Source organism: Dipteris shenzhenensis, chromosome 21, assembly GCF_047967505.1.
Source record: "Dipteris shenzhenensis isolate YYH24624 ecotype China chromosome 21, Dip_SZ_1.0, whole genome shotgun sequence".
Classification (NCBI taxonomy): domain Eukaryota; kingdom Viridiplantae; phylum Streptophyta; class Polypodiopsida; order Gleicheniales; family Dipteridaceae; genus Dipteris; species Dipteris shenzhenensis.
The window spans coordinates 36,594,962-36,730,544 of record NC_141616.1 but is presented as its reverse complement, the minus strand read 5'-3'; the positions used below and the strand labels follow the sequence as shown (position 1 = coordinate 36,730,544).

The following is a 135,583-nucleotide window of genomic DNA, read 5'->3' as shown; positions in this document are numbered from 1 at the left end:
AGTGAGAAGCAATGGAGACCCCTTCCTTCATCTGCAGCTCAAACAACCTCTTCATGAGGTAAACTTTATTAGAGGCAGTTTCCTTCTCATAAGTGGCACACAATTTCTTCCACAAATCTTCTGTAGTCTGCTCATTTTTTACTACTGTGAAATAAAATGACTCTGCAAGATGAAGTCTAATAGTAGACTTTGCTAATGCATCCAACTCATTCCAATCATCCTTAGACATATTTGCAGGCTTAGCTTCAATCCCTGCCAAGGGTTTAATCTGCTTCTTTTGAATAAGCACATCCCTTATCTGTTCTTTCCACAAAGAAAAGTTTGTCCCATCAAACTTTTTAATGCTGAAAAACTCCTTTTCAGACATGGAAGAGGACGCCATGATGCAAATGAAACAAAGTCCCAAATGCTAGTACCTGCAAGAGAGAATCACACCAAATACCAGGTGCACCCAAATGTGTATGCCATAATAGAGTGAAATATCACCAAAATTCAAAGCTCAAAGCATCAAAAGATGCATCTGACTCATGTGCATATACTATGCATCCATATGAGCAAATCTGGCCCAAAAGAAAATGCCAATAAGTGCCAAATGACTCAAGCATAAACACCGTCCACTGGCATATGCATCAATAATATCTCATCCAAGAGAGCATAGCACTATCAGTGCATCACCTGCAATGTGTCAAAGCTGTCCCTCAGCATAAAATAGCATCCATGTGCAAAGCGTCCATAAAAATAGCATCCCACAAGGCAATTTGGGCCTATCAGCGCATCCAATAAGGACCGTAATGCATCCAAATGGCCTATAAATCATCCACTGCAACCCAATGCATACCACAAATGAGCGCACAATGCTCAAACTGCAACCAGAGTGATCTGCATAAGGTATGCTCAAGAAATCATAGTCCCACGGTAATGAGCGCTACTGAAAATAGAATCTGAGATGCCTCAAAACATGGGCGCCATTGCATAATCGGACTCAACAAGAAAATCTGAAAATATCTCTCTTCTGCCAGAACTCCAAAATCCCAACCGATGAGTGAGAAATGGGAGTCAACACTTATCCACTGCCATGTGGCATAAATCTAAGGTTTCAAAACCTTAGAATGAAAAATGCATAACAAAGAGACGAAATCGAATACACAGAGATCTATAACTCTGAAAATCCTCCACCGAATCACGCAAGAACTGATACATAGGAGTCTTTGGGCATCCGGAACGCAATGGGACAGACGGTTTTGGAAACCGTGGTCTCAATCACTGGGTCCAACACACGGACTGAAAAACGTTTTTGGAAACAGAGCTATTTGTAAACTCCACCGGAGTGTGAATGATGAGCAACATAGAAGTTTTAGGGCCTCCTGAGTCCACCGGAACTAACAGATCTGTAAATGGTTACTCCAAACTTGAGTTCCAAAGCCCAGGCAAAAAACGCAAAAACTGACACAGTGAGTCAGAAATCCAATGAAATGATCCCAGATTCAAGAATGAAGGTGTTTCCAAGCTCCTGAAGTGAAGTGGATACCAAAAGCAAGCAATAGTTGCCTCTACAAGTCAATACGGAGTCTCTGTCATCGAACGGAACAGGGAAAAGCTCAAAAAACGACTTTTTTCTTTGAAAACACTTAACAGGCTCTCAAAACCACTTTGCAAAGCCAAAGTGACTTTTCCAAAGGTTCCTCCAAGGTCTCTGCATACTCGGATGCAAGTAAAGTCGCCCACAAAGCTTCCCAGAGAGCTTCTCCTTCCTCCCACAGAGCTGCTGAGCTTCTAAGCATTCACGCACACTCAGCTAGATCACCCGGGCTTTGATACCAGTTGAGAGTGCTCTCAACGGAAGCAAGAACGGAAGAAGGAGAGAGAGAGAGACAGAGAGCCACACAAGTTTTGGTGGGTGCAGAACCACCCTAATCTTCTTTTTCATTCATTTATATATGTGTTTGAGTATTGTACATAACCGAGGTAAAGGCACAATGACCTTTAACCCCCACAGATGCTGTAGTAAAAAGATCGTCCTGCTCCATGCTATCATCCCTACCTGAGGACTGATGGACAAATAAATCCCACACCATATCATCAAACACCTCCTCATCCATGGCCTCATGAGGTAATGGTGGAGGGTTACTATCACCATCACTCCATGCATCCATAACGGTCTATCCTGAAGATCCCACCTCGTATCGCCGATGCTTCGCCTCCTCACGATGAGCATAGAGCAACATATGCAAGTGTGGCACTACATCCTATATCAAATTAATAAAGGATCATATTCTATCAAACACATGAACACCCATAGGTATCTCAATCAACCTCAATGCTTTAACACTTACCTAGGGTACAGTTGCATCCCATTCTCCATACTTTGAGATGTGATTGAGTGTAATTCTATGTGCATGATACATGTTTCCTAGACATTGATCATACATCCATTTTATTTTTTTCTCCAACCACATTTTGCGATGGTGGATATGGAGGGAGTCATCCTCACTGGAGCTACTTGTTGAATATGAAGACATCCTATAGATAAACAACCCAAAAAATATATTCTTCCTTGAATATTTAATGAGAAAACTCTGTAGCACGTCTAAAAGCATGTCTGTACTGTGGAATGCGTCTATAGGCACGTCTAGAATACAGTGTAGATGCACGAATTGTGAATTGGTTTTTAAACCTACGTTTAGCACCGCACTTGCTTTCCTTTTGATACGTTTAGCACCATTTAATTTCCTTTTAACACACACAACTCCAAGCATCCACACTCATCTCCATGCACCCACACTCATCTCTAGGCATACATACTCATCCCCAAGCATGTCAAGAGAAGAGGGTGAACAAGGAAGCCACCAAAGAAGAAGGAGAGGAAGCTTTGAATAAGCAAAAAAGAAGAGAAAAGATTTCCATCATGCATGCCCTCTTTCCATCATGCATGCAATCCCGTGATTTCCATCATGCATGCAATCTCCTCGTGATTTCCATCATGCATGCCCTCTTTCAATCATGTGTGCAATCTCGTGATTTCCATCATGCATGCCCTCTTTCCAGCATGCATGCAATCCCGTGATTTTCATCATGCATGCCCTCTTTCTTTATCCTGCCCTCATGATGTAGTCTAATTTCCCTCATGCAATCACTTATTTCCATCATTCATGCAATCCCTTATTTCCTCATGAATGCTTAAGGCATTGAAAATTCAACTTAAACATGCATGCAAGGGAAAGGAGAAAGGAAAGAGAAGGCGGGATTGGAGAATGGAAGGAGAAGCGAGAACAGAAGGAGAAGGGGGAATGGATTAAGGGGAAGGGGATTGAGGAGGGAGAATGGAAGGAGAAGGGGAAGGGGAAAGGGGAAGGGGAAGGGAAAAAATGCGTGTTTGGAACTGTTTGTCGGGGCACATCTATAGACACGACAAACAACGCATCTATAGGCACAGCTATCTGTTTTCCTAAAAATTTAGATGCGCTATTAGTTGTGCTTATAGATGCACTTTGACAAACTCTTTTCGACAAAAAGGTGAAAAGGACATGCGCTCGGCACCAAAAATAATGACAGTACCAAAAACATCATTTCCCTGCATATGACAAAGGACGAATCCAAAGAGAACAACTTCCAGAGAAGACCAACCACCAAGAGACTTACCTTGGATAGAGGTATGGAACCTTGAAAGGTCCATAAAAACAAGGGGACATCTTGATTATTGGCCATTTCTCAACACTCTTCAATCTTCTTTTCTCAATCTGAAGAAGTACATAATCACCTTCTTTAAGAAGCATGTGTTTTCGTTTCTTATTAGCTTGTTTTGTGTACACTTCTCTTGAGCGATTGCAATGGCTTCTTGAACCTCTTTGAGAATATTTTGATGGTGTAAGGGCCCGGTAGTTGCGGACTTAGTCTCCGATTGTGAGCACCTTACGTCGGACCCGTTGGGTAAATGCATTTGCTACCTCCACTCTATGGGTCAATCGTGTGATAGGAATACGTAAAATCTTCTTATAGATGATCTCAAATGGTGCTCTTCTGGGTCTTATCAATCTCCTCTCTATCTGTTCCTCCACTTGCTTTTGAATTTCCTTTTGCATAAGTACGGCTCCAATTCCATATCCACTAGCATCGGTTACAACTACAAAGAATGATCTAGAGAAATCTGGTAGTTGCAACACAGGAGCTTGCGTGAGAGCTTCTTTCAAAGCTGTAAAATATTTATCTTGATGCTCGTTCCATAAGAAATATTTAGATTTTCTAAGAAGTTCTATCAATGAATGTGCAATATATGCGAAATTCTTGACAAACTTTCTATAAAAGCTACATAATCCCAAGAATGATCTTAATTCATGTATATCTCAGGTCAAGAACATGGTAGTCCAGGTGGTAAATCCTCTGAGAAATAATCAAAAATTTGAGAAAGAAACTTTTGGTGGGTAGGCTTAGTGTTTGGCTGAGTAGCCGTTACCATATTCACCAAAATCAGATATGTCTTCTCACATTTCCTAATTGCTCTCTTGGCTTGTGTGTGGTTGATGATCTCAGGTTTCATAGAGCTTTTCAGACATATTTCTTATTTGTCCTCAATCCACATCTGATGTGAATCATAATCTATCTTAGGATTATATTGATGTCTCCATGGCATTCCTAAGATGATATCAACTCCCTGTAAGGGTGCCACTAGAAAGTCTCATCTATCCTTGTACGGTTTGATTGAAATTTCAAGATTCTTGACTTCTCTAGTGCAATTGTACTTTGTCTTGGTAAAAGACGCTTTGACAGGCTTATAGTTGGATGGGAATGGCTCTAGGTTTAGCGTTGCTAAGTCTCTTTCCGAAATGAAATCATGTGTACTACCATCATCAAGTAGAATAACAATCTCTTTTCCATTATTGAAACCTTTCATTTTCAGAAGAGCATGACAATTATACTTACCTGAAGTTGGAATATAGTGATCCAACCACTCAAAAGAACCGGCGCATATCCTTTGAACAAGCCAATGCAGGTCCTTTTTGTCAATCACAGTTGTAGCGTTGATTTTCAAAGCATCTTTGATAACTTTTGCATACAAACTCAAAACATAGCGATCAACTAGTCTAAACAATCAAAAAGAACATTCTGAGAACAAATATGTCATCAGATTACAGAAACTCATGTTGCTTGCCTCTTGCAGTCACGTTAGAGCATAGCTAGGCTCTGATACCACTAAAACCTTAAAGGTAATTATCTCACCACTTAACCAATTGGAGAAGAAGAACACAATCACACCATGAAAATGACAACAAACTGGATACAATCTCCCCCCCTAGATGAGTGGCCCACGCTTCCTCATCTAGAGTATTTATGATATTTCATAAAAGCACCAAGGTGCCAAAATTATCCCTCTCTTCTAAAATGAGGGATTTGCTTTACATAGCCATCTTAGGGCTCAAAATTGAATTATGTCCATTCTAAAATATATTGCTCAAACTTGCAATAATAAAGCAAATACAAAATTGGCCCGCTGTGCGACACCTCGATTGGTACCCTCGCACTAACTCCAATCCTAGCTATAAGTTTCATCACCTGTACTCAAGCTGCCAGTTACATTGGTTATTAACAATCGATTGAATGAATTTAAGTGGCGGGTTTGTGTGGACTTTCATCCTTTGAATGCATGCACTAAGAGGGATCATTTTCCTTTGCCATTCCAAGATGAAATACTAGACCAAGTAGCAGGGCATGAGATGTATTCTATATGTGATGGGTATTTTGGGTACTTTCAAATTCACATTTGGGAGGAAGATCAAAAGAAGACATCATTTGTCACATCTTGAGGAGATTTTGCTTATATAGTCATGCCGTTTGGGTTGACCAATGCACCAGCTACATCAATCGATCCCAATATAACCATGCTCAAAGCACAATAATCAAGCACAGCACCAATACCTCTAGCGACATCAGTATCAACATGGAATCACCCACAATACCGACCATCTAGCATGGCAAAACACAAGCTAGTCAGGCATCCCCAATAAACCAGACAAAGTATCCACTAGGACCCCCGCCGCGTCTGGTGTGCTCCTATGGAGTACTTTGCCATAGTCACACTTGACTAAAATAATAATGTCCAAAGCAAGATATATTAGAAATATAATTTCTGTAACATAGACGCGCCCACAAGTTTTTTAAAAGTTAACGTGTCTGTGTGCGCGTCTATGGATGCATTGTGTTGTTGTGGTCGTGGATATCAAAAGCCATAAATAGACCCAAAAAGATTAAGATCCACAGAATTTATGTATCAAAGCACGAGACCTTGCTTGGTATCAGAGCATAAAAATGGTTCTTGATCTCCTAAACTTCCAATGTATATGTTCTTTCATGTGATGTTTCTCAATTGTTGTGATCTTATCAATGCATAATTGCATATTATTAATATGACAATTTTTAGAACACCTCTTTTTTACCACAACTACTTTGTGTCTAGTGGTTCAATTTGCACGATGTTTGTTAACACCACCAACTGGTGTTTATTAACACCTCAAGTAAAATATCCATGTTGTCCGAAAATGGTGTGTATTAAAACCACCAAATACATGATTTTAAAACTCTACCACAAACACTCTGATTGTTATACCCAATGAAAGGTTTCACAACTAATGAAGTTTTTCATAATCATTGGAATTTCCAAATAGCAATAAAATTTCAATATCGGAAAATTTTCCATAATCAATGAAACTTTTTCCAAATTTATTGAAATCCACCCAATTTCAAAATTCCCAAAATGTAACTTTTGTCCCACTTTATCTAATAAAGTGTTATTCTAAAAAAAAGTATAAAGTACTACTACAATGACTGTGTGTGTGTGAGAGAGAGAGATATATATATATATATTTCGAGTTCTTCTTCTTTCTCCTTGCGAAGAAATATTATCTTCTTTTTCTACCGAAGCCATGGATTATGAGCGGGGTCTTTCTATCTGGCATCTTAACAAACCACTTGTTTGGTGGAAGGCCCTTATCTTGGTTGTATTTGGAATAGCAAGCTCCCGCTTAGAGGATGCCTTTTGTTATGGCGGTAGTTTTTTGGTGCTTTGCCAATGGGTTCTTTGTTGGCTACCAGGCACATTACTTCTTTGCATTGTCCATCTTGTTCGCATCCGAGGGAGACAGTCCTTCATCTACTCTGGACGTACCAGGTTGCTGATGACTTTCTTCCTAGATTGGAGAACTTATCATCTTCATACCCATTTTCCTAACATCACTTTTGGTAGGTAGTTTTGATTTGTTTGGGAGATATACCACCACCCCCGAAGTATTGGCTATGGTGACAGAGGAGGAGCAATGACAGAGGAGAAGGCTGAGGGGCTCCTGATGATGACAGATGAACAATTAGATCTAGGATTTAAACAAAGAATGATTTGACACAAATCAGCGTTGGTCGGAGAAAAATGACGAGTTTGCTTAAACTTCGTCATGTGACTGCTCCTCAGTAATCAACCCATCGTCATAGAAGTGCCTCCATGTATCTCCTCAGCGATGGTGGCAGTGGTAGGCTGTCTCGACAGGAGTAGGGTACCTGCCCACGATATCATGCTACAAGATGACACAATTTGTGGAGGGGTTAGTACAAAGAAACAACCTCCTAATAAACCACATAAACACAATATAATTTGAGATCGATACTTACGAATTGGGCCTCCCATGATTCAACAGCCTTTATTGCTTTCTTCCACTCACGCTTGTGAGCGGTGTGGGGCTGGCCCCTTGCTGATTGACCTCCCTCTCTCTTGGCAATCTCGGCTAGTGCCTATCTCTTAAGCAAAGATCTTTTATTTGGCAAGTATCATAACAATCTTTGACTTTGCCCATTTACTTGTGAACTAAACATTGGGAGAATTGGAATACCTAGAGTGAACAGTAACAATGGTCTCATCAGCCAACCTTTTTGGCTTCTCTTTGTAGTGAATAAAGCAATCTCTGTAGTTGTTAGCAATTACAGCGCGCATGAAGGCCATGATGTCCTTCCCCCGTGCATCCATCAAGATGCCTCCTGTCTAAGTGATGTCATAGAAGATCATACCATCATCTTGTGGCACGTCTGCATCATCTGAATCATCCCCGCCCCCATCACTACCCCCCCAAAGCACTATGCCATGCATCCCCCACTGCTCTCCCTACTACTACGTCTGCTACCTTGTCGTGTCAAGCTAGTACGCTGGCCACTCGTAGCTGGAGAAGCGACTCTCGATTGCACGAGAGTATGCCAGCGGCTCTACGAGGCAGAAGGACATCTTGTCCACAGGGGGGGAGAAGGGGCTCGGCTTTGAAGCCTGTTGGGTTGTCTCAACTGCACTGGGGTAATCTCAGCTGGTGTGGGATTGGGGTGGTTTGGAGTCTGTACTACTGACTCCTGGGGGGTGGAGTACTCGTCATGTATGTGTATAACTCCCCAGGAGTGGGAGGGTGCCCCAAAATGTTATATAACTCCTAAAAGATGGCATAAGATCAAGTGAGGCTGAAGAGCTTCTTGTCCACATGATGAACTGAAGAAAAGAAAAGAAGAAGATTACCATCGACAATGCCCTCTTTCCATCATGCAAAAGAAAAAAGAGTGACAACCTGACATTGAGCAAGCATTTACAAAGTCCTACATTCTTTGAATTAGAGTGACAGAAGTCTGTATCTGCTTGCTCAATGTTAGGCTATTGAAGCTTCACGTGGGAAAAAAGAGAGAAGGAGAGAGAGGAAAAAAGAGAGGAAAACAGAGGGGAAAAGAGAAGGAAAGAGAGGAGAAAAGAGAGGAAAAGATAGGAAAAGAGAGGTAAAAAGAGAGGAGAAAAAAGAGAGAAAAAGAGAGGATAAAAGAGATTAAAAGAGATTTAAAGGAGAAAAGAGAGGAAAAGAGACAAAAAGAAAAGAGAGAAAAAAAGAAAAAGTGAGGATAAAAGAGAGAAAAAGAGAGGAGAAAAGAGAGGAAAATAGAGGAAAAGAGATGAGAAAAAAGAGAGAAAAAGAGAGGAGATAAGAGAAAAAAAGAGAGGAGAAAAGAGAGGAAAACAGACGAAAAGAGAGGATAAAAGAGAGAAGGAAAAAGAGAGAAAAAGTGAGGATAAAAGAGAGAAAAAGAGAGAAGGAAAGACAGGAGAAAAGAGAGGAAAAGAGAGGAAAAGAGAGGAGAAAAAAGAGAAAAAAAGAGAGGAGATAAGAGAGAAAAAGAGAGGAGAAAAGAGAGGAAAAGAGAGGAGAAAAAAGAGAGAAAAAGAGAGGAGATAAGAAAGAAAAAGAGAGGAGAAAAGAGAGAAAAAGAGACGAAAAGAGAGAAGGAAAGAGAGGATAAAAGAGAGAAGAAAAAAGAGAGAAAAAGTGAGGATAAAAGAGAGAAAAAGAGAGAAGGAAAGAGATGAGAAAAGAGAGGAAAAGAGATAATAAAAAAGAGAGGAGATAAGAGGGAAAAAAAAAGGAGAATAGAGAAGGAAAGAGAGGAGAAATTAGAGGAAAAGAGATGAGTAAAAAGAGAGAAAAAGAGAGAAGATAAGAGAGGAAAAGAGAGGAGAGAAGAGAGGAGAAAAAAGAGAAAAAAAGGGAGGAGATAAGAGAGAAAAAGAGAGGAAAAAAGAGAAGGAAAGAGAGGTGAAAATAGAGGAAAGGAGAGGGGAAATGAGAGGAACAAAGAGGAGAAAAAAGACTGAAAAAGAATGCTCCATTATGGATGCCCTCTTTCTTTATCCCGCCCTCATGCTTCAGTCCAATTTTCCTCTCTCTTGGACTCGCCCTCATGCAATCACTTATTTCCATCATTCATGCAATCCCTTATTTCCTCACGAATGCTTAAGGGAAAGAGAAGGGGAAGGGGAAGGGGAAGGAAAAGAGAAGGAAAAGGAAGGGGAAAGGGAAAAGGGAAGAACACACAAGAAACCATAAGAAAACTATCGTAGTGTGTCTATAGACGCATCTAACAGTGCATCTACAGGTGCGGCTGCCTATTTTTTTAAAAATTAGACGTGCTCCGACAGATGACTTTTTAAAAGAAGCTGAAAAGGACATGCACCCGATCCCAAAAAGAACAGCACTAGTACCAAAAACATCCCTTTCCTACATATGACAAAGGACGAATCCAAAGAGAGCAACTTCCAAAGAAGACCAACCACCAAGAGACTTACCTTGGATAAAGGTATGGAAGCTTCTTGTCCTTCTTTAAAGCTGCTTCTCTTTCTTCTCTTCCTTGTTCACCCTCTTCTCTTGTATGCTTGGGGATGACTGTGTAAGCCTGGAGATGAGTGTGGGTGCTTGGAGATAAGTGTGGATACCCAGAGCTGTGTCTATTAATAGGAAAGCAAGCTGCGCGATGCTAAAAGTATGTGAAGGAAAGCAAGCGCGCTAAAAGTAGGTTCGAAAATTAGCTCGCAGTCTGCACGTCTAAAAGTGCATCTAAATGTGTGACTATCAATGCAGCTACATAATGTTTTAGATGTGCCTATAGATGCATTCCACAATACAGACGCAGTGTTAGACGCGCTTTTAGACACTACATAGAGTTTTAACATTTACAACTCATGCAAGAACACATTTTTTGGGTTGTTTATCTGTAGGATGTCATCTTTAAGAAGTAGCTCCAGTGAGGATGAATCCCTCCGTATCCACCATCACAAAATGTGGTTGGAGAAAAAAATCAAATGTATGTGTGATCGATGTCGAGGAAACATGTATCGTACACGTAGAAATATGCTCAATCACGTCTCAAAGTATGGAGAATGGGATGCGACTGTAAACATGGTAAGTGTTAAAGAGTTAAGGTTGATTGAGATAGCTATGGGTGTTCATGTGTTTGATATATGATCCTTTTTTAATTTTATACAGGATGTAGTGCCACACCCGCATATGTTGCCCTATGCTCGTTGTGAGGAGGCGAAGCATTGACGATATGAAGTGGGATCTTCAGGAGGGACCATTATGGATGCATGGAGTGATGGTGATAGTATCCCTCCACCATGACCTCATGAGGCTGTGGAGGAGGGGTTGTTTGATGATATGGTGCGGGATTTATATGTCCATCAGTCCTCAGGTAGGGATGATAGCATGGAGTAGGACAATCTTTTTACTGCAGCATCGACTCAACTATTTGAGGGGTGCACATTCTCTGTTCTACGTGTTTCCCTTGAGTTACTAAACTTGCAGACCACCATCTATGGATGGAGCAATGCAAGTTTGAATGCATTACTCAAGTAAGCTTTAAAGTCTATTTTGCAAACATGGTGAATTATGCTAGTGGGTCAATTACTCGAATGCTTTTTCTCATTTATGGTCTTCACGTGTAGGCTATTGTGTAAAATGCTTCCAAGGGAGAATAACTTACCGACCTGAAGAGATATGGCAAGGCAACATGTAACCTCTCTTGAAGGATTAGATTAACACATCCATGCATGTGCCAACGATTGCGTTCTGTTTCGTGGACCACATAAGGATGCAAGAGAGTGTCCTACTTGTGGAGAGACAAGATATAGAGCAGATCTCAAAACTTTGGATGTGCCTCGTAAGGTTCTACGACATTTTTCCATAATCCCTCGCATCCAACATATGTTTAATACAAATCCATTGCAGAGCTCATGTCATGGCATTCCCCCCATCGATCAACTGATGGCAAGTGAAGAACTCCCACAGACACTCCTGCGTGGAAGCATATTGAAGACACATGGCCAAGCTTCAAGGAAGAACCTAGGAACTTGAGACTTGGATTGGGTATGGACGGTGTGAGCCCATTTGGTCTCAAAAGCACCTCTTGCAATGTATGGCTAGTGATGTTGGTGAATTATAATCTTCCACCCTCTATGGTGATTAAGAAAGGACATGTTATGTTATCCCTTCTAATTCCAAGAAAACATAAACTCAAAAATCATGATGTTTATTTGGAGCCTTTGATTGATGAGCTAGAGATACTTTGGAGAGGTATCGAGGTGCACGATGTGAGCAGGCCTCCCTCGTCTTCACGAGACTTCAACTGCAAAGCAGTCTTGATGTGGACGATGCATGAGACTTCCCAGGCTATGGCGAGTGTTTAGGTAAGTATTGAACTTTTAATTATGAGTAGGCAATCGATGTGGCACCTTGAACCCACCTTGAACTCTTAATTGTGTCTATTGTTCAAATCTCACTACATCGGGTTACCATGCATGTCCTGTTTGTGGTCCTTCGCTAGTTGCCTCACAGGTAGATGCATTGAATAAGGTCATCTATGAGAATCACCATCGATTTCTCCCACCTGATCATCCTAGATATGTCGCCCCTTGGAATGAAGTCCCCCCATAGTCCCTCACTACAAGAGATTGGATGAGAATTTGGGATGGTTCCATGACTCCTCCACCACTTGGCATAAGCCAGTAAGGGTTTGTAATTGTTGTGTGCTATATTGAATGGAAATAAAGATTGCACGCTAACACCAGCTTTTGTTTAGATACTCCATCTTTTATCGACTACCATATTGGTCCCACCTTAAGATCGATCACCTGCTTGAATCCATGCATATCCTCAAGAATGTGGCATCTACCATTTGGGAACATTTTGAATGGGACACGAGATTCCGTAGGCATAAGGGAGGATCTACGCACCACAGGGAGGATGCGTGAAGCTTGGCCACAAGAGAGGCCAAATGGGCATGTCTTTTTACCTCGTGCACCGTGGAGGTTATCAAAGCTAGAGATGGTGGCAGTGAAATGAGCTATCACTACAATTTGTAACCCCACTGGATGCATGATGTGTTTGAAGGGGGCCTTCACAAAGAGCAAGAAAAGAGATGTAGAGCAAATATATGGCTTGAAATCCCATGATTGGCACAAGATGCTCCAAGTAAGTATTTTATGTGCATAGTATCTTTTTCCTTCCAAATTTGTGAGTGAATTAGAAGCAACTAATCAACCATTCCTCGTGTGTTCAATTCATACTACCTACTAGCATTCTCGTAGTGCATCGAAGGACGTGAAGGATTGTATTTACAAGATGGACGAGCTTATGAGGTACTTTACAGGATACAAAATGTGGAGCGTATCAATGCTCCATGCAAGGTTTTCATATTGCCAATATGGTGTACTTTTTCCTTTCTAGGTATGTGAGCTCAAAGGAAATAGATCCCACCACGCTTGAGAATGCTCGAGTTATGTCAGTGGAGGTGGTTTGTTTAGTGGAGGAGACATTTCCACATTCTATTCTCACAAGCCAACTACATCTCATAGTGTATTTGGTGGATGAGATTGCTATATGCGGTACTGTACATGCATGATGGTTGTTCTTCCTAGAGCACTTCATGAAGACCTTGAAGGGTTTCGTGAGACAAAATGCAAGGCCCGAAGGTAGCATGGCCGAGGGTTGGTTGGTACAAGAGTCACTTGTATATATTTTTAAGTTTCTTATTGATGTGGATAGCTCTCTCCCACGACTATGGAGAGATGATGAAGACCTAACGATGACCTCTATTGTGCCTCAAGGGAAAGGACGGAGCAAAGTAATAGACACAGAGTTGCTTGATAATATCAACCTTTATTGCATGCTTAATAGTGATGTGATGAAAAGATGGGTGACAAGATACAAGGATGCAAAGGCACGCAGACAAGGAGAAAGGGCCCTATTTTGTACACACCATGAATCTCGTGTGCCATACCCTCAGCATCTAAGAGCACTTCCAAAGGATATTCATGTGGATTGGCTACTTGACGAAATGGAGAGAGTAGAGAGAGATGAGCTGATGCATATCACAATGGAAGAACTGGAGTATGGTAGGGGATGCATGAGCAAGGTCGATATATAGAACGTTATGCATAATTTAAGAGCTTTCAACAATTTAGATTGCTTATTTGATTGATTTTGACTTGGTGTAGTGTACTATGTTCAATGCTATATGGTGGGAGGGCAAGCATTTTTTAACAGAACGGATTGATGATAAGAGAAACAAGATTGCGGCGTCATTGCTAGCTTCGAGGGAGCCAATGGAGCTATGGATGATTATTGTGGCATAATCCAAGATATTATTAAGCTTGACTTTCGACGCTTCTTTGTGTATGTTTTGGATGTCAAGTGGTTTAGGGACGTGGTAGAAAGAGGCCCTAATGCAACAATCAAACACCATGCAAGTGGCTTTGTAATTATTGACTCCATAAAGTTTTGGCAAAGTAAGGACACACTACTACTACCACATCAATGTGAACAGGTATTGCACACAAACATAAAAATACTCTTTTAAATATTTGATACTTCAATGCAAGGAAAATAACATGATTGTATTTGTGTTTGAATTAGGTTGTCTATCAACCAATGGTGGATAGTCCCATAGATAGAAACAAGGAATACCGAGGATGACACGTTGCACAAAGGAAATGCATGAGGTAGTGGACATGTTTAAGAATCTTGGTCTAAATCTTTTGGGTCATACCTATTACACCACGTTCCAAAGTGATGTATAGTACATTTACTAATATAAAGCATATGGAGGATGATCATGGCCATGGAGGTGATGATGACCGTGATACGAGAGAGGAGGATGATCATGAGATAGGAGATACAGATATTGAGGCCATTACCCGTGAGAACGAGCCTACCATTGGTGATGCGGATTTTGATGAGCACATGAGTAGCACAAGTAGTGGGCTGAATGTATTTATAGATCTCAACACTGGTTCAAAACTATTTTATATATATTCTCATTTTCCTAACCTCACTTAATTTTTGTATACGTGGGTTTGCAAAAAAGCATTGATATTTTTATTAAAATTATGTCCTTTGGTAATCATGGGCAATGTTTGGAAAGCAGTGATGCACATTTATCAGCCTGCACCAAAATCTCACTTTCGATATTCTCTGTTTTGCGTTTATAAAGGCATCTAAATCCACTTCTAATTCACAGTGCAGAAGTGCTAATAGACGCACTATTAGATGCGCAAATAGACGCGCTCGTATTTTCACTATTCTAACTGTGCCTATAGATGCGCCCGTTATTTTGCGTGTCTATAGTTGCTTTGTCTTGTTGTGTGAATCATTCGATAGAAATCAGACATGGACAAAGAAAGACAATGTATGCTTCGAGCTCAGTTTTTATCATCTGCTTGACAGAATGTAACAATCAGATCAAATCTTTAAGTGAGACTCGTTCGACGAAAATCTGTACGCAGACCATGGATTTGATTGAACATCGTCACATTTATGAAGCTTCAAGCTCTGTTTCATCATATCTTTGTCCTCCCATTTTTGGCAAAATTCTTGAAGAAATAAGTTTTCGATCTCATCCTTGCCAATGCATGCCTAGACCTCTGAATCGATGCCTCATTAAGGTCTTCAAATTATCCTATGGTATTTGTAACATTTCCACATGGTACATGGTTAGAATGGTAGGAAGAAAGGCTTCACAGACTTTAATCGTGCACATCGAACTCTCTTCACATCCAATACACCTTAATATGTGTCTTGGAACAAGTTCAGATTGTTTGTTAATAATTTGTATTCAATAGAAGGAATGGAAGGCATAGTGGTATTCCACATTTCCCTATGTGATCTACGTGGCTGCATGTAGGGATACATTTCTTTCTCTCTCTACATGTAGGAATTGCATATAAGAATTCGAATCTCTCTCTATCTCTATTGAAGGCATGGTGGTATTCCACATTTCCCTATGTGATCTACATGGCTACAAAGAAAGGCCATATAATACATGCCAATATAGAGACCATGCATAATAACCACAATCATTTCATACTACCAAAATGTATGATTAGAGGCGAGGAGGCTGAGGGAGAAGCCACGAGAAAGGGGAAGAGCAAGGGAGAGTGAAGGTGAGAGCGGGAAAGAGAGCAGCCATGAGCGAGCAGATGTGAGGGCTAAGGGAATAGCCATAGTGCGAGGGGGACATGGGGCAAAAGTTTGAAGGGGGGTGGGAAAAGCAACTCCGAGGGGAGGGGTGGAACAAAGGTATGGCAGGCAACCCATGATAACGAGAGGAGAGGGCAAGGTGATGGGGCCTAAAAGAGCAACGCTGCAAGGAGTCGTCATGTATCTATATCTATCCAAGGTCCTAACCCTGTCGAAGACCACCTTCTTGCAAAAAAAAAAAAACCGTGGAAGACTGGTCTACCACCTCGTAATAAAAATGCAAGTAATTATCCTTGGCTTAGCTCTCACTCAAAAGTTCTAAAGCTCACAGAAAAACCCTTAGAAATCGGTAAATTCGCAAACATGCCTCTCTAGTTACAATGCTAGAATCACCAACCTTGATTCCATCTAATTTTGCGAAGCCACTAATCCCGCTGCATGAAATTCTAGTATTCAGTTTTCAAAGCATGAGATCCACAACTTCTACAGGCATCATAACACGAGCAGAAATGCGTCGTTCAAATACATTGAAAATCCCATACTTCTCACACTTCTAGCAGTGACATTTTTCATATTTAGCACTATAATTCCTTAGGAGAGAAACATGTTTGTTATGGCATTAACGTTCATCATAGAAACACTTGATCGCAGGCAGTTCACACTCGGTAACGCGAGAATTGTCTACTAACGGGCTTGCGAATTCAGATGAAAAGCCAACAGGCATCCAGTTTTATTCCAAGACCACTCCAATTCCAAAACCTCGTGCTATATTACAGCGGTTGGCGTACACGAAGTGACCTCCGGATTGTAAATGTCTTTCACTAAATCAATCGCTCATCCAACTCAAACGAAGAAAAAACTGTGGACCAAAAGATAGCTCCGCTGTACAGAAGCGTAATTACATTGAATGCGGTCGTACTCTCAATGCAGCCAAACATCGCTGGTTGGGCTTCGTCTCCTCAGGCGTGTGGAGGGGGAACATACTTGGGAGGAAAGTAACCATGTCCGGGAGGAAAATAAGGAGGGAAGCCATGTGGGGGTGGAAAGTAAGGAGGGTAGCCATGTTTGGGTGGGTGAGGAGGGTAACCGTATGTAGGAGGATAATGAATGGGGTAAGGAGTGGGGGCATGAGAGGGAGGCGGGGCGAGAGACGGAGAGGGGGCATACGACGTAGGGGGGACGTAATAAGGACAATGGTAGGTACTAACATGAGGATCGATAACACGTTCCTGACATGGACGATGATGAGACGTGTGTGGGAAAGCATCCGGATGAGAAACAGCGGGATTGGATTCATGCTCGGCGAGAGCAAACTGCGAGCAACCAACTAGCAGAACGACCATCAAACCCACCGGGTAGAGAAGCGAAAGGAAACTCTGTTTGGAAGCCATAGCGATCACAAAGCAGCCAGCGTCGTCCACAGACAAGTAGATGAGACGTTCCAGCAACAGAGGGAGCAATTCAAAGAGCCCGATCTATTCATGAAAGGGTAGAGGAAGCTTCGACCAGTCCACAGAATGCGTTACATGCAACTGTTTCTTGCTCCCATGCAAGCACAACACCCGGCACCTTCATCACACGGTTCCCACTCTCCTTGCTATTCTTGCATGTGGATTTTCTCTGTCTGAACAAACTTCGAAGCCCAATCGACGTACCCAATTAGCAACACCTTTCGACAACATTGTGCGCTGTCGACTGCCTCAAACACTTGTCCACAATGTACGCAATTAGCAACATTTGAAATTTGATCTGCCGCCCTTGCTTCACATGCTAACGTTTGCCTTTGAAGCGGACAAACTGGTCGTTCAAAATATATTAGAAACGTCTTTCATGCCTAGCATTACGATGGAAAGTGAAATACTTTCTTGCCATGAAACATTAAAGCTGTCTTCAAATTAGTGGGGCTTAGGCACGAGGGTCATTCCTAGGTTTAGGCATCGTTGAAAAGGAGGAATTCTTTGAATGGGTCCCTTGTGGGACACATGGCACCAAGAGAAAAAGCCATGTCGCAAGTGCTAGGCATTGGGGAGGGTTTTAGAGATAAACAACTTCAAATATGTTCTAAATGGAGACCTCAAATAAGAAAGAAATAGAGAGCTAACAAGAGAATGCTTAGCTAGGTGCTATGAACAAAAGAAGCCCTCATTTTGTCTTTTTGTAATAAAATGGTAACAAATTAAGTGGATTTAAGGTAGTTTTTCCATGTCAATTGTTTTGAAATCTAGGGACTTACTCAAAATTCATTCAAGTTCATATCATGATTTATGGTTGCAGGTTATACATGTGGGCCAATGGAAAGGCAAAATAGGCTATAATTGTCATAGCAAAATCCCTTATGATTCTTATGACCAATGGATGCATATCTTAAGATATGACAATTATAACACCTTAACACTAGTTTGGTAGCTCAACAGGACATAAAAGTGTCCTTTTTAGGGTTCCAATTTTGTTTTTTTAGTGGTTTGAACCTCTATCCAATGTAAGTACCCTCCAAAAACTTCCATAGAGAAAAAGCTATGACAGAGCCTCCATTTTCTTTGCAACACTTGCATTATGCTATTTTGACTCCTATAAACTGTTGGGGCTGATCGAATTTCAAGCATATAGCTCTTAAAAAACATCTACTTCTAGTGGTATTAATTTTTTTGAACATGGTTTTAGTTTATAAAATAAAATTGGGTGTAACTTTTAATACTAGAATATATATTATGGTCTTTAAAATTGAATAAATATGTGAATGTCATCATTTGCTACAACATACTCAAAGTGTTATATATATATATATATATATATATATATATATGAAACCTACATTTTATACACATAAATAAAGTTTTAACCTTGAAATTTTATTTTACACGATATAATATAACATCAATTCATGAGTAATCATTTTTTGACCATTCAATTACGTTTCAAAAGCTCATAGTCTGATACAATGGAGCTTATGTGCCATTGAAACCTTCTATATCAAATCTAATGGCCTTTTATTATAATAGAAGTGTGGGAATATACGTTATATAAGCCATATTACTATGTATAACCATGCATGACACTTTTCTTAAGAAATATATTACCTTCTCATTACCTTTAACTTTACATTATATTACTCTCTAGGCACACTTACGATAATTCATCATTTGCATAGACCCAAAAAAAATTGATGAAATGCTCACATTGAACCAATATGAGGACCTGAAAAATGCGAAATTATCTTTGATAGATAAATAGTTTTCCATCCATATATAGAAACCTTAAAATATAAAGACCCATTTTGAGAAACAAATCATTGATTACGAGTCATTTTTAGTCTGTTTGACAACAAAAATAAGAGAAAATAGCAATCAAATCCTAGATACATCCCTAAGTTTTGGACTTTTTTATTCAAATAAGATGCTTTTGACCATATAGCGATGATTATAATTTTACAGATCCAAAATTGTTGTGTGTTTGTGGCATGATGGAGCGAGCTTGTTTGCAGGCATCAACAATCGTCAAGCTTCTAGTGATCTTCTCGACCATTTCAGACAAGGATCCACACCAAGAAAGTAGACAAGCTTTGCCTCCTCCTTCAATTACCCAATGTCAACCTGCCATGATCTGCTTCTTCCCTTCCTATTGCTCCACTCTCACAATTACAAAGAAATATACGCTTCTTTTTAATGAATCTGTTTCTCCTTCCAAAGGAGGCCACAACACGAAAAGATTTTACAAAATCTCTATTCCGTGGCGTGCCACATGTTTTACACTAGTCTTACTTAAGAGAGCGGCATCTTAAATATCTATAATTTATTGAACGCATCATTCCAATCCAACTGAAGAGGGTGGCACAATATTATATGTATAATGCATTTGTTAGCAATCCCCTACAAGCAAGCACTAGTGCACTCTCCAGTTATTTTAGCTCACCTCTTACACTTTCTATTCTCTGAGCTCTCTCCCCCTCCCTCTTTCCTCCCCCCTCTCTTCCCAAATAAACTCGTACCTCTTTCCCCCCCCTCTCTCTCCCTCTCTTCCCAGATCAACTCGTCCCTCTAAGGACAATGCTCACGAGTGCTTGTACTCACTTGTTGTTATGCTAATAATGACCATGGTCATGGATTAAGAAACGAAGTCAAAATTTTATTGTCTTTCAACGAAATGTAGAAAAAAAATCCGCGCTGGATAATTTAGCACGGTAGCAGAATGCTAATAGATGTTTGCAATGTAAATGATGCATTCTACAAAAGAACTCTCCGTCCATCAAAACTATTGTTGTCTTTTCATTGAAATGTGGGAATAATCGGACCGCACTTGAGAATTTAGCACGGTAGCAGAATGCTAATAACTGCTTGCAATGTGGATAACCCATTCTACAACTTGGATTTAGCAAGAACGCTAGAAGACTCTACGTCCAACCCTGAGCCAGCTACTCCCCAGGAGTCTTTAAATTGCTCCTCAGTCACACCCGCACAAGCACCGAAAACATATTGGAAAACTAGTAAACTGGCTAGCTGAGAGAGAGCATCCAACTCTACACACAAACCAACAAGAGATCACGTTAGCTCCTGCAAACCTTTGTTCATAGCTGTAGTTGCTGAGAAGCCTCCCTGTACAGTCTTGAGAAAATGGTCAAAATAATTTGCTCCAGACCACTTCTGATGGGCAAGCGTTTCAATACCATGTGCCCTCTCTTGCCTCTGTATATCCTGCACGTAAGCTAACATGCCACGGTTCAGGAAATCTTTTGCAAAATTGTCCACTACGAGAGAATTTGCATGAAACCCAGCCAGAGTGATGAACTGCCACACAAAACCAAGCTTAGCCAAATCCAGGATGAAACTCTTCATTTCGGCCTCAGGCATCCCAGTAGCATCCCAGTTGAAGGAACGCGAAAGGTTGTAAGCTAGAAGAATGTCCAGAAGATGAGCTTTCACTCCTTCGCCGAATTCACGAGCTTGGTTGTAGTGCGGGCCTGCCGACTCCATCCAAAGCATATCTGCGTGGGGTGAAAAGGCAACACCTCTAGCTATGGCTACATTCGTTCCTCCCTGGAAATGGTAAAATCCTTCCTTGGTGTGAGGCAAGTCCCAGTCCCAGAATACGTTCCTAGCCCCCAGACGCTCTGCGAGTGTGCGAGCTTCATGATGAGACAATGCATCAATTTGATCAAACCATTGATCTAACTTCCTACTCTTGTCGATCTCAGAAATCTGCAGCATGCGGATAACATCCGCAACTATGTCTTTGAACAATCTCAGATTTGCTGCAGCCATCTAACTATCTTCGATGGCTTGTAGCTGTGCTCTGGACTTGCCTACCTCAGTGGCATCGTTCAGCAGGATTGCCAATGGCCTATCCTTGAGAGATGGATTTGTTACACCCAATATGAAGGGATGATCCCGTTTGTCAATATTACTTTGCAAGAGAGTGGCAGCCTCGGCATCAGTTCTCGCAATGAGCACAGTCTCGATGCCCATTAGATCGAACTGCAACCTTGCTGCAACCAGGCGGTTGATGTGCTCGGAAATGGCCACCAAAACCTTTCTGGACATGTGCCCGCATTTCTTCATGACTGATGATTGATCTTCAATATGCACGCCTACCGCACCCCTCTCGACAAACAGTTTGCAGAGCTTAGCGGTGGCTGTGGCGCCTCCAAAACCAGTGTCGCCATCGGTGATCAATGGTCGAAGGTAGTCAACATAGGGCGTCTTCGCGCGTTCTTATTTCGTCATGCCCATTCGAGCTTCTCGCTGTTTTCGGTCATGAAAAAGCTGAGCAAAGAAGAGATGTCGGCCTTGTTAGGCAATCAGGGGAAGGGGAGCAAACGATCTAATGAAAAGCGTGAGGTGAGCAAGAGGATGAATGCCTTGAGGAAGCGAGTGTGGAAGGATCTAGTGAGGGGAAGCAGAAGCTAGAAAATCATGATGTTTGGAGGAGGGCAGAATATATAGGTGCGCTGACGACACCCTTGCATGCAGTTGAATCTTGGTTATTAGAAGATCGTTAGCATTAATGCCTTTAAAATATACGATTCATGGCTGCACTTCCTCATCCCTCCCTAATCGAACCATAAACCCTACTTGGCGTAGCTTTAGTGAAGGCCTCCTCTTCGAATCTTCGAGATGGGCAAAATTGTGAACTTTTGAAAGGTAGCCTTAGCAATGAAAGTCATCTTCAAGAAGTGAATTAAGATTTTTGGCCTGCCCCCAATAAGAGAAGGGCTTAGTAGACGTTTCATGAGAAAAATGGGTCATTTTTTAAAAGGAAAAAATCAACATATAAATTTGGGAAATTTGATTGGTTGGGACTTCTAGATTTGATCACGTCACCGATGTGGTCTTCCTTGGCTGCAACATTTTCTTCTCCTTTAGTTGAGAGAATCTCTGGGTTTCTAGGTGCGGTTTGCCTTTTGTAGTTACAAGTAGCCTCACCCGTCTACGACGGGCTAGAGACCCACTCCGCCAGGTCTCAAGATGCTAAAATGTCATTAATTTCAATAAATAGAATATCAAGTAAAGGCAGTGCATGGGTTGGTTGCAAAATAGTAAAGATGAAGCATAGATGGCAAATCTTCAAATAAAAAAGATGTGTTTTCCACATATGCATGCAATTCGGGTTCAATTAATGGAAATTTTTTATGATATGAATTTTCGTTCTATACATCGAGGAGAAGGTGAAGGCACACACAGTGACAAAGAGTGTGTGAGAGAGAAGGTTGTTTGTTATACCTGAGGGAAAGGGTTGAAATTAGACTACTAACATCACCAAAGTTATTGTGTCATGTTTAAAGCTAGCACTCTTGGCAAGGCTTGCATGCTGATCTCTTAAACCAACAATATAACAAAAGAACTTTTATAATAAACACAACAAACATTTAAATGCAAGCAAGATACTCTAACCCAAAAATTCTCTATTATAATAGAGTACTTCAAAATATTACATCTGAAAGTAGAGTCACATGTCCGAACATGCAATAGCTACATCAATGAACTGGAGTGATATGTCCAAATACACATTTGCGAGCAAAGTCATGATTGAACATACAAAATCTACAATAGACAAACAAACATCCCTGAGGAAAAAGCCTACAATGACGTACTCGATGTCTATCGCGTCCGGTCCGACAATGAATGTACCGCGGACTACTGACAATCGGATCTGGACCAACATCACACAAAAAGGTAATTTAAGGACTATAATTATTGAGCCATAAAACTTTTATAACTATATGTTGATAAAACCCAACTCATTGATTAGAGTACTTATATACTCTTACTCAAAGGACTGCGAATAATGTGAACAGAGGTGCACGTATTGTCCCTATTTCACCCTTGATAGAAAATCCATGTTCGCACACGTGCATAGTATCCCAATTAGCATAGTGATGGTATGTGGTCCATCATCCCCATGAAGCTGGCGAGCCAGGACATCGTAATATCCCAAGTGGACACGTCCCGCCAAAGGACGGTGGACATGGAGATTCATTACAAATCTTGAATAAGGAACAATCTTAAAGACAAACAATAGCATGTTTTCCCACTCATATATAATCCAAATAACCTTTTCTTTTAGCAAAGGTTATCGTTTCCTACCCAAGATAGCTCTCCAACTCAAGCAGATCCAATAATAGCTGTGCACTCTCCAAAGATCTCCAACTCACCTCGCGGTTTCCACCTGGGAAATGTAAGCATACCATGAGAGTTCAAAAGGAGGGGTATTTTTATTCTTAAGACTTACATAATATATTTATAGAAGGCGTAATTCTATATACTGTTTTAAAATTAACAGGTAGGGTGCATTTATTCTCAAATCTAAAGTTAACGTTATTTTTTAAATATTCTCATCTAGCATGAGGTGTAAGAGTACTCACAATTTGTTGATGGGTATCTCAAAGTTTTAACATGCTGAATAGCCCTCAATCACTTCACTGCAAACCCTCTATGAGTCTCTACTCAACCATTTGATATAACGTGGAATAGGAAGAAATAAGAGTTTTTGTGTGTGTGTGTGTGTGTGTGTGTGTGTGTTACCTACTACTTCAATGAATCTACATCTCCACTATTCCACATCCTTAGTCAAATCTTTGCAAGACCCCTGGTAACCATTGCTTTATCAAGACTATGTTCACAATTAAGTTAATGCTTAGAGGTGCAGCAAGAGAATCACCATGCAAAGAGAAAGCCATTTGATTATTCTAGCTCCATTTTCATTAAAGAATCCAAGGAAACAATTTCTTGTCAATTCCTCCTATGGTAAAACCCTAAGATAAATTTTGAACTGAGCAAGCTTTGAGGTAGTTCCTCAGTAGTTCACTTTCTCGTTCTCACTGCAAACCAATACATTTATGTAAGCGTGTACAATAGGGTTGAGAATATTGTATCTCTCATCATAAGTCACCCAAGTGTATTCTTCAAGGTTGCCAACATCCTTCCCGGCAATGTCATGCCCAAGGTCCTATTGCAAATCTGATGGAGAGGTGTCACGGTGTGCCAACTCACCTGGTGCCATCACAACAAAATGCAAGTTAGAACAATACATTCTTACTGTGGAAGCCAGGCTTTAATGCTGGCACACAATTGTTATCCATGTCACTCTATCTAGATTAGCAATGAAAAAATCATGGCATTTTAATATTCCAAAAGTAAACAGAGGTTGACTGTCAACAAGTTCATGAAATATGCTAGAAAAACTCCCAAGGGAGTAACCAAAAACTCCAAGTCCATAAGGGAAAACATTAATCATGAAATGGAACCCTCTAGTTTCCATATCAAAGTAGTGCATTCTCTCAATCCTGCAAGATAAAATATTAAAAGGGTCTCCAATACCTGCATCACAATGGTCCATCTAGATATTCATAAGTAGAAAGGAATTTCTTCAATACAGGGTGGTGTAATGGATTCAAGCTCAATAGAAATACTTTTTTGCCTCACAAGTCTTTTATGCCAGTATCCTTACTCAATGATGATGATTCACCTCTTTTTAATCAAGCCATTAATATATATATATATATACCCAAAAAGCAATGAGCATCCTTATTAAATGTAGGAAGAAATTGAAGCTTCCCATGCTAGTTGGAAAGGCATGCAATCCTTAACTTCTCTTACCAAATAACACTAGCTGCAAATTGGGTACATTCAAGCACTTATCAGTGTCATCACACAGTTACTTGTAGATCCATAAGTAAGAACACCATAGTCGAATAGTTCGACCCTTCAGCATGCCATCTCTCATATTTGACATCTCGTACAACGGATTTTCTTTGCTAGCAATCCATAAAAAACATAAACTGCTCAACCCAAAACAAAGAAGGGAACTCTACATAATCAAAAGCGTAAATTGCTCAACAGATCTTCCCTTTTCAAAAAAGGGAACTCTGCATAATCATTCATGTATCTGAGGGAGCCATTGCAGGCTCTCAGTCCTTACGAAATCATGAGCAGCTTTTTGACAGGTGTATTGCTGTAAAACACAGTATCCATTCTATGAAGATTGCTTATAAAGGTCTAAGCCAAGAGCCCAGCAATCATCACAAGGGAATTTACATGAAAAGGACATCACAAGAGTCGATAGCAATAGCTGGGCATCCTTAAGATTTGAACGGTACTTGCATCATTGAGATATAAGGACTTTATGCTTCCTTGGACAATAGAATGGATTAATACCTTACAATGTTGGTAACATGTCATTGTTAGGTGCCCCTTCTCCCTCCCAAAACCCATAGCTTCCTCTTCTTCGAGGGTTTATTTTGCTAAAAGTCATGTTGCTTGATTGCAACTTGATGGCGAGCATGGATCAGCGAGCATGGATCAAAGAACTTAGTCCTTCGAGTAGTAGATACATGGCTTGAGGAATTCAATGATATAGCTAGTCATGTTGCCATATGTTAAGGATGGAGATGGAGTTTCTAGTTTCTATGTTTGTTATAAATATTTGTTTACAAAATATTTTTCTTCCATGCATAGAAGAATTCCCCTTATGGATCCATCTTAAGCATTCTCAAGTTCTAGTAAGCGCCCATGATTAAGTTAGGTCGACATATTACAACAATCAATGCGTAATGTGGATTCAATGAGTGATGTGGAGGCAATCTTAAGGGCTCAACAACTTGGATTCTCGGGTCGATACATTACGGGAAAAATTGCAAGAATTTATCTTTGGCCTTTGGAAGATTGGCGAAGACAACATGGCAGTAAGAGAACAAGTAAGAAATAATTCCATTTTTCAAACTCAATTATATATATATGATTCCTCTATAAGTGGTGCTGCTGTATAAGTTTTCCTATTACTTATAAGAATTTGCATGAAGCTTTGTTTTCAATTAGCATTGCATTGAAAATAACACAACGTTTATAAGCTTCAAAGAATTGTACTAACTCTACCTCTTTCCTAACATACATTCATATTGTTAAAGGACTTGATGCCAAAAAAAGTTTGCAATTAAGACAATAGTGTAAGCTCTCCAAGTTGTAGACAGTTGATTTAGATGAAGCAGTAAAGTTGACCACTTTTTGGTGTGTTGCAAGCACAGATGAGCTGAAGAAGTGTGAAGAAAGGATATTAGCTATTACAGATATTAATTCTGCAAATGTAGCTGCATTGAAGGAATTTAGAAGCTTGTTTGATGTTAGGGTTATCATTCAACAACAACCTCAATACTTGTCATTTGGTAGAGAATATATTTTAATCCTCTTCAATCCTTTGAAAGAGGTTAATGACAAAGTAATGATGGCCATCCTCAGGTTTGATACAATTTTTTTCTTGGATTGATAATTTAGTATTTTGTTTGAATCTAATAGGCTAACATTCTTTTATTTGTGCATGCAGTAGGGTTATATCACAATTTCCAAGATCAGTACAAAATCACATATATATGCTAAATTCTCTTCTTTCCTTTGTACTTAGCAATAAGACAAAGACCATAGCCGATGTTTGTGTCTGGTTGCAACCTCTAGATTTGGATGCCATACGAGTCATCTTTATGGCATATTACGAGGCATAAGTAGAATTACAAAATTATTTTTACTCTTTCATTGATAAGACTGTGTCAAATAATAATTATTCTTAATTAATCATGTAGCTCACATTGGAGTTTGGTGGTTTAGGACCTTGAAGATGAAAAATGTTGGCTTGTCAATTCAATTGAAGGCTTTCATGGCTCAGTGTTAATGTAAGTATTCTCTTAATATGTTGTCACTTCTATGTTATGTATTGTTAAAAGTTATGCAATACAGACACTCAATCCTTTTATATGTTTGATGGGTAGGTCGGCATGTAAATTGGTGTCTGCTGTTGGAAAATCAAGCAGCACCAAGGTAACTTAGTAGACACAAAAGATTTTTAAAAACGCATAGCAGTAGTGAAACAAAAGGATGGGCGTAGTCGTGGATGGAGAGTGGGCTACAACTGCATGATAGTCCTCAATGAAATTTTTGAATGGAACTCATATCCCTCAATAAAATAAAATACAAAGATAGATCTACCGGCATTTATGGCTAAGAACATTCAAGATCTAATTGCTACAATCAAGAAACAACATGCGACAGAAGTAGACGAGATTAAGTCTACACCCAAAGCAATAGAGCAGACAATTGAGCCTCCAAAAGCATCATAGCTTCGAGCAGATTTGGAGATACAATCTACGTCCAAAGCATCCACACCAAAAGCATCCCAACTTGTAGAGGAAGAAGAGATTGAGTCCACTCCAAAAGCATCATAGTATGCAAGGAAGGAGAGTTTCAGTCTAACTCTAGAGCAACACAGCCTTTATAGGTTGCATCACAAAAGTCTATAAACTCCATTGTGAACCACGTAGATGATGTTGTAAAGTAGTCCAAATTTCTTGTAATTAAAAAAATATGAATCGACTCATGAAGTTGGTTTTGTTAATTATGTTTAATATCTAAAAGCTTGAGGGACATTTACTGATGATGTAAATTTATTCCATGTGTATTATATAATGATATGGATGTCTACTAATGTGGTTCTATAGAAATATAAAATGTGATGCTGACAATTTAATAATTATAATAATTTGGATTGCTGAGAATGAAGCAAAGCGAGAGGCAAGAAAGGGCATTAAAAAAAACATTGAAAGCAAAAGAACATTCTCCTTTTCTTGCAAATAAAAAATATTAGATCCATCCGCACAAATATACAAAATAAAAATAGAAATCATCTAAATATAAGTGAATTTTAGCATTAAAATTTAAAAAATGAATGCAATCATAAAGGATTTAAAGGCAAATCTTTAAGCTTCCAAGCAATATCTACAATGAAATTTGCACAAATAAAAAGTAAAATTTAGTGAATTTTAGTATAATAAAATAAAAATTTAAGTGCACTAATAAAAGGGGTTTGAAGCCAAACCTTCCATTGATTGTTGGCGATAGGTTGTACCAATTGATCATACTAACTTCAATATCTACTGATGAGTGTAGTGCTTTTCACAAATTCATGCCACGTATCTTGATAAAAGTTTGTTTCAAAATTCGCCCTTTTAAAGATCAAATTTGTGAGTGCCAAAAAAAGTGGGACTTGGGACTTTCCCACTTTTCCTAATATGGTGTTTAAGGGCAACAATGACACATGACCAACTTTGCAACAACTGTTCTTTCCCACAACCCAATGCATATGCATTTGCGTCTCTTGTTTCCACAGTTGAGCTTGGCAAAGCTACATGTATGATCCATGGATCTGAGTGCATGAAGAGAAGGAGCATTGAAGACCAGTGGCGGATACAAATATGGGTGCTCTACATTTAAATCCCTTAACAGAAATGTATGTGAGATAGCTCTTGAGTCTCCCCCCTTGGACCCAAAACCACACCCTTGTTGTGAACAACGCGACTTTGTGCTCTTAAATGAGTAGCAGCCATGGTTTCATCAATTTGAGTAGTTGTACCTATTACTAGAGCATGTTGATGCTCATTACCTACTGTTGTTGAAGTATTGAGGTCCATTCTATTTTCAGCAATGCACGCTACATTACTGTGTCCATGCATCTGATTCTATTGTCTGCAAAGGCCAACTTCTACATCCATAGATTCCATAGCCACCCTCATGCTTCTAGCACCTTGTGTTTTTGACCTTGTTCTTGGTATAGCGTAAATGCAATGGGCTGCCCGCATTGAATCCATTTGAGTAGTTGTACTTATCACTAAAGCATGTTGATGCTCACTAACTACTATTATTGAAGTATTGAGGTTTGTTGTAATTTCAGCAATGCACGCTACATTACTGCATCCATGCATCTAATTTTGTTGTCTACAAAGGCTGACTTCTACACCCATAGATTCCACAACCACCCTCATGCTTCCAGCACCTTGTGTTTTTTATGTTGTTCTTTGTATAGCATAAACACGACGGCCTGCCCACATTGAATCCAACAATCTTCTCCTATGATACCTTATTACTGAATGTAACCTCTCTTCTATTCGTGATCTAGCCATCTTCTGTATATATAAGAAATTGAACCCCCTTAGAAAGTATCCACTCAACCAACTACATAAGGATCTATTCCTCAGCAAAGGAAAAATAGCTTAATCAAATAACCCATGCATCATGCCTGACCATGAGACAATTGACAAATCTCAACCAATGTGCCCCAAGGAAGAAAATAATTTAGAAAGCAACAAGCATGGGTAAATTAGCGAGCCCACCCTTTTCCCATCTATCTAAAATTGAGAGCTGACCATCTATGCATCACTCATAGTGTCCCATAACCAAGATTAAGTGTGTCACCATCTTTTGGTAGGTGTAATGCTCCTATTTTATTAACATATGAGCAAAATACAATACCGTGTGTGTGTGTGTGTGTGTGTGTGTGTGTGTGTGTGTGTGTATAAATAATATATGTATGTATGTATGTATGTATGTATATATATATATATATATATGTATTTATGTATGTATGTATGTATGTATGTATGTATGTATGTATGCATGTATACATATACATATACATGTATATGTATATGTATATGTATATGTATATGTACATACATACATACATACATACATAAAGTCAATATTAGATAAAATGGAAAATCCCAATTCCCATAAGAAAAAATCTCTAGGGCAAATAGTCGTTACATAAGAAAAGATTACAAATACTATTTTGCAAATTAACGCTTTACAAAAAGTTGAAGTCCCACCTCATGGCTTAGATAATTTATTGATATTTTTTAATATTTTGAAGTATTGAAGCATCAACAAACATAACTTTAGAATCTACTATTCCTACCTTGCAAGAAGACTTGGAGACCTCTCACAAGTGAAGCCCACAGATATAACTTCACATTGTCCCAAGATAAATACAATCCCATAATATTTGCACAGATGTCCAATTCACCATAGGGAACCCAACTCTTGATAATGTTTGTGATTCTATCAATAATTCAGGACATGTCTAAATAAATGACCATCAATTAAAACACAAATAGCATACAAAAACCAAAGTTGATCTATCTAAAAACTCAAAGTTGACCATATCAAGAAACGATGTCTGTATCAATGAATATATTCAAATGGAAATGTATAAGCATTGCATAAGCATTTATGTGAATACACGATTTACTACATTACCCATGCATGCTAATGTTTGTGAATCTATGTAAAAATTCATAGCATGTCAAAATAAGAAGTCCATAGTGTCAATGGTGATGCATGGAATTATATATGCATTGAACCATATGCAAAAAATTACAAATATTTGTGTATATCTCAAACAAAACTTAAATGGCAAGGAACAATACGCAATTCAAATATTAAATTAAACTCATTTCCATTGCCATAGATATACTTCAAATGAAGGTAAGAAGCTAAAAGAGTCAACGTTTGCTTGCGTGTAGCCAATCGCAAAACTATTGTCGGGGCCATTTTGGGGCGGTGACACAATGTGCTTCTGGGTGAATATTTGAATTTTGTGTGGACCCGCGCTCTCGTCAAAATTTTTTCCAACATCATGAAGGCACACTGGCATAATAATGAGATGCAATCTATTTGTTCAAAATGTTTCATAGCTAGACACGTGGCATCTTTACACTGGTTCGCATATCGCAGGCTCTGGCCTACGCCGCTTGATCCCTTATCATCACATAGCCTTTTGTTGTAGCTTTGCACCTGTCACTAGGCATGCACCCATGCAGATCATTAAAATTGAAGGTTGTCTTGGAGAGAGCACCACGCTAGTTCTTATTGTAATAATTAGATGCAATCTATCATTCAGAACACCACCGCAGCACAGTCTCACCTGACCACCTGTTATTGTGCATTCTTTTGCCGCTTCTTTACCTACAACCCACACAAATCATAGGTTGGTTTGAATAGACCACCGCGCTAGTTTTTGGCATAATAATGAGATGCAATCTATCATTCTAAGCATCACCTCAGCGCTGACCACCTGTCATCGCCCAAAATTCAAGGTTGTCTTGGAGAGACAACTACGCTGGTTCTTGGATTTATAGCTCCGTTACCTATTTTTACGTATTACAGGAGGAGGTCTATGATGACCAGTGCGCTGGCAAACAGAAGGAGATCTATGAAAGCCACCACACTGGTTCTTGGAGTTATATATTTGTGTGCCCAGAAAAATGTATTCCATTGTGCAACCAAGCAAAATGCAATTGACGATATGGCCCTTGAGGAGTCCCCTCTAGGGACAAGGGCCATATCGACCATTTCTACAAGGGCCATATCGACCATTTCTGTCCATTGGCATCCTAGATACTGTATAATGCATGTCGATATGGCCCTTGCCCCTAGAGGAGACCCCTCAAGGGCCATATCGTCAATTGCATTTTTTGAAAGTTTAATTGTATTTTTCTAGATGTATCTCCATGCAACCATAACGGTGGGATCGTTGGAGTTATTTTAGCGCTATTTTGGTCATAAACCAAGAAAATTGTAGTCCTCCTTTCTTGGTATTTTAGTCCTTGTTGTAGTAAATATAAATGAGGAAAAAAGTACAATTTATTGAGTGAAAATTGAGCAAAAGAGATTACAATGTACATCTACGTTCAATAACAAGTTATATAAAAATTATAACTTATACCGAGCAAAAATTGAATAGAGGATATCACATTTATAAGACTCGACAATTGCTAAGAGCCTTAAAGGCCAAAATATTATTGGTAGCGGCCATAACCATTCGAATACAAATATAAAAGTTAACAACAGCACATACTGAGAGCCTTAAATTAAACATAAGAAGACCATTCACTTCTTTCCTGATATAAGAGGAACCTGCAAGTTCTGGCAGGTTCAAGTAGTAGTAGAGAAACTGAAAGGATGTGATGTATCTTTCTCAAGGGCAATCTCCAAGAGTGCATTAACCAACTTGAAGAATTGCATGGATGGCAAATCCCAACTGTCATCTCAGTCCGCAGAGTTGCAATGCACCTGATGGCTTCGACCCTCAAAGGGATTTTTGAGCAATACAAGAAGCAGATGTCTCTCAGAAGGTGACTTTTCTACAAGAGAAAGCCACCGATGCAACAAAGGCAGTGCAACTTGAGAAAAGTCTCAGGGAAGGCACAAAAGCCAAGGTAGAGGAGACACAAGCGAGGGCCTTGCAGGCACAACAGCAAGCTAAGGCCACTACAAAATTGGTCGACATGGAAAGGCATAGATGGGAAGAAGTAGAGAAGCGCATGAAGGAGCTCCAAGATAGGCTCGAAGAAATGAGAAATGACGGGGACATGGCAGACAAGGAGGTAGAAAAGATGCGAAAGGACCTTGAAGAACAGAGAGCTGAAAAGGAGGGTCTTTACAAACAGCTCTGCAACATGTAGAACGCATTGAACATTGAAAAAGACCAAATGATGGAGGAGCTGGAAAGGGAGAATGCAGAAACCAGAAAGAAGATGCAAGAACTGCGAGAGAGCTTCAAGGCCAGGAAGGATGGGGTAGAGAGCAGCTTTTTAGCAATTTATGCAGGTTCAACACATGTTGAGGGATTCAGATGAAGTTGTCTAATCAAAATATTTCGTCTCAGATTAGTTGTCTAATCAAAATCTTTCGTCTCACATTAGTTCACTAATTGAAATCTTTCAATATCACATTAGTGATCTAATTGAAATCTTTCGTCTCACATTACTTGTCAAATCGAAATCTTTCATCTCATTATTATCACCGCGATGGCGTGGATCAAAGGAAACTATCTAGTCACATAGGTGAGAAAACATTGACCAAGTAAACTCTGGAGAAGATTAACAATTCAATAGATTACACACATATTACATAGATTATAATCGCAAAGACTCCTTTACTTAAGATTACATCTCAAGGACTCCTTGTTGAGCTCCCTAATTGAGACTCGACCCTCCTTGCTCCTTTCCAGAATGGGGTTGGTTCCTTCCTATAGGGGCCCGACCCTTCCCTTCATGCCGCTTCCTCTTTCCTTGATTTGAGCTTCTTGGTTGTAGGCTCAACCCTTCTTGCTCCTTTCTTAAAGGGGGCTGGTTCCTCCCTTTAGGCTCTTTTTCCTAGCAGTCAGGTTCTCGGTCTTGGCCTTCTTCAATTTGAGCTCCTTATCTTTAAGATCTTTTTCCCAAATGGCAAATTGAGCTGCATCATCTACTTTCTCATCATAGATAGCTGTAGTAGGCAGGCACATTTGATCTATCCATGACCTGGGCAATGGCAAATGGCATTCTCTATAGCTAGATTTTGTATACACAAACACTCCAAAGCAAAAAACATGTATAGGGTGGTAGCACACAAGCCATCTGATACAGCAATCATCTATGATGGGGGTATGGCAAACCATGCATTTTGGACCCTGCTGCATAGCAGGATAGGCATCCAATTTAGCTATTACGGCCGGCCGTCAATACCACAGTCTTGCTCTGTACATGATGAATTTGCTTCTTGATTCCTTCCTCCCTTATCCTAAGGCTGCGAATGTTCTCCTTCATCTCCTCCACTTTTTGCTCACTCTGTGCATGTGAGATGAAAGATTTAGATTAGACAACTAACATGAGACTGAAGAATGAGAAGGTCGGGCTCCATGAACTCTCTCCCTATTTAAGTGCAGTGCAGACACAACTATAAGCCCATTATGAAATCTAGCCCCAAAACTATGTACACCGATCCAAACTCTGTACACCGATCCACCTACTACGAATCTATGGCATACCCAAAAGACTTTGGAATACTTTTGTTCTATCGAAAAATCATGGATGAAATCCTCGCAGAAATAGACCCGAAGAAGGAGGAAAATAACTGCAAGGAGGACATGCTTTAGTGGTGGGTTTATTACTTGGAGTCGGCACAGATGGTGAATATTAATTTCCTTGGCTATTGTTTTTCCTGCTCCTTTAAGGTACTTGTCAAGCTCATGATGTAGGTTTCTTTTGGCATGACATGATAGAGGTGTGAAGATGTATAGACCGTAAAGACCACGATGAAGAGGACCCCCGATGAAAGGAGGAGTTATTATGGGTGTATAAGTCGGCAAAGTCAAACAAGCAGTGTGTAATCCGAGTGTGTGAAGAGGTCTGCCATTGTGCAATAGACTGGCCTCAAGAGCTGGGAGATGCTTACTATAGAGAGGTTGATAAGATAGTTGGAAGTCTGGAATTTCCTTGAAAAAGCAAAATGTCGTTGTGTTTTGAAATAATAAAAATCTTGCAGACATTTCTTGAACGTGGATTTTCTCATGGTGCTCGTAATACCTGATTTTGTATTGACCTACTTCCATGTTAGTACTTAAATGTTTTAAGTAGCTCGATGGTTGAAATATGACGACTAACTATAACCAATCTAAAGGGCACTAACATTATGCAACAAATTTTAAGATAGCACGGCAATAGTGTAGGGATAGCACGGTAGTAGTACATGATTAGTTATCACCCCAGTGCAGTGGTTGGTTGCACTAGAATATGAACAGCCACCAGCACGGTGGTTTGCTTCTATTATTACAAGATGAATGCATTCGTTATGGGAAACCGGCGTGGTGGTTGTTGGGATATAGTAAAAGCAAGCATGGGATGAAATCTGACGGTTAACGAAATGATAAACAGTCTAAACTTGGACACTGTTTTAGTATAGCACTATATGCAACAAATTTTAGGATAGCACGGCAGTAGTATAGGGATAGCATGGTAGTAGTGCAGGATAAGTTATCAGCCTTGGTTGGTTTGCACTAGGATATGAATAGCCACCATTGCGGTGGTTTGCTTCTATTGTTATTACAAGATGAATGGATTTGTAGGATGTGTGGATTTATTATGGAAACCAACGCAGTGGTGTTGTATATGTTGCACCTTTGCATGTAATCATCCTCATTTTTGTTCAAGTTTGCTATCTCTACAATCTTTGTCGCTACTTTTTTCTCAACACTTTGCATGCAACATGCTTTCTAGCTGCATTTTACAGTTAGATTTGTCCTTTGAACGTGAAATTCATTTTCATTTCTACCTTATCCTATGAAGCAGGACCCCTATCCTTGTAGTTCACTAGTAGTGTGAGTTTCCCCTTCAATTTTATGGGGGACAATGGCCTTGTGTAGAAGTCCCAGGGACCTTGCGCATAGTTCAGGTTTGCAATTACAGCTATGTGTGAATGTAGGGTGAATCGAGATGCAGAGCAAGAAGGGGACGAACCAAGAGGGATAGCTAGGCTAGGAACTACCAAAGGCAGCTTTCCAGGGTGCATTTACAATGATATCTTGAGGGTCATGTTTGCAAGTGTCGGCAAAGGAGTCTCTGAAAACGAAGATGGAGGTGGGACTATCAACAAGGGACACGTGTGAATGACTTGCACACAGTGATAACAATCAGCTATGTTTCCTTTGTTTGCAAAAATAGACGAAGGTCATTCACATGGGTGATACCAATTCAATCACTGGTTTCGAGCAACCTGTGGCTAGCCGCTTGCTTGCTCCTTTGCTAAACTTGCTGTTGTCCACATTGAGAGCATAGTCTATAGGTATTTGTCTCATAGCAGTGTCACAATCTCTTCGTGCATGAGTCTGTCAGTCATCTTATGTCCATCTTTTCCCTTTTTTACTCATTACAATTTTTCAATCGTGCCTTACTTTCAACTTTTCTACCTTTAAGTTGATGAATTTTGTTCCCCCCTATCACTTTTCCACTACGGATAATATGAAGTACCTGGGATTTCATTTCGTGATGGAATTCCACAACGTTTCTTTCAGGCAACATGATTGGAATGATGAGTCGTTATATATGACAACATTGACTTAATCGGTGAAAAACTCTTGCATTCACAAGAGAACACAAAAGACACTATGCAATGCATTCCAGAGGCAAGTTGCGAGTGACAGTTGCTCTTTCATTGAAATCATGTGGAACTTCATTAAAGTGTTACCTTTCATTGTTTGATGTAGTGGCAGATCTCACATTGCAGATTTTTGGCCACTTAGACTTTAAGGCAAAAGTAGCTTTTCGTCTGAAGCAAAAAAAGTATTGCAAGCACGAGCCATTGCATGTTAATCTAACCGCACGAGTGAATGCTTTTGTGATTTGTACGTGCAAATTCAAGCGAACTCTATGCGAGCGCAAGATAGTTTCACCAAGCGCAAGTGCCTTGACAAGCTCTCGTGATGTCATAAACTAGGATTATTTCACACGTTGTTTGTTTCCTTCAAAGAGAACACTTCTTTTTTTGTTTAGATTAAGTGAAAAAAGTATTTGAAGTCCACCTGGTTGAGGAATAGTGAAGGACATGCAAAAAAACCAAGTAGTACTATAAACATTTCCTTTAAAGTTTTACAATCAAATTCATGGCAACTTCAAGGTTTTGCGATATACTAAAAACAAGCATGGGTTTTACCGTTTGGGATTTACAAAAACAATTTAATAAACCAGCACAGTGGTTGTTTGGGATATACTAAAAAGAAGCAGTGTCAATACAAATTCCATTTTTTAGAACAAGTGGACATATTGTTTTCCTACAATGAGACTACATACAATTTCTTAGTACTATCTCAATCATCCTCGTCCACTACTCCAAGACACCCCAAAATGTGCTCATGCGTGTCTAAATCCAATTTGAAGACACTCTTGTCCTTCTTTCGTTGTGGCACAGGTTGCATCTGGAACTTAATATCTCTTACTAGATGAGAGTACACACGTTTGTGGACTCTTATGTAGCAGTTTGTAATTGTGGCCTCTCTTGGATATTTTTTTGTACCAAAAAGATCTGACTACTACATCCCACTTCTCATAGGTTTTCCCCAATTATCCTTAAATGTTTCCTCAACCTTGTACTTACGTTTTGTGCACTACAACAGAAAGTATTGGTCATCTTCCTCGTTCTCCCCAGAATCTGTGACAATTGCAAAGTTATCCCCCTCTTCCAGACAGTCAATGAGGTCATCGAAACTCTCCCCAAACTGTGGTGAGTCATTTGTCTCTCCATCTATATATAGAGGGAAAACTTGAACTCGCTCCCATGTCTTCGTAGTTGCAATGTTCTCACAATCGTCATGATCCCATGTGATGCACGCACTGCAAAAACAAGAAAGTTTTCTCGTTTTAATCAGTTGGTTGTTTGAAAAGCCCCATATGCTCTGTAAACCATGAACTCCTTTTATTTTCTCGCAATCGTGCCGACTTCTCCTTTGCACTTCATCCACTTTCAGTTCATGGAACACTCTGCGTACTACAGTTAAGGCTTTGTTTACTATATGTTGAATGCATGCCTATGGAGAGGTTGGCCGTAAGCTATGTTACAGCATCATGGACATCATTGAGTTTTTCTTGAGGGCATGCTAATTGGTGTTTAAATAGAGCTTACTTAATAACAGCACCACATCCATCATATTCACCCTTGCCATGGCTAGACCCAAAGAAATTCCACATCATGTCTAGACCGGTTAGGGATTTGAACCTTGAGACTAAGTAGAACCCACGTGTTGATTTAAATTGAGAGGCAGCACCATCTGACCACGCCCAATGTTGTTTTATATTTTTTGCATGGGGATTTTTCTTTTTCAGCCATTCCCAATGCAGTAGAAAAGCATGCTATACAAATAGGGTGTCATGTTCCCTATCATCTAAAATGTATAAATGGTAAGTGTGTTGCATTGACTTGGACTCCTATGAGTCAGCAACAAGCAGATTGGCATCACGCATGGAAGAATCAAGCAAATGATTGTACGTGAAATGCACAAGAATTGTTATCTGCTTGTTGTGCCAGTGAGCACTTTGTATCTCATCTTGTTCTTGAAAAGAATAATTTTTTGCAAAATCTATGACAGATACAATAGTGTCACTGGGAAAATTGGCAAGGCACGTCCTAAACTGCTTATCCTACCAGCTGGCCGTGAAATTGTGAAGCACATATTTTGGGATAGATTGTACCATGTGACCTACAAGCTTCCTTAGCTGGGTGCTCTTATATGATAGTAACCATCTCTTTTTATTTGATCTTTCAACATTTACATTTTCAACTCTCCTCCATTTTAGAGAAACATGGTTATCTTCCCTCATTTCCTTTCGACAGACATTGAATGTCTTCTTCTTCAGCTTCAAACTGCAATGCTTGCATGTGCCGTGAATGCATTCAATCCTGTGCCACTCACGGTCTCTGTTTGGACAAACCACTGGCTCCCACAGAGACCTCAGGCTACAAAACTTGCCCTCCCTTACAATGCATGATGAGGATCTAGATGGCGTGCAAACTGTGCATTCATTAAGGAGGCATGGGCATCAATCCCCATGGAGCAATGCTCCAACACGACCAGATCTCAAGTCATTCATAGCCGGGCTAGGTTTTGCAAAGTCTATGTGTGTTTTGCAACAACAAGCATTCTTGTCTTTGAATTTCCTGACGTACTAGGGCTTACAACGCTCAAAGCTCCTCTGCCCAATTGAAATGTCCAAATTTTGATCCACAAACTTAAGATACAACTCTGTCTCTGACCCAACATGCGGGAACAACAAAACAATGAGTCTCCTTTTTGCTACTACTAAAAGAATACAAAACACAGTCTAATTAAAGATATAATGAAGCAAAATAATTTTCAAACCAGCGCACTGGTTTAGGACAAGCTAGTTTAAGATAGTCAACCACCGAGCTAGTTTAGGACATGTTCAGGACAGTCACAATTTCAATCATCGGGATGGTTTAGGACACTGTCACAATATCAACCACCACGATGGTTTAGCTTGACGGTCTCAACTTCACATATTAGACAATAACAAGTATATTGCTTTTCATTTTTTAATTTCACCATTAGAAAATAACAATATATTACTTTTTTGTTCTGAATTCCACAATTTTATTGTGGTATATGACCGAATAGCAAGAAATTAAATTTAACGAATTTAAGTACTAAGAAACACAATAATTTCAACCATCGAGTTGGTCAATAACTAATGTCTATTCAACCACGCTAGTTCTGTACAATCACATAACTGGTGATTAAGCTGAACCAGCCACAGTTGCATGATGTTCCAACCACCGGGGCTGGTTTAGTAAAATAATAATATATTGCAAAATGCTCAACCATGCCATCGGACTGGACAACAACTAATGTCTGTTCAACCACGCTAGTTCAGGAGAATCACATAACTGGTGATTGAGCTGCCTATAGTTGCATGATGTTCCAACCACCGAGCTGGTTTAAGACAATTACATTTAGTTTAAGCCTAGTTTAAGAATTAAAATAAGTAAACTATCTCAAAGCTCAATCACAAACAACCACTGGGCTGGTTTAGGCACCACTAACCTACGTCGTATCTAGCATATGTATGATATGCTCCTCAAGCACCTTATATCCTATCCGCTTCTTACAGATGTCCTTTCTATTTGGAGAGACTCTCGTATTTTCATGCCAAAACATCATCACTATAACAGTGACTTCCGCACTTAGGTTGTCTCTCCTTTTCTTGCATTCTATTGAAGCCCATAGACTTCTTGGATCGGGATGATTGTGCATTGCTTCTGCTCTACGTTCAACCGCTAAAGCCACATTGGTCCTTTTGATAGCTGTGCACCCCTTTCACTTTGTGTAGGCCATTTCTTAGCTTAGAGAGCATCGCCTCTTGGGCATGCATCTCCTAGGTGTTGGTAGGGTTGTTACTCTAAAATTTAGAGTGTAGGCCAAAGATTGTGAAGACTCGAGACTGGTAATCCCCTAAATGGTCTGATGTTGCTGCCTTGAATGCTCCCACCAATCGTGACACCATAGCTCATGTTCTTCGCTTCGATAGCAATGATCGAATCCATGCATCCGCAACCACTTCTTGTTGCTACTCTGCAAGGAGTCTTCTTTCTTCTCATTGTTTCTCTCTTCGTAGATGTTGCAAAAGTGTCTTCCGTTGCCAATTCGATAGTGCTTTCCTCGACCCGCACTCTATTCCTTATGCCTTGACCTAGCTTTTTGGATTTCCTGTCTCACAGCCTCTTTCTACTTCTCTTGCAAGCCATCGCGAGCTACATGTCGCCATTGATGCCATGGCCACGATCAATCAGAATAGACCGAGAGAAACTAGCTGGTGAGGCAAGCAAAGAATAGACGACAAGTTACCCGAAAGAAAACAATGGCAAACCAAAGTCTGTGCAAGGTCACGTCGAGGTGTAGGTTACAGGGTGTTTGTAGGGTGGGAGCAGGTTGCAGGTACTTAATCTTCCAAGATTTAATGGTCGGGAGGTGTGAAAATTCAAAATTCACGGGAGTAGTAAAATTTTAGCCATTGTTTTTTTCCCCTCCAATGATACACGTCAGCAGACTTGGATATCCCAAACAAGTGCAATGTGGCCTAAAATCTTCAAAACACAAATAGGCCAAAGGGCACTCTATCGGGTTTGATGCTATGTATTACTAAATGCAATGAACTTTGACATGCTTATGAGCCATATAGCAAGCAAGTGTATGGAAAAAGAAACAATTCAAAATTGTAAATAGTGTTGGATTTATTGAAATATCTTTGCACATGCACAAATTGCACTTTTTCAACTTCTTCCATTTTAGGATAAATCTAGATAGCAATACCAACAACTATCAATGTTTAAGACTGCCATGCACTAGTCCCAATAGTTTGGATTCCAAATTTTCAATCCGTTTTGGTTTTTAACAAATCAAAAGAAAGTTATGGAGCATGCCCTCAAATGGGTATGCATCAATTTAGCACAACATTGGAGGCCATTAACCCATGCATAATGATCTCATTTAGGTGTGTCCTTGGGTTGAGGAGAAGCTCGCGTACTGTACTTTAGAATCATTACTTGGTTATATGTATGTATAGAACAAAATTTTGATGTTTTTGAATAAATTGCTATATTCTATAGTCTTCAGGATGCATGCTTCACATGCAATATAGCACTTGTAATGCTTTAATGGTCTCGTTCCAAATCCTTATTTGATAATTTTTTGGTCTCATGTTGAATTTGGAATGTGTACTACAACTTGAAGACAAAGTTTGCCAAATTCCATTGAGCAATGCATAAGTTATGGGTCATGCAAGATACCCATATATAGAAAAGTTCCTAAACCTTACCAAAAATGGCTACACAAAAGCAAACAATGACCCAAAATATATTATTCCCATAAATAAAACTACATAAAATCGTTTGCAAAATAAGCACAAAAAACTTGTCCTCCTAAATAACTTAAGTGCAATCTAAGCACAAGATTCCCATTGAAGGATTTGGGGTTCCTGTATAAAAAGTGACATAGAAGTCTGAGTATCTTAATTTTCATGGGTTACGACCTGCTCTAGTTTACAGCTCATCCTGGTCATCAAAGAAGTTAGCCTATTTAAACCAACTTTGAACATTGACACCTCCATGGACAGTAGCTGAACTTGTTCTTTCAGCTTATCAACTTGTAGTCTACACCCATTCTCACATACAACTTCCCCTTCACCTCTCCCCAAAATCCATTGCATCCACTGATCAGTGTCCTTCACGCTATTCTCAATTTAAGAAATCCCTACAATGAGAGCTCTAGGGAATTCTCCCATGTCTTGTGCTATTACTCCACCACTTGAATGGATTTCTCCCCATAAGGAGGCCATATATCGTGTGTTCATGGAACATGCATCCTTATTATGCTCGCACATGTCTTGAATGAACTCTAAAAGATTGTATTGCCTTGAATATGATAGGCTCCTACTTTCATGCTCTATTGCATGGATTGAAGCTACCTCCCTTCTAAGTCGCTTCATTATAGCAACAGCACGACATTCACGGCTAGACTTAAAATGCCTTGAAGGCAACTTGGAAGCCTGATTTGCTCCATGGGTTGAAGTCTCCGTCCTTGCAAACAACTTGTTTTGTCACACGAAGGCTGTGTACCTCACGAAAGGATGATAATAAAACCTCAAAAATTGCGGAGGCCTCCACTCTTGCAGCTTGCTTCATTGTACAAAGGCTTTGTTGCCCATGAAAGCATGACTCCCCAATATGTGAAACAGTGGTAGAAGTCATTTCTGCAGCTACATCCCAAACAAAATACAAAAACCTTTCAGGTATGTATTGACTCAATTGTATAATTGGATCACATCGAAGGCTTTGAAATTTGTTATAGTCCAGAGATGAGAGAGAGAGAGAGAGAGAGAGAAAGAGAGAGAGAGAGAGAGAGAGAGAGAGAGAATGCACTCACCTCACATACATATAGATGGGCACTCTAACGTATGTGTTGAATGAGTTGTGTGATTGCATATAAAATTGAAGGCATGTCAACCCTATGCTTAGATGCTCAGAAAAAGGACTCATTTCTAGCAAGCCTAGGACAACTAAACTGTCAAACTATCACATACAAAGTAATTTTCCAATGCCATGACACATGTGCAATGATACATATGCACTTCTACACATGCATAAATTTGGAGAATCACATCCCCTTGAAAGGCCTTAATTGTGTAAAGCCTCTATGATTTGTTATAAATATTTTTGCCATTTCACCTCTAAGCTTTCGTAAAACCACCCCTCAACTTTCCTACATGTTTTTTCTTGTCTTATGCAAGGTTATCTAAAACTTAACTACATGGAGCACCTAGAGATGTGAAATTTCAATTGCATGGAGCACCTAGAGATGTGAAATTTCAGCTGCTTGGAGCACCTGCCAAAATTTTAGTCTCATTCAAAGACTCTAGGGACCTATCTAAGGGCATTTTTTAAAATCACAACAATATCTAGACAAATTCATGTATGCCAATGCAAATGCATAAGGGGTCATTATTTGCTTGGGTATAGCCATTTTTTGTGAGGTTCAAGAACTTTTCTATGTTTAGGTATCTTGCATGACCCATAACTTATGCATTGCTCAATGGAATTCGGCAAACTTTGTCTTCAAGTTGTAGTACACATTCCAACTTGAACATGACACCAAAAAATTATAGAATAAGTATTTGGAATGAGACTGTTAAAGCATTATAAATGCTATGTTGCATGTATAGCATGCATCCTGAAGACTAGAATATAGCAATTTATTTGAAAACATCAAAATTGTGTTATGTGCATACATGCAACCAAGTAATAATTCAAAAATAACTATGTGAGCTTCTTCTTAACCTAAGGACACACCTAAATGAGAACATTAGGCATGGATTAATGGGCCTCCAATGTTGTGCTAAAATGATGCACATCCATTTAAGGGCATGCTCCATAACTTTTTTTTTATTTGTTATAAACCAAAATGGATTGAAATTTTGAAATCCAAACTAGTGAGACTACTACATGGTGGTATTAAAACATTGATAGTTGTTGGTATTGGTATCTACATTCGCCCTAAAATGGAAGAAGTTGAAAATGTGCAATTTGTACATGTGTAGAAAAATAATTTCATATAAATTTTATCTAGATCCATTCTCCACAAGGTTTTTGGAGATTCACGTGGACTTATGGAGAATGGCACAAGTGCCATTCTTCACAACCCCACATGGAGAATGGCACCACTGCCATGCTCCATGTGGGTCAAGCAAATCTGATCCTAACCTGACAATTGGATCGCTCTCAATTTGTTTTCCAAATTACCTAGCCTATTCTCTACGAGGATTCTGGAGATTGGCATTCTCCACAATCCCATATGGAGATTCTCACCATTACCAATCTACTTGTGAGATTGTGGAGCATGGCAGTGGTGCCAATCTCCACATGGGTTTTTTGACCATGGCATTGGTGCCAATCTCCAGAATGTCTCTTTTTGCATGGGAGGTTTCCATGAAAATCATTAGAAAATTTTAGAAAAAATAATTTCATGTAAATTTTGTCTAGATCCGTTTCCCATAAGGTTTTTGGAGATTCTGGTGGATTTATGGAGAATGGCACCAGTGCCATTCTTCACAACCCTACATAGAGAATGCCACTGGTGCCAATCTCCATGTGGGTCTAGCAAATTTTAAATTTCCCTATGCAGAATGGCTTTGGTGCCCTCGTTGGTTTATGGCTATTGGCACTTATGCCATGCTCCACAAACCCAAAGCCATTTCGCATGGGAAAATTTAAAATTTTCTAGACTCACATGGAGATTGGCAATAGTTCCATTCTCCATGTGGGATTGTGGAGAATGGCACTGGTGCTAATCTCTATTGGTCTTATGAAATTCTTTGGTTGTAATTTTTTCAAAATCTCATTTCTTGTAATCATAATAGCAAGGGATGGTTGCCAGATGTAGGGACAAGGTCATGATGGTGGTGGGGAATGAAGTGGGTGCAAATGGTGCAGTGTCTCATAGATCCAGAGGGCTACTGTAGTGGTGTGAAGATTGGGGCAAAAAATGTATCGGTGATAGTGGAGAAGTCTAACAATAGTGACATACTCTTACCATTTCCCACTTTGGATGCAGTGCTTATTGGTGAGGCACTTTAGAGCAGTGTCAAGTGGCCTAAGACCTCTCTAAAACATGTTGGTGATTCTTTAGATGATCCAGTAACTCAAGAAGCCATACCAAGTGAGTCTCAGAAACCTTATGTTGAGGCAATACCAATTTCTTCATTAAAAATTGACAATTGCATTCGTGAATCTTGGAAAGAGAAAAAGGTCGTCTTGTGGGATGATAGCAATACAAAGACCATGGGGGAAGGTGTGATCTTGTATGTTTTCCCGAGTGACTCTATAAACTTTGATTTATTGGGTAACAATTGCATTGGTGTGGGTATTGAAAAGAAAGAACAAATTATAGGAAGTCACAGAAGTGACTTAGGGTCTTCTATGCAAGATGTTGGATCTCTCAGCCTAGTTAAGTGGCCCATCAAGCAGATTACCTTACTTGATGGAAGCCCATTGCAACAATATGTGCCCATGAACCAGATTGGTGGCACAGATGAGGTGGTCAACGATCGAATATTGAAAAAGGATACTCCATCTTCAAAGAAAAGAAGGTACACTTTCATTTAGCAGGGTGCCTAAACAAAGGGAGCCTCCAACGCTAATGTACAAAATGTCACTAGAGTGAGTGCAGCAAGTTTTGTCCATCGATTGTTGTGGTAGTAGGTGTTGCCATCATGCTAAATGAGACCTCTTAATACTTGTAAGGAAGAATTTTTGGGGCATCTCCTTGGAGTCTCGTACAAACTTTGTATACAATGTGTTGTCAACAACTTGGCATCGTGACTGTGCTGGGAGAATACGCTACAACCTCAAGGTAAACAATCGGGATGTGTCTTGTAGAGCATGGTACGAGATGCATGGAATACCAAGGGCAGCATTTTATCGATACAAGGAGCAATTTGAGAGTGGTGTGCAACGATATGGGGTTTGTTTAACACTTTGTGGATAATAGCACAGAGCATATGCCTCACAAGAGTAGAACCATGCAGGATGGTTCTAGAGAGACACAGCAAGTGATACCTCAAGTGTACTCTAATAACAACACTATCTAGTTTAGCAGAAGCTTCTCCAGATTGTTTGTTGTCTCTGGACTGTTTGCAAAGTCTTCTACAGATGCCATGACAAGTTCCATTGCAAGGGATGCAAACACATGTAGGAATTTGTTGTCGTCAACTACTCGCAAAAATCCACCCTCTTCATATGGATGTGTTGCTATTGAGCCAACATACCAAAAGTTGCCAGAGAACTTGCTACTCCAGCTAGATAATTATTAGTATCAGAACAAAAACATATACTTGTTTGCATACCTTTCTCTGCTTGTAGCAAGGGGCATTTTCAAGACAGTTCAATTGGGCTTCTTGATGGTAAGGCACACACATGAGGACATTGATGCAATGTTTAGTAGGTTCTCTGAGAGTTTGCGAGTAGGAAAAATGTTCACTTTTCCTCATCTGATGGATACATTCAGAAAATGTACATCATCTTCTCCAGCACCATTTCTTCTTACACGGGTTCCTAACTTCAAGGATTATGTGGATGGCTACCTATGTGATGGACAAGAAATATTGGTTGGTCATGCAAAGCCATTACAATTTTGATTTTTCATGCAAGGTGAGACACCTATGATGCAGTACAAATCACCGAATTGGATGCCCATTGAAGGGGGAATTGAGCTGTGGAAGAAAGATAGTGAGGGTCAACTATTGTTGCCTACAGGTTGCCTGAATATGCTGCCAATGATTGCATTTGAGAGAGATCACTTGCAAGTAATATTAGGGATAAAGGATTACATTAAGTTTTGGGAGAGATGTGCAAGTGGAAAGAATGCATCGTATGAGTCCTACATTAGGCCAGTGATAGACTACTGGAAAAGCATGATCAATGAGCTTGAACAAGAAAACATCTTAGAGATAGGAGTATACAAAGATTTTTTGCCAAGAACAGGAGGATCTAGATGCTTGCATTACTGAGTTCCAAGGCTATGATGAATGGAATGATCACTATTGCGGGCCTCTAAAAGGTAAGCTAAGGGAAGAGTTTAAACCAATGGTGGATGTTAAGGAAGGTGACTTCGTCTTGGTGAGGCCATCAGACCTAGTATACCCCATATGGCTTGGGGTTGCCATATCAAGTGCCGAGATGGATGGTGCATCTCCTAACTTCAAGAAATTATTAATTTAGTATTGAGCACCATCAATTAAGAGAAAGGGACTCAGTGATGCAGATGCCTATGTTGACTATTGAAACAAGTATTTGGCAGAGAATAGGTTGGATCCACAGGTGTGGGAGTGTATTGATGTAGTGGTCTAGTCGTGGACATCAAAAGCCATAAATAGACCCAAGAAGATTAAGATTCCACAGAATGTATGTATCAAAGCACAGGAGACCTTGCTTGGTATCAAAGCATAGAAAAATGTTGATCATTTTCTCCTTCTTGATCTCCCAAACTTCCATTTTAATATGTGTTCTCATGTGATATTTCTCAATTGTTGTTATCCTATCGATGCATATTTGCATATTATTAATATGATAATTTTTCAAAAGTTGTCTTTCACCAACTACTTTGTTCCGAGTAGTTCACTTTCCATGGTGTTTGTTAACACCACCAATTGGTATTTATTAACACCTCAAGTAGAATATACATGTTGTCCCCAAACGATGTTTCTTAACACCATCATTCAAACTCTGCCACAAATGCTTTATTCCAATTGTTATACCCAATGAAACGTTTCGCAACCAATTACGTTTTTCATAATCTTTGAAATTTCCAACTATCAGTATGCTTCAATATTGACAAAATTCCCACAATCAATGAAACTTTTCTCAAATCTAATGAAACCTTTCCCAAATTTAATGAAATCCACCCAATTTCAAAATTCCCAAAGTGCAACTTTTGTCCCATTTTATCTCATACGGTGTTCAAAGATGTAGGAAACTCAAGAGAAAATTCCTAATGCCACACATGTTATGCCTAAAAAATATAAGAAAACTTTGATGAATTGGTTCATGCATTCATCCTAGTTCTTCAAAGGACAAATTAATTTATTGTGACTTATTTGTCCAAGAATAATTAACTCAAATGAGCTTCATGATAGAATTGAGATAGTAATGGGACTCACCCCAATCTCACAATAAACATATTTAACTTGGGATGGAACTCAAAACACCAAACTCTATCCTACAAAAGGTAGCCAGAGTTTGATTGATCGATAATTCCCTAAACATATTTAGTATGGGATGGAATTTAGTCAATATTTGTTAGATAAAGCATCAAAGTTTCTTTTGAATCACATGAGATGGGATCGAACCTTGCTCATGTCGATCGTGTTGATTGTGTTAATCACTCTAGTCATTTTGATCATGTTTACAAATCCTTATCATCAAATCTCCCTCTATTGAGACAGAAGGACTAAACTTCTACAATGGGCATTGGGCAGTCATAGACTTAATCTTACTTTATTGTAAGACTTAACTGTCAAGACAAGATAATCGCATCTATGATTCTTCTGCCTAGATTTAGATGAATAACTCACAAAGATTATGTGAGTTCACAACAACGAAAGCAAAAACAAGAGAGAGTGAGAGCCAAAGAGGAACACATAGATTTGTGGGTACTGAATCACCCTTATCTTCTATGTCATTCATATATATATATATATATATATATCATTGTGTACATAACCGAGGTCAAGGTACAGTGGCATTTAATCCCCACAACCTCCCACGTAAAGAACAATGTGTCTTTAAGGGAGACCAATGCCCATCAAGACATGACAATACTCAAGCCAATGACTAGGTAGACTCTTCGTTAGCATATTTGCAGGGTTATCATCTGTATGAACCTTGACAAGCTCTACGCGCTTGTCCTCAAGTACCTCCCTAATGAAATTGTACCTGACCTCAATGTGTTTGGTCTTTGCATGAGATACCAGATTTTGTGCTAGATGCATAGCACTCATGGAATCACTATGCAATGTTAATACACTTGTATGAATCCCCAATTCTCCCACTAGCCAATCAATCCATATAACCTCCTTGCAATCCTCAGTGGCTATAACATACTCGGCTTCTAAAGTGGATCTCTAACTATCCGCACGCCCTGCATAGTCTAAATCTGTGTACCCAAGTACATGCATCTCTTCTCTGCCAAAGTAGATGCACATCTCCTTTGTACCCTTCATGAACCTGATGATACACTTATCTGCCTCCCAATACCTCTTTCTTAAATTATCCATATACCGGCTAATAACTCCCACTACAAATAAAATGTCTAGTCTAGTAGCTATCATAGCATACATAAGACCGCCAATCGTCCACTGATGCATAAGGAATCTTAGTCATATCAGTTTCACATTCATATGGAGGTAATGGATTATTTACTATCTTTCCTCCCTCTATATTGAAATGTTGCAACACTTTTATAACATACTCCTTCAATGAAAGCCAAATGAGTTTCTTACTCCAGTCACACGTGATGCACCTCTACCAAGAATGTGACCTACAAGTCTCAAATCCTTCATGTCAAAAGCCTCATGCAACTTGACCTTTAATGCATCCAACTCATAAGTTTTCTTGCTAGCCAATAGCATATGATCCACATAAAGTGCCAGGGGTATCAGACTATTATCCTTGGCCATTTTAATTTCATTTCTCCTGAAATCCAGGGGTATCAGACTATTATCCTTGGCCATTTTAATTTCATTTCTCCTGAAATCCTGCGACTGCTGAATGAAAGCATCACATTTTTTATACCATTCTTTGAGCACTTACTTAAGGCCATAGAGACTCTTTTTCAGCTTGCAAACCAAATGTTCTTTGCCCTTTCCTCCAAAGCCTTCTAGCTGCACCATGTTAATTTTCTCATGCAGATCCCCATGCAAGAAAGCTGTATTGACATCCATCTGCATAAGCTGCATATCCTCTACTACCACAAGTCTAAGTACGTATCTAAGTGTGGTCATCTTCATAACCAAAGAGAAGATCTCATCAAAGTCTACAACCTTTTATTACTTGAACCCTTTAGCAATCAAATTGACTTTATACTTGGACACATCATCACATGTGACCTTCGTCTTATACACCCATTTTCATAGCAATGCTTTCTTTCTATATGGCAAAGAAACCAAGTCCCAAGTTTTATTTTTCATGAGTGAACTCATCTCTGATTGCATAGCATACTCCTACTTGTGTTGATCCTCACGCATCATCACCTCTTTGTAGAAAGAAAGCTACTCGCAATCAGCAAGCATCACATAGTCTGTCCCTGGAACAAATCTATCAAGTGGTCTAGACACTCTTTAAGGACATTTCATCTTGTTATCCCACCTGTATATCAGCCACATTTAGCTCATCATTTCTATCAATAGATAATTCATCGTCTGTCCTTGATTATATACCTGTGGGAGTACCTAATACCATTTCCCTATACATTTGGTGCATACACAGCGTGCTATCTATCACCATAACCCAGAAAGATGCATTTCCTAGACTTAGGATCTAGCTTCTTCCGAAGCTCTTTTGACACATGTTCATACGTCTCACACCCAAATATATACAAATAAGAGTAAAAGGATTTCTTGCCACTCCATGCCTCCTCATGAATACTACCATCCAAACTCTTATTAAGTGATCTATTGATCGCATGTACTGTAGTCTTCATTGCCTCATGTAAAAACCATAAAAAAGACTTACATTGAAAAGCATATATTGCAACCTTTCCTGAATGGTGCAATTCATACTTTCTATAGCTGGATTTTGCTCTATAAACTAGGTGTTAGAACAAATATACTAGGATGGATAAGCATTAGGGGAGATTTGGGATCTCAAAAGGACCCCCAATTAGTGTTTCCTAATTTCAAGACATTAGAGAGCAATTTGAGGTGTACCAATGAGAGTGCTCTGAGGTGTGGAGCAATGCCACGTTGAAGTTGACAAAAGCATTTGATTGTGTGGAGGCCTCTAACCTAGAGTTTGGAGCCATGATCTTCACTCCCAGCCCTTGATCTAATCTTCAATCCAAGGGATACATTCAAATTTGACGTATAGCACTCCAAGCCATTAGACCAAGTGGTAGATCTAAGAGATACCATTAAAGGATAGAAGGATGAAATCTCCAACCTTGATCAACACAAAGATCTAATGGACAAGATGAGAGAAAAATGCGCTTGATTATGGACCATGGATTTGCTAGTAGATCCAAGGAAATGAGTGCAAATGCCACTTCAATCCAGATCCTAGATTTGAAAGTAGATCAAGGGATGAGATGAGAAAAAAAGACGCTTGAATCCGAACCCTTTACAAGTAAGAAATCCAAGCCATCCAAAATACACTTCAATCCTAGCCCTCCAAAATGTGCTTCAATCTCCACCCTCCATTAGGCACCTCCATCTCATCCATTGATCTTGGACTTGAATCAATGGCCCATATTAAAACCCACCTTTCCCCTCTTAATGAGGCCTCCCCAAAGTCAAATTTTGCCTTTTGGAGCCCACCAAACTGCATCTGCCATCCACTAAACCCCAAATCTCCCCTAATATAATGCCTCTTTTTCCTGTCTTTTTATTGCTTACCGAAGAACTAGACACCCATCTACATTCTAAAGCAAAATGCATATGGTTTTAAAGAAAAAATCTCAAATATATCATGTCACAAACCATATGTATTGGTTCCATGTACGAAATATAAATCTCTTGATGTTATAAATCCAACATAAAGGTGATTAATTCATAACCAATGTGTAAGAAATGATTAGGACAACAGACCACACCTATTTGTGAAGGCTTAAACTATCAATTAAAAACATACTAAGGGATAATCAAACCTCTTAAGTAAGTGATCCCAAAGGAGTAGTCCACACTCTTCTTTTATTTAAAGTTCCATCAAGAAAAATACTCCACACCCTTGAGTGAAAAACAAACATGGATAAATTGAGTTAATCCATAAATGATAAACAAAAGATAGCTTGATTGTTTTTTTTAAGTGGGTTGTTAGAGATTAAGATGCATTAATTAACGACATCTAAGCCTAAGAATTGACTCTTAATAAAACTTACTAATGCCTGCGTAGAATTTAAGAAAAAGATAAGTGGTATCAAAAGATTAAATTGAAAGTTTAATTATACAAAGCAATACTAGTCCCTATGTCCAAAAATTCAAGTACAACAATAAATAGCCATCTTTATATTAATTCAAATGGAATAATAAAGAGACAAGGAAGAAAGTAAGTATTATGCAACAAATTGTATATTTATTATAAAATAAAATAAATATTTTATAAACCATACACAAAAGATAGTATAACTTAAAATTAGGGGTTACATATAAGCGAAGCATGGCCTTGCAAATCACCAAACAAGAAGGACATCCAAGTACATCCCAAGAAGAACAAAGAAATGTATGAATAGGACATGACTAAAGAGGTTTTATTACAAACTTTTCCATCTATTATTATTGAAAATAAAGAGTTTTTTTTAAATTAACAATCAATACATCACCAAGCTCTGACAAGATGAAATATTATCTGCGCTGTCAATTCAAGAGAGCAATGTCGATTTGGGCTTCCCATACAAAGGACATACCTGGTGCATGGATTTTGGCACTTCAAGTTCTTTAGAGGTTTGTGTTTCTAAACCAAGGGCAGTGCACATGCAATATCAAGCATTAAAGCAAGAAGTGTAGAGATAATTACAATATTTTTACAAAGATTATAAAAACCATCATATATGCTTTCAATGACTTCATACTAACCTGCTTGCAAACAACTACCATAAAGTAGCATTCTCTTGGCGTCCCCTCAAACAAAGTAGCAACCCTTTCACATGAGTGCACAAGGTGACCTTATCATCAAAGAAAAAAAATCTTTTGGTGAGCACATTATAGATATGATAGTAGATTTGACATGGTAAATCTTGGTAGATAAAGCACATCACAAATGGGTCTTAATCGCACCATTTGGAAGATAGAGTGGTATATCACAAATCCTTTTGATTGAACGTGAGTGATTGCTTCCAAGATGAACATCATCTAAGACTCCTTTGAGTAGATAACTATCTTAAACCAATCACATTTGCAACAGATGCTATGATGCACTTGAGTCCACTATCCAAATGTCATGGTCAAACTTCTTTGATGCAACTTTGATTGGTTGTGCATAGCTCCTCATGTGCTTGATATCTCCAGGATCTCTGTAGGACTTATCTAGCATAACTGGCACCGTCCCATTGCTTAGTGTCTTTTAAGTGAAAGGCTTCACCTCCTTTTGACCTCTCTAAAGCATACCACCCACTATATTATTTCTTACCATTATTAGCCTCCAACCTTAGGCTTGCTTGTCCAACTTCTAGGCCTATTTCACTACTTTATTTTAGTCTTTGCTATCAAACTTGTTGACTTTGATTATTCTTGTTTTACCACAACTTAGACCAAGAACTCGCATCATGCTATGCATTCTTTTGAGGCTTCCTTTCTTTGAACTACATATGATGCATCTTTGCTACTAGTGTGCCCTCCTACATAATCTTTCCTTGAGCCTTTTCTTTGATCCTTTTTTTGGATCAATAGGCTAATTGATTCTTTAGACTCAATGGTTATGCCTTTAATAATCACGACTACATTGAGGCCCTCAATGGATGCATAAGACTTTAGAGTGTCCATTCAAAAAACTTTGAGTCTTTCATTTCAAAGCCATTCTCAAACTCGTTTGTCCTTGAGAACTTTTATATCGTTCACATGATCCATCACTGCATCACCATCTTTCATTTTTTATATTTGACAATTTTATCTTCAACTTGAGACATGTGACCGATCTCTTGCCCTCATAGAATTCAGAGGCTTTTATCAAATGCATCTGTCTAACACACAAAATTCTATCACCAATATCATCTTGGTCTAAATTAACATTTTGTCTATTATTGCCACTATCCACTAAGACCAAATTGCAAGCAAATGCATCAATTTTACGAGCAAAAAACTATGAGCAGATTTATTCGAGCGTGTTTTTCAAGAGATTAAAAAATTTATATTTCTTTAAAAAATATAATTTTTATACTTTTATTTTCACTAGAACTAGATCCCTTTATCATAAGAATATACATACTAATCATATTCATTCATTTTTACATAACATAAATTTTCTTATTCATAGGCATTACTTTGCACCTCTATTATTACCTTTAAAAAGTATTTTAAAATAATAATAAACATCCCTTTATACCCCTATTATTATCCTAAAAAGTGTTGAAAATTGAGACTTGTATTAATTCACTTTTCTGTGCACTTTGTCCCATAGACCCGTGAGGCCTCCTGTAAATTTTCTTATTCATAAGCATTGCTTTGTACCTCTATTATTACCTTTAAAAAGTATTTAAAAATAATAATAAACATCCCTTTGTACCCCTATTTTTACCCTAAAAAGTGTTGAAAATTGAGACTTGTATGAGTTCACTTTTCTGTACACTTTGTCCTATAGACTCGAAGGTCTCCTGTGGACGTTAATATTTCTTTCTTTCTTAATATAACAATTTCATACATATATAATTACTTATTAAACACATTTATATCAATATGACAAGAGCTTTCTAGTGTTTTTAAAGCATAAATAACAAGATATTTATGGATATCTTTCTAAAACAGTTTAAATTACTATAAATAAATATTAACTTGAACTTATATATCATTCTCATCAAATACATATAATATTTAATGCTATATATGCAAGACTTTTCCAAATATAACTACAAAGATGTGCTCAAATGGAATTTTCCTATCAATCTGAGTGATTGAATGACTATATTTGGACATAAGATGTGAAAGTTATGTCAATTTTAAAAGTGTTGTCCAAGGTAATTTCGCCAACGAAACTATATTGGAAGGCCTACTTCAAAGGGATTTCCCTAGCGAAAACTAGCTTGATGACATGATTCAATGAGGTTTCTTTGGAGAAAACCTTTCATGAAGATAGATTGAGAGAGATTTGTTAATATCACTCCCTATTAAGTAAAAGTTGTAAGAAGGATCATAAGGAAATTTTCATAGAGAAGTCTCTACTCTACATGTCAATTTCTTAAAGCCATCCTACTATGTTACTCACCAATCCCAAAGATTCATGTAAACATTTGTGTATAAAATAAGCATTGCTATAATACTTTGCATATTTCTAAGTGAAACTATGTTTTCTTTCGATCTATTTTTACCATATATTTACATAGATGGAAGCTGTTTTCTTTCTTTCGCTCGGACGCTCGAAAGATTTTGCTCGAAAAATGATCGTCCCCATTGCAAAAGTGCTAATTAGGAAAAGAACCTTTAAGGACAAAACGTTCTCTCTGGTCTAAATCAAAAAGATCTAGATTCCAAGCTATGGCCAAATTTTCATGCTTTCCATGCAAAAACCTTATTCTAAGGAATAGAGAAAAAAGGTAAAAGAAAAATCAATGCATAAACTAAAAAATGATCATATCTCCTTGTATTACAAACAAGGTCACCTCTTTCTTAGAAAAGAGTGAAGGACCTTTGAGGCTCTTCTTTCTATGGATTTTGCACACTTCTAATGCATCTCTTAAGGCAAATCGACATTACTATCCTAATCTATAAGGAGAATGGAAAACATTTTTATGAAGAGTCAAAGAAGTTTTTAATAAATAATCCATTTTTTCCTAAAATTATGGAGTTTCTAGTACAAAGGTTTCCCCATGCCGAAATCTCATCTAAGGACTCCTCATGGACCCAATCTAGACTTCTATTATTTTTCTACGAGTTTTCTACAAGGCCTCATTTTCAATCCGAAATTTTTTCAATGTTAACCTTTGAAAATGTATATCTTTTTGTTGCTATCTTCCTCAAATAGCATCTACCTAGGTGGCCACTACTCCTACAAAGCAAATGCAATTAGGTGGATATCCTTGCTAAATGCATTGCCCACGTCTTTTGCATGGATATGGTAGATCTGATAGAGAAAGAAAAAAAGAAAGAAAGATCTATTAACACCTACAAAAGACCTCAGGAGTCTATGAGACAAAGTACAACATCAAAAAAATGACTGACTACATCTAGATAACCAAAGAATAGAGTTATTATAGACATTCTATAAGGTGGCTTTTAAAACATCAATTTAAGACACGAAGCCTTTGGGTTTAGATTTGAAATCCCTACTTAGTGCTTGTCCATCTAGAGAAACCGCCCATTTACCTACTCTACATGTTTCCTTTACTTTGGTGAGTTCGGTATTTCTTTGTTTGATCTAGGTCAGAGTGAGCTTCTCAAATATCCAAATCTTTGAGCCCCTTAGCTTATGTGTTTGTCTCAAGATTATAACTCTTGTTACCCTCCCTCTAAAGTAGACTTATGCTTGAGTGCCAGTTAGTTAGATATTACTTATATCATTCTCATCCCATTCAACTTATGGTATTTCCTTCTCAAGGCATATGATTATGTCGTCTATGTTTCTCTCTTCATCATCATGAAGGCATCCATCTTTTAAACCCCCAACTCATAAGATCATTCTACACAAAGGAAAAAGGAGCCTACCACAACCATTGATCAACCACCAACACTTAACAAGATTACGAGATTAAATGAGACAAAGAAAAGATAGAATATGGGTCAATAATAGTCACGTGGCAATCACCCATTGATTGATTTATTTATATATAGGTTCAATTGATTGTAGTAACCAATCAATTAGAATAGGACTGGGATTAGTCCCTCCTCTATAGCAAGAGAGTAACTAGATGCATTTAGGGCCACTGTTTCCACTTCGCATTCTCATTGAGAGGCACCGGATCTCCCCCTCTACTCCAACCCTTCATGCCAAGCATTTACGCTTTCTTTCATGCATGCTTTGATGCCCATTGTGACATCCTTCTTTCTGCCCACATTTCATCCTCAAATATAGTGCCATGTTGTCCTTAAGATAGCTCTTTCTCTAGCACTTTACGTTGCTATATCTTGCCTTGTTTGCTACCCATGTCAATCCCAATGTCGTAGTCCTTGTGAATAATCCTTTCCATCTAAATCTACCCATTTGATATATTTTTCTCATGCCAACATCCTCTGATTCCCTTATCCTGTGCAAGCATATGTCCTTGAGCTCTTGTCATTTAGGGGCTTACAGGTGGGCCATTGAACCATCCATTCTAAGACTCTCTCTTAGTGTGACACTATAGTCCTGCAACAAGCCAATGACTTATCCACTCCATCTGCTTTCTTTCAAAAGCTCTCAGGAATGGATTGAGAAGTTTATCAAAATTCATTGCAAATACTTGCATACATAGCACTTTGACATCCAACTCCTGGAACATAAGGAATCACTCTAGTGCACAACAAAGTTGTTAATGTCTTATGATAAGACACATAAGACACATGTCTTACCTTAAGACACCTTTAGACACTCTTGTTTATTTTTAAGTAGGTGGGGTGTAACAACAAACATAGAGTTTGGCTTAACCATGCTATCATTGATGGTGACTTCGGATCCAACAGTGGCAATGACCTGGCAGATTCGGATTAGGATAAATCTTGAGAGAGATGACTCTTGAGTCAAAAGTTTCCTTTCAATTATATGTATCGAGATGCATATTTCATTCATGTCACATGCGTGATTCACAGACTATTGCCATGATATTTATGTGTATTGATTAATGATGTTGGTATATAATCTAGATGCATATTTCATTCATCTCACATGTGATGCACAAAGCCATGATATTTATGTGTATTGATTAATAATGTTGGTATATAATCTATGTAGCCTCTAGGATCTTATTAAGTTGTTTATCTAGATTTTTGAATATCAATATTCAATTGTTAGTTTAAATCTTTAAAGTTGTGAGTTGTGACTTGCAAGCTCTTAGGTCGTGACTCTTAACTTGCAAGGTCTTAAGTTGTGAATCTTAACTTGCAAACTCTTGAGTCGTGAGTCTTAACTTCAACTTTTAAGCCTTAAGTACATTGTACAAGTGCATTGTTACTTCTTGCATTGTTTAAGTGTAGCTTATTGTACTTCTAAAATCTAGCAGCTAGCTATGCTAGCAAGTTGTACACTTGTATACTTATACATATATTAATTAAATATAGACACTAAAGACACTCGTGTCTGAAGCGTGTCTGACATGTCATGTCTTAACGTGTCTTACAACCATGGTACAACCACAACAGATACTTGCATTGCAATTTGATGTTCATCCTTGAACAAGAGAAACAAGTAGTACAACCATAATATTGTCCTTCAATGGCATTTTCAATGGCACTCCCAAAACACTTAGTCAGTGTGCTTTATGTGGGACTCGTCGTCGTGCTCCACACACACCTTCAAGCTGACCTTCACGGACATCCACACCTTCAAGCTAACCTCCTTGCTGCTTCGAAACACAACCAATGGTGACACCCAAGCTCCCCCTTTGATCCGTCCTCCTTGTTGCCTCGATAGTCAGCCTAGGATGAAGACACCTTGTGAGCTCTTTATCTACACTCAACCTCCTCCTTTGCTGCTCCAAATCCCCTGGATGAAGGCTCAACTCTGACTGAACTGCTGCTCCAATCTACTCCTTAAATGGGTCGCCCCTCCAAACCAACCGACCAGATTCGCTGACACCTCAATCTGTGGGACCGACCTGACTAGCTGGATCTGACCAGGATTTGTCAGCCTGTGGGTCGGGCCTGGCCACATGGCAGGCTGTGACTGGCCCAGGCTTATATTGGCCTGTTCCTGGGCCTTTCCAGGCCTGTTCCAAATCTGCCCCCGTTTCCTCCAGGCATCCCACCTTGATTCTGGACCTGCTGCTGCTGAAAACTGTCTGCTCCAGATCCACACATCCTGCTATCAACATCCGTACAAATTAGTACAGAGGCACCTTGCTCTTGCCCCGCTCCTGGGCTATAGATGCCTTGTTTCAGCTCTGTAAAACCACCCGTACAGGTCCTACAACAGGCTAAACCTGTCCATATACTTCCCGCAGGGTCCCGGGTTGCTGATGTCACCTTCCATGCTGTCAACTCTGTTCGAGACTGTGCCGTACAGTCCCTGACAACCACATGGCTCGTCTGTGTCTTCCTAGGAGCTCCAACACTGCTATGTACCTCTTGTATGTGTTGCCCATGCGGCAGTCCCTTTTCATGTTTCTTCTTTGAATGTCTGCTGCCCACACAACAACCAATGTGCTGTTCGTGTGGCAGCCTCATCCTATCTTGGTCCACCTCCCCCACACTCTCCTTGGAGCTTACAAATGGAGAGATGACCAGCCATATTCCAACACCCCTTTCACCGACCCATTTTGTGCCAAATCCAAGCAGTCGATAAAGATAGTCAATCAGCTCCCATGATGGAGTCCTATGGAACACCTTTCAGTGGTCGTCTTTTGGTCTCTCGACTGTTGTATTCTAGCCACAAGTAAGGCACTGCTTAACTTGGTTGCTTGACCTTTTTGCTGCTCAAAAACGTGGCCAATGGTGAGGCCTAAGCTCCCCCTTTGATCAGTCCTCCTTGCTGCCTTGATAGTCAGCCTAGGATGACACCTTGTGAGTTGTCTATCTACAGCACTCAGCCTCCTTTTGCTGCTCAAAATCCCCTTCTCAAGTCCAGCTGAAGTGCTGCTACAATCTGCTCCTCAAAGTGGGTCTTCCAAAGGATAACGGTATGAGCCATGAGGGCTCCCTTTTAGAGCCCCTCCAAACCAATCGACCAGATTGGCCAACTGCACAGTCTGTGGGGCCGACCCTGCCTAGGATTTGCTGGCTTGATGGTACCGCCTGATCACATGGCAAGCTGCCCACTAGCCCAGGCTTCTACTGGCCTATCCAGGGTCTTTCCAGGCCTATTGCTGGCCCAACACACCCCGCAGATCTGCCCCATGCATCTGGCCTTGATCCCGGACATGCTGCAACCCAAAACCCTCCTAGCTTCTGGCCTTCATCCTGGACGTGCAGCAGCCCAAAACCCTCTGCTCCACACCCGCATAGCTTGCTGTCAGCATCCCTACACATCAGCACTGAGGCACCTTTGCTCTTGCGCAGCTCCTGCTTGATCCCGGGCTTTAAGCACCTTGTTCCCAGGCTATAGACGCCTTGTTCCCACTCCGTAAAACCATCTGTGCAGGTTTGTACAACAGGCTAAACCTGTCCGTACACTTCCCGCAGGTCTCGGGTTGTTGATGTCACCTTCCACATTGTCAACGAAGAGTACAATAAGAGAATTGCTAAAAAACCCAAGGATTGAGCCACTTGAGAACAGGTCACTGGGGTGTTTATATTACGCCTTGCATTCCACAAACACATTTGAGGAGACACACTAGGCCAGGAGAGAGTTGGTCTAGGCTTGACTGGTCAGCCTAGTTGAAGGCCAGGTCAGCTGTCCTACATGGCTGGTCGGCTTAGATCTAGAGGGGACAGAATCAGAATCTCCCTCTATATAAAGGGGCGCTAAGCCGACGGTAGGAGCAGCAGTATAAGCTCACTAGAGCATCTAGGGCAGCACTTTGTTGCATGCACCAGGATCTCTGAGAGAGCATGATGCTGTCATGTTTGGGCTATAAACTTCGGCAAATTTGTCTGTTCTACTGCCATCCTCAATCTCAGATGAGAGTGCTTTGTGAGTGTCTCGTGTGCACCACTGTCACATGAATCCAGATTTTTTCAACACATCATATAGGTAGATGATAGATCCAGGTGGAACACATGGGCTGCCACAGCATGTTCCATAAAACAGCATAATAATTGGCCATGTGGGCTGGTTATGTAGCCATATGCCTGGCCCAGCAAAGAAGGAGGGTAAGCGTGGGATATGGACAGCCCCAGGGGCTAGATGTGGAGATATTTAAAGGCAGATCTGCAGCAAACAAGAGCCCACAGCTGGGGTTATATGAGCCCAACAAAGGGCCAACAGGAGGGAATGTGGGGGTCGTATAGCCCCAGTACAAGTCGGCCTTAGCAGCAGGTCCTCCACCCAAATAGAAAGTCCGTGGAGACCCCAAGCCAGATCTGGCCAATTAGACTGTGTAAGCTGATGCCCTTTGTGTAAGGCTATCTAAGGGCCCACCATAGCCAACCAAAGGCACGTGGGAAAGCAGGAAGAGGCAGATATTGGAGCAGCAGTGGGAGGCCTCTGAGGTGCCTAGAGAGCAGCAAGAACTGCAAGCATTGGCGCTGTAGACGGTGGGTCCAACTTGTAAGGATTGGCCCATTTTGGAGCAATGTACATTTGGTACTTTGGCTGTCCTATTTGCTGTGTATAGTCGTTCAGACCTGGATGTGCACTTTAGTCTTTGAGTGTGCACACGCCATCTGTGAGTGGACTGGATAAAGCTTGATTCTAGCAAAATGTCTTCACTTTGGCTCTCAAAAAGCTTCTGATTCTATCAAAGAATCAGATCAAAGTCTTGTACATGCTTAGTTTCTCTAATTTGGTAGCCACACCTAACACTTGGTATTGTGTTCAGCTAGTCACTATAGGCAACCATTTGTTGGAAGCTAGTGCATGAGCTTGATTCCACATGAGCTACTCAATTTTTCCAGATTACCATGACCTGATCCTTGAATATCAGTATGCCGTACAAGAACGAATTGCCTCTATATCCGTAACCCACTAGGGTAATTATATCCTCCGGTGAGATCCTGATACCTTCATACTGGACCTTTGGGGAGAATCTGGTTATGATTTGACCAAACCAAGATAAGTGAGATCACCTAGTTCTAACCAGTGGTTGGTCGTGATAGCAGCCGTGGTGTGTTAGGCGGTGATATTTGACTTAACTTGGACAGAGTGAGCTCACTTAGTTCTAACCTGTGAGGTGGACATGATCTCTGAACCTAACCATCCTTTTGAGTAATTAGATTCTAAAATAGCACCTTGAACACTCACATGCACATTAGATAAAGCCTTCAAGTTCTACCCAGTGTTATGAGCCTTGTAAGCTTAGGTTAGTGTGTGGTCTAAACCTGATTCTAATTAATTGTGTGCATGAATACAGGGATCAGAGGGCAATTTTTTTCAAAATACTAATTAATATTCCCTGTTTAGATTAGTTTAATTACCTTATAATTAACCCTATTACTAATTTAGCTTTTCCATTTAATAACAAGTCTGATTTAGCTTTTTCACATCTTTTCCAGCTTTTAGCTTTACTATTCTTAAGTTCAGTCTATAGTTGGCCAACCATGCATTACCTTAATCTTCTTTAAGTTGAATGTGCAACCATGAGTGCATGAGTGGGAGAAAGGAGAGGATCCGTACTTGGCAAAGATGCAATGGGTATAATCCCACATGCTAAGTGGGTATAGCAAGGCATATAGGCCTTAAGTTCAGTCTATAGTTGGCCAACCATGCATTACCTTAATCTTCTTTATGTTGAAATGTGCAACCATGAGTGGGAGAAAGGAGAGGACTAAATAGAACCTCACCTTGGATCGACACTTGGCAAAGATGCAAAGGGTATAATCCCACATGTTAAGTGGGTATAGCAAGGCATATAGGCCTTGGATGGAGACGCCCTCAATTACGTTGAGGGGTGGAGATCCATGAAGTGGCTAGGTGGCTGAGGGTTGAGGCACCCTCAGTACACGGCTCCACCACACCAAATTGCAGGCAGCGCAACAGAGCTGCAGTATACTGTGCACAGACGCCAGCATAAAAGCAGAAGACCGGCTGGCTACGGCACAGTCTGCAAGGTTAGCTGACTGCAGGCTGCATTGCGCCACCTGACAAGTAGCTGATGCAAAGCAGTGACACGAACGGCAGCTCCATGCAAAAACAGACAGCCAGCCAAATCCAAAGGGCAGTCTGAGCTGCCAGAAATAGACACATGGCAGCACGCGAAATAGATACCTAGATGAATCCAGGAACATTCCCAAACTCATCCTCTAAAAACACAACATAGTGCAGTTTCAATCTCATGATAGTCACTCACAAGGTTGAAAACCATAAACTCCAGCATGCATAGCAGGGACTCGCTACTATGACATCCCCACTAACGTCATCAGCACCCAATAGTGGGTGTAGACCATAGTATAAAAATATGCTCTCACACATACAAATCCACACACCCACACATACTTGAGCATCCATTTATACAAAGTCTTCGTACTGAGTTTCTATCGGCACTCCGGAGGTGAAGGGCAGACTCAACCATGACGAAGGCTAGCACTAAAGGAGAAGGCTAATCAAAAGGTAGTCCAAAATCTCTTCATTCAAGCTACAACTGCTTGGGAAGTCTAAACGTTTTCATTTTAGTCTCTCCCCAACGAGTATCTAAATCTAAGTCTAGCTCATAAGGCAATGTATCATTTAAGATAGATAGAATTATCACAAAACCAGCAGGCCGAACCTTGGACGAAAACTTCACAAGGTGAAATTTGCATATCCGCTAATACGGCAGAAGCATATACCTAGACGAATCCACGAACATTCCCAAACTCATTCTCTAAAGACACAACATAGTGTAGTTTCAATCTCATGATAGTCACTCACAAGGTTGAAAACCATAAACTCCATCATGCATAGTAGGGACTAGCTACTATGACATCCCCACTGACGTCATCAGCGCCCAATAGTGGGTGTAGACCATAGTATAAAAATATGCTCTCACACATACAAATCCACACACCCACACATACTTGAGCATCCATTTATACAAAGTCTTCGTACTGAGTTTCTGTCGGCACTCCGGAGGTGAAGGGCAGACTCAGCCATGACGAAGGCTAGCACTAAAGGAGAAGGCTAATCAAAAGGTAGTCCAAAATCTCTTCATTCAAGCTACAACTACTTGTGAAGTCTAAACGTTTTCATTTTAGTCTCTCCCCAACGAGCATCTAAATCTAAATCTAGCTGATACGGCAACGCACCATTTAAGATAGAAGAATTATCACAAAACCAGCAGGCCGCAACTCGGATAGCACGCGAAAGGTTAGTAAAGAACACGCGTGGACACTAAAACAGGTGAAGAAAGCAGCACATCTGCAGATGAACACGTGGCAGAAAATTCGTGGCAATAGAAACAATTGGAAGGATAAAAGGGAAAATAAGGCCCCTTCAAGAAGCCTCTAGAGCTAAGGTTGGAAAAATTATACAAAATTAAAAAGTGGCATACCAGTCCTCCAAATGTACCAACGATGCCTATGGAAGAGAAAAGTGTTGGATTAATCAACATGCAACGGAGAAAGATTCGCACAAGGTGAAAGCTGATGGACAAAAGACCGCACACCTCAAAAAACTAGACCATGCATAGGCAAGAACCACAACGTGAAAGCCGATAACGGATTAGAGCCTATGGATTGCAGAAGGAACTGTTAAGCCAGGCAATCTCCAATTCTAGAGGACAAGATAATTAAAGGTCATAATGGCGCAAAGGTTCGATCACTTACAGGTAAAAACACCACAGGTGACTCTCCGTCAGGACACAAATCAACAATCAAAACCCGGACAAAATTCCACAACCAAAGCCCTGTCAAAGAGCCCCGGATCGTGTTGGGGTAAAGGCACATTGCCACCCTTTAAAAGTTATGACCCCTATGACTGTCTCAAGACAGTGTCTCTCTCTCTCTCTCTCTCTCTCTCTCTCTCTCTGTCTTCTAACGTTCCACTCCCCCTTTTCCCTCACAAGTGGTATCAGAGCCACCCTCTCCCTCTCACTTCGGTCTACCCCTCCCTCTACCCCTCCCTCTCCCCTCGGGCCTCGTGCCCTCAGCGCGAGCAGGGCACAGCAGCAGCAAGCAGGGCGCAGGGCACAGCAGGGCGCAGCAGCAGCAAGCAGGGCGCAGGGCACAGCAGGTGCGCGAGCACCCATAGCTGCAGCAACAGCTAGCTGCTGCTAGCTGCTACCAGCGGCTGCAACCAATCGACCGGCTGCAAGGCAGCAACCGCGACCAGCCGTACAGCCAGCCGTACCGGCTGTACGGACGCCGCAACAGGTACAACCGACCGTGCAGCTGTTAGCTGCCGGGTCGCGTGACCAGCAGCAACCGGCTGCACACAGGCAGCCGACCTCCATCAGCGGGCGAGGACGCGTGCAAGACCTTCGACATTTTTTTTTGGGGGATCCGTGCCCTCGCAGGTACAGGGTACAGCAGGTACCCTGCGCAGGTATAGAAGGTACAGCAGGCACATATTTTTTTTTTGGGGGAAGAAGGAAAAGAGAGCACTCTGCTCTGCATTCTCGGAATTTTTTTTTCAGTTCTAAAACTGTGTGTTTGAGGTACAGCAAGTACACTCGTGTCCCTCGTGCTTGAGGTGACTAGTGCCACAGTGTGTGGTGGTTGCACAGTTATTTTGTTTCGGGAAGGTCAGATGCCTTAATTTGCAGAGGGCTTTTATGCTTTTGCTGAGTGCAAATCTCAGTTTTCGGGTGACAATTTCAAAGGGCTTTTGCCTGGAAGTGTATGCAGTGTATGCCTTGAGGCAGTGTGGAGCCAGGGTGCCCACATTGGTCTTGTTTCCGCAGTGTACTCAGTGACATTTCTTGCAGGTCACATTCTGTGTACGACACTTTGAAAATCTCAGTTGAGCCACGCTTGGCCAGGGCGCATCGAGTTTACTCGGTCCCTAACTGTCCATCGTTGACAGTGCTCAAAAGATTTTCTTTTCGGTGTTTGTACGTTGGGATCTGTGTTGCCACTGTGCACACAGGCAGTTTATGCATTACTTTGTCAGGTGAAAGTGCCAGGAGAGCGCTGTATTTTGTATGCTACCTCAATGTTGAGGTGTTTTTCACTTGGTACAGGTGTCAAATCAAGGGACTTTTGCCCAGATTTTGCTTGTGAGCACTTGAGTTACTGTTTGAGAACTTCAGATGCCTTTTATCCCCTTGGCAGAAGGGTGATTGTTTGGGATTTGTCCCATACTTTGTTGCAGGTTTTGTGACAGGCTGAGGTGTTTGGAGCCTTTTTCAGTGGACAAAACAGTGTATGACAAGTGGTTTATGCATATAAAATCAGTGCAATACCTCATTTGAGGTGGGAGAAGTGATCAGGACATCAGTGCTTTGTGTTTCGTCAGATGATGATGCACTTGTAAAGCACTTGTGGAACAGCTGCAGCATTCTGTAGTTACTGTTTTATGCCTATTTGAGCATGGTACAGTGTGTCAGAAGGTACAGTGACTGGAGGGAAAATTTTCTGTTTTGCTGCAGGATTTTTTGACAGTAAAAAACAGCACTATTGTGAGTGCTCCTGGCTCTTGATAGAGCAGGTTTTCTGAGAAATCAGAATTTTATTTAGTCATTTTTTGACTTACAGGGAGTCAGGCATTTTCCTTGTCTGATATGGCATCAGGGGGAAGTGAATCCTCAATACTGAACATAAAGAAATTGGAAGGGGCACACAATTATGCATTATGGGCAGAACAGTGTTTGAATGTACTTCTGCTAAAGAAGATTTCTAAGCCCATAAGGGTGAAGGGTGTCAAGCCATCTGGGATGGCAGATGATGAGTGGGAGGAGCTTGATTTGTCCGCAAGGGCTGCTATCATGCTTACTCTCACTGATTCTCTTGTGTTCAATGTTCAGGCAGAAAAGACCTCTTATGGCCTATGGCAGAGGCTAGAAGAGTTGTATGCCCAAAAGAGCTCAACCAGTAAGGTTTATTGGTTGAAGAAGCTTGTCGACCTTCGCATGAAGGAAGGTACAGCTATGACCTCACATCTGAGTGAGTTCAATGCCATCTTTACACAGCTTATCGCACAGGGATTGAACCTTGATGAGGAGTTCAAGGCTACTTTCTTGTTGTGTACCCTCCCTGAGAGTTGGGACACTTTTAAGACAACCCTGTCTAATTCAAATGTCACTCTTATGTATGCTGATGTGGAGAGCTCTCTTCTCATGGAGGAGATGAGCAGGAAGAATAATGCGGGCAGCAAGTCTTCCAATGCTTTGCAAGTACTGGAAAGAGGTAGGACTCAGCCGAAGGGGAGATCTGCTGGCAAGTCCAAATCCCGCAGTCAGTCCCGTGGCAAAAAGGATATTGAATGCTTTTACTGTGGCAAGAAGGGACACGTGAAGTCTAAGTGCTTCAAGTTTATACGAGATCAGAAAGCCAAGAAGGCTGAGACAAAGGATGCAGGCAGTGGAAGCAAAGGCTAAGGCAAGGCCAAGGCAGATGACTTGGATGCAGTGAATGTTGCAGCAGAGGACAGTGACAGTGACAGACATGATGTATTATGTTCTTCTGCTGTAATTGCACATACATTGATTGTTGATGGCCATGACATGCACACCTGGCTCTTGGATTCAGGTGCTTCTTTTCATGTTACGCCTCATAGGGAGTGGTTTACTTCCTACACAGGTACTCATGGAGTTGTTCACCTTGGGAACAACTATGCATGTCAGATTGCAGGGATTGGCAGTATACAGATAGTATTCCCTGATGGACGCATATTTATGCTTGATGGTGTTCGCCATGTGCCGCAAATCAAGAAAAATCTGATTAGCACTGGCTTGTTGGATGACAGTGGTTACCACACCACATTTGGGGATTCCAAATGGGTGATTACTGATGGCCAGGTTGTAGTGGCTGAGGGTTATAAGAGTGATACCTTGTACCCTCTTTATGTTTCCAGTGTAGGTAATCATGTTGTTGCCATAACCGAGCTGCCGAAGGTTTCATTGTGGCATAGCCGGTTGGGACACATGTCCGTTAAAGGAATGCAAGAACTGTCACGTTTGGGTTATCTACCGTCTCTTTCATTTTCAGATTTGCCTACTTGTGATCATTGCATTTTTGGAAAGCATTCTATGACTCCTCATAAGAGGAGAACTCCCCAGAATAGAGCACCGCTTGATCTAGTGCACACTGATTTGTGTGAGATGCCACAGCTATCACTAGGGGGTGCAAAGTATTTCATTACTTTTATTGATGATGCCACACGCAAAGTGTGGGTCTATTTCTTGAAGCATAAGAGCGATGCCTTAGATGCTTTCAAGAAGTTTGTCGCTCAGGTTGAGAATCGGACAGGACGTAGGCTAAAATGCCTCATATCCGATAATGGGGGTGAGTATGTGTCACATGCTTTTGTACAGTTATGCGAAGCTAAGGGCATTAAACAGGAACTCACAGCCCCTCATAATGCATCTCAAAATGGTGTGAGTGAGCGAATGAATCGAACTATTCAGGAGAAAGTTCGATGTATGTTGTCTTATGCTGCATTGCCCCATGGCTTTTAGGCAGAAGCCGTGCAAACAGCAGTTCACCTAATTAACAGGTCGCCGAACAAGGCTTTGGAGTTCAGTGCTATTTACAAAGATGCATGTTGACATCATCGATGAGACCTCGGGACTCCTTCTAGCTCGAGGTGACGCCCAACCTAATGGTCTGTACTTCATAACACAATTTCTCGCGACTCCCTCCAATACCGGTTCTGAGTTTCATCGGCTTTATGGTATTGCTACCCTAAAAGATCCAACTGACACAGAATGATTATGGCATTATCGTCTGGGACATTTGTCCTATGACTCTTTATATGAAATGTCTCGGGATCATCTAGTTGATGGCCTACCTAAATTATCACGAGCCAAAGATATTTGTCGTCCCTGCCAATTAGGCAAACAAAGCCGAACTCCTTTTCCTTCTCATTCCACTTCTCGAGCCAGTGAGATATTGCGTCTAATTCATCTCGATATTAGTGGCAAATCTCCTGTTCCTTCACTCAATGGTTCACAATATTTCTTCTTAATCGAGGATGATTACTCTCGATATCAATGGGTGTTTTTCATGAAAGAGAAATCCGATACTTTTTCTTTCTTTGCTACTTGGGCTCGATTGGTTATGAACCAAACGGGAAAGTCTATTGGGATTGCTCGTAGTGATAATGGTGGTGAATTTATTTCCCATGAATTCACTCAATTCCTTCACGAGCATGGTAACCAACGCCATCTTACATCTCCAAATTCGCCTTCCCAAAATGCTCATGTCGAACGTAGACAACGCACAATCATGAACATGGCCCGTTTCATGCTTTTTGCAGCCGAGTTGCTTGAACGTCTCTGGCCAGAAGCTGTGAATACTTCTGTCTATATCCTTAATCGCTGCCCTACTCAGCCCATCCCGAACATGACGCCTTTTGAGGCCTTCTATGGCTACCGACCTTCTATTTCTCATATTCGCATCTTTGGATGCCGCGCGTACACTCATACTCCCAATGATACTCACGGTAAACTCGAACCTCGTGCTGAACTTTTTCTTCTAGTTGGCTACTCAGCAGAAGCCAAAGCTTATCGATTATTTGATCCTCAAACAAATAAAGTTTTGGTTCGCCGAGATGTGGTCTTTAATGAAAGAGATGTTCTAAAAAATTCCTCTATTCTCTCTACTGATGACGTATCTACTCCTGTTCCCTCCGACAATTCTCCACCTGAAATTTCTTCCTCTCCTCCCGAAACCTCTCTCTCACCACACATTGCTTCTCCTCACGACCCGCTGCCACGCTGGTATCGCCAAACTATGAAGGATTCTGGAATTATTCCCATAGAACTTCCTCCTTCCGGTCCTCGCCGCTCTACTCGAACAACTTCTTCCACTACCACCGCTTCCATTTTTACCACAGCCTATATCATACATTCTGAACCTGCCACTTGGCAGGAAGCAGTTCAAAATCTTGCGTGGCATCGTGCCATGGAACAGGAACTTGAGAGTATTGATCGCAATCAGACCTCGATTTTGGTCAATCGACCCACTCACAAAAAGGTCATCAGAACAAAGTGGATCTTCCGAACAAAACTCAAAGCCGATGGCACACTAGACAAGTACAAAGCTCGCTTAGTAGTGCAAGGATTTCACCAAAAACATGGTATCGATTATGAAAAAACCTTTGCCCCTACTCCTTGATTAACTTCCTTTCGCCTTCTTCTTGCCCTAGCTGCTCATCACCGCTGGTCTATCTATCAGATGGATGTCAAGAGTGCCTTTCTCAATGGCTACCTTGATGAAGAAGTCTATGTGACTCCCCCAAAAAATAAGGTATTCCGTCTCCGCAAAGCTCTTTATGGGCTTAAACAAGCACCTCGATCATGGTTCCACAGGATAGACACTCTGGCTCCTTCACACTCGTCCGGATCTTGCTTACTCACTTTCCATTCTCAGTCAGTATTTTAATGACCCCAAGCTCACTCATTGGCATGCATGTATTCGTATCTTGCGGTTCACTTACTCTTATGGTTTACATTTCAGACCAGGACTAACACTACAGGGATACACTGATTCCGACTGGGCTGGCGACCCGGACAATCGTCGTTCTCATGGTGGCTATATTTTCTCGTTTGGCTCGGCACCTGTTTCTTGGTCTAGCCGTAAACAAGAAACTGTTGCTGGCTCTTCTACTGAGGCTAAATACCGGGCCTTGTATGATTGTACCACAGAGGCCATATATCTCCGACAGTTTGTGGCAGAGCTACACTTTCCTTGTACTGAACCAACGATCCTCTATGTCGACAACAAAAGTGCCATCGCTCTCACCGGCAATCCCATTTTTTCCAACCGCACCAAACATGTCGGTGTTCACTTTCATTTTACTCGCAAGCAAGTGGAATTAGGTACTATTCGATTGATCTATGTTCCAGCTGCCGATAATCATGCTGATATTCTTACCAAGCTAGTTAATCGCCCTACTCTTGAGCATCTCAGCCCATGGTTGGGGATTGGTATACCGCCTCCTTCTTCTTAGCAGTTTTAATACACTTAAGGAAGTGAACAAATCCCCTACGAGGGCACTCCTTCAAGTACTTTTTTTTGTACCATCATCTGGGCATTTGGTGAAGATGAAAACCTACTTTGTAGGCATCTTCATCTAAATGAAAACCCATATTTTTTTTATTTTTTTTTTTTTAAAAGGCTGATGAAGAAGATAGATCACTCATGGAACACCTCTTTTGCTTCTCCCGTCTACATTGGACATTGAGAGGGGGTGTTAAGCCAGGCAATCTCCAATTCTAGAGGACAGGATAATCAAAGGTCATACTGGCGCAAAGGTTCAATCACTTACAGGTAAAAACACCACAAGTGACTCTCCGTCAGGACACAAATCAACAATCAAAACCCGGACAAAATTCCACAACCAAAGCCCTGTCAAAGAGCCCTGGATCGGAGGCAAATTCCACAAACAAAGCCCTGTCAAAGAGCCCCGGATCGGAGGCCAAAAAAAAGGGCCCTTTCTGGCCAACCAGATTGACCTGGGCGGTCCATATCTCACCAGGTCGGTCAGATCTGGGCCAACCAGCTGGCCGACCAAACTGGTTGACCAACTGGCCCCTCCCTATTTAAAGGGGGGGGGGGGCCTAGGTACTCTTCACCACTTGAAGCTCCAGAGGTACCTGCACACCCTGAGCCTCTTCTGCCCCCTGGCTGCCTCCGCTGCTGCCTCCATTTCTGCCTCCTGGCTGCCTCCTCTGCTGCCTCCTCTTCTGCCCTCCTTTCTGCTCCAGATCTGTCCTCCTTTCTGCTCCAGATCTGCCCCATTTCTGCTCCAGATCTGCCCCCAACTTCTGCTCCAGATTATGTTCTTTCTATTCCAAATCTGCAGCAACTCCTGCATCAGTTTGCTGTCTCAGATTTGGGTTCCAACTTGTGGAGCTAGTGCAGAAGTCCACTACAGTTGTCTTCCCTGGAGGATTGATGTTTGCTTCCTCCAGAGTTTCTCTCTCATATCTTCTCCTGTACTGAGTTCCGTTTGTGATATATATATATATTTCTTCTTCAGCCATTATTAGTCTTCAGTATTGTTTTATTTGTCTCCAAGTACTTTCTTTATAGGAACACGTGAGGACAAAAAAAAGTCAATGGCGAGTTAGAACCCAACTCATGATTGAAGGGGGCTGTTGAAATGTGCAAGCATGAGTGCATGAGGTGTAGAAAAGAGAGGGAAAAATAGACCTCACCAATGAAATGACATTGGCAAATATGTCAAGGGCAAAATCCTATAGACAAAATGGGATGCCTAATTTCAAAGTATAAGAAGCCTTGGTGATAGGGAGCTCCAATACACCCGGATCCATTTTAAGGAGTTGAGGTCCATGGAGTGGCTACGTGGCTGAGGGGTTTGGCACCCTCAGTAGTTGGATCCACGAGGTGCACATGACATAGAAGCTCTCACTCCCTAGTGTACAAATAGAAGCTGACCAACTTTAACAACCCCTCTGAGCTCCTGGATGTCGAACCAAGCCTAGGGAGCTAGAGATATTTTGAAGCATCTAAAGAAGCTTCGTGTCCTTTGTTGAACTTGCCTCCTCACCATGTAGCTTTTATATCCACATCATCTCGTCCGCAACTCCACAAGCAGCCTCGTTCTCAGCCTCCATTGATGACGAGGTTGGTTGGTTCTCGCTGCTCCAAGAGATTGCTTCAGGACCAGGGGTACAACTGTCCTCTGATGTAGAGTCCTCGTGCCTAGATCTCCTCTCCGAACGGAGTTGCTTCAACTTTGAGGCTTCACTCTTGCTCAACCATCTCAGAATTGCCACAAGTTAGTAAGTACTTGTAAGAGAAGAGAGCACAGGGAGTTTGTAGATCCCGTCGTCAGCTGCTCCTTCCCAAACAACCCAGCCTGTCCCTTTGTCGCTAATAGCCACTGACTCTACTTCGAACTCCATGCGCTTGCCAATCTTGCAGACTTTGTGCACTAATTGCAGGTGGTAACCAAGAGTCAAAACATAAAGAACCTGGGAGGCATGCTTCCCCTCTTTGCCATCGGGAACGATGTTTAACCTACCCTCCCCTTCATCTGATATAGTGGACTTATCACCGATGAAAATATCACCTGACCACCATCAAAGAACCTAGAACTGCACTTTCTCCAATAGTGACCCTTCTCCCTGAGTGATTACATGACCGACTCGCCTTCAAGGCCTCATAGTCCGCATTGGACTTCATGTTTGAAGACTTTCCTTTACCCTTGTCATTGTTGCTCCACTCTGAAAATATCACCTGACCACCATCAAAGAACCTAGAACTGCACTTTCTCCAATAGTGACCCTTCTCCCTGAGTGATTACATGACCAACTCGCCTTCAAGGCCTCATAGTCCGCATTGGACTTCATGTCTTTACCCTTGTCATTGTTGCTCCACTCTTTGTCCTTTGGGGCGGCCAAGGCTTCTGATCCTCGTCCCTGTGGGGAATTATCAAACCACTCCTTCTGACCCAACATCATATGCATAAGCTTCTCCCACGTGAGAGTGCTGAGTCTCCCACTTGTAATTAGGGACGAGTAGAATGCCGAGTACTGTCCGAATAGATGGGACAGTAAAATGATGGCCATATCCTCCAAAGATCTCTCTTTCCCAGCTTGAAGGACCTCCTGCAGAAGTGCTTGTACCTTGTTGATGTGCTCTTGCATGGTTGTCGACTTTGTGGGGTTCCAACACTCGCATTTCTACTTCCAAGTAGACATGCTTCATTGGGTATTGTAAAGCAATGTTGAATGCTCCAAAACACCTTTCGCCAGCATCAATGCTTCACATGGTTGATCACAGGAGGGGTACAATTGAGGAATATGAAGGATCAACTCGGTAATCCCACACCTGTGCCAAGGTTTCCTCCTGCTCAAGGATTCCAAGGTCCTTCTCTTCGAATCTGGCCTGATAACTCCAACAAGCACGGAATCAGCCAAGCCATGTGACGATCTTAACTAGATTCTCAGCCATCTTAAGTAGACTTGCCATCTCGGGGTGGGTGGGTGGAAAAGAAGAGAGACGGAATAGGCTGCTCCAGCGACGCCTCATTCAGAAGGTCTCCTTCTCTCAAGCTGTCCACGCCTGCAGCACACCTCCTTCAGAGGCTCATCTTCTTCCCGAGCTGTCCATGCCTTCAGAACACCTCCTTCAAAGGTTTCACCTTCTTCTTGAACTGTCCACACCTGCAGAAATCAGTAGCCACCTCCTACTGCCTGTGTGCTCTCCTGGTCTAAGGCTTTACTTAAACTTGTGCTCTGATACCATGTCAAATTGCAGCCAAATATGCAAAAACACACACACACACACAAAAATATTATATATATATATATAAAGTGCAGCGGAATATGTGAACACAAAAGAGAGATCAGAATTGCGACTAGAGAGAGAAGATTACTGTGCAAGAAATGCAAGAGATGTTCGGGGAAGACTCCGTATGTTACTGCTGAGAAAACCTAGGGCTGAATTGCACCTCTGGTTGACTGGAATCTGAGGTAGAACTGCACCACAGAAGACTAAGAATAGGCTGGCAACTGCGACCAATACTGTAGAAGACCAGGGCCAAATGACCCTAGGGGGAATGGGCTGCAGACAGAGCGACCTGACCCAACTGGGTCTGGTTGGCTAGTCTGGCTAACCCAACCTGGTCAAGTTGGTTGACCCAATCCAGGTCAGGTTGGTTAGTTGGCCGCCTTAGCCCCAACCAGCTGGCAACTAGCCAGCCTAAAACACGCCCTTAACCCTGCCCTTATCCAGCCCTACTCCTGGCAAAATGCCCTGGAAATAGCCCACAAACTACCTGAATAAACTACATCTTTTTCGCGCGGGCACACCCACGTAGAAGTCCTCACTCCCTAATGTACAGACACAAACTGAACAACTTTGATAGAGTCTTCTTAGAGACACTTTAAAAACCAGTCAAAGATAGTGTTTCTGATCAAATGAGCTGTTGGAAGATTATATCTCAATACAGTTGGAAGAAGGGCTGTTCTAAATGAAATAAGGGTACCATTGTGGACTTTCTGAAGTATCAAGCCACTGTCAATGCACTAAGGCAACGACAAGAAAATCGTGTGAGCATCCGCTATCAACTAGGATAGCCACCATCGTGACAAACACAGTAAGTGGCAATACTCACATGTACAATGTTGGAAAAACCACAAAATATGCCAGAAACTGCCAAGTGTCGAAAGAGAGTGCCGAATATGGGTGGTCCCAATTTGTTGCCTCGCAAAGCCTCCCCAGTATCTCAAAAGAGCTTGCAGAATGGTGACGAGGGGATCAAGTCCTCAATATATCCAAGGAACCATTATTACCGCATTTGTATATGGGGCTAAGTCCCTCAATGACATGAGTCATCAGCACATACATGAGGGCGTATTACCCCATATTTATATTTGCATACGAGGTGTTTGGTCCATAAAGGCACCATATTCCAACATCCCCCCACAGACCAAACGCCAAAATACAGAACCCACCACAGGTAACCCATATCATAGGATCATTAAATTTGACTCCACCACATAGGTAATCCCATCCACAGTTGAAGAGCCACGCCAGGGAAACCACGATACCACCAGAAGTAAATGCCACCAAAGCACACACGGTCATCTGTGTATTTTTTCCAAGGTTCATTACACAGCAGCCTGTCAGAAATCCAAAGTTAGTCTTGCCTTGGCTGTCCAAAGAGAATGATTAAGATCAGACTTGGGATCTGGAGATGCTCTTCCATATTAGAGGTCTAACGGGCATGAGATCGTATGGAAAAACCTCTGTAAGTACCAAAGAAGAGAGCCAAAAAAATGACTCCTGAACAGGATATTTGAAGATCTAGTAGAGGAGCCTTAGAATATGATCAAAACTTGGGGTCATCATGGAGGTCCATTTGTACAAGATGACTTTTAAAACGCTTATCCCAAGGAACACGCCCAAACTCATCCTCTAAATAGTAAAAACACAAGAAGCAGTGCAGTTTTAATCTCATGACAGTCACGACGTTGAAAACCATTAAACTCATCATGCATAGCCAGGACTAGCTACGATGACACCCCCACCAATGTCATCAACGCTCAATAGTGCAAGTAGACCTTAGTATAAACAAATGCTCTAACACATAAATATCCACACACCCATGTAGACTTAGCATCCATTTATACAAAAGTCTTGGTACTGAGTTTTTGTGAGCACTCCGGAGGTGAAGGGTAGACTCAGCTATGACAAAGGCTAGCACTAAAGGAGAAACACCATCAAACCTGGAATCTATATTGAATCAGGATGTTTCATGACCATCCAATTTAAGAGAAACCAATATTGTCGAGAGTGGAATGCAAAGGAGAGAAAGATCACAAGGTATTTCTTGAACAGCACATTGGAAGTCCATGAAAGGCATACCAGATGGCATTCGTAAGGTTACAAGTGTTTGATGTAAGGACATCAGTGCATGAAGTAGGAAATACACCCAAGACGAAGGCAAACATCATGTCTTCCTCAATTAAGGAAACATTTTCAAGAACCAACAAGGTGGATCCAACGCTTAGGCGTATAAGAAGCATGCGTACTCTCACTACCGCATTGAGTTGGAGATTAAATTAGCAGGCACAAACTGCTTACCAAGGACACGCTCAAAATTATGTTTAACTCCTTTTTGCAATGTGTACGAGATTGGAAATGTTCAAGAAGAGACTGAAGAGGCAGCTGAAACAACTATTTTAGTATAAACCACCCATGGAAATCAGGCAAAGAAGTATTGGATGATCAAGACATCTACCAAGAGAGCAGTGTAGATATGTCGTCATTAGGGACAAGGCATGCTAGGTTCTCTCAAAGGGCCACATTGTACACCACAAAGGCCCTCGTGCACCAACCAGGCCCAATTGGAAGGACAACCAACTGGCCAATCATGTGGCTCTCGTTGGCCTACCTGGTCAGCCACCTGACAGTAGGCTGGTTAGCCTAATTCTGTTAAACAGACCAAGGATCCACCTAGTCAAGGCAAAGTTGCCAAGCTGGCCACTCATAGCTGCTGAACAAGGACTTCAGTTGGAAGTTCAGCTAGCAATTAATGTGCGACTGTGTAATCACAACCATCATAAGTTGCATCCTTGTTGCAAATAGATTAGCTGAACAACGATAATATCATAGATGTAGGTTGTGGGGTAATTTGTGTGCCAATAGCACATCTCACAAAAAGCTAGAGCTTCCTGGTAGAAAAGCACTACGAAAATATACATGGAATGCTTTCGTGCAATAGCAAAGATGAAAATAATGCTAAACAATAATCTTATTCATTTAAGATGATCCTTAATTTAGCTTCTTTCTTCTTTTTTTGGGTTACAATGATTTCATGTTTAGACTAGCCTTTAGTCTATGACGGATTTATTTTGGATCCTCGAGGTCTACAAACTCTGCATCAATAATAATGGCGTAACGTAAGCTATACTTATACGATCATAATCCAAACGAATCAACATGTTTCTTCAGTTGAGTATCTCCGGCGCCCACTCCAACCCCCAATTGGATAAGAGCGTAGGTTGAATCGCCAACAATGCTCAAGAAAAAGCATTTAACCAGCCAAAGCCGTATTTCACAACCTACAGCCAATAAAGAGCATACCCAGCGCTTAAGAAAACAGTACATGCCAGAATTCAGTCAACTTGTTCTCCACTAGCATCATCCTCAGCTGCAACCTGCCACTTTCTCCAACGCCTGCCTTTGAACCTAATTATTTAGCACGATTCCCCATGATAGAGGCATTCGCAGCAGCGTTTCTTTGTGACATCAGATAATACCAAATCCAGGGAGTGCTTTTGAGCTGAATTATGTAGCTCTATTCCCCATAAGTGAGGCATTTAGAGCAGCATTTCCTGTGTGACACAATGCAAGCCCTACTCACCCCGTCATTAGGTCCTAAATGCAACAGTAACAAGGGGTAATGAGCAGCACTTGAGATTATTTTCTAGCGCAGTACGAGGAGCGGGGGGAAGAGAGAGAGAGAGAAAGAGAGAGAGCGCTTCATGAATAACCACGTTTATGGCACGCATCCCTCTATTGAGAGGCACCCTACACTTAATCTCAAGGTTCCAGCGAGAGTAGCCATTACATTGAAAGGGGGAGAAGCATCGTCCTCGGTTTCCTCCTGGCCGGCTTAGTCTGCCGAATAATCTTCAAACATGTCATCAAAAGAATGGCGAGAAACACTAAAAACAAGGCAAGCCAAATATATCTCGCATACAAGGCTGCGAACGAAGAAACCAACAAAAAGACGAAAAGAAGCCCCGATAAGCCAGCTTTTGCCGCATCTCCTCTGCATCAACAATAACCACGAGATGACGATCGTGTCTGCCGTCTTCTCTTGATCTTCGGGACCTCAGGCCGAAAAGTGCGTTGTTGAAAGGCTATGTGAGGTGCTGAGAATGAAAGAGCGACAAGAAATGGAGAAAGAGAAGGGTTTCCAACCTGGTAGCGATGTGCGAGGTCGAAGAGAAGAAGGAAGCAGAGGCCCAAGCGTGATGCGATCGAAGACGGTAATCACTCAGCTGCTCTGCTAAATTCCTTGGACAGCTGCTCATCATCCCCGCTCATCTATGAAAAGCTCATTGCAACTTCAATCATTTAGCTCTCGCAGATGCACAAGTTTTTGGCAAAAACTTGAGGAAGCAAACCCTAGCTACATTTCCAATAGAAATGAAAAACTCTGCTTCTCTTGCCTATCGGATTTCAATCCTTAACAGGTGCTTCTACTACGCCCTCTTTTCGGACTCCCATCTCAAGCCTGCATGTGCTCAACCCATCTCCTTAGAAATCTAATGGTAGTTCTTAGGGCTTACACATGGGAAGAAATAGGATGGGGAAAAGGTGGTCCTACCATGTGCTAACAAAAAAAGAACTAGGGATGGGTATAGGAGGAAGAGGACACATGGCATCATTTCATGTGTTTAGGAGGTCGAGACCACATGGGGACAAGGATACATGTCATCCTTGCATGTTTTTGAATGCCTAAAAAAGGGGAACCCATTCTTGTTGCCAGGGTCTAGAGGCCATGGTCTAGGATGGGAGAAAAAGTGGCTACTCCCATTCTAAATCCTTCCTAGACCACTTGGTGTAGGATGGGAGTAATGATGACAAAAAGATTCCCATCCTAAACCCATGCTCCATCCATGTGCTAAGGCCCTTAGTCGTCCTCATCAAATAGTCTAAAATGTTTGCCTCCTCAAAGGGATGCTATACTAGATAGAACTGGATTCTCCTTTCTGAATTTTCACTTGTAATGAACTTGGAGATCGCTTTTACCTTCACCCTTTTAATAGCCTTTAGTATGGAAGACACCAACTCCACTCAAAATTATATTTACATTTTTTAGCTTCTTGAAGCCATCTCTTTTATAGATTATGTATCTCTGTGGAGATGTGATATTTGTTTCCACATCAAGCTTCTTTATGATGCTACATTGGTTGAAGCCTTACTTCTCTTCCTTTAGGCGGTCTCCTTATAACTAGGTGGCACCCTGCATCTTCAAATAATGGTGTCCTGCCACTACTTCAAACATTAGTGCAACTTGTGAGGGCATGGCTGCTAGTCTATTGGCTACCCTCTCCACCAATTCTCTAAACTTAGTTCATCCTCGACATGCCTATTGAACATGTATACATGCTATTTTGCACTTTGTAGTAATGCATTTTCCATCTTGGAGACACAAGGATCATACAAGGTTATCTTCAATGTGTATCCTTCCGCAGGTAACCTCTTTATACTCTCTTGACATTTGTGCTTTCTCCAAAGGACTTCATCAACATTACATGTGAGGTTCATGTTTGGCTTGCCATGTTTTCCTTATCTCATAGGTGGCTATGGTCATTAGTTCTTGGAATTTAAAACTTGCAAAAAACCAAATGAATGCATGTCACCACAAAAAACATAAGATGATTGTTTGAAGCAACCTTATCATGGATCGTATACATGACATGCCATTGTATTCTACCCAATGAATCAATGAGTGTGATCAAATTACACCCATGATGGATGAAGGTCACAGTAGTTCCCACCTCACCTCATGCAATTCATAAGACCTACCTTGATGTTGCCCCCCTAATGGACATCTTGAACATGAAGAACTTCTCATCCGTTAGCCCCTGCCCTAGAAATTACTTCAATGAAAGAAGGAGTACATTGATCTTCTCTTGAATAATAGGAGACTATCATATCCTTCTCCCAATGGCATATTTGTCTTCTTTTCTTTAGCACAATCAATCAACACCCATAACAATGATAATGAATGTGAAAATAGATAAGCGATAAGCTTTATCCAAATAGACAAGTGGCAATCATACTACCTTTGATTCTCAACAGTATTTGAATAAGCTCTTCCAATAAGTTATTCAATTTTGAATCCTTAAAAATCACCACAGCATGGAATTCATTAGCATTTCCTTTTCCACATTCATTTGCACTTTGCAAGGGCATACCTTTTTTAACACCTTCAGAACATTTGACACCAACTACCTAGTTTGCTCTATCATTGCTTTTGATGTTCCTAGTTGAACCTGATAAAGATGCTTACCAACATGAACCATTATGCATGTCAATGTTTTATCATGTGACATTATATATTAAACCTTAAATTAATAGGTATAAACACAAAGAGTTAATTGAGTCAATGGAGAAAAATATTGGAGCCAAGGAGCACAACACGATTCCCAAATCCCCCCTCGCACCCACCCTGAATCCCCCAAAGCCCTCAAATCCCCTCTTCCCTCCCACAAATGCACCCCCAGCTCCATGATTAGGGGCACATAGCTCTTAAGATACATTTTTGTTATTTTGTAATGGGGATTTTGTAAAGGGGATTAGACTTTTGTGGTTCAAACATAAAGGTTGACATTGCAAAGAATTTTTCAGATTTTTTTTTTTGTTGATAGCTTGTTTACATGAGGTGGTTGTGACTTAAAATGTCCATGCAATTTTAGGCTAGTTGGTTGCTTTGGAATTGTGTACATATGAACAAAACAAAAACTATAGCTTAGTTTTTTTCTTGAAGTCTAAATTTCAAACCAGCCCCTATGCATGAATAGGCTCTTATTTTGTAATGGGTAGTAGACTTGTGTGGCCTTGTAGTAACAATAATAGAAGATATGGGAGTTTATTGCACTACTATGGGTATCAAGATCCATGCAAGTATTGCCACCATTTTTTTGGGAAAATTTGAGGGTTGTTATTAAGTCACACCAAAAATCGCAAAAAAGTACATAGGCTTAGTGAGCCCAATATCACCAAATACATGCTTAGAAGTTTTTCTTCTTGACATATTCCCTATGGGATGAAGATGTCCACTACTTGTTTGGTAGGTAGGTATCTTAGGTTTTGTGACCTTGACTAAGTAAAGGTCTGATGGTTCTTGATATGGATCCCTTAGTATGACATCCGACTACTATGTTTTGCTCATCCTCTACCCGCTTAGTAGATTGAAACTATTGTTTTATGTAAGCTTACATTGGGTAACAAGCTGAAGCTATTTATAGATTATTTCTCTTTCAACAATGCCTTCGTTGGGGCCTTCTCTGGAGCCTTCTCTGGAGCAGTCCTATGAGAATTAGGCATTTGCTTTGCTATGTTTCAACTTCCTACCATTCTTGAAGGGGTGGACTTGGTGTTAAAGGTGTAGGCCCCTAAGAAGGGTTGTACTCTTATAAATAGTGGGTTATACTCTTGGTTGGGGACTTTAAAAATAAAATGTTGCTGCCTTGAATGCTCCCACCAATCGTGACACCACATCTCATGTTCTTCACTCCGATGGCAATGATCAAATGCTTGCATTTGCAATTGCTTCCTGTTGTTGCTTTGCAACAGAGTCTTCTTTCTTGTCATTGCTTCCTCCTTCGCAAATGTTACAAAAGTGTCTTCCGTTGCTACTTCGATATCGTGCCATTGCTTTCCTTGACCCACAATCAGTTCCTTGTGCCTTGACCTAGCTTTTTAGCTTTCTTGTCTCGCAGTCTCTATCTACTTCTCTTGCAAGCCATGGCGAGATCCATGTTGCCATTGACACCATGGCCACAATCAGTCCAGAATAGACCTAGAGAAGCTAGTTTGTGAGGCGAGCAAAGAATAATAGACAACTTACCTAAAAGAAGACAATGCGAAACCAAAGTCTTGTGCAAGGTCACGTTGAGGTGCGTGCAGGTTGCAAGGCGTTTGCAGGGTGGAGGTAGGTTCTAACTACTTAATATTCCAAGATGCGATGGGTGGGAGGTGTGAAATTTTATAGTTTGCAGGAGTAGTGAAAGTTTTAACCGCTGGGTTTCCCCCCTCCGACGATACACGTCAGCAGAATTGGATATCCAAAACAAGTGCAATGTGGCCTAAAATGCTTCAAGCACAAATAGGCCAAAGGGCACGCTATTAATCTTGATGCCATGTATAATTGCAATGACATTTGGCATGCTTATGAGTGTGGGGGTTAAAGGTGACTGTGCCTTTACCCCGGTTATGTACAATACTCAAACACATATATAAATGAATGAAAAAGAAGATTAGGGTGGTTCTGCACCCACCAAAACTTGTGTGGCTCTCTGTCTCTCTCTCTCCTTCTTCCATTCTTGCTTCTGTTGAGAGCACTCTCAACTGGTATCAGAGCCCGAGTGATCTAGCTGAGCGTGCGTGAATGCTGGATGCTCAGCAGCTCTGTGGGAGGAAGAAGAAGCTCTGTGGGAAGCTTTGTGGGTGACTTTACTTGCATCCGAGTGTGTAGAGACCTTGGAGGAACCTTTGGAAAAGTCACTTTGGCTTTGTGAAGTGGTTTTGAGAGCCTGTTAAGAGCTTTCAAAGAAAAAGTCGTTTTTTGAGCTTTTTCCTGTTCCGTTCGATGACAGAGACTCCGTATTGACTTGTAGAGGCAACTATTGCTTGCTTTTGGTGTCCACATTACTTCAGGAGCTTGGAAACACCTTCATTCTTGAATCTGGGATCATTTCAGTGAATTTCTGACTCACTGTGTCAGTTTCTGCGTTTTTTTGCCCGCGTGTTGGAACTCAAGTTTGGAGCAACCATTTGTAGATCTGTCAGTTCCGGTGGACTCAGGAGGTCCTAAAACTTCTATGTTGCTCATCATTCGCACTCCGGTGGAGTTTACAAACAGCTCTCTTTCCAAAAACGTTTTTCAGTCTGTGTGTTGGACCCAGTGATTGAGACCACGATTTCCAAAACCGTCTGTCCCATTGCATTCCGGACGCCCAAAAACCCCTACCTGTCAGTTCTTGCGCAATTCGGTGGAGGATTTTTAGAGTTATAGATCTCTGTGTATTCGATTTCGTCTCTCTGTTATGCATTTTTCATTCTAAGGTTTTGAAACCTTAGATTTATGCCACATGGCAGTGGATAAGTGTTGACTCCCATTTCTCACTTATCGGTTAGGAGTTTGGAGTTCTGGCAGAACAGAGATATTTGCAGATTTTCTTACTGAGTCCGATTATGCAATGGCGCTCATGTTTTGAAGCATCTCAGGTTCTATTTTCAGTAGCGCTCATTACCGTGGGACTATGATTTCTTGAGTATACCTTATGCAGATCACTCTGGTTGCAGTTTGAGCAGTGTGCGCTCATTCGTGGTATGCATTGGTTTGCAGTGGATGATTTATAGGCCATTTGGATGCATTGCGGTCCTTATTGGATGCGCTGATAGGCCCAAATTGCCTTGCGGGATGCTATTTTTTACGGACGCTTTGCACATGGATGCTATTTTATGCTGAGGGACAACTTTGACACATTGTAGGTGATGCACTGATAGTGCTATGCTCTCTTGGATGAGATATTATTGATGCATATGCCAGTGGACGGTGTTCATGCTTGAGTCATTTGGCACTTATTGGTATTTTCTTTTGGGCCAGATTTGCTCATATGGATGCATAGTATATGCACATGAGTCAGATGCTTTGAGCTTTGAGTTTTTGTGATATTTCAGTCTATTGTGGCATACACATTTGGGTGCACCTGGTATTTGGTGTGATTCTCTCTTACAGGGACTAGCATTTGAAATTTTGTTTCATTTGCATCATGGCATCCTCTTCCATGCCTGAAAATGAGTTTTTCAGCATTAAAAAGTTTGATGGGACAAACTTTTCTTTGTGGAAAGAACAAATAAGGGATGTGCTTATTCAAAAGAAGCAGATTAAACCCTTGGCAGGGATTGAAGCTAAGCGTGCAAATATGTCTGAGGATGATTGGAATGAGTTGGATGCATTAGCAAAGTCTACTATTAGACTTCATCTTGCAGAGTCAGTTTATTTCACAGTAGTAAATGAGCAGACTACGGAAGATTTGTGGAAGAAACTGTGTGCCACTTATGAGAAGGAAACTACCTCTAATAAAGTTTACCTCATGAAGAGGTTGTTTGAGTTGCAGATGAAGGAAGGGGTCTCCATTGCTTCTCACTTGAATGAATTCAATATTATTTTCAGCCAGCTTCAAGCTCTGAAAATGAATTTTGATGCGGAGACTAAGGCAATATTTCTCTTATGTTCATTGCCATCCTCATGGGATACCTTCTGTACAGCTGTCAGTAACTCTGCACCTGGTGGAGTACTGCTGAAATTTGATGATGTTGTGGGTAGCTTGTTGGCCGAGACGGAAGTCTATGGATGGCAACAAGCAAGATGCAGCCTTAAATGTGCAAAGGGGCAGATCACAGTTCAGGGGGAAGTCCCAAGAAAGAGTGAAGTCACGTAGCAAATCTAGGACACAGAACATTGAGTGTTACCATTGTGGCAAGAAGGGCCATATGAAAAAGGATTGCTACAAGCTGAAAAGAGAGCAAAAGGATAAGAAAAAGAATGCAAATTGGGGTGCAAATCAAAAGGAAGAGAGTCCAAGGGAGGACAAAGGAAAAGTGAAGATCGAGGAGATCAATGCAGTCACACATGATAGTGACAATGATGTTCTCTTCATGTCTACTTTATCTGCAGAGTTGCTTACCACTTCAGATGATGCATATTCCCAGGATTGGATTTTGGATTCTGGTGCTTCATTCCATGTTACTCCCCATAGGGAATGGTTCTCCACTTATGATAGTGGAAAGACAGGTTGTGTGCATCTTGGAAATGACTATGCATGTGACATAGTGGGAGCAGGTGACATAAAGTTTTCTTTTGCAAATGGGTCTGCATTTGTTTTGAAACATGTGAGACATGTGCCTAAGCTGACCAAGAGTCTTATTTCAGTGGGTCAACTAGATGATGCTGGTTTTCACACCACTTTTGGCTTTCAAAGTTGGAAAATTCAAAAGGGCTCTATGCTTTTGGCTAGGGGTGCCAAGTGTGGGACTTTGTATCCCTTACATGTATCAGGGGTATTTGATCATGTTGTTGCAATAACCGAGCAGCCAAGCACTTCTTTGTGGCATTGCTGGTTGGGGCACATGAGCCAGATTGGAATGAAACTCTTATGCCGTTTGGGTTATGTACCGCATTTGAGTTTCTCTGATTTTGAATTTTGTGGGCATTGTCTCTATGGAAAGCAGACTAAATCAGCCCATAAAAGAAGGGGAAAGAAAGAGTTTGAAAAGCTTGATTTAGTGCATTCAGATGTATGCGGTCCCATGCCTACACGGTCATTAGGTGGGGCTAATTACTATGTGACATTCATTGATGATGCAACTAGGAAAGTGTGGGCTTATGCTATAGCTCGAAAGAGTGATGTGTTCCAGGTATTTCAGAAATGGCTGGCCTCGGTTGAGAATCAGTCAGGTAGAACGCTTAAATGCCTACGGACTGACAATGGTGGAGAGTATCTCTCTCATGACTTTCAGCATTTCTGTGATACACGTGGGATTAAGAGGGAGCTCACATCCCCTCGTACTCCAGAGCAAAATCCAGTTGCAGAAAAGATGAACCGTACCATTCAAGAAAGGTTGCAATGCATGCTTTCTAATGCAAGTCTTTCTGGTGGTTTTTGGGCTGAGGCAATGAAGACTGCAGTGCATGTGATCAATAGATCACCTAGTAAGAGTTTGGATGGTGGTATTCCTGAAGAGGCATGGAGTGGAAAGAAGCCCTCTTACTCTCATTTGCGTATATTTGGGTGTGAGGCATATGCACATGTGCCAAAAGAGCTTCGAAAGAAGCTAGATCCTAAGTCTAGGAAATGCATCTTTCTGGGTTATGGTGAAAGTGGAGAGATGGGCTATCGTCTTTGGGATCCAGAAGCAAAGAAGATCATACGCAGCCATGATGTGGTCTTCAATGAGAAGAAGATGCATAAGGCACCCATGAGGGATGTGGAAATGAGGAGAATCACTTTCCAGGATGTGAATCCACCTGCCTATGTTGATAGACAACAAGCTGTCCATGCACCAAATGTGCAAGAAATGGTACCACCAAGTACTCCCACAGGTATACAATCAAGGGTAGATGATGGATCATCTATTGGTGGAAATGATGAGCCAAATGTGGCTGATATGCAAATGGGACAGCAAGCTGAAATGCCCTTGAGAAGATCATCTAGAGTGTCTAGACCGCCTGATAGGTTTGTTCCAGGGGTAGACTATGTGATGCTTACTGATTGCGGGGAGCCTTCTTGCTATAGAGAAGCTATGATGCGTGAGGATCAACGCAAGTGGGAGTATGCTATGCAATCAGAGATGAGTTCACTTATAAAGAATAAGACTTGGGACTTGGTTTCTTTGCCACATGGAAAGAAAGCATTGCCATGTAAATGGGTCTACAAAATGAAGGTCACGGGTGATGATGTGTCTAGGTACAAGGCCCATTTGGTTGCTAAAGGCTTCAAGCAAGAGAAGGGCGTGGACTTTGATGAGATATTCTCTCTGGTTGTGAAGATGACCACACTCAGATGCATGCTTGGACTAGTGGCATTAGAGGATATGGAGCTTATGCAGATGGATGTCAAGACAGCATTCTTGCATGGGGATTTGCACGAGAAAATTTACATGGTGCAGCCGAAGGCTTTGAAGAAAAGGGTAAAGAGCATTTAGTTTGCAAGATGAAGAAGAGTCTCTATGGTCTTAAGCAAGCGCCTAGAGAATGGTATCAGAAGTTTGATGCTTTCATTCGGTCCCAGGGTTTTAGAAGGAGTGAAATTGATCACTGCCTCTACACTAAAAGGGCTAAGGATAATAGCCTGATAATCCTAGCACTATATGTGGATGATATGCTATTGGCTAGCAAGAATACTTATGAGCTAGATGCATTAAAGGCCAAGTTGCATGAGGCCTTTGATATGAAGGATTTGGGATTTGTAGGTCATATTCTTGGTATGCGCATCACGCGTGATCGGAGTAGGAAACTCCTTTGGCTTTCACAAAAAGAGTATGTTACAAAAGTATTGCAGCGTTTCAATATGGAGGGGGGGAAGGCAGTGAGTACTCCATTGCCTCCATATGTGAAACTGAGTCATACAGATAGTCCCAAATCAGATGAGGAGAGGGCCATGATGGCCAAGGTTCCTTATGCATCAGCAGTTGGGAGTCTTATGTATGCTATGATAGGTACTAGACCAGACATTGCATTTGCAGTGGGAGTTGTTAGCCGGTATATGGCTAATCCAGGAAAGAGGCATTAGGAGGCAGTTAAGTGCATCATGAGGTACATGAAGGGTATCAAGGAGATGTGCATCTGCTTTGGTAAAGGAGACATGCGTGTACTTGGGTACACAGATTCAGACTATGCAGGGCATGTGGATAGTAGGAGATCCACTTCTGGTTATGTGTTCACCTTTGCAGGTGGTGCAGTGTCGTGGATGTCTCGTGCATAGAAGTGCGTGGCTTTGTCTACCACAGAGGCTGAGTATGTTGCAGCCACAGAGGGTTGCAAGGAGGCTATATGGCTTGATCGGCTAGTGGGAGATTTGGGGATTCATACAGGTGTACCGACATTGCATGGTGATTCCATGAGTGCTATTCAGCTAGCACAGAATCCGGTCTTTCATGCAAAGACCAAACACATTGAGGTCAGGTACCATTTCATCAGGGAGGTACTTGAGGACAAGCGCATAGAGCTTGTCAAGGTTCATACTGATGATAACCCTGCAGATATGCTGACGAAGAGTCTACGTAGTCAGCGGTTTGAGTATTGTCGTGTATTGATGGGCATTGGATAGTATGTTCACTGGTCGTTCTCCCTTAAAGGCACATTGTCCTTTAAGTGGGAGGTTGTGGGGGTTAAAGGTCACTGTGCCTTTACCCTGGTTATGTGCAATACTCAAACACATATATAAATGAATGAAAAAGAAGATTAGGGTGGTTCTGCACCCACCAAAACTTGTGTGGCTCTCTGTCTCTCTCTCTCCTTCTTCCATTCTTGCTTCCGTTGAGAGCACTCTCAATGAGCCATATAGCAAGCAAGTGCATGGAAAAAGAAACAATTCAAAATTGTAAGTATTGTTGGATTTATTAAAAGATCTTTGCACATGCACAAATTGCACATTTTCAACTTCTTCCATTTTAGAATGAATCTAGAAACCAATATCAACAGCTATTAATGTTTTAAGACAACCATGTAGTAGTCCCACTAGTTTGGATATCAACACTTTAGAAAAAATGAACCCTGAGAGGCAACTGCTATTTCCTATCAATTCTCATTTGAACTTCATAAAAATTAAAAGAAGCCATAGTCTTTTTGTACTTAAGTATCCTTGGCAACGTCAGGCTTGATTATTGTATCTTTGTATCCTAACTATCAAGCAAGTAGCATAGCTTTTGTACCCTTCATCCTTGGTATGAGTTGATATTTTGACTTTAAAATGCTTATTTTGAAGGACTAATTTGAAAGTTAAAATCGTGGATATTTCTTTTTTTCTTTTTTGAGAAAATGTTTGCTATCGTGGATATTTCTTATATTAGGGTTTACACCTCTAACTCTCTGCTATTAGCTTCATTGATCTCCTTTAATGTATCTATAATTGGAAGGCTTATTGTGTTGAACTTCAATTTTGACCACTAATTGTTTTGATCCTTCATTCATGGATCAATTCTTGAACCATATGGTACAAATGATAACCCTCATAGACTAGAAATTCTCCATATTAGCAGCTATGGTTCAATAGTGTCATCAAGCTTCAACAGGTAAGGTAGCAACCCTCCCATTGGAACATTATTGTCATTGTCAACATTAAATGTACATAACAACTTTTAATTTAATGGGGGGCTAACATAACCATTGTATGGTAAGTCATCAGTGAGAATTGTTCTTCTTGCGCCACATCTAAAAACATTTGCAAGTGTGGCCAAAGGTGACACATGGATTATTTGGTCAATATATTTTTCTCTTTCCATAGGTGTAGCATCCCTCTTGACTCCAAATCAAAAAGAAAGGAAGTCTTTCATCAGCATACTTCTTTAGACCTTTCACCATACCAAGTACATTATGCCCCATTGTAGTTGATCAAATGCCCACATTGAACTTGCTTATTAAGGCCCTAAAAAATTTTATGCATCCACATCCAAGAACTAAGAACAATTTACCAAATCTCAATTATGTGTGTATTGGTCACTTCTACCAACAACACTTTAGGAGAAACCCATTTGAATCCATCAACTTAAGCTTTTCCAAAGGTTCCACACCTGGATTACCAACACTGCTTGCCATTGATTCCTCTAAACGGCCAAATGGTGTACTATTGCCAATGCTTTCTAATGAGTCCAATTTTATGCACTCTTCATTATATTATATAAAATGAACATTTACCGATTTGTCAGTTTGTATTTGTTTATTACTACTCCAAAGTAGTTATCTCATAATGTGTAAAATGTCAATTTGTATTTGTTGTTTTTTTAATTATAGAAAAGTGATTGTATATCTGTTATCTTAAAGGTTCACAAATCTAATTCTTACGTCACCAGCCTCAACTGAAGTGAACAATGGAAACCATAACCTAGGCTTACAGCAATAGAGCTCATAATAAACATGATAATAAAATAAACCAAGCAAGACGTTTTTGTATTTGTTTTGTTCAAGGCACATTATTCTTATATGGCCCTTAAGCCATACCATACAAGAAAAGGACATACAAATCATAACACATACTAGTAATTATGGCTTTGGTGCTATGACGCCCAAAATTGATATTTTTAATTTGGCATTGGTATTGTTTTTCTCTATGTTTGATAAGAGTTTGAGTATCGTGATAGCCTAGTGGCTCTCACTTATTTCTATTTTCTATGACATTGTATGGGATGGAGAGGATGAGTGGAATGGCTCATTGTAAATACTATAGGTATGAATTATAAATACCTTGGTATGGGGTGAGAGTTATTTGTGTATGGGATATTATGAGTTTTTTAGAAAATAGGAAGAGTGAGTCATATAAAGAGGTGGGCTCATGTCCATGTGTTCCAATAATATAAGAGAGGCCACATGCCAAGCATGTGGAAGGCATGTGGAGGAGTGTGAAGTCAAGAGGAATCCTTCTAGAACTCCTATGTGGAATAAGAAGGATGTGGACATGTGGAAAAGAGAGGGTCCCTATGGGCTCCATGTGAGGAGACTCTTGACTTTCTCAATATTTTAAGAGTCTTGAGCATCTTTTGGTGGGACACATGGCAAGAGTAGCCAAAAAGGACATGGATGGCGACATACGTGCTTATGTGATTGATGGGGAAAGGAATCTACAGGCAGCAATTGTAAATGGGTGAAGGAGGGTAACAAAATCTCTATAAAAGGAGCCCTCCTCTCCCTTGTTCATCAGAATCTCTTCCACCATTGGGCCTTATGTTGCTGTAGTTCTAGTCTCCCCAAGCCTCTTCCATGAGCCTTCTCTTCCTCTTGTAGATATTCTCTTATGTAGACTCTTGAGTCCTTCTCTCTCTAGTTTATTCTCTCTCCATGAGTAGTCTTGGAGCTTCTGCTCCCTCTTGTATGTATGAAACCTCTCCTTCTCCCTTGTGTTTGTAGTGTTGAGGTGGATTCTCACTCTATTTGTAATGAAGGTCACTTCAGGTTCTCTCTTTCTCTTGAGTGTCTCTTCCCTTTTCTTTCTTTCAAAGCCTTAAAAGTCCTTTCTATTCGGCTGCTCACTGTGCACACATGGTCCATTTGTTTCCTGAGCCACTATGCAAACTTCTTCCCCTCTTCTAGGCGAAATCTATGAGGGGTGGATCGTTGATGAAGGTGGAGTCTTGAGAGAGCATCCTGCTCAGGCGAAATTAGCCTGGCTGGAGGGTAGTTTTCATGATAGTTTGACCCCCTGTTAGTGTTTTGCTCATAACTTTCTGCTCAGTAGTCCGATTGTAATGAAATTTATATCAGCGCGAAGCTCTCTTCAAGACGCATGTTTCTATGTGATCAGATCTTGAATCAGATACTGCTGCAAAAAGTTATGAGTCTCTGTGTTTGACAGTCTGTTTTCATGATAGTTTTTACCCCCTTCTAGTAAACTGTCCATATCTCTTCAACCGTCTGTCTGTTTTCAATGAAATTTATATCAGCACGAAGCTCTCTTCAAGACGCATGTTTTTATGTAATCAGATCTTGAATCAGATACGGCTGCAAAAAGTTATAAGTCTCTGCGTTTGACAGTCTGTTTTCATGACAGTTTTTACCCCCCTCTAGTAAACTGTCCATATCTCTTCAACCGTCTGTCTGTTTTCAATGAAACTTATATCAGCGTGAAGCCCATTTCAAGGCGCATCTCTTTGTATACTTGAATCTTTGATATCATGTCTCTACTAAAAGTTATAGGCCTTTGTGTCTAATGACAGTTTGTAGAGTGTTTTGAGCTAAGTATAAAGGTGTCTATGAAGGAGGTGCAATGTTTCCTCGGAATCTTCCCATCCGACCTAATCAGCCCCTTCAAACTCCTCGATATATATCAGTTCATGTCATGTTGAGCCGCAAGATCTTCTTTCAACAACGTATCGCTCTTCTCTTTGGTGCAGACCGGCTCGCTGAGATTATGGCCTCTGCTAATCCTTTCCTTTTCCCTATGCTTGACTACAACATCACTTGGGATGTTACCATCTTCATTCTCATCTAAGGGAGGAAAGTATGGTGTGGTATCTTGGCATAAAAGCTTCTTTCTAATGTCTCATTCTCAATGATAAGTATCTTTGGCAGTCAATTCGAATGCTGCAGGAAGTGAAGAGGTGCGTGAAGTTTATTACCCCCAACTTCATGTCACATCTTTTGGTGGAGACGCCGGGTACGTTTGGTATTGGATTCATCCCATCTTACTAAACGGTCTCGGGTGTACTTGATTGCATGTTATGCCTAGAAGAGGCATGTGTTTGTATGAGATAAAGAAGATGCCTGGAAGAACTCCGTTAGAAGAGATTGCTATTCGCACAGTCACCATGATCATATCCTTTATGTTTGCATTGTTGAATATGTTGGTGAATCGACAACGTCGGCAGCAGGCACAATGATAAATTGAGGATTGATCCATGCACTGGTAGCTTGGTGTGAAGAAGAGTTGAGTCTTTGGGTAGTTTTCGACTATAACAGTGGAGTGGTGATTCTTAATGCTTTCGACTTCTTTTGCTATGCAAATGATGAAGATTACAATATCTTGAAGCTTTTATGTGCACTTCCTATTGTGAGAAGGGTGATTCTAGAATGCATGTATACACAATGTTTTCATGGTGCTGGTTGGTCACTTATTTTTGAAGATTTTGTTGAGGATCACATTGTGGAGGGTTTTCAACAAGTGGTTATGCATAATAAGTTGGTCTTGGTATACTAAGGCTCTGTGGGATCTTGTTCGGATCTTGTTTGGGATATTATTTGGATCTTGGTGTTTCCTTTTTGTGTTTCATCATGGTGAAGATTCCAGTGTTTCGAGGGACCCAAGGGGAGGACCCGGAGTCTTATCTTCGGGATTTTGTTTGAGGATGCCGGCTTTCTGGATGGTCCATGAAGGATCGGGCGGAGATTTTGCCTGCCTTTCTTGAAGGTGTAGCCTTGAGTTGGCATGAGACCTTGCTGGACTCTACCAAGGAGGACTGGGACCAAGTGGTGGCAGCAATGAAGCAGAGATTTGGGGCAGTGGAGTCGCCAAATGCTTTGATGTTGCAGTTGGACCGGTTCTGTCAAGGAGAGGGTGAGTTGGTCTCTGCGTTGGCAATCCGATATGAAACTTTATGGACAAAGTGTATGAAAGGGCAACTTTGCGAGCTGTGGCATCTACATCATCGGCCCCTCAAAGTCTCTCAGGGATGGAGCACTTAAAGATGAGCAAATTTGTTATGGCTTTGGAGCCTCGTCTTCACTCAAAAGTAATGAGTAAAGATCCAACAACATACGTGGAGGCGCTTCGCATTGCGACCAAGAAAGAAGCTTCTCTAAAGATCGAATCCTCTTTTGTGTCTTCAACAGCTTCAACTTCTAAGATGGAGGCAATGGGCACTCCTCAGGTACCAAAATCCTCTGAGTTAGATCATAATATCTCCCAATTGATGGTAGAGTTTGCTGATTTGAAATTGCATTTGGTTAATGCACAACAACCTAGAGCACCAAAGAGTGAAGATAGGCCTCGAGATAGGAGTGGGGTCACTTGCTATGAATGTAATGAAAAAGGTCACTATCGCCCCGAGTGTCCTAGATTGAGAAAGAAAGAAGAAAAACAAGTATCCTTGTTAGAAGCTTCTTCAGGGGATGAGGAAAGAGAGGTAATGATGGCTAAACGGGGGCGTGGTAAAGCGAGAGAAGAAGAAGAAAGCAGGGAAGAAGTAAATGAGGAACATCAGGAAGAGGAACACCGTAGTAAGAAAAAGAAGGCATCTAGAAGGAGAATTAGCCAGTCAGACTTTCCTTTAGGACAAGGAATTCAAAGCTATGACTTGTTGTCCGACCTTAAAGAAAAGGAAGCTCATATCACCTTTGGTCAATTACTTGCTTTGTCTCCAAAACTACAGAAGGAATGGGGAAAACTAGCAAGCACAAGAGTGTCAAAGAAAAAAAAGAATAAAAGTGCCATTCCTATTGTTCAAAAGGTAGATATAGATGTTGGTGATGATGTACCTGTGGTTGATGTGATCATTGATGGTCAAGTGATTTCTAATGTGTACATTGATGGAGGTGCATCAATTAATGTCATGAGTGAGAAGACCATGATTGATGCTGATTTAAAATACTCTAGTACTACCTCTCCTTATCGCATCAAATTGGCTGACAACACTAGGGTTAAGACCTTGGGAGTTGTGAAGAATCTAGAAGTGGATGTATGTGGAATTTCTGTTCCGACTACTTTTCAGGTGATCCCTACCAAGCCAGATGCACGTGCCTATCCATTGATTTTGGGAAGGCCTTGGTTACGCAAGGTGAAGGCTGTTCAAAAGTGGGATACTGGAGAATTGATTTTGCAGGGAAATGATAAGAAGGTGCGCTACAACATTAGAAGCCACAAGAAGGAAGTTGTCAAGGAGGAGTCTTCAACATCAGAGAGTTCAAGCTCTGACTTAACCGATGAAGAAGAAGAGATAGGGTGTAGCTTCGAGGAGTCCAACTCAGAGCGTGAGGTGGAAGGAGTGGCCTTTGGTCTTTGTCTTGGTGCTGATCGGGATGAGTCAGGAAGGAACAAGGTGGTGGTGCAAGAAGATCCTGTAGAGACACTTCATGTGGAGGATGTGGAGCACATTAAACGATGCCAACGCAATGAAGAGCTTCTTGGTAATTCTCTATCAGGTAGTGAGAAGCTCTAGTACTTAGATATGCTAGATGATTTTCCATGTCTCTTTGCAACAAGCTATTCACAGGTTCGGCCAGTCTCTCTTGTGGAGCACAAGATTGAGTTGAAGCCAGAAAGCAAGCCAGTTGTGCAACGCTTAAGGCGATTGGGGGTGATCCAAGCTGAGGCACTAAAGAAAGAGGTAACACAACTACTTGAGGTGGGATTCATCTTTCCTATTGATGATTCAGAATGGATATCTCCTGTAGTTGTCACACCAAAGAAAGGAAATAAGTGGCGAGTTTGTGTGGACTTTTGTCCTTTGAATGCATGCACTAAGAGGGATCATTTTCCTTTGCCATTCCAAGATGAAATACTAGACCAAGTAGCAGGGCATGAGATGTATTCTGTATGTGATGGGTATTCTGGGTACTTTCAAATTCGTATTCGGGAGGAAGATCAAAAGAAAACATCATTTGTCACACCTTGGGGAGTTTTTGCCTACAGAGTGATGCCTTTTGGGTTGACCAATGCACCAGCTACATTTCAAAGGTTCATGAGTCAAGTCCTGGAGCCTTACTTGGGAAAGTTCATATGGGTGTTTTTGGATGATTTTTGCATTTATTCTCGGCGCATAGATCACATGGAGAAGTTAAAGATGGCCTTAGCTAGGATTGATGAAGCAAAAGGGTGTCTAAATCCTAGCAAGTATCATTTGGCTCAAACAAAAGTAGTCTTGTTGGGGCATATTGTGTCTCAAGAAGGCTTGCAAATGGATCCTGACAAGGTTCAAGCAATCATGGCATTGCCAAGTCCTGAGAGTGTCACTGGTGTTCACAGAATTCTAGGAAAGAGCAAGTATTATCAACGCTTTTGTGATGATTTCACAGAGATAGTGCATCCCATGAACTTGTTGACAAGAAAAGGAGTTTCTTTCCAGTGGGGTATGGAGCAACAAGAGTCTTTCCAGCAACTTAAGGAGGCCATGAGTAAGGGCCCAATATTGAAGCCCCCTGATTGGTCTCAAGACTTTTATGTAAATCCAAGTGTATCTTTGCATTCAATTGGTGCTGTATTGCTACAAAAAGGAGAGGCAGGTAGAATGCAACCCATCTATTATGCCAGCCGACAGCTTACAGATGTGGAAACAAGGTATGAAGAAATGGAGCAGCAAGCTCTCTCTTTGGTGTTTTCTGTCAGAAAGTTTCGCTCCTATTTATTACCTCGACCATTTTTCTTCCTTACCTCTCAGTCTGTATTAGCATATCTAGTTCGCAAGCCTAATCCTGGGGGGAGATTTGCAAAATGGTTGTCAGAGCTTCAAGAGTTCTCTTTCTCTTTTGTCACTAAAAATGCCACTAGGTCCACTATGGCAGATTTGCTCACAGGGCGGGAGGATCTAAGAGAAGAGAAGAAATGTAAGGAGAACATTAAAGATGAAAGGGATACACCACCAACAGCTTTTGTTTTGTATTTTGATGGGGCTTTTAGTCCTTCATGCCAACAAGGAGCCGGGGGGATAGTCTTGATGAATCCTGAAGGTCAAGAGGTATGGGCAAGAGGACAAGAGCTTCCAGGTATCACAACTAACAATGCAGCTGAATATAATGCTTTGATTCTTGGTTTGGAGGGTTGTCTTCAAAGTCAAGTTAAAGAATTGGAAGTAAGAGGAGATTCTCAGCTTATTACAAAGCAAATGCAAGGGCATTACCAGACAAGAAGTCCTCATTTGAAGGAGCTTAATCAAAAGGCTATGGCACTATGTAGTCAGTTTGATTTTTGCAAGTTTGTTCATATAAACAGAAAAGAAAATCAAAGGGCAGATGAGTTAGCTACTCAAGCCATTGTAGTACAAGACCGGGGGGTGGTTTCTTTGGTAGACACTGGATGGCCAGAACTGCAAGATGTTCAGCAATATGTGGAAGAAGGCATGTTTCCTCAAGGGTTAACTCCACAACAGAAGCAGAGATTGGTAAGGAAGGCTTGTCCCTATACCATTGTTGATGACATTCTTTATAAATTGGGAAAAGATAAGGTGCTCCGTCGGGTGGTCCATCCCATGGAGACTAGGAGAATCCTAGAAATGTGTCATGAATGCTCTGGTCATTTTGCTTCAGCAAGCACAGCTAGGAGAATTCTTAATGCAGGATACTTTTGGCCACGCCTCCATAAGGATGTATATGAATGGTGTCGAAGTTGTAAAGTATGCCAAAAGTTTGGAAGGCGACAGTTGATTCCTGGGCCCTTGAAGCCTATTCCAGCATATGGACCATTTGAGAGGTGGGGGTTGGACTTTGTGGGACCACTCCCTCGCTCATCTCAGGGCAAGCATTATTTATTGGTGGCCACAGATTATGCGACTCGATGGGCAGAGGCCAAGGCCACAGTCAATAGCAAGGCAAGCACAGTTGCAAAATTTCTCTTTGATCAAATTTGTTCACGCTTTGGTTGTCCTTTGGAAATTCTCACTGATGGAGGAACCTCTTTTAGAAATGAACTAATTGAAGATGTGGTGCATAAGCTAAAGATAAATCATAGCATGTCCACGCCATACTATCCCCAATGTAATGGCTTAGTTGAGAAAACAAATGGATTGTTGTGCAATTCAATGGGAAAGCTTGTTGACACCAAGAAAAGGCATTGGGATAGGCATTTGGCAGAAGTTTTATGGGCTTACAGAACCACACACAAGCTAGCTATTGGGTTTACACCATTCCAACTAGTGTATGGAATAGAAGCCATTTTACCCATTGAATTGGAGATACATAGTCTTCGCACAGCTGTTGCAAGAATAGAAGGACAGGAGGATGCCTATGCTCAACGCTTGGTACAGCTAGAAGCCTTGGATGAATACAGAGATTACAGGCCTTACAAAACTTGGAATCTTCTCAAAGAAGGCGCAAGGCCCGTTTTGACACCAAATTACGCAAGAAAAAAGATATTGCAGAAGGAGATTTGGTAATGAGATTTGATAGCCGTCTGGACAAGCGGCTAGATAAAAAGTTTATCGACCGATGGGAGGGACCATATCGAGTCAAAAAGAAGTTCACGAATGGAACCTTTCAGCTTGAGGATGTTGATGCCATGGTGATACCCGGACGCACCAATGAGTATCGCCTTAAATTCTTCTATGCTCGACCACCTTGAGGGCCAGCAGACCCTCTCTGTATTAGAGAGGATCTGCTGGGGGGGGAAAGATGTGACGCCAAAAATTGATATTTTTAATTTGGCATTGGTATTGTTTTTCTCTATGTTTGATAAGAGTTTGAGTATCAAGTGATAGCCTAGTGGCTCTCACTTATTTCTATTTTCTATGACATTGTATGGGATGGAGAGGATGAGTGGAATGGCTCATTGTAAATACTATAGGTATGAATTATAAATACCTTGGTATGGGGTGAGAGTTATTTGTGTATGGGATATTATGAGTTTTTTAGAAAATAGGAAGAGTGAGTCATATAAAGAGGTGGGCTCATGTCCATGTGTTCCAATAATATAAGAGAGGCCACATGCCAAGCATGTGGAAGGCATGTGGAGGAGTGTGAAGTCAAGAGGAATCCTTCTAGAACTCCTATGTGGAATAAGAAGAATGTGGACATGTGGAAAAGAGAGGGTCCCTATGGGCTCCATGTGAGGAGACTCTTGACTTTCTCAATATTTTAAGAGTCTTGAGCATCTTTTGATGGGACACATGGCAAGAGTAGCCAAAAAGGACATGGATGGTGACATACGTGCTTATGTGATTGATGGGGAAAGGAATCTACAGGCAGCAATTGTAAATGGGTGAAGGAGGGTAACAAAATCTCTATAAAAGGAGCCCTCCTCTCCCTTGTTCATCAGAATCTCTTCCACCATTGGGCCTTATGTTGCTGTAGTTCTAGTCTCCCCAAGCCTCTTCCATGAGCCTTCTCTTCCTCTTGTAGATATTCTCTTATGTAGACTCTTGAGTCCTTCTCTCTCTAGTTTATTCTCTCTCCATGAGTAGTCTTGGAGCTTCTGCTCCCTCTTGTATGTATGAAACCTCTCCTTCTCCCTTGTGTTTGTAGTGTTGAGGTGGATTCTCACTCTATTTGTAATGAAGGTCACTTCAGGTTCTCTCTTTCTCTTGAGTGTCTCTTCCCTTTTCTTTCTTTCAAAGCCTTAAAAGTCCTTTCTATTCGGCTGCTCACTGTGCACACATGGTCCATTTGTTTCCCGAGCCACTATGCAAACTTCTTCTCCTCTTCTAGGCGAAATCTATGAGGGGTGGATCGTTGATGAAGGTGGAGTCTTGAGGGAGCATCCTGCTTAGGCGAAATTAGCCTGGCTGGAGGGTAGTTTTCATGATAGTTTGACCCCCTGTTAGTATTTTGCTCATAACTTTCTGCTCAATAGTCCGATTGTAATGAAATTTATATCAGCGCGAAGCTCTCTTCAAGACGCATGTTTCTATGTGATCAGATCTTGAATCAGATACTGCTGCAAAAAGTTATGAGTCTCTGTGTTTGACAGTCTGTTTTCATGACAGTTTTTACCCCCTTCTAGTAAACTGTCCATATCTCTTCAACCGTCTGTCTGTTTTCAATGAAATTTATATCAGCGCGAAGCTCTCTTCAAGACGTATGTTTTTATGTGATCAGATCTTGAATCAGATACTGCTGCAAAAAGTTATGAGTCTCTGTGTTTGACAGTCTGTTTTCATGACAGTTTTTACCCCCCTCTAGTAAACTGTCCATATCCCTTCAACCGTCTGTCTGTTTTCAATGAAACTTATATCAGCGCGAAGCCCATCTCAAGGCGCATCTCTTTATGTACTTGAATATTTGATATCATGTCTCTACTGAAAGTTATAGGCCTCTGTGTCTAATGACAGTTTGTAGAGTGTTTTGAGCTAAGTATAAAGGTGTCTATGAAGGAGGTGCAATGTTTCCTCGGAATCTTCCCATCCGACCTAATCAGCCCCTTCAAACTCCTCGATATATATCAGTTCATGTCATGTTAAGCTGCAAGATCTTCTTTCAACAACGTATCGCTCTTCTCTTTGGTGCAGACCGGTTCGCTGAGATTATGGCCTCTGCTAATCCTTTCCTTCTCCCTATGCTTGACTACAACATCACTTGGGATGTTACCATCTTCATTCTCATCTAAGGGAGGAAAGTATGGTGTGGTATCTTGGCATAAAAGCTTCTTTCTAATGTCTCATTCTCAATGATGAGTATCTTTGGCAGTCAGTTCGAATGCTGCAGGAAGTGAAGAGGTGCGTGAAGTTTATTACCCCCAACTTCATGTCACAGTGCCACAATATTTTTATCAGAATATTCATACTATCCATTAATGGAATTAACTAGCTCAAATTGGACAACCTCCTAAGACAAGATTAAAAGTAATATTCAAATATATATCTATCCTTATTGCTCGAGTAGGAGTAGATAAAACAACGATTTTAACCATGTCCCATACCTTTTATTGTAGCATCAACCTCTTTGTCTTCTTGGGCATTCTTGTCTTTGCCCTTTCCAAGTACGTCTTTGTCTCCTTGAAGATTAGGAATCCTTTCATCTCATTGCATAGCCTTCTCTTCACTATATAGCAATCTTGTATTTTCATTTCGATTAACATCCAATTCCTTGCTAGTTCGGGTATTTGAACTTGGTTGATCTTGTTGCTGGTCATCATTGGGAGGTGGATGGATATCATGTTCTGCTATAACTAAATATTGAATATTTACTTTAAAAATCAAAACTTTTTAAATAAACATCTAGTTTTGGTTAGCATCCAAGACTTGTTTCTATCTCATGGTCACACTCTTTAGATAGCCTATGTGGAGTTTGTTTAAATTAATCTCCACCAACATTGGGGCTCTCTCTAGGAATAGGATCTTCTTGACCCACAAAAAATTTGCTCTTCTCCTTGGGGGCTCTCTCTAGGAATAGGATCTTCTTGACCCACAAAAACATTTGCTCATCTCCTTTGGGCTCTCTCTCTAGGAATAGGATCTTCTTGGGCCACAAAAACATTTGATCTTGTTTTTGTAATGCCATTCACTTGAACAAAGGATACACATTAATTACTCATAAGGCTCAAACTTAAGATTGATCCTTATAAGGTAGGCTTAAATTAAAGAACCACTCCAAGAGTTTTTTAACCTATTGATCCTATTTTATAATGCAAGTCACTAGGAGGACATATACATATCGATTCCTCATGAGGCTCAAACTAAAGTTTGATCCTTACGAGGATCAAATCTTATGATGCTCAAACTTAAGATTGAGCCTCTTTTTAAAACGAATAGAAGAAACACTAAAAATTCAATAGACGTACATATAACTCAAATCCTATGCTTAATCAATAGACTCAACCATTGTACACTCACAAATATGTCTATATGCATATGGTACTGAATGCCTTTTCAAAAAATAAATCCAAAATGTTTGAAATTGTTTAGCTATCCTTTTTGGCTTTCATATATACATACTCATCAATCACTATCTGTCCCAAAGCTCACATTATTTGGCTAACATTTTTGGCTTTCATATATCCATACTCATCAATCGCTATATCCCCCAATGTGGATTGTATCTGTATGTTTGTCATAGATGACTCAAATTGCAGTTTATCCCTCTTCTCTGTCAAAAGAGCACATGCTTCCTAATGGTATGCACCGAGAAACACACCTTGCATATGTTGTTGATCATCCAATTTTTCTCTCTCCACATGATTGGCCCCCTTTCAACAACTGGTCAACCTCATTACCAGCATCTACATCAAAATGAGTAAGCTCTAACATTTACAAAGGACTCGACAAAAATAAAATGACATTGCATATTTTAATACTAAACATGTTGGTGCAAGCATGGAAGCATGATGACAAGTTAGAAGAGGTAGAGACAATGGCACAAGTATGAAGGCAATTAGCAATTGATTCATTCATAAAATGGAGTACATATAGGCAACTGCCCATGAGCAGGTGGAATCTAGATCCACAATCATCTCAATCAGGAAGACCACCAATAGACTTAGGTTTGATCCAATACCTTTTGGTGTTAACATTGTATCATCTTCTTCATCTTTACCTTTGAACTCATTATCATGTTCTTGTAACCTGAAATCATTGCGTCCTATGTCACCAAATCCAACTTCAGAAATCTATGAAAAACTCTGCAAGCACTCTCAAAAATTCCACACTTTGCAACAATAATTGCACCCAATCATTGTTGGAGTTGCAAGAAGGATTGAGCAAGTGAAGCAAAAGAGCAAGTTTATTCAAGAGAGACATGCCCAATATATAGGCTCCAGTTACATCTAGTAGTGACATCACATGTGAGCTCAGTAGAGCATCTAGATCCACAAATCTCTCAATCAGTTCTATGATTCTCTTAATCACACACCACACACCTAGATTCACTCAATCACACCTACTGACACCTATCTAGGCACACCATGTGTTCACACACTCACAACCTTAGACCTTAGGACTTTAGATCCCATTACATCAAGTTGTCCTACATTCCCCCCCACAAATTGATGACCTCAACCCTAGTAGTTGTCCATGGGAAACTTCATGGCTTGCTTGCCCACCTCTAGTGGCAACACACATGATCCACAACCTGGTACTCAATATAGTTGCATCAGTAGTAGACTCATTAGGGCATCCTCATCCCAACATGATCTCACTCTGACTTTGGTTTGTTGGTTTACAAGTGGGAGATAGACAATGACTATGCATTGTAATACCCTTAGATCCAACAAGGTAACACATAAGACTAACAATCATTTGAGGGGGACATCCCAAGGCAGAGAACCCTTATTGACCACACACACAAAAATTCTAAATTGAAGACGTGGGGAGATACCCCCCTTTGATGGCATATCTTGTCATTTTCCTCCTCCTCTTCCAAGCTACCATAGTGTGAGGTTCATTGTCATTGGAGAGGTTCTTGGTGTAGCCAATCTTGTAACTCCTTTGCTCTTTGTCCTTCTCCACACTCTTTAATGTATCTTGTCCGTATTCTGCAATACAAGATCCTTGTAGTCCTTCACCTTCTTTGAGTGTCCAAGCCTTAAAAACATTTTGTGAATCATATGGACTGAAGAGGGTCTTACCACTTGTCATGCAAGGGCAGTGTCTACTCTTGTACAAGAGGTGGTCATGATTATATGGCAAGGTATAGTCAACCAAATGCAAGTACATTTCATACATCATGAAAGATACTGAAACCATAACTAAGGCATCTTCAAGTTGAAACCTTTGTTCCAATCATATCCATTGGAAATCATCATGGAAGTCATGATTTATTCTTCCTTCATGTAAGCTCTTGTCCTAGTTCAACCCATACTAGTCAACTAGTCAACTAGTCAACAAGATAGGGATGCGTTAATTTTATGAGCAAAAACCTATGAGCAGATTTATCTGAGCATGTTTTTCAAGAGATTTAAGAAATTGTATTTCTTTAGGAAACATGGTTTTTACACTTTTATTTTCACTAGAACTAGATCCCTTTATCATAAAAACATACAGAATTGTCACTCATTCAATTTTACATAACACAAATTTTCTTCTTCATAGACTTCCTCTGTACCCCTATTATTACCTTCAAAAAGTGTTGAAAAATAATTCCTTTAAGAAACATCCCTCATAATCACTCTCAATGTAATAATATGATACATATATAATTACTTATTAAACACATTTATGTCAATATGAAAAGAGCTTTCTAGTATTTTAATAGCATAGATAAAACAACATATTTATGGATATGTTTTTAAAGAATTTTACATTACTATAAATAAGTATTAACTTGGGCTTATGTATCACTATGATTAAAAAAATATAATATTTAATACTATGGATGCAAGAATTTTCAAAATATAACATCATAGATGTCCTTAAATGGTGTTTTTCGATCAATTTGAGTGGCTGAATGACTATATTTGGACATTGGATGTGAAAGTTATGCCAATTTGAAAAGTGTTGTCCATGGTAGTTTCGCTAGCAAAACTACCTTGATGGCTTACTTCAATGAGGTTTCTTTGGATAAAGCCTTTCATAGACTAGGTTGAGAGAGGATTTTCAATGTCACCCCCTATTAAGTAAAAGTTGTAAGAAGGATCATAAGGGAATTTTCATAGAGGTCTACTCCACATGTGGGTTTCTTAAAAAGCCATCCCATTATGTTACTCACCATTCCCAAAGATTCATGTAAATATTTGTGTATAAAATAGGCATTGCTACATGAAACTAGATTTTGTTGTGATCTATTTTTGGCATATTTTTACATAGTTGGAAGCTTTTTTTTCCTTCGCTCAGATGCTCGGAAGATTTCGCTTGGAAAATGCTCATCCCCACAAGATAGTATGACTTAAAATCCACTTCAAAGTATCATAACCTCAATCCTCAACATAAAAGGTGAAGAATGCATTCAACTAAATTTAAAAGAGCATTCTTTGATCTGAAAAAGAAATCTCTGAATCTCTGATTTGAATTTTAACTCCTCAAGCATCAACTTAGCATTTAATGTAACATCTATTTTTAAAAAATAGTCAAGAAATGCTTGCAGAAACAGAGTAACCTTGGAGGATTGCTACCTCACACCACAAAGAATCAACAAGAGGGCATTTTTTGCACAATTAATGATCCTTGGGAGTAGAAGACTCAATGCAAGTCTCAGACCAAAAGAAGCTTCACACCTCCAGAGGCAGCAGCATCTTCTCTGCCTCCAAAAACCATGTCTTCTTGAAAAACTTGATTGGTTTTTCTACGGTTTCTCCTCATTCCTTGTACCATTTGCTCTAAAAATTCACCAGCAAGTAGCCCATAGAGTCGCCTAAGTGCACCTTAGACCGTTTTTAAAATGGTGGCCATAGCACGCTGTATCATAAAAAATGGCATGAGATAGGGCGAGTGTAAGCACGGGCTATAGAAGGACAATTTCCAAAATCCCTCTAGAGTGGAAGTGCACCTATATGAGGGGAATCTATGGTTGAAAGGGTTTGGAGAATGGTTGCCTACATTGGGAGAACAAGTGCTTGGAAATTCTGCTCAAAAGAGGAGAAAATGAAGAAGAAGAGAGTGTGGGGGAGAAGATGATGACATGGCACTTAAGGAGGTCTCAAGGAGAGTGAACCAAAGCTTTGATACCACATGTTGGAGTTGCAAGAAGGATTGAGCAAGTGAAGCAAAAGAGCAAGTTTATTCAAGATAGATAGGCCCAATATATAGGCTCCAGTTACATCCCCAGTAGTGACATCACATGTAAGCTTAGTAGAGCATCTAGATCCACAAATCTCTCAATCAGTACCATGATTCTCTCAATCACACACCACACACCTAGATTCACTCAATCACACCTACTTACACCTATCCAAGCACACCATGTGTTCACACACTCACAACCTTAGACCTTAGGACTCTAGATCCCATTACATCAAGTTATGCTTCAATCATTACTTCTGATAGTACAATTTGAAGCTCAGTTATAATTACAAATTTCCAACAATTGTGTGCATGTACATCATGGACAAAATTTTACTATTTAATTAGTACAACAACACACAGTTCCCCAAAAGAATTTATTATTTTGTCAATAGGACAGCACACAACTCCAAAAAAAAGGATGAGTAGGATAGCCTGCCCATTTCCATGAGACAATAGGAGCAACTTGTTGTTTGATCAATAGGGTAGCATATCCATGACACATGCAATGCAACAACCAATCCTACAAATTCCCTATAGCTTCATACATGTACATCCTCATGGAGAAAAGTAGAGGCATCATGCTCCTTCATCATCACCATCAATATTCTCCTCATCAAATATTTCACCCACATGTCATCAGAGATATTCCTGATACATGGATTTAGCATGATTTTTTCATCACTATGCTCTAGAGGCATGTGCATTACTATCTGTACCATCTACCCATGTTGCATTTTGTCAACATCTTCAACAACCACTGGACATACTTTCAACATACAAGTTGCCTGCAATTGCATCTCCACCTCACTATTGCCTACTTGCAAATCATTCTCTTCTTCTTGGACCCAATCCATGACAAAGGAATTCCCATGTACAATGCACATGTTACTAAAACAAGCTGCCACCATGGCTAGAACATTCTTGAGATCCATGTCACACCTCTTTAAAAGTATGCGGAATATGGCTTTCAACATACCAAATGCCCTCTCCACTGGCATGCATGAGTTGGTCTGGATGAAGTTCCAATGTTTTTTTGACTTGCTCAAGTTTTCCTTCCCACCTTAAAAGGGGGTAACATGTGTTGCCTTGCTGGATACGCACCATCACCAAGTAGGCAGTACTTTCCCAGCCCATTTGATTGGCATCTTCTACCAAGAGTACTATGTGAAAACAATACTAAGTCATGTATGAAATCGGCCCATCCAATATCATAATCCCACACTTGACAATCTGCCATGATTGTCATTTGAAGCAAAATTGAATGAAACCCCTTGCGGTTGTAGTAGTCAGCATGGAGCTATAATGGGTATGTGAACCATCAATTGCACCTACCACAAAAGGAATTCCCCTAATTCACCTCAAAAGCTACTACTATCTTGGCCACCCCTCTTTCATCTGGCCACGATATACATGTCATGAAGGCCACAATCCTTAATTACATTACAAAAAGAATTAACAATGCGACATGCAATACCAGTAGCATACCCATACAAGTCACTGATAACCTTAAGATGTGATCTTGTGGCAAATTTATCAAGAGCAATGTAGGCATGCTTCTCAAGTGAAATGGCAATCCACATCCATGTGGCTTGTCATGCCATGTGTGGAGCGACCTTGTTGCAAATGCACTCAAAGGTTTGCCTGCTCACCCGCATATGTGTCTTGAACATCACTTCATTGTGAGAACCAACAAGCATCTTTCCATGTAATTTTGTGGACATGCATATGCCCAAGAAGCACAGTGGTTGTGCCTACGTTTAGTACCGATGTCGAGCCCAGAGTATTATCTTGCATTGTAATAGCCTAGCAATCTCATGATGTTGATCCACCCAAGTGGTCAATGCATACTCTTCCCAATGGTCAACACTGTCATCTATGGACTCGTCTAAAATTAGAATCAACACTACACAAAGGGTAGCACAAAGCATAGCCACCTCTTTTGTTAACTCCATTACTAATCTTCAAGCACTTGGAAAGTGGAGACCATGTAAATAATTTTTAATTGCATTCATATAGCCATTAATAATTCAACTTACATACGAATTCATTACACAAGAGGCACCTTGGGTTGAGGAGGATTTCCCCCTAAGTATCCTCACCTTCTTGTAGCTTATATAAGGAGGTCTTCAATCTCCCATAGTCTATTTCAGCACCAGTGGAAGGGAAAGTCACAGCAAACTAGCGAGGCAAGAAATTAGCTCATGTGTCTATACATTTTTCAACTGATGCCTTTCAATACTTGGGAAATGGGGCTTCTCTAACTTTTGGATATGTAGTTCATGAATCTTCCACTACCTTTTCACTTGAATCTTGCTGCCCATACAGCAACAAATATCCACCTTCAAGCTCTATTTGCTACCTATGTGGTAGCCTTTCCTTTGCCCATGTGTCATCTTACAAATAGTAGTGCCCCATGCATGAATTTTCCATGATGAAAATAATTGAGAATAAAGCAAATAATCTTTCTTATTAGAGAAACCATTTCAAAAAGAGTGATGTAGCTTTCCATTTTCAATTAGAACTACTACAAGATCTTGTAGATCATTACAAGCTCAAAAGTTGATTGAAAGATTAAGGCCTCAATTCATTTTATTTGCTTTAAATGATTGCATATAAAATCCAACTCTTTTCATGTGTTAAACTTTCAAAATACTTTACGATAGAAAAAAAGATGATCTACTATGGGTGATCGTTACATGTTCTGTTGTATAATTTATAGTTTAAGTGTGTTTTTGTATAATTTACACTTCAAATTCAACTCAAAGTCGTCAAAGGATGCTACATTGTGTGAAAACTTAGCTCATGAATGGAGAATAGCTCCAAAAAGCTCCTCTCAAAGCATAAATTGATGGGGTGGCCGATGGCAAGAGTCGTCGTACTTTGAAAAGCAAGAAACCTGTTCATTTTATTGAAAGAGGAAGTTAAGGGGTATGAGGTAGTGTAGCTGATCTCTGATTCTAAGTCATTATCACTAAAGGACTCGTTGAGCTGTATGAGAGGGAAGGTGCTGAGATCCTATCTGAAACAAGATTATGTTTATAGCTAAATGGAATGAGAAATAGTCAATTTGTAGAGATGTATACTTTTGTTTACTAGAAGCTGACTTCTCCATTCTTGTAATGTTGTTTTTTCCTTTTTAATAAGCCAAGGTTACTGATATCTTTAAATGTATTAGACCCTTGTTGTAGCTCCTACTATGTTGCTAGAATTGTTTTTTCCCTCAGGCTTTCATGCTAAGCTTTTGGCCTTCCCTCTTAATGTGCCAAGGTATTATTTTGGAATGGATCTAAATATGTCATTTCCACTTTTGTCTGGGGTGCTTTGAAGTGCTTCAATATAGCAATTGTTTGTCATATCCTCCCGCCCTTCAAGTTTGCCATTACACCAAGCTACTCTTGGAATAATAGGTCATTTTACTTGTATCCACTAAAGTATCCATAAGTAAAGGTCTATTTCCCATTGTTTTTGTCTTGGCTCTAACGTTTTCTTGTATGTACAAAGGAATGATTCATGTCCCCTGCATGTTAAATCTTTACAAATGTTATTTGAAATTTGTTACTTCTTTGTGACTAGTTTCAACCATTGTCATGGTTGACATGGTTAGTTTTGACCATCACAATGGTTGACATGGGCCACTATGCCTAGATTGCAATTCTAGCCATTATGGTGGTTGATGTAAACCATGTTCTCCACCAAGAGTGAGTGTAGTCTAGCCACAATCATGGTTAATGTGACTACTTTTGGACCTATATCTATGGCTTCAAAAATGAGCATGCAATGCCATGAGTTTGGCATCAAGAAAGAGCACATTGGTTGCAGTAGATTAACTATAGCCTCCAAGTCCATGTGGCACATTACCACCACACAATAGATCTGATGACACTAGCAGTAATGTTGCAGTCAAGGAGTCCACAATGAGATAGCAACTCGTAGAAATTTGGTGCGGTGAAATTTGGAACTTCGCATATGATAATGATCATGCTATGAAAAAAAAAATCCAATGGGCATGTGGGCTATTCCACATCATCGTGATCTATTGTCAATTTTGTAAGCCCTCCCACAAACACACATCGCAATGCACCCCAAAAGTAGTTTTACTATTCGCTACACCCATATGGACAAATGGCCAAATATATGGTTGGGTCAATGTGGGCACATAGTATGTCACTATAAAAGGAGGCATTGGGATTGAAGGGTCATTGCCCCACCTATGAGCTAGCATATGAGGAAAGTAAAATGTGAAGACACTTGCATATCATGCAAGGAATGCAAGCTTTACCATGTGGGAACTAGGTATACGTGGGCCACATGGGTAGATCAAGTTGGAAAGGCCCTAAGCATTGGATCTAAGGAAGGAGAGATTGCCATGCAAGAAATAGGCATAAGTGCATATGGGTAGATCAACAGGGAAACGTCCCTAGGCTACCATATGGACAACATGTAGGTTAACATGTGGGAAATTGAAACATTGTTATCCTATAGGCAAAAAGTCGATTCTATTGTCCCCGCGCACCTCACCCGCCACTTTTGACAATGGGATAGCCAACCCAATTGGAATTAATCTAGGCCATCTTTGTGTGATGGCTAAGCTAATTTTATACAATATAGTAACCTAGCTAAAATGTCCATTTCCAACTAATTGAGGCATACTGCCATGGGTAATTCACTAAAGGACTTAGATTAGCAGACCAATGAGGAGAATAAAACTCACCTTCATTTGAGGCCTAACTACTAGATCATAAAAACTTTAAGCAAGTTGGAAAGAGGGAAAGTTTTTCTACAAAGTTATATAATAGGAAATAAGGGAAAGAGCCCCCTAGGAAGGTGGTGATGTGTATACCTCAGTGTATAATTCTAAAGTATAAAAATTAGTTGCCTCTTTTCTTTTCAGTTACTCCAGGGGACCATGAGGCATACACAGCACCAATGGAGGGTGCGTGATTATAGTCTCATGGTTAGCCCCCATTTATAAATAACCTTTAATTCACTCCTTCCCACCCATATAATATTAGTCCCCTTTCATATATATGTATATATGTACATGCCCATGCACACACAAGTACGTATGCATGTATTCCTCTTTTTTTAGTGGGGTGTGCATTTTATACCTTGCTTTTGAACAAATGACCTCCTAGGTTTCCCCCTTGCACCTCACCCACAATCTTTGACGAGAATATACAACTTCATTAAATGTTGAATTTCAATCGACCTTCCCTAGTAAGCTCAAGAACAATGGCTACAATTCCAAAAACTCAATTTGGAAACCAATCTTACTATGGAAAGCTATGTCAAGTTTCAAGTGGAGCTACATTTATGAATGAGGTACATTCGACTCTAACAAAATATGTCTATAATGGAAAATTTAAGAAATACTTTCAAAAGTGATGGAGCCTATTTTCCTTGTTGAACTCAAGGTCTTTGCTCATGTTCTAGAGTTATAGTTTGCATTCTATTTGGACCAAGGTCTATGGATCCATGATAATGCTTAAAGTCAATGGTTAGTTCCTTTTAGAGGTTATTAGCTTCTCTTCTCTCTCTTTTTTTTTTTTGGGTAGAAAAAAAGTTTGTTTATATTACGTTCATCATATAATTTGTACACATAAGGTCTTCAAAAACTAAAAAGCCCTCTCAAAAGAGCAGTATACATTATGAGCCCAAGATTTCTCCTTATTAGAGCAAAAAAATCAACAAAATCTACTGCTATTGACCTGGTAACCTTCACTTAGCATTGTGACAAAGGAATAGGGTGCCCCTTTAGACTGTAGGTTCTCTTCTCTTTTTGGCCTACCCGATGTAGTAGGCTTAAGGGGAGATTCTACTGTAAACCTCCTTTAATCATTAATTGCAAATTGCAAATTTTCAATTGGGTCTTATCTCATAGAGCATCTCCTGATTTCTCTCGTATATCCTTGCACAAATCAGACCTGTAATTGTGAGTGCATTTAAGTCCATCGAATGCTTTATTTAATAGTGCATTGCATTGGATAGATTCCGATAGAATGTTCAACCATATAAGGAGGCTCACAGTTGTCACTACAAGGTATAGGCCATTTTTTGAGACAAATACCGACCTTTTTTACATTAAATTTTTTTAAATTGAAGGGTTAAAAAGTTGATAATTATGTTGGGATTAGTGTCAAAAAATGTGCATCGGTATATATCGACTCTAGTAATGTCGGTAAAGGTCGGTATATACCAACTCTACAAGCAAATAACAGTCAGTGACAAAATATGAAGAGGGGAGAGGAGAAGAGTGGAGATGAGGAGAGAGGGCACAGCTAGAGAGCACACCACAAATGACTAATTGTACACTAGATTTAGTTGAAAAAAGAATATATACAAACCCATTTAGGGTTAGGGTTAGGGGATCTAACCCTTTCCTTTATAGCACTCTATAAGGTTAGTGCTATGCACGTATGATCACATGATGGTGCTATGCACACGTGATCATATGATGTTGAGCGTGAACTCTCAACACCTTCCCTCAAGATCAACATCATGAAGTAGGCCTTCCCTCAAGATGATGATTTCGGGGAATCGAAGAAGAAATGAGCATTACATTCCATCACACCCCTTTAATAGGAATGTCCTTCCTCTGCGTCAAACTAAGAGCTAATCGGTTTTTCTCAAAAAGCTCTTTACTGAGTGGTTTGGTAAAGATGTCTGCAACATTCTCTTTACTATCACAATGCTGCAGTGTGATGTCACCAAGTAACACTCTTTCTCTAGTGAAGTGCTCTCTAACATCAATGTGCTTTGTCCTGGAGTGATATACAGGATTCTTGGCCAATGCTTGAGCCGATTGATTATCACAGTATATTGTTGTTGGCTTTGACTCATCAAAGTAATCTGTTTCTGACAATAGTCTTTTCAGCCATATAGCCTCACATGCACTTATAGTGAGTGCCCTATATTCTGCTTCAGTTGAAGACAAAGAAACAGTTGGCTATTTGTTTGAAAACCATGTTATAGCACCTTGACCAAAGGAAAAATGCATATCCCTGTTTCGATCTCTTGGTCTCATGATCTCCGGCATAGTCAATGCCACAGTATCCATGTAACTGTGGATGACTTCCTTTGTATTCTATCCCAAACTGTCTTGTACCACTGATGTATCTCAAGACTCTTTTGGCTTCATTCCAGTGAGACTGTTTTGGATTTGCCATAAACAGTGCTAGTGAGCTTACTGCATAACAAATATCTGGTCATGTGATTGTCAGATATATAAAGAGATCCGATGAGCTACCTATAGTATCTGTCATTGACTGTAGGCTTTTTTCAATCTTTAGTAAGTTTCAAACTCTGTTCCATGGGAGTGGCTGCAATCTTGCAATCTACCATATGAAACTTCTTCAGGAGACTGTCAACATACTTGAGCTGACTCATAAATGTGCTATCTGAATCTCTCCAGAACTCAATTCCAAGACAATAGTGCATAAGTCCAAGATCTTTCATGTCGAACTCTGCAGCAGCAGATAAGTCTTGTTTCAATTTTCTAATGAAGCTATCCTTGCTTCCTGTCACAAATAGATCATCTATGTACAAAAGTGTAATAGTAATGTCTTCCCCTTGAACTTTGTAGTAGAGAGTATGATCTGCATTGGATTTCATGTATCCCAAATCAGCAAAATACTTATCAATTCTACTGTACCAACTTCTGGGTGCTTGCTTTAAGCCGTAGAGACTTTTCTTGAGATGGCAAACCTTATTCTCCTTTCCTGGTTCAACATAACCTGCTGGTTGTCGCATGTAGACTTCCTCATCTAGATAACCATTGAGAAATGCATTCTTGACATCAAGTTGATACACATTCCATCTGCTAAGTGTCGCTAGTGATATCAAGAACCGTATGGAATCCATCTTTGCTAGCTGGAGCATAAGTCTCATCATAATCTTGACCATATTGCTGTGCAAATCCTTTGGCAACTAGTCTGGCTTTGTATCGTGGAATACTTCCATCTAGATTATACTTCACTTTGTATACCCATTTATTTGCTATGGCCTTCTTTCCTGGTGGAAGGTCACATAATTCCCAAGTCTTATTCTTATACAAAGCATCCATTTCTTCATTCATAGCAGTTTGCCATTCTGGCTTTTTCTACTACGTCTTCGAAGTACACTAGCTCTTCTGTAGCCATGCTGGTAGTCATAAGAGCACCTTTCTGAGCATATGTCAATCTCGCAGGTGGTCTGCTTTCCCTAGTAGGCCGTCTGAGCTACTGTGGCTCTGTTTGGGGTGTTGCTAGCAATTCTTACTCTTCTTCATCATCAACCTATTCTGTAGATGACTGTGAAGTCGATGCTTCCATCTCTTGTGTAGGTGAGGTTTTCCATTCTAATTCCTCATCAAAGTTTACATCTCTAGGGATAATGACTTTGCGGTTGATGGGATCATACAACTTGTATGCTTTGCTTTCTTCACTGTAGCCAACCATGATGCATTTGCATGACTTCGCATCCAATTTCCTATGATGATCATCATGTATGTGGGCATATGGTATGAAACCAAATATGCGGAGGTGCCCAATGTGTGGCTTGTGTCCAGTGAATGCTTCATAAGGAGTCATACCCTGTATCAGTTCAGTAGGAAGTCGATTAAGCAAGTAGTTTACTGTAGCTATTGCTTCTGACCAATACTAATTCAAAAGATGCTTCTCACTAAGCATTGCACTATCTGCTAAAGTCCCATTCTTCCTTTTAGCTCTTGCATTCTGTTGAGGAGTATCTGCATATGTGAATTCTCTTCGAATGCCATGATTTCTACCTCCTCTATCTGATCTCATGACTTTGACTACCTGTCTAGTTTTCTACCATGGCTTTGAGTTCTTAAAATCTAGAAAACACTTCTTCCTGGATCAAGAGATACGACGATCTAGGTGGAGGGGCAAAAGGAGTTCAAATGGTGCTCAATGATGATGTGTCACTATGGGTCACATGCAGATGATGTGGCACTGTGCCTAGCAAAAGGTGTGCTAGTGGAGCAGTGTGATGATGTGGCAGTTGTGTGCACATGTAGTGACTGTGTGTGCTTGCTAGGGGGTAAGAGTGCCTGTCAGGAGACTGCCACATGGCACTGCTAAGGTGGTAGGTTGACTGGTCAAAGGAGGACATGGCACTTTGACTTTGACTTACTGACCTGGCAGTTGACTAGTCAAAGCTGACCTATCACTGACCTAGATGAGGTGGAAGCTGATGATGTGGCAAGTGAGGATAAGGGTGCCGCATGTCACAAATTTAACCACACTTCTCTGTGGTGATCCAACCGTGGGTTAACTTGACCCAGGGTTCACTTAACCAATCCTATCCACTTGCTAACTAGGGTTATCGTACCCGGGTTAACTCAACTAGATAAGGCGATGTGGCATCTTGATGACCAAGGCCCAAGGGTGTGTGGTCACCCTGGGATAAGGTTCTTGCCATGTGTCGTTTTACAAGGTTGGAGAACCTTGGATTGCAGAGAAGATCAGTGAGTCAACGGAGCTTAGAACAAAGACATAATCGATAGAGTTAGAGCAAAAAATCAATGGAATCGATGGAATTGACAGAATTTTGAGTTGGAGCACCAACAGAGATTGCTGAGGTCGCCAAACGGATTAAAGTTGTTTGTCTGGAGCTCTGGCGACGGAAGCTTGGAGTGGTTGGTGACAGCGGCTGTCATGAAGCTCAATGGCAAAAGCTTGAAGGTTGATCATGGCAGAGCTCGTCGACGTAGGTCGGTGGAGCTATGAGCATTGGAGCTTGTTGCCGCAGGTCAGTTTGTAAGGCGTAGCATTGGAGCTTGTTGCTTTTGGAGAATGTGAGGTAGATCTGGTTGGAGTAGCACATTGGAGAAGATGTTGATGGTGGCAAAGGCAGAGCAGTGCTAGAGACGGTTGCAAGGAGCTCGCCTACTGCATTCCGCCACTGTGGAGCTTATTTGTTGGGCTGTAGCTTATCGAGGTCATGGGTTGTGAAGGCAGCTTCTATTTGGATGGCGCAGGAGTTGTTTGACTTAGTGAGGCATGGGCCTTAGAGGCTTTGTGTTGAAGAAGCCTCATGTGATGGCCGAACAATAGGGTCACAAAGTCGTTGTTGGAGCTGCTAAAGGAGCCTGGAGTCGGAGCCTTACTGAAGGAGCCCGGAGTCATTGGAGTTGTTGGAACCTTGTAAGAGACAGGAGCTGCTATTGTTGCTACAGTCGGGCGCTCGCCAATCAAAGGTGTTGGTAGCTTAGTAGCTCGGTGTTGTTGCAAGAGTTGCTTGAAGTTACATTTGCTATAGTCTACTCATTGATGGAGACTACAACCAAAGGAAGAGCAAGTCGTCGATGAATACTTTGCTATAAGTAGAAGCTCGTTGTGAAGAATAAGCCGATGTTGAAGTCGTTTAGATAGGCTACTCTAGCCTTGGTTGTTGCTTGAATAATGAAGCCTTTCTTTCTTACAAAATGAACACTCTCTCTTACAACTACAAAACTCTCAATGAAGGAATGAGTAGAATTCGATGGAAATTCTCTCAAAGAACTCTATGCTCTCAATCAACCTTTCTTTCTCTTTGTACCTCTTTCTCGCAGAAATCTCTCCACAATGAGCATGCATGGATGGAAAAACTCTTAATAGAATACCTCTCTTTCTCTCATGGAAGAAAGAACTCTAAATGAACGAAAATGGACGGAATATTTTTTTTCAATGAACGAAAATTTTCTATCACTCTACGGAAGTGAATGGAACAATCAATCTCTCGATCTCTCAATCTCTCAATCTCTCAATCTCTCTCACAAGGATGGCACCTCAACGCAAGGCAGAACCATGCTCTGATACCATGACAAAATATGAAGAGGGGAGAGGAGAAGAGTGGAGATGAGGAGAGAGGGCACAACTAGAGAGCACACCACAAATAACTAACTGTACACTAGATTTAGTTGAAAAAATAGAATATATACAAACCCATTTAGGGTTAGGGGATCTAACCCTTTCCTTTATAGCACTCTATAAGGTTAGTGCTATGCACATATGATCACATGATGGTACTATGCACACGTGATCATAGGATGTTGAGCGTGAACTCTCAATAGTCGGTACATAAAGACCTTTAACGGAACACAAAAGAAAATTTGTGGGACAAAACAGGGCTTGTTGTAGCCCAATTTTGCCCCACTGATGTTTTTTTTTTTGTATTACAAAATAATTTTTACAAGCAAACATGCGAGTTAAAACTCTCAAACTTTGTTTGTTACAAAATTCCCTTTCGAAAAGGGTGATACAAAAGCGCTCAAATGAGCTGATAGACAAAAGCATATACATACCGGAGTATACACAAACTACTACTAATACTACTACTATTGCTCATCCAACTTGTCATCATCATCGTCATCTCATCCTCCTCCTCCTCGCCCTCCTTGTATATAGGTGTGTCTAATCCCTGGTCCTCATGACCTTCGCCTGATCCCTAGCCCTCATGACCTCTGCCTAATCCCTATCCCTTGTCAATGTCTTTGCCAAATCCCCTGAGAACGTCCTCCTCATCATCACTGCTCACCTCCGCTAATGGGACATTTGATATTGCACCCTAAGAGTGAAACCATTTTAATTTGAAATTAGATTGGAATTTAAAGAATAAAACAATTTAAAAAGTGAGATTACAAGTTAGAGTAGACTTATACCCCACGAGCAACCAATGCAGCCCAATCGACTGCCACTCCTTGTGCCTCCATCTCAGATAATCATGCCCTTGTTCCTATGTGGAATGTGTGCTTGTGCTCCTTGTCCATGGGATGGCGACCAATCACAGATTGCTATGGACCCAAATTATAAGAGTTAGATAAAGTGCATGCAATTTGTAATAAAACAAATAGAACAATAAATTAAATGAGAAGTAGACTTACCACCCATGCCTCGAACGCAGCCCATCCACCACCACTGCCAAGGTGTGAAGCACCTACGGTGTCCAATTGTCTCCTCGTAGCCTTCTTCTGATTGTCAAACTTTGTGGGCGTGACCCTCAGCTTCTTCTTCAAAAGCTTCCACTCACCTTTATCTGCCCAATTGGGTTTAGGCTTCCTCGCCACCGTGATGGCATCTCGTAGCTCCGACATGTGATGCTTCAAGACGCCACACATGCACTCTCACATGTAGTGCTCATCGAACTTGTACTCGGGGGGGTTAGGAAATTTACTTCTCAATTCTTGGAAGATTGCCTCCTTCTTGTCGTTATCTTGAAGCTGTTAGTCAAGGAGTATGTGGTTCTTGAAATGGTGGCTCATTAACCGCCTCATGGCGGTAATCATTTGCATCCCTTTTTTATTTTCTACAATCTCTCGACCCATAGTGACCTCATAGTAAAGGTCCTCGGGCAGGGGATGGTCTAATCCTTCCCTAAGGCTAGGTGTGGGAGTAGCAGATGGGATGGAGGTAGAGCTAGAAGCGGCAGTGCCAGTGGTGCATGGAGTGATGGGCATCGTATGCAGACCAGTGGGCAATCGATACCTAATCGTAGTAGCGAAGGTCATGAATGACCTCCATGGGCTCCTGTGCATCTCTTGTACCGTGACCTAGACCACAACTGGAGATAGAGCCTTTCGCGCTCTTCTTAGGAGGCCACCGTTGTTCCCTATGTGAAGGGTAGGGATCAGAGTGGGTGGACTCAACCACATCTGCTGCTACACCTAGTCCCAAACATGATCCCTTGCCACCCTTCTTAGAACGCCTCTTTTGATGATTAGGAGAAGAGTATGCAAGTGACGCCTGCGTGGTCGTAAACTTAGATGCTCCTCTAGAGGGGAGAGCTTATGCCCCTCCTAGAGGAGAGGGACAATAGGAGGCTGTCCGAGACTCGATGAGACCTTAAAATGTCTCAAGGTTAGCTGTGCTCATCGAATTCACAAAGTCCTCAAGACTCACGAGTGGTTCAGATGCCCTGGAAGGGGAGGACCTCTATGAAGATGGAGAGGATTTGCGTGAAGAGGACATGGTCTGCGGTTGGGATGGGTAAACACAAAATAAAATTAGAATGATTAAACAAGTTAATACCAATTACATGCACATGAATAAATAAAAAAACATATCAAATTATGCATCCACGCAAGCAAGAGGACAATATGCATTCACATAATTAAGATACATTGTTCAAAAAACAAGGTTTAATTTGCACATTGTCCATAATAACTGTCAAAAAAGAGTTTATGGTGTATACAATCTTAGGTGCTAGGTTTAAATCTACAAATGTACAAGCAAAGGGGAACATGGCAAGGAGCATCATCAATGGGAATGTCTCGGTGCCACACGTGGAGCTCGCTCTGATGGAAGATGATCATGCGGATCTCCCCTCGTTGAGGTGTGGCTGGTGCGTGGTGTCAATCGGACCTCGTCCATCTCCACATCGGTGTTGCTTGTGCCTCTCCTAACAACCAACCGTACCAGCTTTTCGCAAATGCATGACAGGATTGTGGCTAGAAGGAGGAACCCTACCATAGCCGCAAATAAGAACTGTTGGTACGGCATCTATACATGAAAGGGAGGGGTGAAAGGGGTATGAGATAAAGGGGAAGACTCCAATATGCAAATGCATATGGATACGCATATATGAAGCACATGCATCATGAGTGTGATTGGTAGGGGAATTAGAGGAAGAGGGCATAAGGGAAGGGGCATATGCATCTTGCAAATGCATCATGCAAATGCAAGGGCATATGCATCATGCATATGTTGAAGTAGAGGCCTTCGCTCATCGCCCTTCTATGGAGTACGCCCACGCCCGACGTGTCTTCTACGAAAAGAACGGTGGTTCACTTTTTATGGACTACAACAGTCGATGGCGCGACATTTGCAAGATGTATAGTCAAGAAATCCTTTCTGCAAGTAGGGTCCAATTGTCTAAGCAAGTCAGAGATGAAGAGATCTCGGCTTTCCTTCGGGAAATCGAGAAACACTCTGGCTCAACTGTGCCGCTTTGAAGATTAGCCTTGTTTATAGTAGCTCTCTCTTTGAGCTCAAGCCTCAGAGTTCTTGTTCTAAACAAAAGGGCGCCGAGCCCCCCTCCCAGGATTCTCAAAGGGGGGGCTCATCAACGCCGAGCCCCCCCCTATGATTCTCTGAGAAGACGATTCGATATATAAACCGATGAGAGCATTAGAAATTGGCAATCATGCAGGAGTCCATTTTCTTTGATGGAGCAAGCGCCCGTATTAACATAGGAAGCCGAAAAGCAATTTCGGATCCCATGTATAAAGGGAAATCGGATTCATAGAGGGCTCTCTTGGAAGTTGTCAGACAGAAAGCGAACAACAAATTGCTTCAAAAAGGAGCGGAAGTGGATATTTGCTTGCAGGCCTAGGGGAAGAATTGGAGTACAATTCTTATCACAAGGACACATATCTAAGCAGAACGTCTCGTGCAAGCCTACCATGGCTTTTCACTCACCTTCACAGGTCCTGCTGTGTCCCTCGTATCGATCATGGTCTGAATATGGCAAATGGTATGAGGTCTCTACCTTATTTGCAAATTTTTGAGGGGATGAGCCCCCTTATCAATATCTAACTATTTTCTTTTGCAAGAAAATGGGGGGCTCGGCGTCTAGTCCCCCTACAAGTCTTCATAATGAAAATTTTTAATAGCCAGGCGGTGGACGGGAAGTACAGAGAAGGAAACACTTTCCCCATGGAATAATTCAGAGCAGAGGTTGATTTTGAGTATCTAACAATTCGTCTCCCCCTTATTGAAAAAGGAATCCCCAGCTCCGTCTTTGGAAGCAAATGGGGGGCTCGGCACCGAGGCCCCCATACTAGTCTATGCATCTGTTCTTTGCTACAAGCCCCAAGCGCCGAGCCCCCCCCTACAAGTGTTGATGTCTCTTCCATGGGTTGAATTAATGTATGGTTTAGTGGTGGGAAGTCTATAGTGTGGTAGAATCGATCTCTCATTTTGTATTGTAAGTCTACTAGTTCGGTATTGGCATGGAGGTTTCAATTGTGATTGGTTTGGTATTGCCCCTCTCTCAGCAATTCAATTCCTCTCCTTCCATTGCATTAGACAGATTGTTTCCATCACTCTTGGATTCATATGATTAGTAGTTCCATTATCAATATACTAAACTATGGGAGAGTTGTCCCTGATTACATGAGAGACAGTTGGGAATGAGCAAGAAGAAGTTGATGCTATGGATATTGCCATCATCTAGTGTGGGGAGTCATTCCCCATCGTTATGAAAGTATATGCTACACTAGTGTTTTCTCTTTTGTCTTCTGGAATGGGAATGGGACTTTGTGGTCCGCACTGGGCATTTTTGCCAACACATTATATGGGAATGGGTGCTTGTTGTATTCTATAGTATGAAATTCTTTCTTATGTTGTTCTTTTGTGCAGGACAAGAACATTGACCTAAGACAATTGTGAAATAATGATGGGAGAATAACAAGTGGTTGGGAATTATAAATCCTAAATTGGGTGAAGAGTGGTTCAAATTGGTGACTAGCATTGACTTACAGAGGGGGGAGGGGTTAAAATTGGTGTTGAGAAACTACACCTCCTTAGAAATGCACAATTACCAAATGAGATGAGGGTGCAATGTTTAATAAAGTTAAGAGGAGGGACAACAGTTTGGAGTTCAATTGGAATCCCAGTTTTGGACAAGAGTTTTAGATTGTGAGTTGCAAAGGAGACATGGCTTTTTGATTTGGAGAGAGAGGCGAAGAGCCTCTTGCAAACCTTGGCTCAAATATATCCTTCATTGTCTATAGATGCTGAGGATATGTCTTTGCTTGTCTACTTGGAATCTTTTAAAAGAAAATATAGGCACAAGATTTTTAGGGCTTTTGAGTTGAAAATGTAGTCCAACCCAAAGTCAGGAGAGAAGCAGTACATATTCTCCTCGGATAACATTACATGTCTCTTTGATTCTGGAATTGATGCCATGATTCTTCGCCTCTTCACACTCACATACATTCTTTTTGTAAATAGTGTCTTGTGTTTTCCAGTTGTAAGCCCATTAGACCTCGAATCCATTTCCCTTAAATCTTCATCTCTATAATCAAATGTTGTGTGGGCTTGAGAATTATTTGATACCTTATAATATCTTGGAAATGGCAATCTGGTAGGCATGTTCATTGATGTCAATTTGTTGCTAATGCCTCTTGAATTTTGTGGTTGAACTCTTTCTCAAGATTCTCCCATCTATATTCTCTGGCATGCTAGCAACAATATTACGAATAACATGACAAGTCTTAGATTCTCTGCCCCTTTTGCCCTGCGTTCGAGTGGTAACATCATGATCATCGTCACTAATATCATCAATTCCTGTTATTGCATCCCTTATCGCATCGATCTTTGCATGTATTTTTCTTTGTGGTCCCATCTTATTATTCTCAACACAAGACAAGTCTTCTATATCAATAAGCATGTTTGAGTCACTTGCAACACAAGACAAGTCTTCTATGCCGGTGAGCCTGTTCGAGTCACTTGCAACACAGGACAAGTCTTCTATGCCAGTGAGCCTGTTCGAGTCACTTGCAACACAAGACAAGTCTTCTATACTAATGAGCCTGTTCGAGTCACTTGCAACACAAGACAAGTCTTCTATACCAGTGAGTATATTTGAGTCACTTGCGACACAAGAAACCTTTTCTACATCAACATATGTTACTCTAATGTCCTCAATACCTGTGAGCATGCCACTATGATACTCTTGATCACTACTATAGCTTCTTATCAATTTGGATCCCATTTGTGTTATAGTCCTTTTCTTCTGATAATATTCTGTCGTGTCTTCCATGACATTGAAGGAAATTGTCTTGGGCAAACTTGATTTCAAGAAAGCTAACCCCCATTTACAAGTACTATGAACTTGTAGATGAGACATAGTATTATGGATGTCTAGATGTGAAGTACTATCCATTGCATTTTGAATGACACTTGCACTAGTCAACTTAATTATCTCCACTATACAGAGAAAACTCTGAGCATAGCCCTTAAAGTTGCCAATTGCTAAAACTTCTCCAGAGCAAGATAACATCTCTACTTTTTCCCCCTCAAAATAAGTTTTCTTGATATCTTGAAAGTATGTCTTTGGAACAATTTCGTCTTGGTCCCAGAGCATTCTGTGTGCTTGCATATCAAATATGTCACATTGTAAGATATCTCCCAATGTTTCAAAGTCTCCATGTGGATATTTTAAATGTACTTCAGGATTTACAACGTTGGTGATTATCACTACACATCTTCTCTCACCATAACGTTGGAAATGACACACATTTATACGATCAAGACTATGAATTCGTCCAAAAGCCACCACTTCATTCTTCTTATATATGTGAGAATAGGGAGAGAGCAAAGTGTGAGTGCAAGAGCAGGAGAGAGAGAGAGCTGAAAATGATAGTTGCAATTAGATGAGTGTGTTACAACTGAATAGAGTGATCTAGGTTTTGTCTAAGTGACAAAACCTTATCCTTCACTAATCGTAGTTAGTGAACTAACTGTGCTTAGGGGAAAAAACCTCTAAGTGAGGGAAAAGTGCCCCTAACCTACTTATTACATTACATTGGTCACTGCTAAATTATAGCAATAATTCTAACACCCCCCTGCAGTGCCAATGTCATGTACAAGGAAATGATCAATCACCAAAAGGAGATAAGTTCAGGGCACTGCGAAATGCCTCAAACTTTTCACATCGAAGTGCTTTGGTGAAAATGTATGCAACATTGTCATGTGTTGACACATAGATCGTACTGATCTCTCCTGCATGCAACTTCTCTCTGACGTAGTGATAGTGAACTCAATGTGCTTCGTGCGAGCATGAAACACAGGATTCTTTGCCACTACAATAGCACTCTGACTATCAGTGAGAATTGGAGAAGTACCCTCCAATGAAAGATGAAGATCAGCAAACAAACGACGCAGCCAAACACATTCAACTGTCGTTGTGAAAGCTGCCCTGTACTCAGCTTCACATGAAGAGGTAGCCACTGTAGATTGTTTCTTGCTCAACCAAGAAATACAAGCTTTGCCCAAAAAGAAACAATTGCCACTTGTGGACTGCCTAGTGTCATAGTCTCCAGCCCAATCTGAGTCACTGTAGGCATGCATCTGCAAGTCACCCCCCCCTGGGAAACATCAAGCCAAAAGACAAGTGGTACCTTACAAATAACAGAAGATGCATTTTACAACCTGCCAATGCATAGTCTTTGGGCTGTGCATATATCTGCTCACCTGAGAAACTGCAAACTGAATATCAGGTCGTGTATTGTAGAGATAAATCAGGCATCCAACAGCCTGACTGTAGAGTGTGACATCAAATGATTCACCTGCTTCATGCATTGTAAGCTTCAGCCTCGGCTCCATGGGAGTAGCTATGGGCTTACAATCCTGCATGTTGAATCTGTCCAAGAGTTTTTGCACATACTTGGATTGAGACATACCGATGCCACTTTGCTCTTGAGTGAACTGGATCCCCAAATAAAAGTGTAGCAGCCCCAAATCTGCTGACATGTCAAAAGTGGTCTGCAATTCAGCTTTAAAATCTGCAATATTATCTTCATTTGACCCTGTGAGCAGTAAGTCATCTACATAAAAAATGATGACTAAAATACCCCCCCCATCCTTCTTGATGTAGAGGGTGCTCTCAGTTGGACTGTTGTGCAGCCCCTTGTTGGTCAGAAAGGCATGAATTTTTGCATACCATGCACGTGGGACCTATTTCAGCCCATACAAAGCTTTATTCAGCTTGCATACCTGAAGTGCATTTCTTGAAATTTCAAAGCCTGGAGGTTGTTTAACATAAACCTCTTCCAACAAGTCTCCATTAAGGAATGATGTTTTTATGTCCAACTGATGAACATTCCATTGAAAATTTGCAGCCATGGCGATAACTGACCGGATGGTTGTCATTCTAGATGTAGGAGCAAAAGTCTCCTCGTAGTCTATGCCCTTTTTCTGAGCATATCCTTTTGCGACCAGCCTTGCCTTGTACCTGTCAATGGTGCCATCGGGCTTTCTTTTAAGTTTGAAAACCCACCATGTACCTATGGCATGTTTACCTGGTGGCAAATCGACAACTTCCCATGTCTGATTTTTTTGAATGGACTGCAACTCATCGTGCATGGCATTCATCCAATGCACATTATCCTGTGCCCCTTCAAATGTCTCAGGTTCCTCCTCATCAAGAAGAGTACCTGCATAAGCTGATTCAATTGAAAGAGCCACTGCAAGTTCGGCCAGGTAATGGAGCATCAATTTTACTCTCCCTGAGAGTTTGTAACAGCCAATTTGGGACTGTTTTTGCTGCATGTATATCTGCAATTTCTTGCTGAACAACCTCTTCTACGGCTTGTGGAGGTGGTAAGACATCCTGTGGCTGAATCGGAGCATGTGGAAGTATCTAAAATTTTGATTTTCATCAGATATATCAGCAGGGGAACCCAAGGCAATGGGTAGTAACCCCTCAAAGACATCATTGGAAGAAGAAGGCAAATAAAATTCAGCTTGAGTATGAGCTGAATTTTTTGAAAATATAACATCTCTACTGACAATAATCTTGCGTGTGACAGGATTGTAGAGACGGTGGCCCTTACTCTCTGCACTGTACCCAACAAAAATGCATTTGATTGCCTTATCAGACAACTTATGCCGAAACTCAATGGGCACATGAGCATATGCAAGGCATCCAAAGACACGGAAATGATCCACAGAAGGCTTTCTCCCTTGCCAAACTTCATAGGGAGTCTTGGTCTTCAAAGCTTTTGTGGGTGCCCGATTCAAAACATAATTGGCACACATGAGACCTTCAAGCCAAAATTTGTGAGGCAATTTTTTGCTTTTTAGCATACATCTATCCATCTCCATAAGAGTACGATTTTTCCTCTCAGCTTTGCCATTTCGCTGAGGAGTTAGTCTCACTGTAAGCTGATGTACAATGCCCTTGTCTTTCAAAAAAACATCAAAATCTGCAGACAAGTACTCCCCTCCTCTATCTGTGCGTAATGTCTGTATCTTGAGTTCGGATTCTCAACCATGGGTGTAAAGTTTTTAAAAACCATAAACACTTCTGATATGTGTTTCAGCCCATAAACCCAAGTGTAGTTGGAGTAGTCATCTATAAAAGTGACAAAGTAAAGATGACCACCTAATGATGGAGTCCTCATGGGACCACAGACATCACTATGGATAAGCTATAATTTTCGAACAGCTTTTACTGATCCATCCTTCTTAAAAGGAGATCTGTGCATTTTACCAAGAATGCACCCTTCACAGGCATGTGGAGGAGGTGTTTCAAGAGGAGGCAATGCATCAACCATGGCATGTTTTTTAAGCATCATCAAGCTGCCATAATGCATGTGTCCATATCTGGCATGCCATAACTCCACATTCTGCATAGAAGCAGTAGGAGTGGAAACTGCAAGAGCATGTGCTGGTCTTTTCTCATACATGTCAAGCTGAAAAAGACCACGTAACAAAGTGCCAGACAATCTCAAGGCATAGTCATGCTCTCTGTCATGGACTGCACACTTGTCATCTTCAAAAATGACCTGAAATCCAGCTCTGTTAAGAGGGGACACTGAAAGTAGATTTTTTGTGATACCAGGCACATAGAAGACATCATAAATTCTCAAATGTTGAGCCATCAATGGGTGTAAGTTCAACTTCTCCTATACCACGAACGGAATAGGAGGAGTTGTTGGCACATGTGACCTTTTTACCAATGGGTGGTGGATGCAGAGATGTGAAAAGACACTTCCTGGAAGTGATAGGCTTTGAGGCACCGCTGTCAAAATACCATGTATTTTGTGTCTCATTGACACTGAAAGCTGATGCATCCTTGGAAGAATCATAACTGCATGTCAGAAAAGCATAAGTGTCATCATTACAAGTGGCTGTACTATCCCGAGCAGCCAACTGAGAGTCTGAAATGCAAGACAAGAAGGCATAGTCGTGCTCCACAAAGTTGGCTGTAGCTTGCTCATTGTCAGATGCATGAGGAGCTGAATCTGAGACAGCCATACCGGAGCTATTTTTCTTTTCTTTTGCAAGCCTTTTCTTGCATTCTCCAATGTAGTGACCTGGATTTTTGCAGTAATGACATATTCCCTTCTTCTTGGGCTTACCTGCATCACCCTTAGCCTTTTGAGAAGGCTGTCCTGAACCACTGGAAGGCTGATTTGCTAAAGTCTTTTCTTGTCCCTTTACTTTAGGCTTGAATCTTGAAAGCATGGCATGTTCACGTGCTCATGAAGCCATGTTTTTCCTATTTTGCTCTTCCTACAGTAGAAGTCCTATCAACTCGTGAAAATTGGAGAGTTGTAGGTATGTGTCTATGTTGATGGACAATGGAGTAGTATCCAAACGTTCAGATGTTATGTAGACTTGGAAGAATATTGAAGATGCTGTGGCAACAATGTACTCAGAGAAAGGTAAGAACAAGTACATTTGTTTTTTGGACATTGAAAAATATGTTCAATATTTTAAGTTTGGATATTTATGAATTGCAGGAAACATAGGGTTTGTCCAAATGGGAGATTGAGAATTGTCCTTGGTGGATTGATTGGTGAGGTGGGCGACTTTTCTGTTGACTACAAAAAGGAGAAGTACCTTGCCCACAAGGATGAACTCTTGAGAAATATAGCAACACCTATTCATGAGGGATTCAGCCATTCCAGGAGTCCAGTGCATTTGGATCCAATTCATGGCCTGTCTCCCTGCAAGACGGCTCGAGAGCATGATGATGATATGTCAAAAGGTAGTTACATATGACTTCTTTTGAATTTACCTCATATAATCATATTCTCATTTCACTTGTTACCAATCCTATTTTGGTCTTGGTGTTTCATTTTGATTTGACTTTCATTTTGTATTGTCATTGAGAGCTTGTAGACTATTTCAATACACAAGCGGAGAGCTTTGTTATTGGGAAAAAGTCTCCCCTACTAGAAAATGCACATATTGTTCATGGTGGCGACGCCCAAGAAATATCAAGAGATCTTCAACACAAAATTGCAAGTGTGCCCTTCAAAACTTTGAAAGATTTTTTCATTGCAAAGCAAAAGACAGGAAGTGTGAGGGGAAAGATGAGGTCATGGGGTGTGGACTTGGTTGTTCTCATCCTGGCAATAGGATTGTCTGCCATAGGATTTGGAGAGTCCACACCATGTTGGAATGAGGTCAAGCCTCAGCTTGTGGATGATGCATTCGCTATTGCAGACTTGGCAGTCTTTGACACAAGACACAATTGTTTTTCACACTGAGAGTCTTCGTAGGTAGGTTCGTGCTGCTGCCATGATGAAGAACCATGAGTTGACATTGCAAATGTACATGTACTTTGATGAGGCTATGGGTTTGAGTCTAGGAGCATCAAATGGAAGGGAGTTATGTAACCTTTTTTGATTTGGGAAGAAGTTCATGTGTTGTAGAAAATTCATCACTATGCAAGATGCATTTAAGTTTGTGTTGCGCTTAGACATTTATATCTCTCACCTTTAACCCTTTTTCTTGTAGAAGGTACATTTATTGATGACGTCTATTTATCATAGGAAGGGAAGCATTCCTTTCACAATCACTTGCATTGTATTGATGGTTATCCATTTCTTGACTTTTCATGTGATTGTGTTCGACACTTCCTACTTGCTACTAGTAGACATGTTTACGGAGATAGAACTTTATGTCATGGTATGATCAGTTTGGTGTGTTGGTAGATATTTCAGAATGTGGTTGGTGAAGAGCCATCCAATATTAGATTAAACAATGTTCATTACTTATTTCTTTAGTTGGGTTGGAGAAGAGCCCAATATTTATGGCAGCTTTGATAGAGGCATTGACACCATCAAATGGCAGTGTACTTGACCTAATGATGGGTTGTGGTAGCACTATAGAGGTTGGCTTGCACTGTGGAAGACTTGTTTGTGGTATGGACAATGACAAGAGGATGGTGTCTTTTATGGAGGAGCTCTTTATTTCAATGGAACATGCTGGAGAGAATGAAGATGTTGATGGTAGCTCAAGTGAGGAAGAAGCCTTTGAAGGCATAAATGAGTTGGAGGATCCAGAGGAGGACTAGTGTGGTACCTTTACTTTAGCATCCTTGTATTTTTTGTGCTTCTATATTTTAAGGAGTGGATATGATTTGGGATTTTCTTGCCATTGACATAGTCCTTGGTGATGATTGTAGTGCATTGCCATGCTATGTGCGAGAAGTTGCAAATATGATGGCATGTCAAGAGGATGAGAATCCTCGTACCAAATGTATTTTTGTGGATGACATTGCAGTGGAGGATAAAACAAAGTAGTCTAAGCTATATTTTTTTGGATGACCTTGCATATAGCATTGATACAATCTCCCAAGTTTTGAAAGAACATTTTGTTGTGTCTTATTATGTACATTGTTTGCTATTTCTTAGATGTTAGCGCTCCTTTCGCAAGTGATGGAAAAGAATAATCACATATGAATTTGAACTTCTTCAATGCCTTGTGTCTTCTAGAACAAGTTTTTTTCTTTCATAGACTTGAGTAAGTAAGATGGTTTATAGATGATCTCATTGTCTCTTCCAAGCTGTCAAGATTTCATGTATAAAAAAGGAAACGCATTTGTTGGCACACTTTATTCCCAAGAATTTTATGAATAGTTAAGATCGTTTCTCTTTCTTAGATCTTAGTGCTCCTTTGATAGGTCATGGAATTGAACAACCACATGTAAATTTGAACTTCTTCAATGCCTTGTGTCTTCTAGAACATGTTTTTTTTGCTTCATAGACTTGAGCAAGCAAGATGGTTTATAGATGATCTCATTGTCTCTTTGAAGTTCTCAAGAATTCATGTATAAAAAAGGAAACGCATTTGTTGGTGGAATTTATCACCAAGAAATTTATGAATAGTTGAGATCGTTGCTCTTTCATACCTCTTCTTGCTTCTTTAGTAGGTCATGGATTTGAACAGTCACTTATGAATTTGAACTTCTCCAATGCCTTGTGTCTTCTAGAACATGTTTTTTTTTCCATAGACTTGAGCAACTAAGATGGTTTATAGATGATCTCATTGTCTCTTCGAAGCTCTCAAGATTTCATGTATAATAAAGTAAATGCTTTTGGTGGCAAAACTTATCCCCAAGAATTTTATGAACAATTGTGATCATTTCTCTTGCTCAGATTTTACTAGTTTTCTTGTTTAGAGTTAATTTGTATGATCAACTACAAGAGCCTCGGTTTCTAGGTTATAAGAATGCCTCATTTTGGTTCCATGAAACCATATTTGCATGCATGTGGAGTTAGAATTGCTAGCATCTCTCCCAATGTGTATTATACTGAAAAAAAACTCACATACTCGATAAAAAAAACTCGTTGTTTGGTAGCACCCACAAATAGGGGAGAAGGCATATGCTTAGGAGTAATAGGATAGGGGAAGAGGGCTTATGCTTAGCCTCGGTTTCTGGGTTATAAGAAGGCCTCATTTTGGTTCCATGAGACCATATTTGCATGCATGTGGAGTTAGAATTGCTAGCATCTCTCCCAATTTGTATTATACTGAAAAAAAACTCACATACTCGCTAAAAAAAAACTCGCTCTTTGGTAGCACTCGCAAATAGGGGAGAAGGCATATGCTTAGGAGTGATAGGATAGGGGAAGAGGGCTTAAGCTTATATGCATATGCATGAGCATATGCTCATGCATATGCATAAGCATTTGCATACGCTTATGAGTGTGATAGGATAGGGGAATTAGGGAAGAGGGCATATGCCTTTCTTATGCCCTCTTCCCTAATTCCCCTATCCTATCACACTCATAAGCATATGCATTTGTGTATGCAAATGCTTATGCTTATGCATGAGCATATGACCATATGTGTATGCAAATGCTTATGCTTATGCATGAGCATATGACCACATGAGCATATGGTCATATGCTCATGCATAAGCATAAGCATTTGCATACACAAATGCATATGCTTATGAGTGTGATAGGATAGGGGAATTAGGGAAGAGGGCATAAACACGGCAAAGAGGGCATAAGCAAATGCTTAGGATAGGGGAAGAGAGCTTATGAGTGAAATAAGGGAGAGGGAAAGCATATGATTATGCTTATGCTTATATGCATATGCTCATGCATAAGCATAAGCATTTGCATACGAAAATGCATATGTATGCAAATGCATATGCTTATGAGTATGAGAGGGTAGGGGAATTAGGGAAAAGGGCATAAGCAAGGCAAATAGGTCATAAGCAAATGCCTAGGAGTGATAGGATAGGGGAAGAGAGCTTATGAGTGAAATAGGGGAGAGGGAAAGCATATGATTATGCTTATGCTTATATGCATATGCATGAACATATGAGCATATGCTCATGCATAAGCATAAGCATTTGCATATGCAAATGCATATGCTTATGAGTATGAGAGGGTAGGGGAATTAGGGAAGAGGACATAAGCAATGCAAAGAGGGTAAATGCTTAGGAGTGATAGGATAGGGAAAGAGAGCAAGGCAAGCATATGCCTAGGCAAGGGCAAGCTTATGAGTGATAGGATAGGGAAAGAGGGCAAGGCAAGGCAAAGGCATCATGCATGTGCATAATAAGCATTTGCATATCACATTGGATGGTACCTGCAACCCCAAATACCTGGGTGCTGAAGGTCACTTGCAGATGTATGGGGAGGAGCCTGCACCAGTACTGACTGCTGGTGGTGGTGGTGATGGATCATCGGTAAGTCAATACTATTTGAGTTCTTGATTAATATTGCATGTGTACTTTACACGAAACCTTGAGACAGGATCTTGTATTTACACAAAACCTTGAGACAGGATGAGAAGGGTGGCGAGGGGGCACACATACCTTCACACTTTGAGCAGGAGGGTAGTCTCCCGGATGTGCCAAATGATGACGAGGGTATGTTGGACAAGATGGATTCTATTTTTAGGGGCACTACATCACATGTACACTTGATGTCCAAGTCTGAGGCTGTGGTGCGAGAGTTGCATTAAACAACACGGTTGTACGAGTGTGCTAGGATGTCAAAACTATGTGCTTGTCTCTCAATCTTGAATCTGCAAGCAAAGTATGGGTGATCCGATACAAGTGTCTCGGCCTTAATGAGGTTAGTTCATAATTTATCTCAATTTGGATCTTGATTGTTTTGAGAATCATCATAGTTTCTAATTATTGGAAGCATATGTATGTTTGAATTGCAATAGGTTGCTCCAGAAGATGTTGCCTACACCAAATACCATGCCCGCATCAAGAGATTAAGTGAAGGGGATGCTGACAATGGTGGGTATGGATTATGATACCATCCATGCTTATCGTAATGATTGTATTCTCTTTCGTCGTCGTGAGCATGGAGATTTGGTTAGTTGTCTAGAGTGTGGGGATCAACAATATAGAGATGACTTGCAGGTTGAGTAGATCCTAGTAAAGATCTTGAGACACTTTCCCATCATTGCTAGAATACAACACATGTTCCGACATGCAAATCCATAGCAAAGTTCATGACTTGGCATGCTACACATTGGTCTACTTATGACACATTGAGGATTCCTGCAGATTGTGCTGCTTGGAAGCACATAGACAATCAGTGGGCCAGACTTTGCAAGGGAGCCACACAACTTACATCTTCGGTTCGCCATGGACGACGTGAACCCTTTCGAGTTACACTCGACATCTTGGTTGACATGGCCTATAGTCTTGGTGAATTACAATACCACACCATGGCTTACAATCAGGAAGGGACACCTCATGCTTGCACTACTTGTGCCAGGGAAGTACAAGGCCAAAAGTATGGACGTGTACATGGCACCTTTGATAGATGAGTTACAAATCTTATGGAGAAGCATATGGATCTTTGATATTTCCAGAGCTCCTAGACATACCAATGACATTTTGCTCAAGGGAATCTTGATGTGGACCATGCATGACTACCTAGGACATGGAGAGTGCATAGGTACGTGGTTGTGTCTTTACATGTATAATGATACTTTTATGACTCTCTTTCTAGTGCATGTCTTATACTAACACATTCATGCATCCATGTAAGACTTGCAATAAGTGGGTACCATGCTTGTCCTATTTGTGGAAAGGTTTTGAGTGCGCTTGTATGACACTCCAAACATATGAGGAAAATGGTTTATGGTCATGCTCGATACCTTCCACTGGACCATCTTGCACATGAAGGCTAGCTTGATCCACCAGACTAGATTCAAGCTTGGAGGGATAATGGAGAGGAGCCTCCTCCTGGTATGAAGAGGCTATCCATCTTTCATGAGCTTCCTTATTGGGGTCAGTTTTAAATCAATCATCTTTTGGATCCCATGCATATCTTCAAGAATGTGGGGGCTACTATTTGGGCACAAATAGTAGATCAAACATTGATGTACATGATCTTGTATTTTTATTCTTTCAAAGGATCAAACATGTATGAAATGAAAATTTTCTTATCATTGGAGAACACTCTCTATTAGAGGTCGATATAGGGAAAAACTCTTTGTTAAAGGTCAGTATAGGAAAGCTTCACAGAGGCAGTATATGTCAGCCATCACACTTCTGTCATTGGTCAGTATATACCAACCGTCATTGGTCGATATAGACCGACTTATTAATCCCGCTGTACATACCAGCAATTAGCACACTGTGTGCACTAAACGAGTGCTTAATCGTCTGAACAAGGCTCGTGTGTAGTAGTGTGTATTGTTGTTCATCTATTAAGGCTTCTTCTGCAAATGGTTGAGCTCAAGCTTTGAACTACCTCATGGATACCGATTCTGGGAACTTCTAGTGAGGTGCATCTCTTCTTCTTCACTTTGACTATATACTTAATGCTTTCTTTCTCTGTTCGACCTTATTATAACGACTCTTCTCTCTTTTTGCAAATATCCAACATACTTGTCCAGATGCTGCAGTGAATGATGTCAATGATACTACATCAAAGATTGTGGGTGTTTATGTTCGCTCTCCATTTTCAAATGAAAATGCAATGCACGACTGAGAATTGTGTGCTAGTGGTTGGAGGTACGCACTCATACTACCATTATAGAGCCATCTTTGCATGTTCATCTTTCGATTGATCCCTGTACATGTTGCACCTTTGCATGTAATCATCCTCATTTTTGTTCAAGTTTGCTATCTCTACAATCTTTGTCGCTGCTTTTTTCTCAACAATTTGCATGCAACATGCTTTTTAGCTGCATTTTACAGTTAGATTTGTCCTCTGAACGTGAAATTCATTTCTGTTTCTACCTTATCCTATGAAGCAAGACCCATGTCCTTGTAGTTCACTAGTAGTGGAGTTTCCCCTTCAATTTTATGGGGGACAATGGCCTTGTGTAGAAGTCCCAGGGACCTTACGCATAGTTCAGGTTTGCAATTGCAGTTCTGTGTGAATGCAGGGTGAATCGAGATGTAGAGCAAGAAGGGGACGAAGCAAGAGGGACAGCTAGGCTAACACAGTGATAACAATCAGCTATGTTTCCTTTGTTTGCAAAAATAGACGAAGGTCATTCACATGGGTGATACCAATTCAATCGCTGGTTTCCAGCAACCTGTGGCTAACTGCTTGCTTGCTCCTTTGCTGAACTTGATGTTGTCCGCATTGAGAGCACAGTAGCATTGAGAGCACAGTCTATAGGTATTTGTCTCATAGCAGTGTCACAATCTCTTCGTGCATGAGTCTGTCAGTCGTCTTATGTCCATCTTTTCCCTTTTTTACTCATTACAATTTTGCAATTGTGCCTTACTTTCAACTTTTCTGCCTTTAAGTCAATGAACTTCGTTCCCCCCTGTCACTTTTCCACCTACGGATAATATGAAGTACCTAGGATTTCATTTCGTGATGGAATTCCACAACATTTCTTTGAGGCAACATGATTGGAATGATGAGTCGTTATATATGACAACATTAACTTAATCGATGAAAAACTCTTCCATTCACAAGAGAACACAAAAGACACTATGCAATGCATTCGAGAGGCAAGTTGCGAGTGACAGTTGCTCTTTCATTGAAATCATGTGGAACTTCATTAAAGTGTTACCTTTCATTGTTTTGATGTAGTGGCAGATCTCACGTTGCAGATGCCAGGCCTCTTAAACTTTAAGACAGAAGTAGCTTTTCGTGTGAAGCAAAAAAAGTATTGCAAGCACGAGCCATTCCATGTTAATGAGTGAACGCTTCTGCGATTTGTACGTGCAAATTCAAGCGAACTCTATGCGAGCGCAAGCTCGGGGGGGTCATTCATCATATGTAACCCTATCACGTGAGTTTAACAGAAGGATATTTTTAATATTTAAAATTTACAAAAATTAATATACATAAGGTAGTTTTTAAAATGAATTTGGAAAAAATTTACAGATTTGTATAGAAAAAGGGTACATTTTATTAATGGAAAAATTACAAATAAGGGATTTTACAAATAGGCCTTGAACGCATGTGATATTGAGGGTTTATACATAGTGAACCCCCCGAGAGCGCAAGACAGTTTCACCAAGCGCAAGTGCCTTAACAAGCTCTCGTGATGTCATAAACTAGGATTATTTCACACGTTGTTTGTTTCCTTCAAAGAGAACACACTTCTTTTTTTGTTTAGATTAAGTGAAAAAAGTATTTGAAGTCCACCTGGTTAAGGAATAGTGAAGGACATGCAAAAAAACCAAGTAGTACTATAAACATTTCCTTTGAAGTTTTGCAATCAAATTCATGGAAACTTCAAGGTTTTGCTTTTACTAGCACTGTTTATCATGGAGTCTTAATTTGTTTCCTAATTAGAAGCAATATCATTTCATGGGGATGAAATAATGAAAAGTTAGAGATTCAAGACATACAAGTAAAAGAGAGTTCACAACAAAAATATGCAACCCCAATTTGCACCTTGCATTACCTACTATGAAGTGCCACGTTTAAACACTCGTAAAGCCAATTTGTTTCCACAAGAATGGAAGAAGAAACATTTCAATGTATATGAATAAAATTCAGTGCAAACAAATAAATTGTAGCTTAATTTGCATTGTTTCCTTATTGCATCTATTGCTTGTTCTTTTGCAGCAAGCAAGCAACACTCTAGCCTAAAGAATGAATTGGAAGATAATGTAAACTCTCAAAATGTAGTGAATGACACTAACATTGTGCAAGTACGCCTCCCTAATTCTCCCCTCGATACAAGAGCATTGGTACCAAGGAACAACACCTTCATAGGTGGGGGCAACTCATTGCTAATCTACGGAGAGCAACAACTGACCGATTGCATTAAAAAATGATTCATGTTCGAGGGGAAGTTGCTTGCCAAGTACGGAACGTACAAGGTGCAAAATGCTAAGTACCTGGTATGGTTGCACGCGGATCTAACTGATAATCATGCTTGCACATTGTCATCTTGGCTATTTCAGAAACTTACACCTCCATCAATATTGAGGGAGCAAACATTCAAAAGAGGACTCATGGCAAACGTGGCATCTACAAATACTCGCTGCATGTAGATGTGATGATTCAAGCCAAGCCATTTGATGCCGTTCTTGAACTTCTTCCTGAAGCCTCTATTTGTGACTATGTCCCATGGGATGCTAGCTTCGCAGACGACAAGGGCGCCATCACAAATGCAATTGCCACTATAGCCTTCGTCATCATAAAGCTTGGAGGGGAGGATGGTAGCAAGGCCCAACTCATCATAGCTGATGGGCCACATGATGAGGACCGTACCATAGTGAGCAAAGTTTGCATGCCTTTCTTGCATTTTCCTTGGCATTCGTTTGCCAAGACACATGTTCTAATTACTTTTGTTCTCTCACGTATAGTACATGAAGGCAAAGTGCATTACATGAAGGCAAAGAATGCACTGTGCGTGTACAACTTCACCATTCTAGTTGACATTTCGAAAGGTGAAACCAAAGACAATCTTAAAATGACTTTTGTAAGCCAGGTTGCAGCCTTGGTTATGGCACTACGGTATATCATCGCTTCCTTTTAATTCAGCCCATTTTTTCGATGTTGTGGTAGGTCAACTAAATTTTGTTTCCTCAGGTTTTTGGAGTCCTTCACTTCGTTAACGTAAACAATGACCTAGAGGAGTAAATTTGCAATACCTGCAACGGTGACCGAGTGAGCTGAGACTCTCTACATCCATTTAGCTTTGGTTGCAAAAGTCTTCAGACCATCAACATTGTGCCACGTCTCTCGGCACTCATTACATTGCACAGCGGCCCTCCAATTCTTGTGACCCAACAGCCCATTTGTTGACCTTGTTCTTGACTCGAGGTATGTATATATATATATATATCCTCAAGTTGTATGGTTTCAGTGTACAGCACGGACGTTCGAGACTATTGGCGACAAACGATTTGTGGTTGCTTATGAGCGAACAATAAAGGAGTTTTCTACCTTGTATGTTTCACATTGGAATGGAAAATTTAATGCGTTCACGTCCACAACTTTGTTTCATCACATGTCGAACGAGTAAGGGAAGGTTGGCGCCCGATTGCGGCCAAGCAAAAATTAGAGTTCAGAGAGAAATGTGGTGAAACTTGAAAGGTCTATTTTAACACTGGAACGCTAAAATCCTCATAAGAAAACAGTCAAATGAACCAGTCAGCACTTAGCGTACCGTCGAGATCTACTAACAAAATGGATGAAAATCTACATACAGATTGCATCTTCTCCATTGTGCTAGAGAGGGAGCTAAACAAAACGGTAGCGAGTATTACAATCATTGAGTTGATGCAC

General features: G+C 40.7%; 1 protein-coding gene and 1 pseudogene across 2 annotated transcripts; both read right to left on the bottom strand.

The window, feature by feature from the left end:
- Positions 1-20,161: 20,161 nt before the first annotated feature.
- LOC147888806 (isocitrate lyase 2-like) lies at positions 20,162-72,833 on the bottom strand (annotated as a pseudogene).
- A 3,506-nt stretch (positions 72,834-76,339) lies between these two features.
- On the bottom strand, positions 76,340-77,979 carry LOC147888805 (uncharacterized). Of its 2 annotated transcripts, XM_087392732.1 has the most exons (3): positions 77,623-77,979; positions 77,267-77,470; positions 76,340-77,030 (listed from the first exon to the last, which is right to left on the bottom strand). In XM_087392732.1, the coding sequence occupies exons 1-3, from the start codon at positions 77,736-77,738 to the stop codon at positions 76,994-76,996; spliced, it is 357 nt and encodes a 118-aa protein (XP_087248858.1). In that variant the 5' UTR covers positions 77,739-77,979; the 3' UTR covers positions 76,340-76,993. The 2 variants fall into 2 exon arrangements, with proteins under 2 accessions (XP_087248858.1, XP_087248859.1); XM_087392733.1 differs by lacking the exon at positions 76,340-77,030 and having other exon boundaries at positions 77,144-77,470.
- Positions 77,980-135,583: the final 57,604 nt, after the last annotated feature.

Coding starts and splice junctions, on each gene's coding strand:
- LOC147888805 (XM_087392732.1), bottom strand. CDS start 77,738: ATGATGAGCAGCTGTCCAAGGAATTTAGCAGAGCAGCTGAGTGATTAC. Junction 77,471..77,622: donor ACCTCGCACATCGCTACCAG/GTTGGAAACCCT, acceptor TTGTTGATGCAG/AGGAGATGCGGCAAAAGCTG. Junction 77,031..77,266: donor ATGCTTCTCCCCCTTTCAAT/GTAATGGCTACT, acceptor TGTGTCACACAG/GAAATGCTGCTCTAAATGCC.